General features: G+C 35.6%; 4 protein-coding genes across 4 annotated transcripts in view; 2 read left to right on the top strand and 2 right to left on the bottom strand.

Annotated features, from left to right (window-relative positions):
• The first annotated feature begins 50,263 nt into the window (after positions 1-50,263).
• slc25a48 (solute carrier family 25 member 48) lies at positions 50,264-57,642 on the top strand. Its single transcript, XM_073820985.1, has 7 exons — positions 50,264-50,430; positions 51,223-51,266; positions 51,873-51,944; positions 53,102-53,354; positions 53,528-53,803; positions 56,455-56,588; positions 56,952-57,642. Exons 1-7 carry the CDS (start codon positions 50,385-50,387, stop codon positions 57,054-57,056), a joined length of 930 nt encoding a protein of 309 aa, XP_073677086.1. The 5' UTR covers positions 50,264-50,384; the 3' UTR covers positions 57,057-57,642.
• A 13,986-nt stretch (positions 57,643-71,628) lies between these two features.
• On the top strand, positions 71,629-112,215 carry cplx2b (complexin 2b). The gene is made up of 4 exons (XM_073820808.1): positions 71,629-71,713; positions 88,346-88,501; positions 102,770-102,945; positions 105,763-112,215. The coding sequence occupies exons 2-4, from the start codon at positions 88,471-88,473 to the stop codon at positions 105,958-105,960; spliced, it is 405 nt and encodes a 134-aa protein (XP_073676909.1). The 5' UTR covers positions 71,629-71,713; positions 88,346-88,470; the 3' UTR covers positions 105,961-112,215.
• A 12,290-nt stretch (positions 112,216-124,505) lies between these two features.
• Positions 124,506-130,129, bottom strand: thoc3 (THO complex 3). The gene is given in 7 exon segments (XM_073821000.1): positions 124,506-125,207; positions 125,288-125,388; positions 126,679-126,840; positions 126,928-127,132; positions 127,220-127,376; positions 129,915-130,099; positions 130,102-130,129. Coding segments are annotated over 7 exon segments (1,002 nt in total). The 3' UTR covers positions 124,506-125,043.
• Positions 130,130-132,425: 2,296 nt separating this feature from the next.
• Positions 132,426-144,179, bottom strand: part of shtn3 (shootin 3) — a 32,050-nt gene continuing 20,296 nt past the window's right edge. Inside the window, exons 11-18 of the mRNA XM_073820754.1 lie at positions 143,982-144,141; positions 143,828-143,898; positions 143,641-143,744; positions 142,155-142,169; positions 140,379-140,486; positions 140,056-140,176; positions 137,019-137,295; positions 132,426-134,964 (exon numbers count right to left, since the gene is read on the bottom strand). Of these exons, the coding sequence (XP_073676855.1) occupies positions 134,820-134,964; positions 137,019-137,295; positions 140,056-140,176; positions 140,379-140,486; positions 142,155-142,169; positions 143,641-143,744; positions 143,828-143,898; positions 143,982-144,141 (1,001 nt within the window). The 3' untranslated portion in view covers positions 132,426-134,819. The remainder of the gene's footprint in view (positions 134,965-137,018; positions 137,296-140,055; positions 140,177-140,378; positions 140,487-142,154; positions 142,170-143,640; positions 143,745-143,827; positions 143,899-143,981; positions 144,142-144,179) is intronic.

A 144,179-nucleotide genomic window follows, 5' to 3' on the forward strand; every position in this document is an offset into this window, starting at 1 on the left:
AACAGTATTTGATCTGTGCATATTTCTCTCCTTATTCAGAAGAGCCAGTTTTGTTTTGTTTTCACTTTAGGGAGCAATATTATGGACAGTCTATAATTTATGGACTGGAGTGGTGTGGATTACTTGTGGATTATTGTAATGTTTTTATGAGCTGTTTTTAGACTCTAACTCTGACAACACTTATTCACTGCAGAGGATCCATTGGTGAGCAAGTGATGCAATGCTACATTTCTCCAAACCTGTTCCAAAGAAAAACACAGTTTTTGGAAAATCTATTCCTTTAAACAGGATATTCAATAAGATAAGTTTAAAAAGGCAAAAAAAAATCCCTTACAATATAACCAGCAGCATGCAGTTAGAAAGTAAATGGGGTCAGTTTTGACTTTAAGCAATCTGAACTGAAGTTAATAATGGTTGTAGCAGCTTGTCATTATTATTGTTGTTGATATTGCTGTCAGTCTGTTAACACAGAGAAGAAAGATGAACTACAAGGAGTGTGCATGTAAACGTCTACTAGACATTAGCATCTCTTGTAATAACGTCATATATTCAGCTATTAAATCCCATGTCAGATTGTTCCTGCGTTTGCTTTGTGTCTCTTGTTTAGGCTACCGCAATTACTTTGAGTATTTTGGTAGTGTTACTGCAATTTGCCCATAGGAGCAGTCAATCCCAGTGAGTGCTATCAAAATGACAACACAACTTTCTTTTCTAAATACTTTTTTGCCATATTCACCCCTGTAGCTAATTACTAGCTTATGTTGCTAGGTAGGTTGCCACCATTGCAGATGACAACTGCTGCTTTTCTAACTTAAAGAGTTAGCTATTTGCATGCATTACAGATAGAACTCCTAATACAGCTGAGACAGCATTCAAAATAAAGTAGCAATGCAATTGCACTATTAACAATAATTCACTATTAACCCAAGGACTGACATCTATAAGGTGCAATCAGGGGCGGACTGGGACAAAATTTCAGGCCGGGAAATCTCACACTCATCCAGGCCATTCCAAAAACCCACAACAAATTCTGAAACAATGGACAATTTTTTTTTTTTTTTTTGTAAAGCCATTGTTATTATCACATAAAAAAGTATAATCCATTGGCTGGTGCTACGCAACATAATTAAAGATTATCTCTTGAACTTCTGTTTACCTTTTTATAAAAATGTAAGCATTACATTAGGACCATGTGCTATTGTTTTATCTTGCCTAAATGTCAAAACTGTTGGCCTACAATAATAGCTACATCTTGAATATATCTTTAGTAAAATCCTAATACTGATTTTTTTTTTTTTTTTTTTTTTTTTTTTGCATTATCATGGGTCATGTTTTGTCCTTAGGAAAATTAACCATGGTTTAATTAGGCCTATGGTGAAAATATAGTAGTAACCGTGTTTTTTTTTTTTTTTTTTTTGGCATTTTGATTACAATTTGTATAACCAGAGTTTTACTACAAATACCATAAAGTGTAGCAAAACCTTTGTTAATTTATAGTTTAACTATAGTAACCATGGTTTTTGGTTTTTAGTGAAAACATGGTTAATTTTTGTAAGGGTTGTATTGTTGTTAGCCTTAGCTCCCTCTAAACGTGTTATAAAACACGGTGAATATTTGTAGGCTAAGTTCCTACTCTTTACAAGTTACGCTATTTTGTTAATTTTGCAGCAAACTGACTACTATTGATAATATTTGCAATGCTTAACTAAGTAAACAAAACAAATAGTAAATAGTCTATTTACAGATGTATCTGACCTGTAAATGAAGTACTGAACAGGACAGTTTTCGACTCTCTGCTCCACCTGGGCGCTCCATTCTCGAGTCTTGCATTCTTTTGGCGGACGCGCGGATGGGCGGAGCGTGCGCGTTGCGAATTGCATTGTCAGTCAAGACGAACCGGATTACGATTTATTAGAGTATTATTATTGAATGGCAAATTTGGAAATAATCACTTTAGTACATTCGGCAGGCAACAGAAACAACAACAACAATATATATGAAAATAAATTATAAATCAAAAAATGGCAGCGGGCCAAATTGGCTGCCAGGCCACCGGGAATTGTTCCGGTTCTCCCGATGGCCAGTCCGCCCCTGGGTGCAATGCTTTCAAATGAAGCCCTGTCTGAAATCATGCACTATACAGCAAACAGTGCCAAATGAAGTTTTCTTATTTACCACAGAAAAAAAGAAATGCAATGCCTGCACGCTACCCTGCTTGACTAATAAGATGAGAGACATGATTTTGGATCTCAATTTGTAAAAACTGACAAAGCTTTGAATATCAATTTCAATTTATTTATGCATATTAATCATGTTTACCTGACACTTTCTCATTTCCTTAGAGTACACAGCAATTTATCTGCAAAATAGCTCATGGATAGACCTGACTGTTTGCCTGTGGTGCAAGTCAAATAAGCAAAAAAATGTTCTACCTAATCCTGATCTAGATGGAATGTGATAGAAATGTGTTGTTGTTCTCCTCAGGAAACACCAAGATGATTATCTCTCTGCATGAAGGAATCACCCCTTGCTGGTGTGAGAGATGATGTTCCACTCAGGACGAATAATGCAGCAACACTCACTTTATGAATTCATAGTACGGTACGTGTGAGATTAATATCTTAATTGGATTCATTATTCATTCTAATAATGGCAAGTTGTTGACTTTGTTGTTCCTCAGGGGGGGTCGATTCATCCTTTGCGACCTTTCGCCACTGCGATTCGATAAAAGAATATTTAGAGAAATCCTGCTTACTTGTTGTGTTTCGGTAAATATCAGCCATCTCTCCTGAGCAGCTGGAGATTTTAACTTAAAATCGCATGCATAATTGACACAAATGTTTCACCTTACCTATTGGTTAATTACCCTTGACTGTTGGCTGCAGTGTAATTAAGAGTGTCTTGTTTTCAGGCGCAGCCTCAGAATCTTAATGTGGAATAACACTGTGTAGAACATTTGACTTTCAAAGGGAGGGTGAGTTGCTCCATGCAACACCTGGTGCAAATCAGGGTCTTGATCTTCACACCCCAATGAGTTACAAAGCAGTTTGCAGTGCTAAAGTTAAAGTAGACAGTAAAGTTTTGGGAATGTGCTTTAAATGCCAGTGTGCACATATTGCATGCATTTTTATTGCAATCCTAAAATGACATACAGAAAATCATATTTGTGTAATTGGTTAATTTGTGTAAATTGTGTAATTTGAGATACCAGACTTATGACACCCCCATGTGACAACAAGCTTTGGTTTTCTTCTAAGCATTTTAAAAGCATTGGAATGCTGAGCTCATCCGTAATTAACATTGATTAAGCATGCATGGTGCAATGCTTGCATTTCAAAGCAGTTTAACCTCACATTACTTTCTTTTTTCCATTTCTTCAAGAATTCAGTAAAAGACAGAGTGGAGATGACAACGCAGGTCTGATAGTCTAATGTGAGATGTCATAGACACAAATGGATAAGCCTTTCAAATGTGTTTTCGCGGTGTGTGTGAGTTACAATGCACACAGGATATGAATTCAGACAAACCTCAGCTGATATTAGAATGAGATATTTCTTTCAAACTGGTGTGCCATGTAGTGTTCATTAATAAAGATTAAATTGACGTGTCTTCTAATGAACTCTCAACATAGAGATTTATGGATTTTGTTATGGTTTTGTGATTTGTGAGCTAAGTGGTTGAGAATATTTTTTGGTTGCCTGGCTGTCATTGGTGGGAATTTTTCAGTGAATCTTTTTACAGGTTACACCAGTAGGTGGTGACAAGTGACTGTCAGTACAAGCGAGTCATTTGAATCATTCACTCAGCTGATTCGTTCAAGCACATTCATTTGGGAATAAAACAAACGAGTGGTCACTGAACCTTTCAGTCAACAGATTCTTTGAAAAGTGCTACTTCATTCAGGAACAAAAAGTTACTGTCTTTATAAGTGTGTCACTGAATTTCTCATTCAACTGAATCATTTAAGAGTGCTAATTCATTCAGGAACAAATCAAACGACTTTATGAGTCATTGAATCTTTCACTCAACTAGATCATTCAAAAGTGCTAATTCGTTCATTATGAGTGAGTCACTGAATCTTTCACGCAGCTGATTCTTTCAAAAGTGCTACTTTATTCAGGAACAATACAAGAGACTGTCTTTATCAGTGAGTCACTGAATCTTTCACTCAACTGATTCTTTCAAAACTACTACTTAATTTAAGAATAAGACAAGTGACTGTTTTTATGAGTGAGTCAATGCATTTTTCACTCAACTGAATCATTCAAAAGTGCTATTTCGTTCAAAAACAAAACAAGTGACTGGCTTTGAGTCATTGAATTTTTCACTCAACTGAATCATTCAGAAGTACTAATTCATTCAAAAAAAACACAAGTGTCTGTCGTTAAGTGAATCATTGAATCTTTCACTCAATTGAATCATTCAGAAGTACTAATTCATTCAGAAACAAATCAAGTGATTGTCTTGATGAGTAAGTCATTAAATCTTTCACTCAACTGATTCTTTTAAAACTGCTAATTTTCTTTATGAGCGAGTCATTGAATCTTTCACTCAGCTGATCCTTTCAAAACTGCTACTTCATTCAGGAAAAAACAAGCGACTCTATTTATGAGTGAGTCATTGAATCTTTCACTAAGCTGAATCATTTAAAAGTGCTAATTTATTCAGGAACAAAACAAGTGACTTTCTTTATGAGTGAGTGAGTGAATCTTTTATTCCACTAAATCATTCAGGAACAAAACAAGTGACTTACTTTAAGTGAATCATTGAATATTTCACTCAACTGAATTATTTAAAAGAGCTAATTCGTTTAGCAACAAAACAAGTGACTGTCTTATTGAGTGAATCATTGAATATTTCACTTAACTGAATCATTTAAGAGCTGATTCATTTAGCAACAAAACAAGTGAATCATTGAATATTTCACTTAACTGAATCATTTAAGACCTGATTCATTTAGCAACAAAACAAGTGAATCATTGAATATTTCACTCAACTGAATCATTTAAGACCTGATTCATTTAGCAACAAAACAAGTGACTGTCTTAATGAGTAAGTCATTGAATCTTTCACTTAACTGAATCATATAAAAGTGCTTATTCATTTAGGAACAAAACAAGCAACTGTTTTTGAGTGAGTCATTGAATCACTTAACTGAATCATTCAAAAGTACTAATTCATTCAGAAACAAAACAAGCGACTGTCTTTAAATGAGTTATTGAATCTTTCACTTAACTAAATCATTTAAAAGAGCTAATTTATTCAGCAGCAAAACAAGTGACTGTCTTTATGAGTGAGTCATTGAATCTTTCACTCGACTGAATCATTTAAAAGTGCTGTATTTTACTCTGAGGCACAGATGTGGCTTTGTTTAGCATTTTCTGTTGGTGGTGAGCAAAACGCAGATTAGCAATTGTAAATACTGTGTAAGTTACTCAATAACTTGTTAACAGACACAATTGTGTGGTTGGTATAACTTAAAGTTAACATTAAATGAAAATTCACCTTATTATATAACCATTTTTCTAAATGCATGTTACTGATCATCTTGTGAATTGTGTATTATTGTGAATATATGCGTATATAAAGAAAACATGCTCCGCTACTTTCATTACATGACAACATTGGATGTTGCGTGTGTGCATTGAATTGCAATACATTCAGTATTCTTGAAAACAAATCTATTAATCAGATTGAATATCTAGGTCTAACGTTAGGTCTAATCACTACCCTAATAAGAATGACTAAAAGTCTACACAGATTACTGTAGCTTTTGAGAAAACTTAAACTTGTATATAATATTTTTAGCTAAACCCAAGCTTTCGATGAGTAACTCAGCACCATGTTCTTCCAGTTTATACTGTACTCTTGACGGATGGAGTGGGCTCAAAATGTTGTTCTCACACTTATGAGAAGTCATCCAAGTGTACTGCCCTCTCCAGATTTCAACAGACGCGTAGCTCTTCACTGAGCTTCCCCAAAGAGGCCTAAACCCATGTAATGCCTCCCGTATGGAGCGAGCTTCAGCGTGGGCAATAACAGATAAGATGATGATTTTTCTGAAGTTACCCTGCCGCTGTAAACAGAAGGAGAGGCAACTGTTTTCTAAAGAGGCAGGAAGAAACAAGCACTGCTCTTAACATGGCGTGCTGTGCTCTACAGACAGAGCTGTCTAAACTGAGCCCGGCACATGATTAATGGCACAGGAATGACTCATTCGGTGTAACTGCTGGATTCATACATTTTGGAAAAAGTGGAATGAAACCAGATGCCAAACTTTATGGCGTTTTCTCAAACTACTGTCAAAAGTTTATTTGGCGTTGAGAAAAATGGAACCAACAGTATACAATTTCTTGAATAAACTGACAAAAATATTGTAAAGTTTTGTCATTGAATCTCCCATCATTGTAAAAGTTACCTATTATGTAACTGTATCTCAAACAAAAGCTCATGTTTTCCCAGAGAAATACATAGCCTATTACCATTAAAATCACATGAACACTCAAGGAATGCCTTCACCCAAAATTAAAATTTGCTGAAATTGCACTCACCCTCAGGCCATCCATGAGTTGGTTTCTTCATCAAAACAGATTTGGAAAAAAAAGCTGGCACTGCATCACTTGCTCACCAATGAATCTTCTGCAGTGAATGGGTGCCGTCAGAATGAAAGTTCAAATACGTGATAAAAACATCAAAATAATCCACTCCAGTCCATCAATTAACATCTTGTGATGTGAAACTCTGTGTTTGTAATGTACTTAAACCATTGCAAACAAACGGTTAAACAATATGACCATATAATTGTATTATAGAGTGAGATAATGCAGTATTATTTGATCTTAAAATGATTTCACAGTGTGTTCTAAAACACACTTAACTAGAGGTGCACAGTGTACTCAATGCAGTGTTACTTTAGAGAAAATCTACTGGACTCCGAAGGTGAAAAATGAGGCCATTGTAAAATACTGAAGTAAAATTCACTTCAAAAACTGCAGTGGATAAAAATGTAGTATTTTGTAGGTTGTGTTTAACCTCATTTGAAATCGAAAACAAAACATAAATACTGCTCTGTGAAAATTGCTTCTGAGAGTACCAGTATCAGACTATAATGAAGAATTTGAAGATTACAGGCTGTCATGCTTGCTGAATGGTGTCAGACGGACACTGCCATTGTTTAGAGTTCATCAGTAGTCACAGTATAAACGGGCAACAACCGAGTGCCATTTCATCAGCAAGTCATTGAGCACAGTTACAGCTGTTTTACAATGACCTTTAGTGACATTCTGTCAACTTGCACTGGAATAAACATTCACCATGTAAATATTGTTTATCACTTTAAGGGACAGTTCTCCCAAAGATAAAAAAATATGTCATTATGTCATCCAAGATGTCTTTCTTTCTTCATTCGTAAAGAAATAGTTTTTTTTTTTAGAAAAACATTTCAGGATTTCTCTCCATATAGTGGACTTCTATGATGCCCCTCAGTTTGAACCTTGAACGTCCAAAATGCAGTTTAAATGCTGCTTCAAACAATCCTAAATGCGGTTGGAAACGATCCCAGCCGAGGAAGAAGGACCTTATCTAGCGAAACGATTTTTTTTATTACAATTTCTATACTTTTTAACCTCAAATGCTTGTCTTTCTCTGCCTAAGCTCTGTTTTTTTCTGGTTCAAGACAGTAAGGGTGTATCGAAAAACTCCCATCTCATCTTCCCTCTGCTTCAAAATCGCCCTACATCGCTGTTTTCCTTTTTGGTTAAGGGTGTTTGATCTTCTTTGCAGGTTCACTTTGCAAAAACGGTCGATACTTCTGTAGCGATTTTTTAAGTTATGGAAGAAAATAAGATGGGCGTTTTTCGACATACCTTAACTGTTTTAAACAGAGATGCACAGACTACTCAAGCACATTGCAGAGAGAGACAAGACAAGCATTTGAGGTTAGAAAGTATACAGTATAAATTTAAAAAATGTATAAAAAAATGACAGATTGTTTAGCTAAATAAGACCCTTTTTCCTTGGCTGGGATCATTTACAGACACATTTAGTATCGTTTGAAATTTAAACTGCATTTAAACTACATTTTGGAAGTTCAAACTCGGGGCACCATAGAAGTCCATTATAAAATTCTGAAATGTTTTCCTCAAAAAAACACATTTCTTTATGACTAAACAAAGAAAGGCATGGACATCTTGGATGACAAGGGGTTGAGTACATTATCTGTAAATGTGTGTCCTGGAAGTGAACTTTTCTTTTAATTACCCTCATCTCGTTCCAAACCCAAGACCTTTGTTCATCTGCAGAACACAAATGAAGATATTTTTGATGAAATTCAAGAGCCCAGCGTAGTCAACAACGCAACTGATATGTACAAGAACCAGAAAGGTAGTAAGGACATTGTTAAAATAGTCTTTGCAACATCAGTGGTTTAACCGTAATTTAATGAAGCTATGAGAATACTTCTTGTGCACAAAGAAAACAAAAATAACGACTTTATTCAACAATTTCTTCTCTTCCATGTCGGTCTTTGACTCATGTTCATGAGAGAACCTAAACATAAAATCATGGTCAAACCACTGATGTCACATGGACTATTTTAATGATGTCCTTACTACTTTTTTAGGCCTTGATTGTGTCAGTTGCATTGCTGTCTATGAAGGAACAGAATGCTCTCGGATTTCATCAAAAATATCTTAATTTGTGTTCCGAAGGTCTTACAGGTTTAATTAATGACAATTAAGGGTTTTATTAATGACCTTTTTTTTTAATGAACTGTCTCTTTAAAGTCATCTGTGTTCCTGTCAAAAGTACCATAAGTTATTTTATCTTAGGTAAACAATGTCTCTGGTTAAACTGCATTTATTGCAAACTACATTTAAAAAAATGTTTTGCTCATACAGTACATCAATAAACCATGTCTATGTAGTTTTCACTGATTATGGCAAATAAGCATCGCCTAATTATTACATACTGCGATTTATCGAGCTATTCTTATTAATTATTGAGACTGTTTTAAAAAAGTACAAGAATATTTTTGCATGCAAAGCGAACAAAATAACAACTTTATCCAATCTTTTTTTCTCTTCTGTGTCAGTCTTTAATGCACGTTCACAAGAGAACATAAACAAAATTATGGTTGAACCACTGTCACATGGACTATTTTAACAATGTTCTTTCTAACTTTTTCAGCCTTGAACTTGTCAGTTGCATTGCTGTCTTTGAAGGGACATCACAAATATCTTAAATTGTGTTCCGAAGGTCTTACAGATTTAGAAATGACATGAGGGTGAGTAATTAATGACAATTTTTATTTTTTAGTAAACTGTCTCTTTAAAGTCATCTTTAAACAAAAATGTAAACAATGTAAACAATGTCTGGTTAAACTAGTGTCATATGCATTTATTGCAAACTACATTTTAAAAAACGTTTTGCTTCATCATACAGTACATCAATAAACCATGTCTATGTAGTTTTCACTGATTATGGCAATAAGAATAAGCATCGCCTAATTATTACATACTGCGATTTATCGAGTTACTGCTATTAAAACTGTTCAGTTATTGAGACTATTTTACTGTTTTGTAATTATAACTGATTAACTGATGATATAAAACCAAAAACTAAAATCATGTAGGATCATGACCAAGCTATAATAATAATTGATTAATCAAACAGTCGCTGTTTCTTCAGCAATCAGTACATTTTATGGTTGTCACTTGACATCAAACACAAACACACAAACTCATCATTAAAATAGCTGTATTGTTTAAAATATTTATTTTCTAGGCCTCAGAGAACAATGTATTAATGCAAAATAATTTCAAATAATGACAGTATGTTCATTTTAACATTAAAGAGCAGCAAGGCATCAAGTAACAGAAACATGCAGATTGTCCCCTCACCTCCCTCCCCATAGCTTTAGCTCAAAAGTCTGATTTGAGTGCTGACGTGAGTGGTCTTTGCAATGTATCACTGTTGTCTCAATGGCTACAAATCAATCTGTGTTCAGACAGCCTCTGCAATGCAGGCACAAAGCTTGCACTACAAAAGCACTTCCCTGTAGTCTGATGCAAGAGCAGGTCCTCACCAACTGGTCAACAACACAAGTAAAGCAATATCTATTGCATTAACTGCAACAGCTCTGAAAGAAATGCTACAAATATGCTGTTACAAATACCTGGAGATGTAGTTTATGTGATTTACTTTTTTGCATGAGTCACTTCTCATTATCAAACTCCTATGTTTCAACTTTATGGCAATCATAAGCTTGCACACTCTGTCTCTTGCTAATCGTCATACGACGGCATCTTTAGTACTGGCAATAAATTCTTTTATTTGGTATTTTATAGCACATTGACCTACTCTGATGTTTGCAGCACTTTTTAGGTCATTGTGTTCTTTCAGAAGCACAAACTAAAGAGCGAGTTTGCATATACACTGCCGCTCACAAGTTTGGGATCAGACTTGGGATGTTTTTTAAAGAAGCCTCTTACGCTCATTAAGACTGCATTTATTTGATGCAAATATAAAAATGCAAAAAAGAATTATAAAAAAATGCAAAATATTTCTATTTTGATATACATTAGAAATGTTTTTTCTTGTGATGTAAAGTTACATTTTCATTAGCCATTACTCAGGTCTTCAGTGTCACATCCTTCACAAATCATTCTAATATGCTGATTTATCAGTATTGGCAACAGCTGTGCTACAAATTTTTTTTTTTTAAATCTCTGATGCTTATTGATTCTTTGAAAAAGAACAGCATTTATTCAAAATATAAATCTTTTCTAACAATATAAGTCTTTGCTATCACATTTTATCAGTTTAACACATCCTTGCTGAATAAAAGTAAAAATTTCTTTCAAAAAAAGAAAGATTAAAAATTTACTGACCCCAAACTTTTAAACAGTAGTGTATATTGTTAGAAAAGATTTGTATTTTAAATAAATGTTGTTCTTTTTTAACTTTTTATTCTTCAAAGAATCCTGAAAAAAAAGTATCACAGGTTCTGTTTTCAACATTGATAATAAATCAGCATATTAGAATGATTTCTGAAGATCAATGTGACACTGAATACTGGAGTAATGATGCTGAAAAAGTCAGCTTTAATCACAGTAATAAATTAGATTTTTAATGTATATTCAAATAGCAGAACATTGTTTTATATCGTAATAATATTTCACAATATTAAATTTTTTTGATCAAATAAACGCAGCCTTGATGAGCATTAGAAATTTGATTTCTGAAGGATCATGTGACACTAAAGACTGGAGTAATGATGCTGAAAATTCAGCTTTTTTATCACAGGAATAAATTGCATTTTAAAATATATTCACATAGAAACCAGTTATTTTAAATTGAAATAATATTTCACAATATTACAGCTTTTTCTGTATTTTTGATCAAATAAATGCAGCCTTGATGAGCACAAAAAACCTCTTTAAAAAACATTAAAAACTATTAAACAGCAATGTATATGTAAAAATATATATAGAATTTATTACACACTTTCATTTAAAATGTATTATACAGTAAAAATACAGTAAACATAGTGATTTTGTAAAATATTATTAGAATAAAAAAAAATTGATTTCTGTTAAATAATAATAATAGATTTAAAAAATATAATGTATTCCTGTGATGGAAAAGCTGAATTTTCAGTCTTCAGTGTCACATGATCTTTAAATATACAGTCAAGCCCGAAATTATTCATACCCGTGGCAAATTCTGACTTAAAGTTACTTTTATTCATTTTTTTTTTTTTTTTGACCGGAAATTGTACAGGCTTCTCCCAAAAGATAACAAGACGATGTACAAGAGGCATCATTGTGGAAAAAAAAATATTTCTCAGCTTTTATTTACATTTGAACAAAAAGTGGCATGTCCAAAATTATTCATACCCTTTGCAAACTGTCACAGTCTATGGGAAAATCCAAAGTTCTATACCATTCCAAATAGTCCAAGCTGTTCTAAAATTCTGACTTAAATCCAATTGAGAATCTGTGGAGAGAGCTAAAGATGGCAAGGAGACCCTCCAACCTGAAAGAGTTGGAGCTCATCGGTAAAGATAAATGGGCAAAAATACCAGTGGACACATGCAAAAAGCTGGTCAGCAATTATAGGAAGCATTTGATTGCTGTAATAGCCAATTAAGGCTTTTCTATTGATTATTGAGAAGGGTATGAATAATTTTGGACATGCCACTTTTTGTTTAAATGTAAATAAAAGATGAGAAGTTTTTTTTTTTCACAATGATGCCTCTTGTACATCATCTTACTATCTTTTGGGAGAAGCCTGTGTCATTTCCGGTCAAAAAAAAAACTTGCTGGTTGAATAAATGTTTAATAACTTTAAGTCAGAATTTGCCAGGGGTATGAATAATTTCAGACTTGACTGTATATAATGAAAAAGTACAAACATAATTTTACTAATGACAATTTCCCGTCATACAGAAATCTTCATCATATTTTAATTAAGCCTTTAATTAATTTACCTTCAATGTACCTTGGTTAGATATTGTTTCGACCGGCTTTTACATAAAAGAAATTCGGCCTGGGCTCTAAATCACAGCTTAATAAATGTTGACTACGCTTGGATCAGCACCATATGGAGAGTTATTAAGATGCATATGGCATGCTTACCTATAATCACCCACCGAACATCATTCTTACCTTCAGGAAAAGAAGATATAATAGAGACAGAGGAGGTTAAAAGTTCATTCAGAAAATCCCTCAACCTGATACCTCTCCAAGGATCTTGTTTCTCTGAGGCAGTGATTTTTATCAGTGAGGTTTTAATGCATCCATCTTGATTCCAGGTGCGGACTAAAGCGGGTCTGCTGTTCAATAAATGTATCGTGAGAAATGTTCACCAAAAATAATGCCTCTTGTGTTAAATCAACCGTCTCTAAATGACAAGTTATTAGAGAATATATCACATCCAATGTCACGACTAAACTCAAACGATTTTTCTGTTTTTATTTTGTTTTTTTCTGAAAAGCATGAGACAGATTTATAAAAGCCTTTTCAGTTTTACAAGGGAAATAATAATCACATCAAACAGTATTTCTTGTTTGTTCTCATTCAGTTAGACAATTATGTTTTCCCTTAAATGCTTCATTAAATCAAACGTTTTATTGTTTGCGATGAAGATCAAAGAAAAAATGCTTCATTGCTTCTCTAATTATGCAGATAAAATTAAAAGCACTGACAATTGCATCAGTTTTTCTTATTTTAATAGCATTTTTGAGTGAGGATCTAATGAGAGAATCTCTAAATCCTCCTGAAATCCTGGTGTTTTGTGTAGGTCAAAGTGGTGTGTGTGTGTGTGTGTGTGTGTGTGTGTGTGTGTGTGTGTGTGTGTGTGTGTGTGTGTGTGTGTGTGTGTGTGTGTGTGTGTGTGTGTGTGTGTGTGTGTGTGTGTGTGTGTGTGTGTGTGTGTGTGTGTGCACCTGGTATTCATCACGTTGTGGGGACCAAATGTCCCCACAAGGATAGGAATACCAGTAGATTTTGACCTTGTGGGGACATTTCTCAGGTCCCCATGAGGAAACAGGCTTATAAATCATGCACAATGAGTTTTTTTGATGAAGTAAAAGTATGCACAATCTCCTGTGAGGGCTAGGTTTAGGTGTAGGGTAGGTGTAGGACCATAGAAAGTACGGTTTGTACAGTATAAAAACCATTACGCCTATGGAATGTCCCCATAAAACACGTAAACCCAACATGTGTGTGTGTGTGTGTGTGTGTGTGTGTGTGTGTGTGTGTGTGTGTGTGTGTGTGTGTTTGTTTTTGTGACATATCAGGACACAAATTGGTGTAATAACATGGGTATGACATAGGTATTACAAGGAGAGGGTGACTTATGAGGACATTGCCCATGTCCCCACTTTTCAAAAGGCTTATAAATCATACAGAATACGTTTTTTTGAGAATGTAAAGATATGCACAGTCTCCTGTGAGGGCTAGGTTTAGGTGTAGGGAAGGTGTAGGGTGATAGCAAATATCGTTTGTACAGTATAAAAACCATTACGTCTATGGAATGTCCCCACAATTCACAAAAACAAACATGTGTGTGTGTGTGTGTGTGTGTGTGTTCTGGTTAATAAGAATCTAAATAGAGCGAAGCTCCAGTGTCCTACTCACTCTTAGTAATCAATATAAGTCCTTTCTAACGCACAGCCTTGCAATTTATAGCAGATGCTGGACTGAATGTTGATAGGTCAGACTGAATGCTGCCCTTGGAAAAAAGCTTAGTCCAGCATTTCATGCCAACGGGTAGTAAAATATATTTTTCTCATTAGGTATGCCATATAGCATCAAAGTTAAGAACCCATTGATTCAGATGACCCTTCTCCATCCAACATTTTATCTTTATGACTCGGAGTGAGATTTGATGGCAAAGAGGAAATCGTTTTTCACCTATTGAATGGCAATATAACAGCGTCATTCTGTGAAACTGGTGCCTTTTCCAATTTGAAAAGAAGTACATTTTATGCAACATTCCATCAGATAAATAACGTATCTAAGTGTTAATTAATGGAATAGTGCCATCTCAAGCAAATGAATTGTGTTGGAATATAATTGTGTCTTTAGGAAGGTAACAAGTATATTTGTATATTTATGGCAATAGCCAAAAATACCTTGTATCATGGGTCAAAATGACCGATTTTTCTTTTATGCCAAAAACCATTAGGATATTAAATAAAGGTCATGTTCCATGAGGATATTTTGTAAATTTTCTACTGTAAATATATCAAAACGTAATATTTGATTAGTAATATGCATTGCTAAGAACTTCATTTGGACAACTTTAAAGGTGATTTTCTCAGTATTTTGATTTTTTTTTTTTTTTTTTTTTTTGCACCCTCAGATTCCAGATTTTCAAATAGCTGTATCCTGACCAAACCATACATCAATGGAAAGCTTAGTTATTCAGCTTTCAGATAATGTATAAATCTCCATTTCAAAAAATTGACCCTTATGACTGGTTTTGTGGTCCAGGGTCACAAATAGTGATATTAAGTACTGATTTAAATGAACAATTTACTAAACAAAATCATTGTCGACCGCTGTAGGAAGATTGCCCCCTACTGACAAACAAAAGATAAAAAGACAACCACAGATAAGACTTTTATTTTTAATTTAATATTTGTTTAAACAATACTTGACCTTTTTGCTTTCTCAGAAGCCAATAGAAAAAAAAAAAAACGCTGCACTTTTATTGAAAACCAAGATTAATCTGAAATTTAGTGCCGTTCTTGAAGAGATATAATCATCAGCTTCTGATCACATCGCACCAGGCGATACGAAGGAGAAAAGATAAATGATTCAGATAACAGCCGAAATCATAAAGTATTGTTTTGCTGCTACATAAGCCTAGAGCTGTCAATAAGGATCAAGACACAAAACCCTGCAGCTAAGAAAAACAGTTGGAAAAAAAACTGCATCAATGTTTGGGGAAAGCGCCTTAAGAATTACCTCAAGTGACGACAGAAAACAACAACATCTTAAATTAACTGTATTTTGTTTTATTTTTTTGCTGAGATCATCTTGGAATATTAGTTTTTATGCACAAAAAACATTACTTTGTATTTATTTATTTATTAGCTGCTGCCTCTTTAAAAGAAAGAAAAGAACACTGTGTGACTGACTTATGGGATTGTTCATATGTTAAAAAAACAGCATAACTATAAATTAATGAAAAAATAATTAAAAAATGCCTTGGTTGTATATTTCTTAAGATTATTATTTTTTCTTATTACCTGAGAATTGCATTTTAGAATACAATGGTAATATGTGACCCTGGACCACAAAACCAGTCTTAAGTCGCTGGGGTATATTTGTAGCAATAGCCAAAAATACATAGTATGGGTCAAAATTATTGATTTTTCTTTTATGTCAAAAATCAGTAGGAAATTAAGTAAAGAAAGCACCCTAACATTACACAATGATCTCTTCTAACTTAAAGAAATTCTGACAGAAACACATTACTACTGTGTGCTTAAATGTAATTCTCAATTAATAATTTTAAGAAATATCATACAAATAAAGGAATAAATGCACAGCCAGTCAGTGCTTGTTGCTAATAGGCTAAGTCCGGATGTTCTGCATCTCTGTGTAAATGATTTGCACGATTTCGTCAACTTAAACTCATGCTTGCAACGTTTTCCACTTCTTTATTTCAATATATGAGGACATGAACACACTAACTTTATCTCCAAAACTGCTCTAAGAGTCACTTCATCATCTTTTCACAGTTTTATTTGAGAAACACTACACATACACAATTATAATACTGAAAGTAAAACTAAAAGACATTCATGACAACCTGGTTTAACTTGCGAGCATCACATGAGTTTGAGTTGACAAAACCGTGCAAATCATTTACACAGAGATGCAGAACATCCAGACTTAACCTATTAGCAACAAGCACTGAGTGGCTGCGCATTTATTCCTTTATTTGTATAATATTTCATAAATTATTAAATGAGAATGACATTTTAGTACACAGTTGTAATTGGTTTCTGTCATAATTTCTTCAAGTTAAACCAGACTTTTATTTTGACAGGTTATCATGAATGTCTTTTAGTTTTACTTTCAGTATTGTTATTGTATATTTGACATATTAGCAACAAGCACTGACTGGTTGTGCAATTATTTCTTTATTTGTATAATATTTATTAAAATTATTACTTGAATTACATTTTAGTATACAATAGTAATGTGTTTCTGTCATAATTTCTTCAAGTTAAACCAGACTTTTATTTTGACAGGTTGTCACAAATGCCTTTTAGTTTTACTTTCAGTATTATTATTGTGTATCTAACAGTAGTTTTATCAAAAGAAACTGTGAAAAGACCGTGAAGTGACTCTTAGAGCAGTATATGTATATGTCCTCATATATTGAAAAAAAGAGGCTGAAAAAAATGACAAACAAGTGAGTTTGAGTTGACGAAACCGCTCAAATACATTTACACAGAGATGTAGAACATCCAGACTTAGCCTATTAGCAACAAGCACTGACTAGCTGTGCATTTATTTCTTTATTTGCATAATATTTCTTAAATTTATTAATTAAGAATGACTTTTTGGTATACAGTAGTAATGTGTTCTGTCATAATTTCTTCAAATTAAACCGGACTTTTATTTTGACAGGTTGTCGTGAATGTCTTTTAGTTTTATTTTCAGTGTATTTGATGGTAGTTTTTCTCAAATGAAACTGAAAAGACAGTGAAGTGACTCTTACAGCAGTTTTGGAGTAAGTGTGTGTGTTCATGTCCTCATTTATTGAAATGAAGAGATTGAAAACGCAGCAAGCATCACATGAGTTTGAGTTTATGAAACCTTGCAAATCATTTACATAGAGATGCAGAACATCTAGACTTAGCCTATTAGCAACAAGCACTGACTGGCTGTGCATTTTTTTCTTTATTTGTACAATATTTCTTAAAATCATTAATTGAGAATTACATTTTATACAGTAGTAATGTGTTTCTGTCATAATTTCTTCAAGTTAAACTGGACTTTGATTTTGACAGGTTGTCGTGAATGTCTTTTAGTTTTACTTTCAGTGTATTATTATTGTGTATTTGACTTTAGTTTTCTCAGACGAAACTGTGAAAAGAAGGTGAAGTGACTCTTACAGCAGTTTTGGAGATGAAGTGAATTTGTGTGTAGATGTCCTCATATATTGAAATGAAGAGGCTGAAAACACTGCAATCATCATGTGAGTTTGAGTTGATGTTGAAATTATTTTTTTATTATTACTTGAGAATTACATTTTAGTTTACAGTAGTAATGTGTTTCTGTCATAATTTCTTCAAGTTAAACTGGACTTTTATTTTGACAGGTTGTCGTGTATTTATTTTAGTTTTACTTTCAGTGTATTTGACGGTAGTTTTCTCAAATTGAACTGTAAGAAGATGGTGAAGAGACTCTTAGAGCAGTTTTGGAGATGAAGTTCATGTGTTCATGTCCTCATATATTGAAAGGAAAAAGCTGAAAACACGAGCATCGCGTAAGTTTAAGTTGTCTATCTAACGAAACCTCACCATTTATTTACACAGAGATGCAGCCTATTAGCAACAAGCACTGACTGACTGTTGTCACATTTATTTCTGCTGTTAGATTATTTTGCATCAAGTAAAAGTGTCTAGAGTTTATCATCATTATGAACATAATTTTTATCGCAGTCTCAAAATGATATCATTTTATCGTCCAGCCCTACATAAAATGATCCCATTAAATGAAAATTAATATAAGGTGAATATGAAAGTCCCAAATGATGTTAATAGACTGAACCAAAGCCAGCTGTAAGAACGTTAGAGGATGAGAAATATGTCTTGTCATATAAAAAAGTTTTTTAGAGTCGGTGTAATCCGCTGTATAGTCAGTGCAAGTGATAAATCGTTTTCTTTAAAGCTTCTTTTTAAAACACGGCTGAGCTCCTCAGCGTGTGGTATGATGTAAGTACACTAGTAAGATTACTGCTGTGTGAAGGTGAGTTACACCTCTTTCCAGCGCTATGCACCAAACTTGTATGTAAATATTGTATGTATAATATTGACACCTTTTATGTTTTGCATTTGGACGTTTATGCATTGAAGTGTTTCAGAGTTAGAGCTTGTGAAGTGAAAACAAGTTTTAATGGCTATCATTCTGTCACGGTTGACGGTAGAGACGGCGACTGGTTATCTGCTTCAAAACCGGGGAGAAAAATTAGTTGCTGATGTTTGGTACAGTTTGTCTCGTTCCTGTTTCTTCTTTCTCTTCCTTTCCTCCATTTCTCCAACTCCGTTCCCCCATTTCATGCCACTTTTGGCAGCTCCGGCGAACAATCCACTAGTACCGTAATGAAGCTGCTCCCTCATTTTCCAACCCCATTCTGTCACACCCCAGCACGGTGAAATATGCATCAAACTCCACTATAAAGAGTGTGTGCAGCCAGCATGGCCATGCTATTGGCAGAACTATAATAGAGACAGAGATTTATGACCGAGACCAGGTGTGTGTTTGAGGAATTGTACCTGATATAATAGGTTTTTTTGCTCAAGCAAAGACAGAGGAGCTCTGAAGGTGAGGGGTGTAATGGCATTGACCTGCTAAGACGAGACTCTTTCACTACATCATCGGGAATCATAAACGTTATAGTCATTTTTGACAAAAACAAACGCGCTCTTGCTCCGACTGTAGTCATGGAAGAGCAGAGAGACTATTTCTTTCAATTGTCTTAGATTAGCATTGACAGTGTTGGCGGTCCAGTGCTGGTTTATTCAACCTTCCTGAGGGACTCAACCTTCATGCTTCTTTACACACCACTGAGAGGGTCCCGTCGCTGGACCCTCAGTAAATAGTCTTGTATTTCTGTAGACTTTTGACGGCAAAAGCCGACCCCTGGGGGTCGTGAAGGTAATAGGAGACCCCTAAGGTACTATGGGGTCTACAAAGAAAAATAGAAAAGGAAAACAGATTTTATAAATTGCTTTTTTAGGGCCGTCAAGGTTAATGTGTGTACTTAGTGGAATAGTTCACGCAAAAATAAAATTTGCCATCCCAGATGTACATGAGTTTGTTTCTTAATCTGAACAAATTTGTTGTTGATTCTCTGCAGTGAATGGGTGCCGTCAGAAGCAGAGGCCAAACAGCTGATAAAAACATTACAATAATCCACACCACTCCAGTCCATCAATTACAGTCTTGTAAAGCAAAGGGTTGTGTCTATAATAAACAAAACCATCATTTTTTTTACTTAAAACTGTTGCTTCTGGCTAAAATATTTGTTTCTTCATTTAAAAGTCATCATGTTTGAATTAGGAGAGAAATATGCAAACACCATTTACAAGTGAAATCAGTCAAAACAGTTGCAAACAAATACAGGTCCTTTTCAAAAAATTAGCATATTGTGATAAAGTTCATTATTTTCTGTAATGTACTGATAAACATTAGACTTTCATATATTTTAGATTCATTACACACAACTGAAGTAGTTCAAGCCTTTTATTGTTTTAATATTGATAATTTTGGCATACAGCTCATGAAAACCCAAAATTTTTTCCCAATATTTTTTGACATATTAGAGTCAAATGTTTTTGCTGGGGAAATTTGGGTTATCTCAATTCGTCACAACATAATTCAGGAAAAACACACAGGAAACAATTTTTAAAATGTTTAAAATCAAGCAAATTATATATAAACAAATCCCTCTGTAAATACCTTTCCGGATATAGACAGGAATACAAATGTAAAGTTTGGTGTGTGTAAGTGCTACTGAAGTGGAGATTTATGGCTCAGTGTAGGAGAAAAAACACATTTTGAGAAAACAGCCTTTAAAAATATGCATTGTAATTGCAATCTATTTGATAGATAAATAGATAAAGTGCTATAAAAGAAACACTTAACAGTGTTTTTGTTGTTGTTGTTGTTGTTGTTGTTGGATGTTTTCTTTCCACTAGTCTGAAAAAAACACTTTTTGAAAAACCAAAAAGTCAAAAATTTCAAACTTAATAGGTGCATGAAAAAACAGCATTTTTGCCTGCAGTGTCTCACCTTAATACAATGACATAAAATGATATAATATATATATATATATATATATATATATACTGTATATTGATTGTAATCCATTACATACCTTTCTATTAAAGTTATCTGACATAATCAAGATGAATTTGTTCTGACACCATTTAACTCTGAGTTCTTGTCATAGTTTATTACTGTTTTCTAAATTATAGCGAATAAACTGTGATAATATGAGAAATGTTGAAAGTGTCTGAATACATTTTGGTTTGATTATATTTTTTAATTCTTGTAGAACACTGGTTTATACTACAAACAAAGTTTGACTTTCATTCCAGACAAAAAGCTATACTGAGCCAATGTAAGTCATGCCAAAAATAAACAACCCCCTGAAAATGTCATCTAAAGAAAGGCTTTTGTCTAAAAGTCAGAAACTTAACACATACTGGAGATACCTCTTTTAAGATGTTCTATAAATCTGCCAACTATATCTACTGCCAAAAGTATCAAAGATACTTTTCTCCAAACTGTATTACATCCTTTGTTATTCAAGTTCAAACGTTTGATAAATTAAAGAATAAAGGGGCTAACATATGGCTTTTAGAGATCTGATTACAGCAGTGTTTCACTTTCCTCTAAAGCGGCCTTGCACTGCATCGAGAACAACAAGCAACAAATTCCATAAAGACAGCACCCAAGATGCTCTTATCATGTATTTGCCATCTGTTCACAATAAAACGTGTGGATGTCTGCCTGCAACATAAACGTCTTTCACTCAGCAAATCTGTACACACCACCTGCCTTTTCTATACCTCCTAAAAAGGAGAGTGTGACTGGGGATCAAGAGATTAAGCTTTCTGAAAAGCGCTTTTTAAGCCAAATACTCCAGAAATGAATTATTTTCTAATAGACCTTAATATGTCATGCTCAATCAAATGTCTTGAAAATGTAAAGCAAGTGTGAACATCTGTATTGAAATTAGAATGACGCTTTGGCCCTATTCACAATATCACGTTTAAATGTTATCTTTAAGGGGAAAAACATATAATAATACTACTAATAATAAACAATCTACCATAAATTTACCATTTAAAAAATCATGCTAGAAGACATTAGTTTAATGTTATCAGATATGAATTGTAGCTCCAGATATGAAACTCCTAAGGGGATATGGTGATTTTGATGCTTTTGCATTCACTTGCAAAAAAAATAAAAAATAATGTGTTCTTTCACAAATGTATTACGTTCCCCATGAGAAATGTTGCATTCTCTCACAACAGTAATGCTTTTCCCCATGCAACTTTGCGTTCTCTTGCAAAACTATTGCATATCTCCCAAGAAAATTTTTATTCTCTCGCAAAAGAAATGTTTCCATGAGGAACTTTGCATTGTTTTGCAAAACTATTGCGTTCCCTAAGAAACTTTGCATTCTATCGCATTTTGCATTGCTACTAGAGATTTTGATTGCTTTAAAAGACTTTTGCATTCCCTTTCAAAAGTATTTCATTCCCCAGTGAAAAGTATTGCATTTTCCTGAAAAATTTTGCATTTGCTTTTAAAACATTTGCATTCACTAGCATAAGAAATGCATTCCCCTGAAAAACATTGCATTCTCTCTAAAAACTGTTGCATTTCACTAAGAAACTTTGCATTCTTTCACAAAGGTAATGCGTTCCCCCATAAAACTTTGCATTCTCTCACAAAGCTATTGCACAATTTGCAAAAGAAATATGTTTTCATGAGGAACTTTGCATTCTCTTGCATTTTGCATTGGTACTAGAGATTTAGATTGCTTACTAAACGTTTGTGTTCCCTTTCAAAGCATTTACATTCTTTCTCAAAAGTATTGCATTCCCCCAAGAAAATTTGTTTTCTGTTGCTAAAGTATTGCATTTCCCCCAGAAAACTTTGTATTTTCTTGTAAAAGTATTGCATTCCTCCTAGAAATTTAGTTTGCTTTCAAAATATTTACATTCTCTAGCTAAAGTATTGTGTTCACCAGAGATTTTTTTTTTTTTTTTTAAATCCAACTTTTCACGCAAAGGTATTGTGTTCTTTGCATTCTATCGCATTTTGCATTGCTACTAGAGATTTTGATTACTTTCAAAACTTTTGCATTTCCTTTCAAAAGTATTTAATTCCCCAAAGAAAATTGTACTTTTCTCATAAAAGTATTGCATTCCCCTGATAAATCTTGAATTTGCTTTTAAAAACATTTGCATTTACTCACAAAAGAAATGCATTCTGGTAAAGAACTTTGCATTCTCTCACAAAACTATTGCATTTGCTCATGAAACTTTGCATTCTATCGCCATTTATTTTGCATTTCTTCAAGAAAATGTGCATTCTCTTGTAAAAGAAATATGTTTCCATAAGAAACTTTGCATTCTCTTGCGAAAAAAATATGTTTCCATCAGGAGCTTTGAGTTATCTTTGCATTTTGCATTGCTACTAAAAATTTTGTTTGCTTTCAAAAAATTTGCACCCCCTTTCAAAAATATTTCACACCCTATAGAAAATGAGTTTTTTTGCAAAAGTATTGCGTTCCACAGAAATTTTGCATTAGCTTTTAAAACATTTGCATTCTCTCAAAGTATTGCTTTTCCCTGTGCAACTTTGCATTCTCTGAGAAACTTTGCATTATCTTGTGAAAGGATTGCGTTCCTCCAAGAATCTGTTGGATGAACTCTGCATTTTCCCCCATTTTGCATTTTTAATAGATTCAAAAGTCTAGTGTTCCTCAGAGAAATTTTCTGTTAACTTTTGCACCCTTTTGCAAAAGTCCCCCAAGAATCTTCGCATTTGCTTACAAAATCACTGAAATGTATAATTCATCTCACGTTAATTAATTTTCATCACAAAAGTTTGGTGGCCACAAAGCTAAAAATGATCTTCTAATGAGGTTTCCAGATCAGAAAAATCCAATGCAAAATTTTCAGTGTCAAATAAACATGAATTGCATCAAACAAACAGTGCTTTCAAGGAAAATCTAGAAATGGGACACAAAAGAGGCAAGAAGTTTTCCTCTGAAATGAACTGTTTCCTACATTAAGACTAACCTGATTAAATCATGGCCATAAAACAATCCCTAGTACTAAAAGGTACTGCAGACCCTAAATGACTCCAATATGCCATAATGAGGATGTGCCGCAGCCCACTGCAGGCAAGAAAGATCTTAATGTAGGAGTTTTGTGCTATTTAGAGAGAAAGCCACGGTGAAGACCCCGTCAACCGCTGAGGCCAAGAGGGGAGAATGCAAGAAACTATGGCTGAAAGCCAATATGAGCATTCAGTCCTACTTAAGGCAATGACAGAACACAATAAAACCTCAAGGCCAGAGAGGAGAGTATGAGATGGAACAACAAGCCCTTTCATGCTTGATTTAGCAAACAATAGCCTTGGCACGGGATGAGGAACTCTAAAAGGATGAGCTGATTATGAACAATCTTTTGTTCTCTTTTTGTTTCATCACTTAATCTGAGACTATCCAAATGTGTATCAGAAAGCTGAACCAAACTGTGAAAGGAGCCTACAAAGAACTAGATTTATCACAATTCAGTCTTCACAAAGCACAGAGGTCCCTCGAGATGTCCAGCTGCCCCGGAATGCACAAGTATGCTCAGTCCAGCACAGCGTAATACAATTTTTCCTTCAAACTATATCAAGTTTCCACGGACAGGAATGAAGGTTGTGATGCATGAGGCTTCCAGCATCCCCATGAGAATGTGTCATGTTCCAAACTGGTGCACATGCAATCCTGTCCACAAGAGGGGATGCATATGTGACATTGCACCAAAGAAAGTGTCAATTCAGGCAAATACACTTTATGGCTGGAGAAAACTGCAATTTTCATCACACTAGTCACTCAAGACTAGCTAACATGAATTTTGTTCAGACTTTACAAGTTTCGTTAGTTAATGTTAATGCATTAACTAATATTAACCAACAATGAGTAATACCTTTGTCACAGTATTAATCTTTTTTGACATTAATGAATACAAATACAACTATTCAATGTTCAGCTCAAGTCCATTAATTAATATTAACAGATAAAACTTTGGATTTTAATAATGTATCAGTAAATTAACATGAACTAAAATGCTTTAATAGTATTTTTCATTGTTAGTTCATGTGAGCTAATGTAGTTAATTAACAAAAAAGTCATAGAACTATATTATAAAGTGTTACCATTTTTGTCAAGGGGTCAGTCATACATTATTATTTTTTTCTTCTGAGGTCTACTTATAATGTTACATTTTTGGGTATTATTCTGAAAATTATGTTTTTATATTAGAATGACACAACGCTGTACCTATATTTCAATGAAAATGTCGTTTTTAATAATATGATGCTTAAAATTGTATTTTCAAAGCTGTTTATTAACAATGCAGCACATTAATAATAGTTCTGCTTTTCGCTTCTATGATAAAAAAGTATAAAATATAAAACATTTGCATTTTCTCGCAAAACTATTGTGTTTACAGAGAAACTTTGCATTCTATCTTTTAAGAATTGCGTTCCTGTGAGGAACTTCCCATTCTGTCTTTGCACTCCTGTTAGGAGCTTTGCATTCTGTCACAAAAGAAATGTTTTCATGAGGACCGTTGTGTCCATAGAAAATGAGTTTTCTCACAAATGTTTTGCATTCCACTGAGAAATGTTGCGTTTACTTTTAAAACTTTTGCATTCTCTCAAAAGTATTGCGTTCCCCTGTGCAACTTTGCATTCTCTTGTGAAAGGATTGCGATCCTCCAAGAAAGGTTGGATTCTCTCAAAAGAAATGCATTTCTGCATTTTATATTAATTATTTATATTAGAATTACACGTTGTACCTATATTTCGACGTTAAATGTCATTTTCAATGATATGATGCTTTAAATTGTGTTTTCAAAGCTGTTTATTAACAATGCAGCACATTATTAATAGTTCTGTTTTTAGCTTCTATGATAAAAAAGTATTAACTAGTCAGATGAGTCCACCCCCAAAAGCGCATCACGCAATTCTGACTTTTTTTTTTTTTTTCAAAATTGTGACATATCAACTCACAATTGCGAGTTATAAAGTCAGTATTTGGTGATATAAACTTGCAATTGCGAGAAAAGCTAAAATTGCAATATTAGTCAGATTTGCGAGATGTAAACTCACAATTTTTATGTTTGTCTCAGAATTGCGAGTTTATATCTTGCAACTCTGACTTTATATTATGCAACTGGGAGTTATTAAGTTAGAATTGTAAGATATAAACTTTTTTTCTCCTCTGAACTGGTCTTCGTAACTTTGAAAATCAAAACAGCTTGATAAATGAGACTGATTAGGTTTTTGGTGACTAAAAAAAGGAGTAAATAAATTTTTATCATCGTAGGGTGGTTGTGTCCACATTAATATGCAAACACCATGTAAAAGTGAATTTTGCATCCGTTGTCCCCTTTAATGTTTTCAATGGTGGAGCAAAAATAGACAAAGTAACAAAAAAGATCAAGGTTATGCTTTTGCTCTCTTTCTTATGTGATATATTAAATAATTTAAGTCAACTGTTTGTAGTTTTGTGTATTTGGGTGACTTTGGAGCCCCTTTACTGTCGTAATTACAATGGATCGCCAAAAAGCAGTTCGTACCTGCTCACCAAACTTACATACTGCCAGAACAGACGTTTGTAGGGGAATGTGAGGAAAAACAAAAGCCATTCAACTTATTATAAGTCAGTGTACCATCAGAATGACTTTGAAACTTGTTTCAAAACAGTTGCTTTAAATTAGTGTTGGCAAATGGGGACATAAATTAGGTTAAACTACTTTGTCTACCTTTGCAATGATAAATGGGAAAAAAGATTGCCAGCTGATTACCTACACACAACTATTGATCCACAACGTTGCAATTAGTCATTTTTTTAACATTGTCAGTTAGTAACTGTGAGGTTGTGGCAACAAATCAAGGAGTTTCACTTTTCATTACATTGCCACAATTAAAGTTTGGTCGTCAGATTGCATAGCAGTTATGTAACGCTAACGTATTGTGGTTCACTGACTCGCAGACTCATGGCAAGATGGATTGCTAAAACTTCCTTTTTATGTTCTCTATACAGTACTAGGTGAGTACAATCGGAGTCTCTTTTTCTCTTTTTAATCTTTGCCGCAAGTGGATTATCAGATGAGATCGGGGACCGTGGTACCCTGTAGACATATTAAAATGATTGAAAAGCTTGACAGCTACCAGCTGCACATGACCAATGGCAGCTAGCGTCTAGACTGAGCAGTGGCCAGGCCTGGCAGTGCAGAGAGGAAAATCCAGAGATGACTAAGCACAACAGCCTGCCAGCTTTGAACTGCTGCTGGAGGACTACATCCAGCTCAGCCATGCTGGACCTCTGTCGCCTCAGATTTGGTCACATAATGCGTTGTATGTAAATAACATGCACAGTTTCCACTCATCCGAAACTGTTTGTTGATCTCCTACCTCATTCTTCTCAGATCAGTCCATGCCGCTGAGGTCATACACATGGAGAGACAGCCGGTACAACACCCTCTTTTAAAGGGATAGTGCACCCAAAAATGGAAATTTAATGATAATTTGCTCACCCTCAAGCCATCCAAGATGAATGAGTAAAGATCTTTAGCTGAAACTGTGGTCCTTGGTGATTTTTAAAATGCAAGTCAGCGACTGCATGTTTTTGAGAGTCAAAAAAGCATATTATGAAGACAAAATGAATACCTGTTGCTCCTGATGATATATTGAGGTCTTGTGAAGCAAAACGATCAGTCTGTGCAAGAAACTGCACACAATCGTGTTGCTCCAAGAGTTGAGCTCTTGATTTATGAATTATGCATTGGTTTAAAGGGGTCATTTGATGTTGCTAAATAGAGCATTATTTTGTGTATTTGTTGTAATGCAATGTGTTTATGCAGTTTAAGTTTCAAAAAACTTTTTTTTTCCACATACTGTACATTATTGTTGCGCCTTTCTGAAACATTTCGATTTTAACAAAACTCATCTATGATTGAAACTGAGGTGTTCTCTGATTGGCCCGCTTTCCAGTGCGTTGTGATTGGAAGAATGCCTCAAGCATGTGACGAAAATTTTACACCCCCTACAATGTCGTTTCTCGGCGTGACATAAACAATAAAACCCATTATAAACGAGGCATTTGTTGCATGCAGTGGGGACATAACTACTGATTATAATGATTCATACTGTCTTTTTACGTGTTACGTTGCGTCACGCTGCACCGCGTAAACAACACTGTATCTGCATTTGCAATCGTAGAACGAGAAACAACAAGCACTACTCTACACTGCTCCAAACTCGCGTTTGAATAGTCAGTACTGAATTCTTTAAAACATACTTACAGGCTGTCAGTCAGAAGTGCAACATTGGAATTGCCCCACTTTATAGCCTTAACTCTTTGTGTATAGCTGGCATTGTAAGCTGCTCTCCCATGTTCAGGAAACAGTCCTCCGTGAAATGCGCATCACCCATTTGAATATTTGCATTGTACTGTTCTAAAACAGTGTTATAAATAAAACTTAAAGGGATAGTTCACCCAAAAATTTAAATTTGATGTTTATCTGCTTACCCCCAGGGCATCCAAGATGTAGGTGACTTTGTTTCCTCAGCAGAACACAAACGAAGATTTTTAACAAAAACCAGTGCAGTCTGCCAGCCAAATAATAGAGGTGGATGGGCACCAAACCTTTAAAAGTAAACAAAAACATGCACAGACAAATCCAAATTACACCCTGCGGCTCGTGACGATACATTGATGTCCTAAGACATGAAACGATCGTTTTTTGTGAGAAACTGAACAGTATTTATATAATTTTTTACCTTTGATACACAGCCACGTCCATCTGTCCTGAGCACGAGCTTTTCGAGCATCCGACTCGTGACGTGTATGTGTACGCTCTGACGTAGTATACGCAAATGCCGTAAGGGGAAATCGGTTAAAAGTCCCGGATGAGTTTGCGCAAGCAAATGTAATCTTTTAGCTTTAAAACGGTTTGAACAATCAGGATAAGCGCAAGTATTACCATTTTGAATAGCCGCTATACCCACAGTCTGTGTGCACTGTGTAAACAATGAGTGTTGTATACATGCAACAGATCGCTTCCGGCGTTTGCGTATACTACGTCAGCGCGCGTTCACATGTAACGAGCCGAAAGCTAAACTCGTGCTCAGGGCAGATGTACGTGGCTGTGTATCAAAGGTAAAAAATGATATAAATACTGTTCAGTTTCTCACAAAAACCGATCGTTTCATGTCTTAGGACATCAGTGTATCGTCACGAGCCGCAGGGTGTAATTTGGATTTGTCTGTGTATGTTTTTCTTTGCTCTAAAGATTTGGTTACCATTGACTGACATTATTTGACTGACAGACTGGTTTTTGTTAAAAATCTTCGTTTGTGTTCTGCTGAGGAAACAAAGTCACCTACATCTTGGATGCCCTGGGGGTAAGCAAATAAACATCAAATTATCATTTTTGGGTGAACTATCCCTTTAACCACTGATTTCTAGTTGTGTCCTCATTTGGAAGGCCAAACAATGTACTTTCACTTTTGCTTTTACAATGAAACACACTGTGTCTCCACAACATGGTGGCTGCAACACTACTATAGCCGGTAAAAGTTACGCCTTCTTTCTTTCCATATACATATGGGCGGTGTTATGCTAATCTCCTTGCCCCGTGACGTGGACTAGTGTTTGAACGAGCCATTTTAGGGAGGTGTGGCTGAGTCTTATCTTTCATAATAAATATCTCTTTGGTTTTTAGACTATAAGCTTTGCAACTTTACAGATCTTATCTATGCACAAACAGCTTGTAACACTCCAAAGACAAAGAAAAACAAGAAACCGCATCAGTTGACCCCTTTAATATTTGTATTTGCTACTACTGTTCTGGCGTGTCACGAACAGAAGACACTTGCACGTTTTATGTTGTCCTTCACTGTGCATCTCACTGAGTGCAAATGAGCTTTAGACTCCCTAGCCAATACAGTGGTCATTTCTGTGTGTAATTAGACTGGATTTCTGGATTTTAAATCAGGTTAGAAAGCAAGGGAAATAATGAAAATTTGCTGATAATTTACTCACCCTCGGGCCATACAAGATGTAGGTGACTTTTTTAAACTGTAGAACAGTAAATAAGATTTTTAGCTGAAACTTGGTAGGTTTTGATGCTGGTTTTAGCTGGTTTATGCTGGTCCTTAGCTGGTCATGTTGCTGGTTAAGGACCATCATAAACCAGCAAGGGACCAGCATAAACCAGCAAAGGACCAGCTTAAACCAGCATCCCAGAATCAAAACCAACCTAACCAGCATATGCTGATTTTTTCAACAGGGTAATAATGAAAATTTGATGATAATTTACTCACCCTTGGGCCGGCTGCATGTTTTTGAGAGTCAAAAAAGCATATCATGAACACAAAATTAATACCTGTGGCTCCTGATGATATACTGAGGTCTTGTGAAGTGAAACGATCCGTCTGTGCAAGAAACTGAACATTGTTTACAACATTATTACTAGAGATGCACCGATTGACCGGCTAGTGATCGGAATCGGCCGATTTTTCGCATGATCGGCCCAGATCGGTGACCGGCTGGTCAATTTATTACCAGCGGCGCATGCAATTACGTCACAGCCACATGTGCACTCACTGTCGTGTGTAAACATGTCCTTGGTGTGAGTGAAGATGACACAAAGATCGCAATTTGTAACATTTATGAGGGCAAAATACAACGTGAGGGAACAACAATATAAACGTTCGTAACAACAAACCTATTAAGACACTTCCATCATCAAAACCATCACTCAGCTGAATATGCCCAGTTTGAAAAGGGGAAAGTGGCTAAAGTTAGCGCTCCGAGTCAGCCAAAGAGAGTGCTTGTTTAGCTTGGCTGGACATGTGGTAGATCGCGCCCCCCGCTCTGCATATTTTGCATGTCTCTCTTAGATTCAGATGATCAGCTTGTTAGAAGTAAGCTCCGCGAATGAACTGTGTTCCAATTGACATGGTCCCTGCATAGTGTTCATTGCTCCCTACTCCCTGAGCAGGGGAAATCCGTTGACGTTTACTACACTTTCATTCATTCACATATTTGCGCTGCGTCACCGCAGACAGCGTCTTCAAACACTAATAGTTCTCAGCGAGCATATATGTTCCATTTGAAGGTAATTAAAGCATGCGCGACGTGAATTTAAATTGTATTTATTTACAGATGCATTTATGTCACACTTCTCTAGTAAGTTTCATCTGTGTGTGAAGACGCTGTATGCGGTGGCGTAGCGCAAATATGTGAATGAATGTTATGAAGTGTAGTAATACTGGATTAACTGGTGACAAGGCAGAAATGCTTCTCTTTATCAAGGAAAAATTGCCATTAATGCTCAAGTAATAGCATTTAGTACCAGCATTGTTATTTCTACCTGAAGACACAGTGCACTTTTTGTTATTAAAGTTATCGTTATGAAACGATCCTGTAATTAATGTTTAAAAAAATTCCATTTAAAATCATTGAAGAAAAGTTTATTTTTGTAAGTAAGCCTGCTTTGTTACTTATATTTTTATAAATGTATATTATTTTTTTTCTAATGTTTTCAAGGCTCAGAGCTGTAATGTTTATTCATTTCTTTTATTATTCTTTCATTATAAAATAAAAAATTACATTGAGGAAAAGATTTTTGTTAGTATAACTATACTATGTTAGTTACAGGAACTAATTTTATACCTTTTTCGAAGGCACAAAGCACTTTATTTTGTTGTTAAAGTTATTTTGCTGTAAGAAGTTCCTGTAATGTTTAATAATTTATTTTATTATAAAATAAATTTAATTAAAGAAGATATTTCTGTATATGCTTTCATTACAGTTCTTAAAAAAAAATCGGAATCGGCAAAAATCGGCATCGGCAGATCACACGTACTGAAAAATCGGAATCGGAATCGGCCAAGAAAATTGCAATCGGTGCATCTTTAATTATCACCTGTTTTCGGCACACAATAATGTTGCTCCAAGAGTTGAGCTCTTAATTTATGAATTATGCATTGGTTTAATATTTGTATTTGCTACTACTACTGTCCTGGAGTGTCACAAACAGACACCTGCACGTTTTATGTTGTCCTTCACTGTGAGTCTCAATGAGTGCAAATGAGCTTTAGACTCCCTAGCCAATACAGTGGTCATTTCTGTGTGTAATTAGATTGGATTCCTGGATTGCAAATCAGGTTAGAAAGCAAGGGTACTGTAAGAAAAAGTGATGAGGACTTGGAAGATCTTGATGAAGATGTTTATTGCAGCATAGCAGTGACAATGTCTATGTACCTTGGGTTCAAGGTACATAGACATTGGTACAAGGCACATAGTCTTGTACCTTGGGTTCAACGGAGTCGGAATGAACCCAGAACATCCTTAGCTCAAACTTTTAATACCATTACAGTTTACTACCCTAAATGTAAATGAAGTTGCTCCTGTCGAAATAGCTGTGGTCTGTATGTTAATTAAGTTCTGACACCTCTCTGTCTGAGATGGTTCTCAGTGTCTCACACCCGCTCCCATTCTACAATTGGTCACCTTTTGCTCAGGATGTGATTATCCCAAATGGTCTAAACTTTCTTCTTCTCTATAATAATTAAGCCATTTTGGGAAATGAGCATGATTACACATATATTGTGGAGTGGAATCTGGGTCGAGGCAGACTATAATTCTTACAGTACCCTGTTGAAAAAAAAAACAGCATATGCTGGTTAGGTAGGTTTTGATGCTGGTTTTAGCTGGTTTATGCTGGTCCTTTGCTGGTTTATGCTGGTCCTTAGCTGGTCATGTTGCTGGTCAAGGACCATCATAAACCAGCAAAGGACCAGCTTAAACCAGCATCCCAGAATCAAAACCTACCTAACCAGTATATGCTGATTTTTTTCAACAGGGTAATAATGAAAATTTGATGATAATTTACTCACCCGCGGCCCATACAAGATGTAGGTGACTTAAACAGTAGAACAGTAGCCTACATTTGAATTTTAGCTGAAACTTGGTCATTTATAAAATGCAACTCAGCGGCTGCATGTTTTTGAGAGTCAAAAAAGCATATCATGAACACAAAATTAATACCTGTGGCTCCTGATGATATACTTATGAGGTCTTATGAAGTGAAACGATCAGTCTGTGCAAGAACTGGACATTATTTACAACATTATTACCTGTTTTCGGCACAAACACAGGCAGTCGCTAACTTGAATCACCAAAGACCACAGCTCCTTATCTGCATCTTGGATACCCTAAGGGTTAGAACACTCTTAAAAAAAAAGGTGCTTGAAAAGATTCTTCACAGCGATGCCATAGAAACACCATTTTTGGTTCCACAAAGAACCATTCAGTCAAAGGTTCTTTAAAGAATCATAATCTGAAGAACCTTTTTTAACCACAAAAAAACCTTTTGTGTAACAGAAAGGTTCTTCAGATGTTAAAAGGTTCTTCATGGAACCATTTAGACAAAAAAGGTTCTTCAACAGCATCATGAAGCACCTATATTTTAAAATCAGGGGTGTCAAACTCAGTTCCTGGAGGGCTGCAGCCCTGCAGAGTTTAGTTCTAACCCTGCTCCAACACACATACACTGTTTTCAATTAAGCCTGAAGGACTTAATTAGTTGGTTCAGGTGTGTTTAATTAGAGTTGCATCTAAACTCTGCAGGGCTGAGGCCCTCCAGGACCGGAGTTCGACACCCCTGGGGTAAATGAACAGTAAATTGTCATATTTAGGTGAACTATCCCTTTAAGGAGCATCCTTTTGTTTTGTTTGTTTCTGCACAGGTGGTGGAGGGAAAAGGCAGGACTGAAGGCAGGTCTCCAGAGTGCGCCGTCAACACTCGGTGTCAGGAATCTTTGCGTGCGGCAGGTGATGAGACAGGAAGAGCAAGATGGCTCTATTCACAGCGTTCCCCTTTGCAGGTCTGAAAAATATTTGTGAGAACCTTTACTGAGGCAGAGTTCAGCTCCTCCTCAAGTGTCGTTGTAGATCTCGCAGAAATCTTTGTAAATCTGTGGCCAGGACAGCCATGCCACGCCACTCTCAGCCGGTTCCGTTAGGCCTGTCACTCCACATTAAGTTGCTTCTCCTTTAATCTGCTGCTGTAGGGTAAAACGCAGTCATGCTTTTACATAAGAAATTTGTTCTTGTAGAACGTCTCGGGTTACGTATGTAACCTTAGTTCCCTGAGGGAACGAGACGCCGCGTCTAGAACGCTATGGGGAACGCCATTGGCGGGCCGCACTCTGAACTGTGTATAACAACCAATGAAATGACGGGAGTGACGTCACAGGCGCGGTGACGTCATCGACCGGGAAGTATAAAACGCGTGCGTTTGAAGCCGGCGGCAGCTCTTTTTAGGAATGAAGCGAGCGCCGCAGGGTGCGGGAATTATGGTCCGAGACGCGGCGTCTCGTTCCCTCAGGGAACTAAGGTTACATACGTAACCCGAGACGTTCCCTTCCGGGAACTCGAGCCGCGTCTAGAACGCTATGGGGAACGAGACTACCAACGCCCCCATAATTTCCGAGCCCTGCGAGTGTCTGCTCAACCAGGGTGGAAAGGAAAGAGCCCTTGTCTAGCATTCCGCGGACAAGAAGGCCCTGTAGTCCTCGGCCCTCGGGCACACGAGGAATGGTAGTCTTCCTCTGTCTGGTCGCCAGCCAGAACGAGAGGTACTCCGCGGCCCTCAGGCACACGCAGAGTCTTAGTCCTTTGTCTGGGGGTTAGCCAGAACAAGAGGGACCGAATGACCACTGTCTAGCACTCGGCGGACAGATGGTGTAGGTAGTCCTTGGTCCAGGAGGACAATGCACTCGACCTCAAGAGTGCTCCCCGGCCCGCAGGCACACGGGGAATGGGGTTCTACCTCTGTCTGGTCTCCAACCAGAGCGAGAGGTGCTCCTCGGCCCTCGGGCACACGAGGAGTCTTAGTCCTTTGTCTGGGAGTGGCCAGAACAAGAGGGACTGCAACGACCACTGTCTAGCACTCGGCGGACAGATGGTGTTAGGTAGTCCTCGGTCCGCAGACCCACGAGGACAGTGCACTCGACCCCAAGAGTGCTCCTCGGCCCGCAGGCACACGAGGAATGGAGATCTTCCTCTGTCTGGTCGCCAGCCAGAACGAGAGGTACTCCACGGCCCTCAGGCACACGCAGAGTCTTAGTCCTTTGTCTGGGAGTTAGCCAGAACAAGAGGGACCGAATGACCACTGTCTAGCACTCGGCGGACAGATGGTGTGGGAAGTCCTCGGTCCGCAGACCCACGAGGACGGTGAGCTTGACCTCAAGGCTCCTCGGCCCTCGGGCACACGAGGAGAGGGTGATCCTTTGTCTGGGGGTTCAGCCAGAACAAGAGGGATCCAAGGCTCGGCCTGGAGCTCCGCCAGGACGCGAGGGAATAAGCCATTGTCTAGCATTACGCGGACAAGAGGGCACTGCAATCCCCGGCCCTCGGGCTCACGGGGAAGACAGTAGGTGCCTCCGCCTGGTAGCCAGCCAGTGCATGAGGCACTCCTCGGCCTTCTGTGAAGGCAGACGAGGAGTCTTAGTCCTTGGTCTGGGGAAAGCCAGAAACCAGAGGGACCGGAGTACACTCGGTCTGATAGCATCCTGCGTCAGAACACGAGGAGAATTAAGCCATTGTCTAGCATTCCGCGGACAAGAGGGCTGTGCAGTTCTCGGCCCTCAGGCACACGAGAACCGTGACCTCTGCCTGGTTCGCCAGCCAGTGCGAGAGGTACTCCTCGGCCCTCGGGCTCACGAGGAGTCTTAGTCCTTTGTCTGGGGGTAACCAGAACAAGAGGGACCGGAAGCTCGGCCTGGTAAGCATACCGGGACGCGAGAGTATGAGCCTTTGTCTAGCATTACACGGACAAGAGGCTTTTAGGTCTGCTCCTCGGCCCTCAGGCTCGCGAGGATGCAGGGACACTCCTCGGCCCTCGGGCACACGAGGAGCGTCGTGGCGAAAACGACTTCTCTTCTTTCCGCAGAAAGAATGCGCCTTGAGAAGTCTCCTCCTGGCTAGGGAGGTGGCTAACCCTCTAGGCCTAGCGCACTAGGCCGAGAGTACAGCCGAGCCTGGAGCGGCTCTGAGGTCAAGCTCATAGTACCTGACGAATGTCAGGGGCGAGGACCAATTGTCAGGGGCGAGGACCAACCCGCAGCATTGCAGATGTCCTGGAGGGGGACACCTGCTGTCAGAGCTTTTGGAGGCCGGCAGCCTCAGAAGGAGTAAGTCTTGGCTCCCCATGGAGCTGGGAGACCAGAGGACTTGGAAGTAGTAGGAATGGCATCTGTGATCCATCTACTGATAGCTCTGAACGTGCCACATGCTTTCTTTGTGGCCGTATGTGCCCAGTGCGCATACTGGACAAATATACTTCCCATTGGTCGCACTCCAAGAATGGAGGTAATAGAGGCTTGAGACCCCTCAGGGTCTCAACCTGAGTGCACCACCGAGGAAACCATACCGACGAGCCACCACGAGGGGCGTGGTAGGCCAATAAGCCGCCACGAACACCCTCAGGATGGAGTGAGCTGGTTTTGTGGGTTTGCGAGGACTCAGTACTGTACCAACGGGCAGTAACTTGGTCTAGATGGTGTTCGTGACACCATGAAGCAAACAGGTTCCACTTAAGGTTTCCTCGTGAAGGGAGCTCTGGATAGGAGCAGGGTCTCAACAACCTCAGTTGAGAGACCCGAGTCTATGAGTTGCGCCCCCCCAGGGGCCATACTCATAACTTTTCACCTCTCCATGTGGGGGTAGCAGGCCGCGCCCCCAGCTTGAGAGGGAAGGTCCAAGGCATGGTTGGACTAGCTGTGACGATGCCGGCATGCTCTTTCCAGAACTCCAGGGTGCACAGTGATCGGGAGAATGTGTACAGACGCAGCCTCAGCCACGTCTGTACTATGGCGTCCAGTCCGGGCGGACCTGGAGGCACTAAGGAGAACCAGAGAGAACCTTGCGATATCTATCGAGTCGCCAGAGGTCCCAACTTCTGAGTCTCCATGCTTCATTACTTCCTGATGAAGCCTCGATCTCCCGACCGTGGAGGAAACGTGTGACCAGGGGGCACTTGCCCACTGAGAGGCCACCTAGAGGGGCGTGGTAGGCGCTTATAGCCGCCACGTAACCCTCAGGGTGGAGTGAGCTAGCCCTGCGGAAAGGCGAGACTGTAGGAACTCCAGAACTGTACCGACCGGGCAGTTGACTGGGTCCAGGTGGTGCTCGCGGCACCATCTCGCTAATAAGTTCCACTTAAGGCCATACAGTTTCCTCGTAGAGGGAGCTCTGGATTGGAGAAAGGTCTCAGCAACCTCGGTTGAGAGACCCGCTCCTATGAGTTGTGCCCCCTCAGGGGCCACACCCATAACCTCCACTTCTCTGGGTGGGGGTGGCATATTGCGCCCCCAGCCTGAGACAGGAGGTCCCTCCTGACGGGAATCTCCCACGGAGAGCCGTCTAGGAGAGATACCAGGTCCGAGAACCATACTCGTGCCGGCCAGTACGGGGCTACTAGTAGCAGCCGCACTTGAAACCGACGGACCCGTTCCAGAACTCCCGGGAGCAGAGCGATCAGGGGAAAGGCGTACAGACGCAGCCTCGGCCACGTCTGTGCCATGGCATCCAGCCCCAGTGGAGCTGGAGGAACTAGAGAGTACCAGAGGGGACAGTGCGATGTCTCTTGAGTCGCAAACAGGTCCACCTGTGCCTGGCCAAATGTTCTCCAGATCTGCTTCACCACCTCTGGGTGAAGCATCCATTCCCCGGGCCTCAGCCCCTGCCTGGCAGGACGTCTGCTCCCACGTCCAGAGATACTGGACTGCTCTCTCAGGGAGAGAAGTCTTTCCTTAAGACCATAGGAGAATCCGGTACGCCAGCTTATATAAGGGGCGTGAGCGGATACCTTCTGGAAGGAAACACTTCAGGGCGTGGAACACGGCTAGCATCTCTAGGCGATTTGTGTGCCAGGAGAGATGGGATTGCTCCGCAGGCCTTGGGTTGAGCGGCCACTCATGACCGCCTCCCCATCCGGTGAGGGATGCGTCCGTCGCTAGCATGACGCGGCGACGAGGAGCTCCCAGAACCGGACCCTGAGAGAGAAACCAGGGTTTCTTCCACATGGCCAAGGCACGTAGGCAGGGCCGCGTGACCTTGATCTTGCGAAACGGGTTTCCCCTCGGGGAGAACCGCCTGGTTTGAGCCACCACTGAAGTGGTCTCATAAGCAGCAGTCCAAAAGGAGTACGTTGGAAGCGGCTGCCATAAGACCTAACAGTACTTGGGACTGTAGACAGTGGGTGACGGGCCTAGCTTGACCGCATTTACTGCAGTAAGGATCGACTCGAACCGAGCGGGTGACATTCGTGCCTGCATCGTGGTCGAATCCTAGACTACACCTAGATAAGTGGTTTTTAGAAATCACACCCTTCTTGGTGTTGAGTCTCAACCCCAGTTCTTTCATGAGAGCGAGAACAACACCTCGATGTTGAGCCGCTAATTATTCTGAGCTGGCCAGAATCGACCAGTCGAGTATGCGGATGTCCTGGAATCACGGAGGAGCCAGAGCAGCATCCACACACTTCGTGAAAGTTCGGGTGAGAGCTAGGCCGAAAGGAAGTACTCTGTATTGGTGAGCTTTGCCCCCGAAAGCGAGCCTGAGAAACTTCCTGTACTGACTTCCTGTTCCAGACCCTGCTCGGGGTTTACCCCGCTGAAAGGTGTCGGCTTAGCGCCGAACTGAATAGTGTAACCTTTCTCTACAGTACGCAGGACCCACTTGAAACATTTGGCAGTAGTTTCCACGCTGCCAGAGAGTTTACTTAGGGTACCAGCCTCTCGAGACTGGTGTCTGGGTTTACTCGAGGAACTAACTCGGAGACCTGTAACAGCAAGCTGGCAGGAAGCTCCTGAACTAGCTCCTCGGAAGTCCCCCGCGGGGGCTGCGAACTCTCCAGGGCCGCTACGTTTCCGGGCGGGACAGCTAGAGGATGTTCGCGGGAGATCGCCACGCCCTGTAACACTGGCAGGGTTAGCTGACTCATCTCCTGAGGGCCACGAAGGGGTCTGAAACCCGCACCCGGAGGTACGGTGCAAACCCCCTCGCGAGGGGCTGCCCTCAACGGCCCTGAGCCGTTTAGCCGAGGACTTCCTAGATTGGAGGACGACCCTCAGGTTGAACCTCTTCTTTTCTTGGAAGCCCCCGACTTAGAGCGTTGCTTTCCGGGTCCTCTAGGCACAGCCGGAGGAACGCGGGCGGCAACGCTCTGTTTCTGCGCCTCTGATGTGGAGAGCTGGTACACGGCTGGGGTTTAAATCTTTCCCGTCAGGAACCCCAACACGTGTTCATTTGCTCATCAAACCTGATTTTTAGTTTTATTAAGCGGCCTGAAGAGCAAAGATGGAGCCTTCAAAAATGTTGCCTAGACCGGGGAACGGAGGCTGATAGCGTCTGTTCAACCCGCGGCGTCATCTTTACTTTCTAGTTTTTCCTAGATCTAAAACTCAATGTAGATCGGGAAGGACAGAAAGCTCCGTTTGGAAGTGCTGACTTAGTCCGCAGGAAGCAAAACGTTTGCTTTTCTGCGGCTCATGTTTGTTTATTTAGCTAATGCACAGTCAGCACAACCACCAGCTCATATACTGAGGCGATCAGGGGGGGGCGGTTGAATACTTTTGACAACGCACTTCAGATCAACCTCCTCGGAGGAAGATATGGAAAGCGTTGGAAACCTTTCCTGGAGGGAAGTAACCGCATTGCGGGCTTCCTCATCCAGAAAAAAGGTTTGCCGATCCACCAGATAGGAGAGGAGATAGGGTATTATTAAAACACCCGTCTCCAGTCCCTCTAATAGATCGAGCCGCGATCCCAGCGAGTGAAGCAACCGCTCCGCCTCGGCGGAAGCGGGGCCAGACCCGCGAGAAACGCTGGCGAAGACTCTCTCCTCGAAGAGAGCCTTCTGTGGAGCACCCGCAGTGGAGATTTTTACGCTCACACTGTGGACAGTCAGCCTTTTCGAGGGCTGACTATGCGTGCTCTACACTCAAGCAGACCACACATAGACTGTGTGTATCCCCACCAACAATGAAGCATTGGCAGGAAGGAACACACTATCTATGTGGCTGCTTGTACCGCCTAGTTTCGTAACACTTCTTTCCCCATGGTTGCATTTTAAAGGTCATACTACTCAAATAAAAGCCGTGCAAACTGGCACGAAAAAACAGCAGTATGACCGAGACAGACACAGACACAGAGCGCTCTCGCTGAATGACAAAAGCTGCCGCCGGCTTCAAACGCACGCGTTTTATACTTCCCGGTCGATGACGTCACCGCGCCTGTGACGTCACTCCCGTCATTTCATTGGTTGTTATACACAGTTCAGAGTGCGGCCCGCCAATGGCGTTCCCCATAGCGTTCTAGACGCGGCTCGAGTTCCCGGAAGGGAACTTTGACCGCTTCATCCACCCTTTTGTGATTCACACAGTCTGTTCATGTGACTCAAGGACAGCGCTAACCTTTCCCTTCAAGGACTGTGTCCTTCCACACTCTCTAAATTCACCAGAGCGGTCCATCTTGTTTTATGGCACGCAATCGTGTTGCTCCAAGAGTTGGGCTCTTGATTTATGAATTATGCATTGGTTTAATATTTGTTTTTGCTACTACTACTGTCCCGGAGTGTCACGAACAGTAGACACCTGCCTATTTTATGTTGTCCTTCCCTGTGAGTCTGACTGAATGCAAGTGAGCTTTAGACTCCCTAGTCAATACAGTGGTCATTTCAGTAATTAGACTGGATTCCTGGATTGCAAATCAGGTTAGAGAGCAAGGGTAAATATTTTACAGCTTATAACTAGTCAAATCTCTTAAAGCTGTAATGCTATGAGCACACACTGTCCTTATCCTAAGACCACTGTTTTATTTCAACTGTTAAACAGATTTTTTTCCCTTTCGACTGTTCAATCTTGAGATAAGTTTTGTAAAAGGAAGTTTTTACAGTTAATCAGTTAGATACACTGTTCAAACATTTTGGTTCAGTATTGTTACAAGAGACAACCGTTTTCAACATTGATATCATTGATTTCTGAAAGATCATGTGACACTGAAGACTGCAGTAAAGATGCTGAAAATTCAGTTTTGCATCACAGGAATAAATTACATTTTAACATATATTTAAATAGAGATCACTTATTTGAAATTGTAATAATATTTCATAATTATGCAGTTTTTACAGTATTTTTGATCAAATAAATGCAGCCTTGGTGAGCATAAGAGACTTTTTTAAAAAACATTTAAAAATGTAACAGCCCCTAAACTTTTTAAAGGTAGAGTATGATTATAGAATACATAATTTTTTGGTGATTTTAAAAATAATTCTTTTTTTTTTTACTGGCAGTAACCATAAAACGCTAAAATATTCAAAAAGTTTCAATTGGTAATGTAGGCCTGCATATTTTTATAATATTTAGATATTTAGAAAGAAGAATGAAAGTGAATGGTTGAAATTTTTTTTATATAATTATTGAGGAGCCAATGAGTATTCAGTTCCATCCGTGTGCACTTAAGGACAGAGGAGAGCTGTGCTGGAAAGATTTATAGGAAATTTCACCTCTCCACATTGTAACTGAACTGGAGGATCGGTCCGGAGCCTTGTGCTTCGTGATTAGAATCTATAGTAAGAGAGAAAAGGTCAGCGGTAATTAAAGTACAAAACCATGGAGAAACCACAAATTTTGTAAGGTTGGCAAAAATTTATTATACTATTCTGCCCCCTTGTGTTCAATACGAGAGAAACATGCTTGAGTGATCAAAAAACTGCAGTTTGCACAAAAATTGCAGACCCAACACAGTACTAAATGTTTATTGTACAAAACTGTTCTTAAAGGGAACCCTGGGTATAAAGACTTGTATGGCTTAATATAAGGTAAACAATGTCTCTTACTGAAATATATAGCAGAAAACCCATGAAAGACGTTATTTTAAAAAAATCCATATTTTTATACATATTTTGGACTATGGGGGGGCGCCATTATTTCAATGACGTGAAATGGCTGCACTCAATGAGCTACTGGCGCTACCTGTTGCTATTTTTACCGCAACACAACAAAATAAATAACTGATACAATGCCACAGTGTGCCAACAAGAGACGTAATGTAAGTCTTCACTGCTTTTCCTAGCAATAAGAAGAGGCGCAAAAAATATGGGAAGATGCCTGTGGATAGATAAAATTTCCTAAAGACCTGCGTCTTTGTTCTCTCCACTTTAGCCCTGATGTCTTTAAGGCTTTTAATAGACCACAGATACTGAAAGAGCTTGCAAAAGCCAGAGACAAGAAATGTTAGATCCTGGCAAAATGTAAACATACCGACGTCGCAGCCACTAAAGGAGTTCCTCAGCGCGGATTTCACTGTGCGTTAGACTACAACATTTGGTTTAAGACTACACTTACATCTATTGCCACCTGTAAGCTCTTTAGCTGTGGTCATTGTATCAGTAATTTATTTTCGGAGTTGTATTGCGGTAAAAATAACACCTGGTAGCACCAGTAGCTCATAAAGTGCAACCATTTCATGTCATAATGGTGCCCCCCATAGTCCAAAATGTGTATAAAACGATGTGGATTTTTAACCATTGTAAATCTTTCATGGGTTTTCTGCTACATATTTAAGAGACATCATTTACGTCATAATAAGCCATACATGTCACAATACCCAGGGTTCCCTATAAAATTAAGCATGAAATTTATTCATACTATAAACTATGTAGTCCTAAATATGCATGCAGTATTATTAACATATTAACATGACATCTACAGGCTGAAGAAGTTGTCATTTTTATATTGCATAAGCAACAGCAGAAGTATGAATGGCCAAATGTTAAAGACAATGTGTTAGCATTAACTAAATTTACTAAGATGAATCTGAATTTTATGTTTGTATTTAATAGATAAATTATCAGCAAAATATATTATAGTATAGTTTGTAGATTCTTGGACAAAAATATTAACCTTTTAAATAAGCATCTGATATCTGATTGCAAATTAGGTGAATCCTAAGGCAATTATGGGCCATGCAAGGCACTTAGAAAGGAAAATAATTACATTTGTGTATTGATGTTTAATTTATTTAGTGTATTTACTGAGGTCTATGTGAATGTATTTCATCTATATATATTTCTGCTGATTTCTGAAATAATGTCTTGTGCACAACACAATAGCAATGCAAGAAATGCAACATAATACATCTCACCATTTATATATATTTACTTATCATCACTCTTATTCTTAGAAGTATTGCAAGTATTAGACATGCACTTTCGACCTGAGAGCTGGAATGTTCTGTATTTAATGTTTGTTGGATTACTGTCTAAATGGTGACATCTTGTGATAAAAATATGTACTTGCAGGATGATTTTAGCTGTTGTGCATTTAATATCACATGAATAATACAGCAAATGCGTTAGTTCCGCTGCACAAGAGATTGATTTTCAGTTTTAAAAAATTGACAATAAAAGAAATGTTAAATATTTTTATCAGCCCTTTTTATTTAAATAAAAATACTTGACATTTAGATTCATCGATAGACATATTTTATGACATATTCATACACATCTTTATATGGTTGAAAACATTAACCCTCTTAATGTTTGTTTGTTTGTTACTGAATGAACAAACTCTAATAACAATAAATATATATAATAATAAGCTTTAGGTATGCTTTATTTCATTACAGTGAATGTTTAAAACAAGACACCAACACAAGAATCATACAGTTTCAGTTCTGTCAGTTTATTATGTCAATGAAGATTAATGTGTAATCACTGACACAGTGATAAACAAAAGAGGTGCAGGGTTGTATTTTCTCACTATTAAAATGAGCATTAATGGTTTATAGCAACCCCACTTAACCCTAAGCAAACATATACAAAATATTGAAGAGAGTACAATTCCATAAAATATGACATAGTAAAAGTTCACTGGTTTACAAAGCACACTAATATTAAAAAAAAAAAAAAATCACTGAACTGAAGATGAATTATTGTGTTTTTGTCTTGATTTAAGTAATTCCTGAATAATATCTGAATCTTTTTTAGTAAACCTAAAATTATGCCTTTAAACATTAGTTTACAAAGCATATTCAAAGAAATTATAATCTTGTAGAACTATGTCTGAATGTTTCTTGTGTTGTTGCTTTAATTTGAATCAAACCTAAATCTTTTTCAAAACTGATCATGACTTTAGTGTTATTACTGAAATTTTAAGCGCTGTGTGTGTTTATTCATCTCTTTACTCAAATACACATCATGTAGACTAGGATATTTCCTCCAGTGTTTCTGCTGTAACTTGATTTCAAGCAGAAATCAAATTTTATTAGCAGAAACATGAGTGCAAATATGGCCTTTTGTTGGCACTAGAGAGTTTTGAGTTAGAGACTAATTTGCTGTGGTTAATATTGAGACTGTCCTCTATCCATGTGCCAAATTTCAGAACTTTCTTGATTATAAAACTTGATATAACTTTATGCCAAATTCGTTAATGTGCTTTACGAAAAACTGTTTGGTATATTAAAAAGCTTTTGATAGCTTGTTTTGATAGCCAGCATTGTCTGAAGATGATCTGAGCCAGTTTTGGTGAAAATTAGATAAACTGTCTAGGATGAGTTTTAAAAAAAAATTGCAAAATTCAAAATATTGAAAAATTTTGACTCATAGAAATATGAGTGCAAATTTGGCCTATTGGTGGCGCTAGAGATTTAGAGACTCCAAATTTGCTGTAGTTAATGATGAGACTGTCCAAATTTCATAACCTTCTTGCAAGCGATAAGATTCATAACAATATGTTAAAGCGTTTAAAAAAATACAGCATTTTACTAAAACATTTGAAATGGTCCACACTCAAAATGGCTGACATAGGAAAATTTGATATTGTTTTATTCGGTATGCTATTCCGAATATAATTAGATCACTCTTATGATTTTAGGTCAAACTGTTTAGAAAAATATAAACAAAAATGTAACACTTTTATGTCTTTTTACCAGTAGGAGGCGCTGTGCCGAAACTACTTATGTGCCCTCAGGTGTTGCTTGGTATAACACCTACCAAGTTTGGTTTGACTCTACTAAAGCGTTGCGAAGAAACAGCCTTATGACCGTTTTTACGCAATTTTAGTCAAATTCGTAAACACGCTTATTTAAGAGCTTTTGATAACTTCAGCATTGTCTGAAGATGAACTGAGCCAATTTAGGTGAAAATCAGACAAACAGTCTAGGACGATTTCGAAAAATTAGATTTTCAACAAAATTCAAAATTGTGAAAAATCTTGACCTGTAGAAATATGAGTGCAAATTTGGCATATTGGTGGCACTAGAGACTCCAAATTTGCTGTGGTTAATGATGAGACTGTTCTCCATCCATGTACCAAATTTCATAACTTTCTTACAAGCGATTCTATAAGATTCATAACAATACGTTAACAAAATTTGAAATGGTCCACGCTCAAAATGGCTGACATAAATTTGATATTGTTTAATCTGGTGTGCTATTCCAAATATAACAAGATCACACTTACTATTTTAGGTGAAACTGTTTAGAAAAATATAAACAAAAATGTAAAATTTTAATATCTTTTGACCATTTTTGACCACTTTTGACCATTCATTAACGCGCTTTACAAAAAACTGTTTGGTATATCAAAAAGCTTTTGATAACTTTTTTCCAGCTTTGTCTGAGCAAATTTTGGTAAAAGTCGGACAAACCGTCTAGGACAAGTTTGAAAAAAAAAAATGATTTTCCACAAAATTTAAAATTGTGAAAAATCTTGACCTGTAGAAATATGAGTGCAAATTTGGCCTATTTGTCTCAAAATGGCTGACATAGGAAAAGATCACTTTTATGATTTTAGGTCAAACTGTTCAGAAAAATATAAACAAAAATGTCTTTTTTTATATATATATATCATTTGACCAGTAGGTTCCAGAGCTGAAACTATTTGGCCTTTTGGTGGCACTAGAGAGTTTGAGTTAGAGACTCCAAATTTATATATCTGTGTGCCAAATTTCATAACTTTCCCATAAGTGGTTCTATGGGCTGCCAAAGACTCCCTAGGTGGAAGAAGAAGAAGGAAGAATAATAATAAGAAAACTAACGGATACAATAGGTGCCTAAGCACCTTCTCTGCTTGGCCCCTAATACTAAACATTTCACATTACATTATTTATTAATTATTTTAATTATGCTTAGAGAGTATTTTAATATAACTTAACTTCCTTGGAAGTTTACTAAGGCCCCCTAGAGGGCCCCGTCTGTAAGGACGTTCTGGGGTGGGCGCAAAACATTTGAATGGAAAAAAAAGCCACTTAGTGGCACTTTTATACAACAAAACCTGAAATTGTCTTCATCAACGGAACTGTTTAATGTGTGAGTTGCATTCAGTCAATGCTGATGCGTTGGTGTGTTGAAATCAAACTTTATGTACCACTGCAGACGTCCCCTGACAATTTCATATCAGTTTAATTTCCAGAATGATATGTTCAATCAACATTATTACAGATAGCTTGCTCTGCCTTCATATTTGCTGATTTCATTGGAATTCTTAAACCAGTTATACTTAGGTAAACAAAGATATCTCTCTCTGACAAGAACATTATGCCAGAAACCATGTAATGTGAATATATAGATTACAGCAAGTCACCTATATGACCTGTTAGTCTGGTTACCATTTGTAGTCACTGATGTGTCTACAGTATTTAAAGGTGGGATGTCCAGGTGATTAAGCCACAATAAAAATGCTTTTACAAAATGACTGCTTATCATTTGTCATATGACAGGACTAAATTTGTGACATCACTGGCTTTTATCTCTGTGACATAGATTCCCGTCCCTATCTAGGTCTTTACTCGTCATCTCCTAACACACATACAGCTGTTCAACTTTTCCCTCGTGCATCAAGAGCCATTGCAAATTCACAGGCTGAACACACCCTCCTTATTCAAGGTTTTACTGTGACATATAAAGTCATGTAAATTACTCTACTTATGTCATTTAACATTATGCAACTTCAGGGGTCAGAGGAGCTAATTCACTGTTTTAATAAGAACTCCAGAAATAAATATTTGTAGACTTTATTTGTTACATTGTTAAACTTACTTACTTTAATTATTTGTATAGTATACATATGTTTTATTAGTACAAGTAGTAAGAATAATATAATATGGGATTCAGTTTTTCATTCTGGCTAGGGTTTGTACTGTCAATTTCAAAAGTTACAAAAACATGGGTTACTGACTTCTGGTGGCGTTTCTGTGTAATCTGTGTCAACACAGACCTCAAAACAAGTTGAAAACATATCGACTCGGGTCACTGACCCAAATGAACTATATTTTATATCTTTGTTATAAAATGGAACGTACGCTGCTAGTAAAAAAAATTAAAAATTAATCTTGTTCCTTCTTAAATATTGGCATGAGATATGTCAGTGGGTCATAACGGTGCACATGAGTTTCATCTGCACTGAAACCAGAGACCTTGAGCTGACCAACTTGTAATTCTAGCAGACCTATAGAAACCCGACTTACAAGAATGCTTAGCCTTTTGAAATGAATTATAACCAGAAGCATCATGGTCATGTCTTACAGTATATTGTTTAGGGAATCTAACTTGCAAATAGTGCCCCTGAAATTTTATTTATTCCTTTTTAAACCAGGATTCAAAGAAAAATCATACGTTTGGCTATTTTTATTAGTTTGTTCCTCGTCTCTCATCTGAGAGCAACAACTTTTTACAGCTGTTTTTCAGAGCCATAATAGAAAGTTTAAGAAAACCCATCTGAATGCTGCAATCTCTCCTGCTCTCCAAGGCATGCATTAGTCATTCTGTGTCAGTAACAAAGACTTTGTTTTGTCCATGCAATGTTGGCTTTTAATTTATTCTGCTGACATTGGACAGAATTTGCATCCAAGCCTCTTTCTAACACCCAAACAAATGCTCATTAGTAGTCAGGTCTACAGCAGATGCACAGGAGATCACTTGTAGTGCATGAGAATAAGTACAAGTACATTTGAGCCGCCTAGTCGTTATTTGCACAGACAAATGGAACGTTCCGTACTTCGCATGCAATCCAGTTTGCGGTGATAAGACGGCTGTGATGTGTGGTTCAATATTGATCGCTTATCACAACAATAGCTGTGTTTGTGAGACGCTAATCAGAGATCTGAATCGTCCTTGTTAAAATCCTCAAAAAACCTTTTATTCAGCAAACTTGCATTTTAAAGTGGTCGGGACATGGATTGCTGCAATACATGAGTGGATTGGCTCATGGCCTCACCCATCTCAGGTCAAATGATAAAGGACAAATGACCCATTCAATAAGAGTTTATTACTAAGAGTGAGTTAATGATAAGTCCCAGTGGGCCAAATAGTCAAACAAAACATTGAACCAGATTTTCTTTCATTTTGACCGCACTTTTAATGTGCAACATGAATGTGGAAAAATCTTTGTGTGTGTGTGTGTGTGTGTGTGTGTGTGTGTGTGTGTGTATATATATATATATATATATATATATATATATATTATTTAAATGTATACTTTGTTTATGTTTGCTCTCTGTAAAATTAATTTCTTCTTTAAATGCAGTTGAGTATTCCACAAGTAATTATTATTCTACCCAAATATTATGTACACATATAGAGTAAGGTTCTAACATTTCTGATTTTTCATATTTATGTTGTAAAAAATGGTAACCTGCCTTGTTACCTTAAAGATTTATTTTAGTTTCATTTTTTATATTCTTATTTATTTTGCACGTATTTGTGAAACTAATTGCTTTTTAAAATTAGTTTCTGATCATTATCTCCGTACTTACTGTACACTCTTAAAAATAAAGGTGCTTCACAATGCCATAGAAGAACCTTTTTGTCTAAACGGTTGCATAAAGACCCTTTAACATCTGAAGAACCTTTCTGTTTCACAAAAGGTTCTTTATGGCAAATAAGGTTCTTCAGAATATAAAAAGGTAAGCAAGAAATGGTTCTTTAAAGAATGGTTCAAATGACTGAATGGTTCTTTGCGGAACCAAAAATGGTTCTTCTATGGCATAGCTTGAAGAACTTTTTGAAGAACCTTTATTTTTAAGAGTGTATGTTGCGGTCAAGTTAATTGAGCCTTGCACAAGCAAATATTTCCCTCCTAAACCCTTAGGCAACCACTTCATTGTGTTTGGTATGTACACATTGCACATTGGAGATTTTTTCACTTTTTTTTTGGTTTTCATTTGTTCAGCTTTGATCAAACTAATGTCCTCTTTAAATTCATCTGTACTTGTTTGTCATGTGGTTACACGGCTACCAAAATATGTTCAGAAAATAGTTTTGCTAACATTCCATTTTCACATTTTGAATGTTAATTTGCTATAAATGTAACTTTTGAATGTTGAATGTTACTTTTGAATGCTCTCTGAATGTTCTGAAACAAGTAACATTTAGATGAATGTCCGAACAAAACATTTCAGAAAAACATTCCATGAATGATTTCATTTTTGTGCTAACATTTAAGAACTTCATTAAAGACCAGATCACATTGGAGAATGTTCCCCGACAAGTCTGGCAAAAAAAAAAACCCAAAATAGTTTTGTTCATTCTCATAAAAAGCTGTCACTGGGGCTGTATAACTTTTCAAAAGGTGCCAATATGCACATTTAGGTACTGATATGCAACCTTTAGGTGTAAATAATGAACAAAAGCCTTTCTTTTTGAAAAGGTGAGAACTTTCGCTTATTTTTCCTGAGACTGTTGGTATAAATGTATGTATGGGTTGATTCAGTGTTATAAAGAAAACCATTTTAACCATTTCTTTTAAAGTGTATGAATGTTTGCAGGTCAGTTGGTCCATATGTGATAAGGCTCATTTGCTGCCAGAGTCTCACAACCTGTGCCAAAATGTTTTGGAGGGCATGTGAATCAACAGTATATTTCACAACGAAGGGAACATGTTTTTAGTTCGATTGCTTCAGTTTAGTCAATACACCATCTATACGTGCAGGTTAATATATTATCTATATGAAGTCAGTCCGCAATAATCATACTCACAATAATTTCTGTCATTCATTGACTATCTGATTTTACAAGCTTAGGAGTTTCAATTAAATGTAAGAATTAAATTTAAAGTGAGTGGAAAAAAGTGCAAACTCACTGCATGTTTTACCTTTGCCAGCATTTAAACGAGCAATTATGTTTGCACTTTTATAGTGGTTTAAATGTTTTAGGGTTCCATATAGCAGTCTTCTTACGCTTATAGTAACCGTGCATATTCAAAAGTTTACAAAACATAAGTTACTTTAGATGAGTACAGTGCAACTGCTGGTAACTTTCCACAAGGACTCAAGCGTATTATTTGCAGAGGGTTTGTTTACATCCCAACCTACACGTTTTTGTCAAGGACACAGCATAAATAATGAACAATAATTTAAACATTATTTACAATGTGGTTTTATGTGAGTTATTGACACCAGCACATTCCAGGCATTCCTCAATACATAGAAATATATAGGCTAGAAACTCAACAGCTGAGTCATATGATAAAGTGTCATGCACTTGATCCATCATATTACACAATAGTAAAAAATATGTGTGCGGTTTATTGTTTTACTCAAGTCATTCGACAAATCTATTTTCGTGTCTCTGCAACGCCCCCATACACTCCCCCCTCGCGGATTTAAATATGTGGATGAGGCTGAAGTTACTTCTGTTTTTATTGATCCGAGCAACTGTTAAATGAAGTTTAACTGATGTTTGGCTTGGTCGCTGAAACCGCATCAATGCAGTCGCTTATGTGGACATCTCCAGTGTAAACTCATTCTGTTGTACAATGACAGTCTTTCACTTGGATGATTTTTTAGCAGGATGGATTGGAGGTGAGTTTTATGTCTTATAATCGCTTGCGTTTAACAAACAAACGAACCCCCAAGATGCATTTTAGCAAAGCAATTTTGTTTGATTTATCAGTAGCCTGTTTTTCTGCAACTCCAAGAAGTTTATCTTGTTTGGCGAACTATCGTCGCGTCTACTGTATATGTCGACGCCCGGTTTTGTTAGTTTCAGTGAATCTACTTTAAATTGTTTAAACTGCTATTATCTGCATTTTAGAACGTTTTTTTTCTTTGAAACTACATCGAAAAAGAACAATTGTTAGGATAAAGATTCGAAAACACGTTTGAGAGATGAAAACAAACCGCGTTAGGGGCGTCGTTGCGTCCTTGTTTATGTTCATCAGTAATGTGGTGTTCTCTTGAAAGAGTCTGAAAAAGTTTTTTTTTTCTGTAAATTGAAGAGAATATCCATCCGTGTTCGTTTTATCGAAATTTGTGTCACGTGTTAGCCAAAACCTTGTCAGTGAAAACCAATTCCAAATTATTTTTCGTTGATTTTTACACGTTTTGTCAATGTGGACTGGTCGACGTTTCTCAAACATAAACGGCGTTTGGTGTTCTCCATTGAAAGGAAACATTTATTTTGCAAAGCTCTAATGTGCATGTGCACCCACCATGAAATGTTCATAACAATGTAACTTATTCATAAACTGGACGCAGTGTTCTGCAAGAAGAGCCTCCTACAAAGCTATGCAAAAGGCAGAATCTATCATTTTCTTTCATCTATCATCTTTGTCTTTGAACACTTAAGTTCAAAGTTTTAAGTTTTTGTTTCAGGAGCATCCAGTGTGATTGTGGGACATCCGCTTGACACAGTCAAGGTATCTTGTTTTTGTATTCATTTTGTACAAATCCTATATTATGGATTTATTATACATTTTGATATTATAAAATGTGACCCTGGACCACAAAACCAGTCATAAGGGTCATTTTAAGGGTCAAATATCTAAATAATAAATAAGCTTTACATTTAAGTATGGTTTGTTAGGATAGGACAATATTTGGTCAAGATATGACTATTTGAAAGTCTGGAGGTATTGAGAAAATGGCCTTTAAAGTTGTCCAAATGAAGTTCTTAGCAATGCATATTACTAATCAAAAATTAAGTTTTGATATATTTACGGTAGGAACTTTACAGATTGTCTTCGTGGAACATGATCTTAAATTTCCTAGTGATTTCTGGCATTAAAAAAATAGATACAATGTATTTGGCTATTGCTACAAATATACCCATGCTACTTAAGACGGTGGTCCAGGTTCACAAATTATGTAGTTCATATACTTCTATTTACATTCTAAAGGTGTTCAGTTTTACTTTCTAAGTTACTAAGCAGTTCTTTATTCCCACTGATGTAAAACATACTGGTTAGTAATAAAGTGTCAATCAAGGGAGTAATTAAAAACATTCCTTTGTGCTCTGTTTACAGACTCGTTTACAAGCTGGCAAAGGATACAAGAACACCCTGCACTGTGTTCTAACAATCTACAAAAAGGAAAATGTGAGACTTTATTACATCTTCATAAAAAGTATTTTTACAAATATTGTGTTACAGCTACTCCATAAAGTTGCTGCACATTTTGAGAGTCTCAGGTACTTACATACACTTGATTCTTAATACTGTGCTGTTTCTTGAATGATCCACAGCTGTGTGTTTTTGTTGTTGTTGTTGTTGTTGTTGTTTTTTGTTTTTTGTTCATGAGTCCCTTGTTTGTTCTGAACAGTTAAACTGCCTGCTGTTGTTCAGAAAAATCCTTCAGGTCACACAAATTCTTTGGTTTTTTAGCATTTTTGTGTATTTGAACCCTTTCCAACAATGACTGTATGATTTTGAGATCTATCTTTTGACACTAAGGACAACCAAGGGACTCATATGCAACTATTACAGAAGGTTCAAACGCTCACCGATGCCTGAAAACTTTTTGAATTTGAAGATCACGGTAAATTGAACTTGTTTTGTCTTCTAGGAAACATGTAAGTATATTCTCTAGCTTCTAAAGGCCAGTAATAAATACAAATATATGATAGGGAAAAAAACTTTACACCCCTGGCACTTAATGCATTGTTTTTCCTTCTGGAGCATCAGTGAGCGTTTGAACCTTCTGTAATAGTTGCATATGAGTCCCTCAGTTGTCCTCAGTGTGAAAAGATGGATCTCAAAGTCATACAGTCATTGTTGGAAAGGGTTCAAACACACAAATATCCTTAAAAAAAATTGTGTGACCTGAAGGATTTTTCTGAAGAACAGCAGGCAGTTTAACTGATCAGGAACAAGGAACTCATGAACAACTATCACAGCTGTGGATCATTCAGGTAACAACACAGTATTAAGAATCAAATGTACGTAAATGTTTAAACAGGGTCATTTTTATAAATTCAACTAATATTTTCTCTTGTGGCACTATATGTAAACATTTTTATGTGAAACATCTACAATCCATTGTACAATCCCTCTTGTCTTGGTAAAATAACTCACATTTTGCAAATTCTGCAAGAGTGTATGTAAACTTTTGACCTCAACTGTACATAAAAGACATATAGTATTTATTCAAAGGGTGTGGGACAAAATTTGAGGCTATATTCCCAAGGTTGCAAACAGATATTTGCTTTCCTTGGAAGCAAAAGTACACAATCCATCTCTCTTTTGTGTTGTCTCAGGTTACAGGCTTTTTCAAAGGACTGTCCTTTCCACTGGCCAGCATCACCCTCTATAACTCTATGGTGTTCGGCTTCTTCAGCAACACGCAGCGCCTCATTAGCAGATATCGATATGGTGACGGCAGACACCCATGCAGCATGCTTGACTTGACTGTAGCAAGCATGTTAACCGGTCTGGTTTCAGTGGGGATGGGCGCCCCTGTTGACCTTGTCAAAATTAGATTGCAGATGCAAACCCAACCTGTTCTTGCAGGTGAGTCTCGGTAATAAATACATTTTAAGAGCCTGTAACTATGCACGGAGTCAGACAGCGCATATTCATGTTAAGAAAAAAATTCCTAATGGTTAACCCAAAGACAAACATTTCCAGAGAAACAGTGTATTTTGCACAAAGTAATTCTCATTTACTGTGTTGTGTGTTTCCAGAGAACTTTAACCTGGCTGGGAATGGGAGTGTCCCTCTCCGGTCAATGGGAATTAAGTCCCAGTCATTGTACAGGGGGCCACTGCATTGCATTAGTACCGTCCTGCAGAACGAGGGCATTCAAGGGCTCTACAGAGGCGCGGGAGCCATGATATTGCGGGATGTACCTGGTTACACCCTGTACTTCGTTCCATATGCAATATTCTGTAACTGGCTGAATCCTGATGGCAATGGTACGCCCCATCCCTGCTGCATATGGCTAGCGGGAGGTTTAGCAGGTAATTGAGATTTGGGCTCTATTCCAAAGCCTATGCCTTTTAACTGAAATGCAACCTAATAAGTGACTGATTTATTAAATGTTCAAATGCACAGGCGCAACTTGCAATTGTTTTCATTTGAGTTGAATGTTAACCTGTTGCTAAAATAACAATAACAATCCAACAATAGTTCATCTGAAACAGATTGCATTTGGTTTAAATGTATAATCAACAACTTCTCACTTGGTCTGCCACTTTAAAGGAACAGTGAATGAAAATTAGCAGAACATCTTCTCACTCACAGGCAATCCAAGATGTAGATGAGTTTGTTTCTTCATCAAAACAGCTTTGAAGAAATTTAGCATTATTTACTCAGTACTCACCAATAGATCCTCTGCAGTGAATGGGTGTCCAAAGGGCTGATAAAAAGATCACAATAATCCACAAGTAATTCACACCACTCCAGCCCATCAATTAACCATCTTGAATCAATCAGCTGTGTGTGAGAAAAAAAAATGTCATTAAGACATTTTAACTTTAAAATTATACTTCACAAGACATTAATTGATGGACTGAAGTGGTGTGGATTGCTTGTGGATTATTGCAATGTTTTTATCAGCTGCTTGGACTCTCATTCTGACGGCACCCATTCATTGCAGAGGATCCTGGGCAATTGAAGTAATGCTAAATTTCACCAAATCTGTTTTAATGAAGAACCAAACTCATCTAAATCTTTGGATGGCCTGACAGTGAGTATTTTCAGCACATTTTCATTTTTGAGTAAACTCCTACCCCCGGTTTCACAGAAAGGGCTTAAGCCTAGTCCTGGACTAAAATGTAAGTCTGAGCTGTTTCAATTGAAATAAACTTGCACTGACTGATCTTAAAAATATATCAGTGCCTTTTTTGCATTTTAAGATGCACTCCAGTAATGTTTTTTTTCTAAGCATGTTTATAAAAATTACTTAAATGTCCTAATTGATCTATGGCCTAATCCTGGCTTAGTCTAAGCCCTGTCTGTGAAACCGGGCCCTAATGTTCTTTCTATGCTTGTCATAATGCATTATAAACTGCCTTCTCAAAAGATGCATGTAATATTGTTATAAAAATGGGGTCATATCTTATCTCAGAATGCAGCATACTTAGAGCTTTCAAATCGATTAATTGCAAATAATCACATTTAAATATAAAAGTTGTGTCTACTCTATATATGTGAGTACTGTGTATATTTATATGCATATATAAACACACACACATATACATATAAGTTTAACATATATTACATAAACACAAACTTTATTTTTGAATGCGATTAATTGATTTGACAGCCCTGTAAGTATAATAAAACTTTAAAATGCAGTTTGGATGCATAGTTAGTTCACTAGGTTTCAAGTGTAAATCAAAATTTTAATTTGGTCATTAATTACTCACCCTTATGTTGTTCCAAACCCGTAAGACCTTTGTTTGTCTTTAGAACACAAATTAAGATATTTGTGACCCGGGACTACAGAACCAATCATAAGGGTCATGTTTTTTAAAATTGAGATGTATACATCATCTGAAATCTGAATAAATAAGATTTCCATTGATGGTTTGTTAGGATATTTGGCCGATATACAACTATTAAAAAATCTGGAATCTGAGGGTGCACAAAAATCTAAATATTGAGAAAATCACCTTTAAAGCAGTCCAAATGAAGTTCTTAGCAATACAAAGTACTAATCAAATATTAAGTTTTGATATATTTAGTGTGGGTAATCTACTAAATATCTTCATGGAACATGATCTTTATTTAATATCCTAATGATTTTTGGTATAAAAGAAAAAGCGATAATTTTGACCCATACGATGTATTTTTGGCTATTGCTATGAATATACCCATGCTACTTATGACTGGTTTTGTGTTCCAGGGTCACATTTTGGATGAAATCCAAAAGCTCTCAGACCCTCTATAGACAGAAAGGTTCCTTCCATGTTCAAGTTCCAAAAAGTTATTCAAAAAGACAAAATAGTCCATGTGAAATTAGTGATTCAACCATATTGTTATGACGCTACAAGAATACTTTTTGTGCACAAAAAACTAAAGTAACTTTACTTAACAATTCTTCTCTGTGTACCTTTTTGAACCTTGAATGTGGAAGGACCCTTGCTGTCTATGGAGAGTCAGAGAGCTCTCGGATTTCATCAGAAATATCTTAATTTGTGTTCCGAAGACGAACAAAGGTCTTACGGATTTGGAACAACATGAGGCGTGAGTAATTAATGACAGAATTTTCATTTTTGCGTGAACTATCCCTTTAACAAACCTCTTCTTTGCCTGCCTGAATGTGATGCTTACCTAAAGAAACACCAGATGCACTTTGTGTTTTTCAGTCTGTTTGTGCAAGTGTTAAATTGTTTAAAAGCAATGTCAGACCCTCCATATGACACCAACCCATTTCTCAGCAGTCATGCACAGATTAACAAGTGTACATTTAGCTAAGGGATAGTGGGAGTGTGGATTGTTTTAAAATTTCTCACTGTGCTTTCCGTTTAAAATTCCTCTTGTATTGGCGCATGACGGGAAAGGTCTGGTTTGACCTAAACATGACCCTACTGGGAGTCAGGCATTTTAAAGACCCAGAATATTTCACATGAGAGATTTCACTTGTGGTTATGCTGTTGTTTCACAGGATCCATCTCATGGGTCACCGCCACACCAGCAGACGTTGTGAAAAGCCGGTTGCAGGCAGATACCTTGCAGCACAGGAAATACAAGGGCTTTCTGCACTGCATCATGCAAAGTTACAAGACAGAGGGAATACATGTAAGTTGCTGATGGATGCATTTTTAAAACTTGAAGGTTTCAAACAAAGTTGCAATGCAGCAGCTGCAGGACATGCACAGCTGTTGAAAAGTTACTAAAGTAACAAGTTGAAACAAGTGCATAGTCAAACACGTTTGGTCAGGTTCAAAAAATTGGGTGGTATATATATATATATATATATATATATATATATATATATATATATATAACAGGTCACATACACAGTAAGAGAGAGCTTATACAGGCCTGGTATATGTTAAAAACAACATTAATATGCTGATTCAGTGTTTTGTTAAACATGAATGTAATACTGATGCTATTGTTCTTTTTTCCCCCCTGCTTTACTATCAACGTCCAATGCAGGTTTTCTTTCGTGGAGCGACTGTCAATGCGATCCGAGGATTTCCAATGTGTGCAACCTTGTTTCTTGGTTACGAGCTTTCGCTTCAGTTTTTCCGCAGTTTCTAACATGCTGCTCCCAGGAATGATTTTAGAGGATTCATGACTTTAATGCGATGTAGAGACTTACATGTGACATTTGTGTGAGTTCATTGTTGATACAGTGGAGAGTATCAGTGAAGCTTTTAGTTATTTCTTATATTAAAAAAAGGTACAGCTTTCCTGTAGCTCAGTGGTTAGAGCATGGCAGTAACAATGCCAGAGTCATGGGTTTGATCCCAGGGATTGCAAGTAGTTAAAATGTAAAGCAATGTAAGTCGCTTTGGATAAAAGCGTCTGCTAAATGTAAATGTAATGTAAATGTGCTTATTTTGAAAATATTTTACTCAGATATTTTAATATATGATTATGCATCATCTGCATGAGAATGATACACTAATTTCTATTTTGCACAAACACTTTATATATTACGCATTTGAAATTGAACACATGTATGCATTTTCACATAACCAACCATTAGCCTTTAAAACTTGAATGAGTTTTTATCTACTTTTTAAATCAGTTCAATAGGCGCTCAGTACAATGTGCCTTTAAAATGATCATCTGCTAATGCAATATTATTCAAATATGTGAATAAATCAAATGATATGGTAAAGTGTCTGCTAGCTTGTTTGTATGAATACATTTCAAACTAATACTGATGTATTTTAATGAGATTTTACTTTGGTAGAATTACCTCTCAAGATATACATTTTAAAAACATTGCCATTTAAAAACAGTTCATGTCCTTAATATTTCATATCCTCCTTTTCTGCAACCTCCTGTCACGATCCAGGCGGGGTTGAGGAGTGGAGAATGATGAGGAGAACCGGAGTAAATGAAAATGTAAACAGTTTATTAAATGAAACACTGAAACTAATACAAATAAACAAAAACCGTGAGCAAGAGACGAGTACATGAACCAAGCAAACAGAAGTAACAGAATCATTGACGGACAAATGGGGAGTGCACACACAGACTCTTAAATACACTGAAACGGGGGTGTGGTCACTAACAAAATAACAAGGGGGAAATACAAATATGGGCAAGACTGAACTAACTAAACATAACCAAAAGGGGGAGACAAGGACTAAACCATATAAGCTAGAAACATAGGGGAAAAAACACTAGGAGAACAGAACAGAACACAGACATATCCTGACACCTCCACTATCCTATTATTATCTGCTTATTATGGAAATGGGAATATCACCTCAAGAAGAGAGATGTTAAATGTACAGGGATTAAACAAGTAATGTGAACTCCTTGGAAATAGCAGTATTTCATTATAAAGGTGTTTTGGCACCACTTACCTTTAATACAGACTCCAACCTTCTTAGAATAGATTCATGGGTCAAAGATGTTAAGATGTCCACGTCAAAAGAAATTTACAAAAGTGATTTTATGTCCATAGAAAGGACATTACTTTTAAGGTTTCAAATGTTTTTGGAGAATAAAATGTCAAAATTGAAATAATGTTACATTGTCATTTAGTGTAACAATATATATGTAAAAATTCCAAGAATATGCTTATTCTGATGTGCACATATTAAAGTAAATAAAAGAATAACTGAGCGTATCATTTTTTTGTTTTAAATTAGTAAAAAATTCTAATTGACAATTGGGTAAAACCTTGAATATTGGCACGTTTTACATATGTTAAATTACAACTAATTAGTATTTGAGGTGAAAGTAATTAATCTTTTAATGTCATAAATGGATTTTTGTTATAAATATGCCTGACAAGATTGTTACACTGAATGACATTTTAGTGGGCGTCTTCTGTAAATTATTTTTTTGCTCAGAAAAACAAAAATGCAATTAAATTAAAAACAACAATTTAAAGTAGTATTACACTTGTTTTTATGCTTAAACCCTTTCTATTTTTGACCCTCATATAACTGATAAATAGTCTCCATTTGAGCACCATTTTTCACATTTTAGAAGTGGTGTCTATGATTAAAGTTTTAGCAGTTGCAGCTCTTAAATAGATATAGAGAAGTTCTCTGTGGCCGTTTTATGTGGAAACAGGTTCTTCAAGGTAAATATTGAGGTTTGCTGTCACTTTTGCTGTAGTAGGTTTGTGTTTGGACACAATCCTTCCTTCACGGTCAATTTACTTTCGGTTTTCGCCCACGTTTCTTCTTCACTGATGATTTTTTCGAAGCTTTATGTATGTAGTCAAAATCATAAAGACTGTTGTTCATAAAACACCAAACAGATGGACTGTTAAGGTTACAAATGCTCTAACTCAACAGCCTCCAATTATTTGTCCTTTTCGGAAGTCCTTAATTTCACTAGGTACGTGTACAAAACTCATACAACACTGATATACAACCTAGAAAAATATCATTTGTGTGGCTTTCAAAAATGTGACCCTAGACCACAAAACCAGTCATAAGGGTCAATTTTGAAATCTATACATCATCTGAAAACTGAATATATAAGTTGTCCATTGATGTATGGTTTGTTAGGACAGGATAATATTTGATTGAGATGCAACTATTTGAAAATCTGAAATCTGAGAGTGCAAAAATATCTAAACATTGAAAAAAACTGCCTTAAAGCCTAGGCACTGCAAGTGAATAGGGTAAAAAAAAACAAAAAAACTCCCAGTTCATTGATTATACTGATAATTGCAAACATTTTTTGTATTACAAGTTTTCTAAAATGTTAGGTTTAAATATGCAAATGAGGAATTATTTAATAAAATATGCACTAATTTGCATATATTTCTAGTTCAAAAAAACATTGGATGAAGTCAGTTTCAAAACTCTTGTTTAATTTTTTTTTTTTGACATTTTAGAGTCAAATGTTTTTCAGATGGGATTTTGGGTATCTCATTTTGTCACTCCCTAATTCAGAAAATTCTTTGAACGGAGAGAAAATTTTATTTATTTATTTATTTAATTTTTTAAACCATTTTTGAGGGAGTAAAATGTTGTGTATATAATCAAGCAAATTATATATGAACAAACCCCTCTGTAAAAACCTTCAGGATATAGTTCTTGTGTGTAAGAGAGCTACTGAAGTGGAGATTTTATTAGGAGAAAAAAAACTCATTTTGAGAAAACGGCCATTAAAAATATGTATTGTAATTGAAATCTATTGACACAAATAGATAAAGTGCTATAAAAGAAACACCTAATGGTGTATTTTGGGTGTTTTCATTTCACTAGTCTGAAAATACACCATGAAAACTCAAAATCCTAAAATCTCCCCTTAAAGTTGTTCAAATGAAGTGCTTAGAAATACAGATTACTAATCAAAAGTTCAAAATCAAAAAGTTTTCCTATATTTACAAAATATCTTAATGGAACATGATCTTTACTTAATATCCTTTTTGGCTATTGCTACAAATATACCCATGCTACTTAAAACTTGGTTTTGGTTTTGGGGTCCAGAGTCACAAATGATATAAACTCCTATAATAAAGGGTGTGCACAATATTATGTCTAATCTCTGTATATAGGCATAAAGCTCATTCTGATTCTTATTCTAATTTAAGATTAAATATTTCAATGTTGCTTCAGATACACTAGGCGGCGCTGTTTCATTATGTCAGGAAAATTTGTAATGGCATTATGGAAATGTAAAGAAAAACTAGATCCACTAGATGGTGACACTGTATCTAAAACAAACCTGTGAGTCCACTTTTCTAAGTGGCATAATTGTTGAGGGCTCATGAGCTGAAAAAAAGGACAGCTCTTGGTTAAAAACAACATGATTTTCTCTAAAGATATTTGACACCGCAGGGAAAGTTCTCTCAACGAAATAGCTACAGGAAAAATATCAACAAAATGTAAATTTATCAAGTTGATTTTCAAGTATATTGATCTAAAATCGCTGCTGGGCAGACCCAACATGGGTGAAGTTGTAACAACAAACAGTTTCTTGTGTTTATATTGTGGCAAATACAACATACTTATGGATGTTAAAGGAACACTCCACTTTTTTGGGGGGGGGCTCATTCTCCAACTCCCCCCGAGTTAATAAGTTGAATTTTACTGTTTTGAAATCCATTCAGCCGTTCTCCTGTTCTGGTGATATCACTTTTAGCATAGCTTAGCATAGATCATTGAATCCTATTAGACCAATAGCATCACGTTCAAAAATGATCAACGAGTTTCTGTATTTGTCCTCTTTAAAACATTACTCTTCTGTAGTTATATTGTGTACTAATACCGGCGGAAAATGTAAATCTGATTTTCTAGGTTGATAAGATTAGGAACTACACTTCCATTCCGGCGTAATAGTCAAGGAAGTTTGCTGCCGTACCATGGCTGAAGCAGGCGCAGTAATATCACGCAGCACATGTGTAAATGCTAACCTAGCTGGGAACTCATTTCAGGCGCTGCGTCATATTACTCCGCCTGCTGCATCCATATTAGAGTGCAGATCGGGCCGCATTTTTCTGTCCGAGCCCGGCCCGCGTCCGACAGAGCAGTAACCAAACCCGACCCGAGCCCGACAAGCATTAAGATATTTATGTCCGAGCCGGATCCCAGCCCGACACAGTTAAAATCTCTTTTTTTTTTCTCATATAATGACACATGCACTTTTTTTGTGTGGAAAGCCCGCTTTTATTAAGCAACTGTAGGAAAGCGTTCAGAAATGTCAACAGATGAGAGCATCAGTGCACACTGGGCAAAAAGCGCCGTTATAACACAGGCGCACTATCGCGCTGATGTGAACGAGTCCGACCCGAACCCGAGCATCCTTTCTAAATATCTGTCCGAACCCGGCCCGTCGGGTTCCGTCGGGCTCGGCTCGGGTATCCATCCTCTAATCCATATTACGGCAGCAAACTTCCTTAACTATTACGCCAGAATGGGAGTGTAGTTCCTAATCTTATCGGCCTAGAAAATCGCTTTACAGCTTTACATTTTCCGCCGGTATTAGTACTCAATATAACTACAGAAGAGACAAGTTTTAAATAGGACAAATATCGAAAATCGTTGGTCATTTTTGAACGCGATGCTATTGGTCTAACAGGATTCAATGATCTATGCTAAGCTATGCTAAAAGTGATATCGCCAGAACAGGAGAACGGCTGAATGGATTACAAAACGGTAAAACTCAACTTATTAACTCGGGGGGGGAGTTGGAGAATGAGCCCTTTTTCCAAAAAAAAAAAAAAGTGGAGTGTTCCTTTAATATTTATTAATATTTTAGTGGACAAGTAAAGGAAATGTCATATGAAAATCACGTCTTTTCAGTCCCTAGTTTTGGTGTGGTAATGGAAAAAGCAAAAACTGTACCCAGTCCACCCTATTTGGCCAAACACAAACGCCTTTTGTTCCTCAGATAGTTTTTTGCACTCTTCTACTAGATTTGTTATAACGTTTGTCAGTCTTTAAAGAACCATCTCTATCTTACCTTTTCAAATTCTGAGAAACCTTTTTTTGCAACAAAGAACCTTTTGTGAAACAGAAAGGTTCTTCAGATGTTAAAGGTTCTTTATGGAACTATTTAGACAAAAATGCTTCTTCTATGGCACCTTGAAGCACCTTTATTTTTAAGAGTGTACTCTAATTACATGTAAGCTACTAAAATTTTGTAGATTACATGTAACCGATTACTACCCAGCACTGCCTAAAATCATGTTTCAGTCACATTTAAACAGCTTGCTTTAAACATGACCTGACCTTTCGAGCACAGTGCCAGATTTCTCGCAGATGCAGCAAAAGGTCTCCTGCTTTTATGTACAGCCAGTGGAGTGATAGATGAGGTTTAAGTGAAACAGCTGAGGGCACAGGCAGCATCTAAAGCACCGGTCTGATTGTGTCTCCCTCACTGCGGTTGAATGGGCTCCACTAAAAAGTGTTGCTTTTTCCCCCTACAATCAAGTCAAGTCAATCAAGTCATAAAGGTGCTGCCAAAAACCCTTTTAGTGATGTTTCGATAATTATATGCTATTATATACTGTTTGTATATTATGTTTCTGTTTTCAAAAGAAAATCCATCTGTGTTCGTTATTTGGCTTTAGCTGTGTTCACACCAAAAGAGAAAATAAAGTTTAATATATCAAAAGTAATACTTAAGTGTTACTAAAAAAAAAAAAGAATCAATTAAAACAGCTCTAGACAGACCGCCTTTGCTTTTAAATATGAAATATTCATACTTTTAGATTAAATGATGACTCAGACGTGGGGGTTGCATATGCAGCATACATTTGGTCTATTTTTGTTGTTTATCTTGTTAATTTATTTGCGTGAATGAATATTGACTACTTCACATGTCACTAAGTCTGACGTGAAACAGGCTAATAAAGACGGATGTCCTGCTCATCGCGATCCTGCTTGTTTTTTTTCCAGGCTTTTGTACAAAAGAGGTGATGTGCTCTGAGATATCAGACCATCATGTAAATATTATTTCCTGTTGTGACTGATTTCTATGGTAAGCACAATGTTCAGCTCTAAAGCAATATGTTGCATGTTTTTAACAGGTTTGCTGGTGAGATATTCTACTTGTGGGCTTTTCATGTGCGTCATGAATTATGGTTTATTGTTGTTGGGTGAAAAGAAATGTGCATGCCATATGCTCTTCTTTGATAACAATTGAAAAAGCCTGTAGCACAACGTACTTAACAGCTATTCTCATTTGCATTTGTCTTTATTGTAGTAGTGATGATAACATGGAAACACTTTACAATAAGGCTCACTTGTTAATTTTGCTTAACTACAGTTAACATGAACTAAGAATGAACAAAACTTCTGCAGCATTTATTAAGCTTAGCTACTGTTAATTTCAGCATTTCAACCAGTCTTAAATGTGGGTATATTTGTAGCAATAGCCAACAATACATCGTATTAAGTAAAGATCATGTTTCATGAAGACATTTTGTAAATGTTCTACCGTAAATATATTAAAATGTAATTTTTGATTAGTAATATGCATTGCAAAGAACCTAATTTGGACTACTTTAAAGGCAATTTTCTCAATATTTAGATTTTTTGCACCTTCAGATTCCAGATTTTTAAATAGTTGTATCTCTTCAAAATATTGTCCTATCCCAACAAACCATACATCAATGTAAAGCTTTTTTTTTTTTAATTCAGCTTCCAGATGATGTATAAATCTCAATTTTAGATTTATAGCTGGTTGTGTGGTCCAGGGTCACATATATATTTTTTATTTATATTTTGTTGAATATTATATTAATAAGAAACTTCCAAAAATAATAATAACAAACCCATGTAATAAAAAAAGTGTAAACCTTCAAGAACATTTATTTAAAACATCTGGAATTGCAGAACATAATTATTTTAATCATTATTTTTTTTATATATGTTATTATTTTAGATATAATTGATCATTTTTATACATATTCAAATATTTAATTAAACTAATTTAAATTGCATAAATTCTAAACATAGTAACAATTATTTATATTAATGAATAAAAATGAATAATAAGCTATTGTTATTATTATTACACTAGTTTATTTAGTTTAATTATTATTAGAACAGTATTTATTTATTATTTTATTGTTTATTATTTATTTATTTCTAGTTTTGTTGAATATTATATAAATAAAAAACTTCCAAATTAATAATAACAAACCCCTGTAATAAAAAAAAAAGTGTAAACCTTCAAGAACATTTATTTAAAACTTCTGGAATTGCAGAACATAATTATTTTAATTATTATTACTTATTTTATTTTATTCTTTACTTTAATGATATTATTATTTTAGATATAATTTATAATTTATTATAACATATTTAAATATTTAATTAAACTCATTTAAATTATAAGTAACGATTATTAGTATTAATGAATAAAAACTAATAATAACTTATTATTATAACTATTACACTAGTTTATTTAGTTTAATTATTATTTATTCATTTATTATTTTATTGTATTTTATTTATTTATTTTATTATTTTATTGTATTTTTTTGGTTGTTGGTTGGATTTTGTTTGTTTGTTTTTGTTTTTGGATCGAAACTGGACTCTGAAACATTTGTCCACTGAGCCACAAGCTGTTAACCTGGAGCTCTGGACAAATTGGTGTTGGTGTTGTTGGCAGCCGAATGCACACAAGACATTAATCTGACCAAATAAGACATGGAACTTTCTCTTAATCTAATTTCTCTACAGACATTCGAACACGTCATACAGTAGCTTGCCTAATTAAATTGCATTCAGTTGTTTTCAGCGAATACTCTGTACACAGTCTCAAACAAGTGGAGCCCTTATATAGTGCTCATTATTAGTGTTTTCCTCCATAATTATATTAAACTGGCAATAATACATTTGTTAAGAGATTGCAGTCATATTATATTTTCATCAACTCAGCCTCCACATACAGCCTTTGGTTAATGTTTTGGAGCTCAGGTACAGTGAAGCTAAAAAGAAATTACAAATGCAGTTACAGTGCCTTCCGAAATTATTCATACCCCTTCATTTTTTTTCACATTTTGTTATGTTGCTGCCTTATGTTAAACTACTTTAAATTAGTTTTACCTTTTTTTCCCCACATCAATCTACACTCCCTACTCCATAATGGCAAGGCAAAAAATACGTTTTTAACATTTGTGCAAATTTATTAAAAATAAAAAACTGAAAAAAACCTGTTGCATCAGTATTCATACTCTTTTCTGGGACGCTCGAAATTTAGCTCAGGAGCATTCACATTGCTTCTAGATTTCACTACACTTCGAGTGGAGTTAAACTGTGGCAAATTCATTTGAATGAGTATGATTTAAAAAGGCACACACTTCTCAGAAAAGGTCTAAAAGCAGAAAATGCATATCAGAGCAAAAACCAAGTCCTGAGGTCAAGATAACTGCCTGTAGCGCTCAGTGACAGACTTGCATTAAGACAATGATCTAGGGAAGAGCTCTATTGAAGGTTCACAGAAGCATTATCCATAATAAAAGACGATTGGAACAACTAGGACTCTAGAAAACGTCTGCCAGCCCCCATCCAAGCTGACAGAGTTTGAGAGGTGAAAAGGTGAGGCAAAGAATGGCAGATAATTGCCAAATGCAGATGTGCAAAGCTTGTCACATCATACCCAAAAAGACTTGAGGCTGTAAAGGTATTTCAACTATGTACTGAGTTATACTTATTTCAGTGTTTTATTTTTAATACATTTGTAAAATTTGCAGATCTAGTTTTTGCTATGTCATTATTATGGAGTGTAAATTGATGTGGGGGAAACTAATTTATAGCAGTTTAACATAATGCTGCAACAAAACAAAATGCGAAAAAATGGGGTATGAATACTTTTGCAAGGCACTGTATTAATCATTTGGTGAAGTTTTTGTATCTTTAATTTTCTTTTTTAATATTGCATTTATTTCATTTTTATTTATGACAAATAAGAACAATTCTATTTTTTCTATCCCTATAAGCTGAAATGAGCTCAATGATTTTTTTTTCTATAACAGCTGTTCATTTCACCCTCATGCACTCTGACACTTTCCAGAAAGGTCGTGTCCTGTAGTTTGACCTTGAAATGAATCTGCTTTGGTGACATAATAGAAGAGCAACCTCCAGTATGGATTTCTTGTCTCTAAAGGGTCCCTGACGGCTCACTCCGTGTCATATTAGGACGATGATTTCATTGTGGCTCCCATTACAGCTCTCTAAACTTCATTGTTCTCTGGTTGCAGACGTGATGTCATAAAACCGGTCTTAAAAGGTGCAGCTCTGTGAAATCAGACCCCATATGGCTGCTGCATGTTCTGCTTTGTTTGAACTGATTGTGTTGCTCAGTATAGCCTGAGCACCTGTCAGTAATATTTGTTCAGGTACAGGAGGTAATGAGGGATCAGTAATCACCGTACACAACACTTACAGCAAGATCCTGCTGACCTTCAGAATGGAAAAACACTGCGCAGTAAAGTCTAAAATAGCTGAATGCACATAATGCCACATTGCTGAAAGGTAGTGTCACTGAATATTGTCATTTGTGTTTGTGAATTGTTTGTGTTCAACACAATTTCAGCACTGTTGCTTGTTTGTTTCTGTACAGTGAGAGTGGGCATGTGGCTAAAGAAGACAAGCTATTAGAGCAGAACAGCAAAATAGGAACTATGGCCATTTTAACAGAGCGACAACAGCATTTAAATAAGGGAGTGAATCCTAAATGATCATTTTGTATATGTACGAAAAATAAAACTTATGTGTACAAGCTTAATTATTTTGTTTCCTGCTAGCTAAATTTCACACACATAAACAAAAAATACAGTATGGCTCTAAATCTCTCTTTTCTTTATTCAGACTTAATCTGAAACAAGTATATGGAAATTATCCAAAGCTCTTTTAATCCTTAAGAAGTCAAAACTGCAATTCTTTAATCATCCTATGCATCCTCCTAAGGTATAAATGTATTACTTTTTTTGTTATCCTGTCAACACATCCCTTACAAAAATGAACCACGTTTTACTACGGGGAAAAAGGGTAACCACAAATAAACCATGCTTTTTCTACATTAACTGTAGTTTAACAAATGTATTTGTAGTAAAACTTGTTATACAAATGGTAATCAAATACGGCAAAAACAAAAAAGGTAAGGCCTATTTTTTTTTTAGGCCGGAAGGGATTTGTATCTGTGTTTGGGGCTACTTGACATCTTTCTTTGTTTTGTTTTATATAACTACCTTAATGGTTTGCTATTTTGTACTGTTTTATTTAAAAAAGACATCAGAAAAAAAGAGTTGTTTGTTTCTGTTGTATATAAAGAGTTGTATTCTCCGGTAAGTTCCGATCGGAATCAAATGATTTGCGATCATAAGACCCTCTCTGAATCAAATGATTCGCAATCCAAAGTTTGGATCTGAATTAAATCGCGAAACCACTCTGAAGATTCCATCTAAATCAAATGATTCACGATCCGAAGTCCCGATCTGAATCAAACCGCGAAACCACTCCGAAGATCCCACCTAAATCAAATGATTCGCGGTCCAAATCCTAACTAAATCAAATGATTTGCTATCCCACACCAAAGTCCCGCTCTGAATCATGATTTGCAAACCCACTCTAAAGTTCTGATCTAAATCAAATGATTCGCGATCCGAAGTCCCGATCGGAATTAAATGATTCGCTAACGTGCTTCGAAGTCCTGCACTGAATCAAATGATTCGCAAACCCGCACCGAAGTCCTGATCTGAATCAATTATTCGTGATACGCTCTCCAAAGTTCTGATCTGAATCAAATGATTCGCGATCATAAGTCCCTCTATGAATCAAATGATTCCCAATCCAAAGTTTTGATCTGAATCAAATCGTGAAACCACTCTGAAGATTCCATCTAAATCAAATGATTCACGATCCGAAGTCCCGATCTGAATCAAATCGTGAAACCACTCTGAAGATTCCATCTAAATCAAATGATTCACGATCCGAAGTCCCGATCTGAATCAAATCGTGAAACCACTCTGAAGATTCCATCTAAATCGAATGATTCACGATCCGAAGTCCCGATCTGAATCAAATCGTGAAACCACTCTGAAGATTCCATCTAAATCGAATGATTCACGATCCGAAGTCCCGATCTGAATCAAATGATTTGCGATCTGAATCAAATCGCAAAACCACTCTGAAGATCCCATCTAAATCAAATGATTCGCAGTCAAAATCCGATCTAACTGAAATGATTTGCTATCCCACTCCAAAGTCACGCTCTGAATCATGATTTGCAAACCCACTCTAAAGTTCTGATCTAAATCAAATGATTCGCGATCCGAAGTCCCGATCGGAATTAAATGATTCGCTAACGTGCTTCGAAGTCCTGCACTGAATCAAATGATTCGCAAACCCGCACCGAAGTCCTGATCTGAATCAATTATTCGTGATACGCTCTCCAAAGTTCTGATCTGAATCAAATGATTAGCGATCATAAGTCCCTCTATGAATCAAATGATTCCCAATCCAAAGTTTTGATCTGAATCAAATCGTGAAACCACTCTGAAGATTCCATCTAAATTGAATGATTCACGATCCGAAGTCCCGATCTGAATCAAATGATTTGCGATCTGAATCAAATCGCAAAACCACTCTGAAGATTCCATCTAAATCGAATGATTCACGATCCGAAGTCCCGATCTGAATCAAATCGTGAAACCACTCTGAAGATTCCATCTAAATCGAATGATTCACGATCCGAAGTCCCGATCTGAATCAAATCGTGAAACCACTCTGAAGATTCCATCTAAATCGAATGATTCACGATCCGAAGTCCCGATCTGAATCAAATCGTGAAACCACTCTGAAGATTCCATCTAAATCGAATGATTCACGATCCGAAGTCCCGATCTGAATCAAATCGTGAAACCACTCTGAAGATTCCATCTAAATCAAATGATTCACGATCCGAAGTCCCGATCTGAATCAAATGATTTGCGATCTGAATCAAATCGCAAAACCACTCTGAAGATCCCATCTAAATCAAATGATTCGCAGTCCAAATCCGATCTAACTGAAATGATTTGCTATCCCACTCCAAAGTCACGCTCTGAATCATGATTTGCAAACCCACTCTAAAGTTCTGATCTAAATCAAATGATTCGCGATCCGATGTCCCGATCTGAATGAAATATTCGCTAACGTGCTTTGAAGTCCTGCTCTGAATCAAATGATTCGCAATCCAAAGTTTTGATCTGAATCAAATCGCAAAACCACTCTGAAGATTCCATCTAAATCAAATGATTCGCGATCCGATGTCCCGATCTGAATGAAATATTCGCTAACGTGCTTTGAAGTCCTGCTCTGAATCAAATGATTTGCGAACCCGCACCGAAGTCCTGATCTGAATCAATTATTCGTGATACGCTCTCTGAAGTTCTGATTTAAATCAAATGATTCACAATCCGAAGTCCAAATCTGTATAAAATGATACGCGATTCACAATCCAAAGTTCTGATCTAAATCAAATGATTCGCCAAACCACTAAGAAGTTTCAATCTAAATCAAATGATTCACGATCTAAAGTCCTGATCTGAATCAATTATTTGCGTTACATGCTTCGAAGTTCCGATCCAAATCAAATGATTTGTGAACCCGCACCGGAGTCCTGATCTGAATCAATGATTCACAAACTACCTTAATGGTTTGATATTTTGTACTGTTTAATTTTTTAAAAAACATCAAAAAAAAATAATAAACTCGCTACATGCTCCAAATGTTTGATCGGAATCAAAATGATTCGCGAAACTGCTCCGAATCCAATCTAAATGAAATGATTCGCAATCCAAAGTTCCATTCTGAATCAGAGTAAATTGAATCAGGCTTAGAGAAAAGTAAACTCAGGTCTGTACAGTAGACCACAGAAGAAAAAATGTCAACTCTCAGCAATAAAAAAAGGAAAGCAAATGTTAGATTATTTTGAGCAATTTTTGCTTATTAGTATGGATGAATTGAATCATCGAAGGTCGTCAGCAAAGACATCGGTTAATAAAATGGGATTAAATACATAAAGGATATCTGTATTATTTAACATATTTAATTATTGCAGGTTTGCATTGAATTTCACTGTTTTGAGGAAAACGGTATCTGTTTTTTTGTGAGTGAGAATTTTTTTGCATGTTCACATTTATTCTAGAACTAAAGTAACATCTTACAGTTTCTCTCAACAAGGGGACAGGAGCTTTTAATCAATAAATGGGGGGGGGGGGGGGGGGGGGGGATGGTGTTACTTATTTGAAAAAGTAACTCAGATATTTTCTTGTCAGTTAAAAAGTAATGCGTTATAGGCTTTTATAAAGGGGTTTGTTCATATATAGTTTACTTGAGTTTATACAACATTTTATTCCACCAAAAATGAAAAAATAAATAAATAAATAGTGTTTTCTGTCTATTCTAAGTTTTTTCCCGAATTATGGAGTGACGAAATGAGATACCCAAAATCCCCTCTGTAAACAAATTTGACTCTAATATGTCAAAAATTTAAAAACTGACTTCAGTGTTTAGATTTTTGTACTAGAAATGTATGCAAATTAGTACATATTCCATTAAATAATGCCTCATTTAAACCTAACATTTTAGAGAACTTGTAATACAAAAAATGTTTGCAATTATCAATGCAATCAATCAACTGGGTAAGCTGATAATTATGTTAATTTTTTTTACCCTATTCACCTGCAGTGTCTTGCCTTAAATTTTTAAACAGTGCTTAAAAATGGTAAATTCCAATGTTTTTAAATCGCAGCTTAATTTTCTAGTTTTAAAACGAAAATCACACAAATTGTATGCTATTTAGCTAAATGACTCTAAACAAAACACCTAAGTTTGATTTTGATATATAGGTAGCTATAATTAAAGCATAATGACAGTATAGTGTTCTGCAGATGTGCGGAAGCGGCGTTCTGTTGCTATGACTACCCCCTCAGGCGAACGCGACGCGTCAGTTCGCTGGCGTCTTTTCGGCGACGCGCTCTGACTGACTAACTTCTAAATCTAACTTTGGTGTTTAGTAAAACCCTTGAAAACACGTACATATCCTCGTGTTTAAAAACAATAGTGCGCACCTTGTGTTTGGACTTCCTATGGGGGGTTACAGACCTCCTCAAAACGATGTAGGAGCGGTTCTTGATGGAAGAGGGGCGGGCGAGGGAGAATCTGACAAGAGAGGGAGGGAGGGGGCGATTCGATACGGAGCAGCACACATCAGACGCTGAATTCAAAGCAGTCAGGACCACAGAGCCGCCAACCTCGCTCTATCGCATCGCGGAGGTTTGTAAATGTTCGCTCCTCGCATGCTCTCTTTTCTCCATCCATTTGCTCAGACTCGGTTGAATGCTGCATGTTGCTGGTGCTGAACGCTGCCATGGTGCAAACTCGCCGATGGAGAGGGTTGGGCACGCAGGGTAAGGCGTGATCTGCCAGTTTCAGCTCCATGTTTGTGAGAAAAGGGCGAGTGAAATGGGAGAGCTGCCTGCCAGGTGCCTTGAGATGCCTTGTGCGTTTTGCAAGTTAGCGGTAGAGACAGACGCGCATGATGAGGGAAAGAGAGAGAGACGACAGTATGCGCAGGTGCAGCAGTTGATGAATCTGTCAGCTGATGGACTGCATGATTGCATTGTATACCGGAGGAGAGAGCAAGGCCGAAAACAGCTGAATGGGATGCATGATCCTACTGTTGATCTTTTCTGATAGTGGGTTTGAGCTTCTCTGATGCATGTGTGGAAACCATCTCATCCTAGAATTGCCTTGAGCTCCAGTACAGTATGTAGCAGAGCCTGGTATATAGGAAAGATCATTCCTTATATATGCTCTTACTGTCCATTGTATTGGCTTATTATGTAATTCTTCAAACTGAAATTCTTATATCATCTATCTCTCCTGTTCTAAATGAAATGGAATGAAAATGTAGGATATATCTATCATTTTTGATAATGGTTCATAAGTACCATGAGCACAGACAGCATATTGTTTCTAAATCATATTCTGTTGTTGAAATTAACCTCTTGATTTTTTTAATGTGAATGTTAACCAATATGTGACCGTGGACTACAAAACCAGACATAAGGGTTATTTTTTTTAAATTGAGATTGACTTAAAAAGCTGAAAGCTGAGAAATAAGCTTTCCATTGATGTATGGTTTGTTATGATGACATTATTTGGCCGAAATACAAGTATTTGAAAATCTGGAATCTGAGGGGGCAAAAAAATCTAAATATTGAGACAATCATCTTTGAAATGGTCCAAATGAAGTTCTTAGAAATGCATATTACTATTTACAAAATATCTTCATACAACATGATCTTTACTTAATATCCTAAAGAAAAATATATCATTTTGACCCATATTTTTCAGTTTTCAGTTTATCATGTACACATTTTTTATTTATTTTTTTATGTTCGTATGTGGAGTTGCTTAGACCCTGAACTTAAGTAATGCAATATTTGAATGTCATGTCATCAAGATGAAGTTCAGTTTATAATCAGTTCTCATGAGATTAAAGTCTGGAAACCTGAAACTTCAGTCTTACTAATTGTGACCCTGGACCGCAAAACCAGTCATAAGGGATAATTTTTTTATTTTATTTTTAAATGTATACATTATCTGAAAGAATAATAAGCATTAAAAAAGCTTTCTATTGATGTATGGTTTGTTATGATTCTGAGGGTGCAAAAAACCTAAATACTGAGAAAATTGCCTTTAGAGTTGTCCAAATGAATTACTTAGCCATGCATATTACTAATCAAAAATTACATTTTGAAATATTGATGGTAGAAAATTGACTAAATATCTTTACTGAACATGATTTTTGGCATAAATAATGTATTGTTGGCTATTGCTACAAATATACCCATGCTACTTAAGACTAAAATTATGTTTTGAGCTGTTCAAATGGATTTTGCACGCAGCTCTGCTGTTCTTATACGCGTGAGACAGTAACTCTCGCTTTCAAAAGAATTCCCCCGGATTGGACATAGCAAATGCACATTACTATTTCTTACTTTTGGCCCCAGGCAAGAATGGGAATTAGGTCTAACCCTTGGCCATTATTCATGTGCTGTCTCTGAGAGACTGAGAGTGAAAGGAGAGATAAAAGAAGCGAAAGAGAGAAAGGATGTATAGTAGCGGAACTGATAGGATCATGTTTTTCTGCTTCACAAAAACTAGTAAAAACTTGATTTGGATCGGCTATGCTGCTTGATGTTTATTAGATCTTATAGCAGCCATATTGTCATGCAACCTTTCAAAAGAAGAGTACAGTGTATTCACTACTTTGTTGATTGTTGTTATGAGTCTAAATGATATGCATGTGTATGTGATTATTGTGGACAGTATTTTAAGGAATGGTTCACCCAGACATTAAAATATGTCATGTTTTGAGCTTGTTTTTTTAATCAAATTTGCAGAAATGTGTCATTCTCTTACTTGGTCACCAAATGATCCTCTGCAGTGAATGGGTGCCGCCAGAATGAGAGTCCAAACAGCTGATAAAAACATTACAATAATCCACAAGTAACACCACTCCAGTCCATCAATTAACATCTTATAAAGAAAGAAAGCTCATGTTTTTAATAAGCAATTCCATTATTACGCCTTTTTTAACAATTCAAACAATTGCTTCTGGCTAATGCATGTCCTCATCCATAATATGTGACCCTGGACCACAAAACCAGTCAAAAGGGTCCATTTTAAAATTCAGATTTATACATCATCTGAAAGCTTAATAATAATATTTGGCTGAGATTTATTTTAAAATATGTAATCTGAGCATGCAAAAAAGCAAATAAATCTAAATATTAAGAAAATCACCTTTAAAGTTGTCCAAATGAAGTTCTTATTAATGCATATTACTAATCAAAAATTAAGTTTTGATATATTTATGGTAGGAAATTTACAAAATATCTTCATGATACATGATATTTACTTAATATCCTAATAATTTTTGTACATAAAATAAAAATCGTAATTTTGATCCATACAATGCATTTTTGCCTATTGCTATAAATATATCTGTGCTAAGACTGGTTTTGTGGTCCAGCAGGGTCACATATTGCTTTCTCCAGTGAAAAAAACTAGAGAGAAATATGTGAAAACAGTCTGAAAACAGATCTAAATATATGTGGGTGAATTTTTATTTGAGACGCCAACAGGAAATGGACTTTCACACTGGAGTAAGTTAGTTATTCTAACTTCTAACCAGTTATTCTGGATCATGAACCAGAAAGTTAAAGCTAAAATGCATTAATGATGTTTTTTTTTTCTTACAAACATGCAGTTTTATGCTTTAATTGACCATACTAATTGATGTACTGGAGTGGTGTGGATTATTGTGATGTTCTGGACTATCATTCTGACGGCACCCATTCACTGCAGAGGATCCATTGCTGAGCAAGTGATGTAATACTACATTTCTCCAAATCTATTTGTAATAGAATTGTGTTTCTTGTGCTACTGTTGTGTATTGTATAGATTTGGACATTTGGTCTGTCTACCAATAGCCATTTAAAATAAAATTTTAAACGTACTTTATAACCAAACCCGGAAGAAGTTGTGATTCATCCCTCTTTAAGTCAGTCACACGGACACATCTGTCCTCCAGCGCGAGTGGAAGGAGTGTCTTAGTGAGGTGTTATTGGTGACAGGTGTGGAGTGGCGGTTTTGAAGCCTCTGCTGTGTGTTTGGTGCTGAGAGTCGTCAGGAGAGGTCTAGCTGCAGGGGAGAAATCAAGTGCTGAATTATTTATAGCTGTGTCCAAACCTCCATCAAATTGCATTGTGAGCTTTTATGATCATATTCCTTTTTGCAAGCTATGCTTCTGTTATCGCCATTGAAATGCTCTAGAATAAAACGGGTGCAGAGTGACAGATTACCATGATAATAAACTGTTTGATGAAATTAGAGACAGAACTTGACAGAAGTAGACTTAATTCATATGGTCAGACTGGAGAATTTTGTGAACCAGACGTACGTGTTACTGAGTCAAGCTGTGGAAAGATGTTAGAGGGGTTGATTATAATTGAAAAGACCTTTAATCTGGCTAAATGGTCTGAAGATAATGCTCTTTGGATAAAATGCTTGCAGCAAGTATTTCAGCTGAAAGCTTATCTCTCTTCTCCAGATTTTTACTGCCTCTGCGTGGTTAGCCATTTGGCAGATACATACAAAGACGGAAAACACTTCAGACTCTAGGAAGAGGCCTGAGTTAGCTGAAACGGACAACCTATTGTACAGGTCAGCAGATATGCATTTTTTTAGTGCAAAACCTTCATCCGAAAGTATGAGAGCTGGTGGGTGTAGAATGATATAATAATTTAAATGAGTTGGAAAAGTTCGCAAGACTTTCACAAACTTTTCCAAAGCTTATTCAGGGCAAGAACATCCCACTTAGACAGAAAAAAAATACCATCTGTCTGATATGTAATGCATAAACCAGGCATATTGTATTATGCATCCATTCTAATCTATTTGCACAGGTGGTCCAGTGTTTCATAATTTGTATACTGATTTATTCTGGTGTTTTCACAAGATTGTACACGAACATATTGTGTGCATTCAGCGCAACTGTTTGTTTTTCACCGTCAGGCCCATCTGTTTGTAATGCACAGTTTCCACAGCACAATGGAAAAGTGTGAATCAGGCGTTAGCAGTGCAGTCAGCAGCAATATAGTAATGTGTAGATGACATGCTAACTTAAATATTCTTGATTGTGTGATTATTGTGGACAGTATTTAAAGAAAATGGTTCACCCAGAAATGAAAATATGCCAAAAATGTTCTCACCCTCAGGCCATTCAAGATGTAAATGAGCTTGTTTTTTCATCAGATTTGTGAAATGTGTCATTCTATCACTTGCTCATTAATGGATCCTCTTCAGTGAATGGGTGCCGTTAGAATAAGAGTCCAAGCAGCTGATAAAAAACATCACAATAATCCACAAGTAATCCACACCACTCCATTAATTAAAGTCTTATGAAGAAAAATGTGTGTCTGTAATAAGCAAATACATTATTACCTTCAAACCATTCCTTCCGACTATTGTATGAGTCCTTTATCCATAATATGTGACCCTGGACCACAAAACCAGGCGTAAGGGTCAATTTTTTGAAATTGAGATTTATACATAATCTGAAAGCTAAATATTAAAATATTAATATATAAAATATAAAAAAATCTGGAATCTGATTGTGCAAAAAAAAAAAAAAATACTGATAAAATCGCCTTTAAAATTGTCCAAATGAAGTTCTTAGCAATGCATATTACTAATCAAAAATTAAGTTTTAATTTACAAAATATCTCCATGGTACGTGATCTTTATTCAATATCCTAATGATTTTTTTTGCCATAAAAGAAAAATTGCAACTTTTGAGCCATACAATGTATTTTTGCTTATTGCTATGAATATACCTGTGCTGAGACGGGAAAATACCATCTGTCTGATATGTAATGCATAAACCAGGCATATTGTATTGCGCATAAATTCTGATCTATTTGCACAGGCGGTCCAGTGTTTCATAATATGTATACAAATCTTTATTTAATATTGCATTTTCACAAGATTGCACATGAAAATATTGTGTGTGCATTCAGCGCAACTGTTCATTTTTCACCATCAGGCCCATCTGTTTGTAATGCACAGTTTCCACAGCACAATGAAAAAGTGTGAATCAGGTGTTAGCAGTGCAGTCAGCGGCAATATAGTAGTGTGTAGATGACATGCCAACTTTAATGTGACAAGAGTTAATTGGCCCCCATTGGAGAAGGGGGTTCCCGTGACCTCTTGTGCAAGCCCGGCCCAGCACGCAATGATAGGCTTTGACAATTACATAGCGGGAGCTCAGTGGAAGTAGCTGCGGACCCCCTTGCTGAAATCAAGTGTACTCAACTGCTCTCACTCAGCTGAGGATGTAATATTCATATTCATACACTGGCTTAAGTGGGTCAGTGCTGACTCTTGATACATTGCCATTAAGTATTTGATTTTTCTTCTGTGCCAGCAATTCCCAAACAGAGGCTGTACTTGGGTTGTACTTTTAAAAAGTGCTTTGCTTTGTTAAACTAACAAGAAGAAATATTAAAACATACAGCCTGTTAAAAGACTAAAATAAAGTTGTGATAAACTGCTTTTTTAAAGAATATTTGTCACTTTGTGTGCAGTGCTTTTTACACTTGCAGCATCAGTCATACAGTGTTGCACACAAATTGCCTAAGCAGGGCTAAGACAAATCATAATAATAATATAGAAGAGAAATAGTTCAACTTCAGAAGTGATGCCTTTCAAAATCCCAGTAGCTTTTGGTTCACTTGGTGGCAATCTTTTAAAAAAAATAAAAAATTGGTGGAGCTAGAAGAGTCGTAAAATGTATGTTTAAATGTGTTTTAGTCTATTCACACTGCTTATAATTTCTTATTCATGGTTTTTAGTGACTTACAGTAGACTCAGCTCTGTGACATTGTCAAATTTATAAAAAGTAAACCATGCAGTGTACAAAAATACAAATTCACTGTAAAAAAAAAAAAAGGCAGCTGTGGTTGCTGGAAATTTTCTGTAAAAATAATGTGACGATGTTTCTGTTATTATGGGATGCCTGTACTTTACCACTTATAGGTAGATTTCATTAAGTAATATTATCATTTATTAACAAAAATTATTAAAATAACTTAAATTGGACTAAAAATAAATAAAAACGATAACTTAAAAAAAGTTAATAAATATGACAAAAACGTACAACAAAATGACTGAAACTTCTTTTAAATTAAAATTAAAATAGAAAAATAAAAACGAATTCAAATTTAATATATATATATATCCTTTAAGTAGCACAGGTATATTAAAAATACATTATATGGGTCAAAATTATGGATTTTTTATGCCAAAAATCATTAGGATATTAAGTAAAGAACATGTTTCATTGATATATTTTGCAAATTTCCTACGTAAATATATCAAAACTTAATTTTTTATTAGTAATATGCATTGCAAAGAACTTCATTTGGACAACTTTAAAGGCATTTTTTTCAATATTTGGATTTTATTTTTGCACCATCAGATTCCAGATATTCAAATAGCTGTATCTCAGACAAAATATTGCCCTATCTTAACAAACTATACATCAGTGGAAAGCTTATATCTTTAGCTTTCAGATGATGTATAAATCTCAATTTCAGAAATTTGACCTTTATGACTGGTTTTGTGGTCCAGGGTCACAAATATGCATTGTTCATTTACTTGTATTACTAACAATGTAACAGTATAGCTGTCTAAAAATCTGTGAACTTGGTAACGAAAAAACATGCATTTTAATGCATTTCTGTCCAGATCATGATAGACCTATTATAAACCTTAGGATTAGACTTTTCATCCAGCTCTGTGGCATTACATGAATCTCACAGTGTTTTAGTTTTGCACCTACAGCTCAAGGCACATGTGCACATGTACAGTGCTCTGCACTAGATCTGTGCTTCGTCGTGCTAATAAATGCCGATCCCCGGCAAAATGATTCCAGGCACGATGTATTAATATACATGCTGAGAATGAACAGATTGCTTTCCTGCTCCTGTGTGTTGGGATGGATCTGTATAGTTTTGTAGCCAGGCCCCATGCCACAAATTTAATCTAATCGTGAATGGTGCTTTTCTGTCAGAATGGCTTTGTAAACCAAGCAGAGCTGCTCTGAATTTAACCTAATTACCCTTCATGCCCTGCCTTCCTGTTTCCCTCCCACAACCTCTCACATCTTCTCTTGTGCGGGAAGTGTATCAGTTCCTTATTTACTGTCCAGACGAATCCACAGAGTGGGTTGAAATCATTTGGTTTGCTGTTACAGTTGCATAATCAGTGCTTTTATCTTTTATGTTATGACAGTTAAGCACAATGATAGAAATTGGCATATGGTTTAAGGATTTTGCGCTGGCAGATTTCCAGGCTCCAGATTGTGTGCATGGTTTCATACTTCTACATGATAATTTGGCATATTCACTGCAATTTCTGCTCTTTTAATCAAGTAATAATTGAAGCACAATGTGGTTTGGCAAACTCAGCAGAAATGTCACTGGTCTAAGTGTACAACTCGCCATCGGCATCATGGACATTTCTGCCTTGTCTTTTCTGCAAATGTCAGAAACTATAAAATAAATCATTGCAGCATGAGAATTAAATAAGGCATTAATATTTCTCCTTTTCAACAGTTTTACTCAACCAGACAGATATTTGTCCCTCATGAAACAGTGTTTATTGGTTTAATGGTGTAAACACTTCAGAAATGTCTAAAAACATTTTGTAAATGTCAGGCATGTTTGTTACCCTCAGGTAAGTGTTGTTCTTGTAGCTTTTTTATTTGAATTAACATGAAAAGATCCTCATTCTAGTACACCAAATAAGTAGGACAGAGCTAATCACCCTTTATTTTCTCTGTGATGTAGTCTAGAACCGCTGTCCTAAAATATCTAAAAATATACAGTATGTATGCAATATATGTAACAATAAACACCTCGTTCAAAATGTGGGGTCAGTAAATGTTTTCTTTCTCTCTTTTGAAAGAAACTAATACTTTTATTCAGCAAGGATGTGTTAAATTAATAAAAAGTAAAAACCTATATTAGAAAATATTTCTACTTTGAATAAAGTATGTACTTTTTACCTTTTTATTCATTAAAGAATTCTAATAAAAGTATCACAGGTTCCAAAAAATATTAAGCAGTTTGTTCCTGAGGGAATCTGAATCCCGATTTTAAGTACTCATTTAGGCAAGGGGGATGATTCAGTGACTCAATCATGAAGAAATTGCCTTGTTTTGTCCTCTAAACCTCATCTAGTTTTCCCTGCATCACTTCACTTCTATAGCCCATTAAATGAGTAAATAAAAACTGAAAATGAATTCAGATCACGAGGGTATTATGGGATTTAATGAGTGGAATCGATAAAGGTTCAGACACCAAATGGCTGTCCCTCAAATAGTATACTATAGGGAGTGATTTTGGACATATGCTAGTATACTGCTATTTACTATTTCTGCAATATGTTAATCTGACAGATAAAGTAAGATTAGAAAATGCTAGTATGCTGTTCTGCTTTTAGTCAGCCACTAAAAATCTTTTAAAAATTCTTTTAAAAATCAGCATTTTGAGCAAATGTTAAATGAATGATTCAGTGACTCACTCTCTGTTTTGCTCCTGAATGAATCAGTGTGTTGAAATGAATTAATTGAATGCATGATTAAGTGATTCACTCACTTGTTTTGCTCCTGAAACACTTAGTTTGTGTTTGAATGTATTGTTTAAATGAATGATTCAATGACTCACTCACTTGTTTTGCTCCTGAATGAATCAATGTGTTTGAATGAATTGATTGAATGAATGACTCACTCACTGGTTCTGCTCCTGAATCAGTTAGTGTGTGTTTGAATTAATTAATTGAATGAATGACTCACTGTTTTGCTCCTGAATGAATTTGTGTTTGAATTAATTAATTGAATGAATGATTAAGTGACTCACTCATTTGTTTTGCTTCTGATTGAATCAGTGAGTTTGAATTAATTGTTTGAATGAATGATTCATTGACTCACTCACTACTTTTGCTCCTGAATGAATCAGTGTGTCTGAGTGAATTGATTGAATGAATGACTCACTCTCTGTTTTGTTCCTGAATGAATCTGTGTTTGAATGAATTGATTAAACAAATGACTCACTCACTTGTTCTGCACCTAAATAAATTAGTGTGTTTGAATGAATTGATTAAATGAATGACTCACTCTCTGTTTTGCTCATGAATAAATCAGTGTGTTTGAATGAATTGAATGAATGGTTAAGTGGCTCACTCATTTGGTTTGCTCCTGATTGAATCAGTGTGTTTGAATGAATTGTTTAAATGAATGATTCAATGACTCACTCACTTGTTTTTCTCCTGAATGAATCAGTGTGTTTGAATGAATTGATTGAATGAATGACTCACTCACTTTTTCTGCTCATGAATCAATTAGTGTATGTTTGAATGAATTGATTGAATGAATGATTAAGTTACTCACTCATTTGTTTTGCTCCTGATTGAATCAGTGAGTTTGAATTAATTGTTTGAATGAATGATTCAATGACCCACTCACTTGTTTTGCTCCTGAATGAATCAGTGTGTTGAATGAATTGATTGAATGAATGACTCACTCACTTTTCCTGCTTCTGAATCAATTAGTGTGTTTGTATGAATTGATTGGATGAATGATTAAGTGACTCACTCATTTGTTTTGCTTCTGAATGAATCTGTGTTTGAATAAATTGATTGAATGAATGACTCACTCACTTTTTCTGCTCATGAATCAATTAGTGTATGTTTGAATGAATTAGTTGAATGAATGACTCACTATCTGTTTTGCTCTTGAATGAATCAGTGTGTTTGAATGAATTGATTGAATGAATGATTAAGTGACTCACTCATTTGTTTTGCTCCTGATTGAATCAGTGAGTTTGAATGAATTGTTTGAATGAATGATTCAATGACTCACTTGTTTTTCTCCTGAATGAATCAGTGTGTTGAATGAATTGATGGAATGAATGACTCACTCACTTGTTTTGCTCCTGATTGAATCAGTGTGTTTGAATGAATTGTTTGAATGAAGGATTCAATGACTTACTCACTTGTTTTGCTCCTGAATGAATCAGTGTGTTGAATGAATTGTTTGAATGAATGATTCAATGACTCACTCACTTGTTTTGCTCCTGAATGAATCAGTGTGTTGAATGAATTGATGGAATGAATGACTCACTCACTTGTTTTGCTCCTGAATGAATCAGTGTGTTTGAATGAATTGTTTGAATGAAGGATTCAATGACTCACTCACTTGTTTTGCTCCTGATTGAATCAGTGTGTTTGAATGAATTGATTGAATGAATGATTAAGTGACTCACTCACTTGTTTTGCTCCTGATTGAATCAGTGAGTTTGAATGAATTGTTTGAATGAATGATTCAATGACTCACTTGTTTTTCTCCTGAATGAATCAGTGTGTTGAATGAATTGATGGAATGAATGACTCACTCACTTGTTTTGCTCCTGATTGAATCAGTGTGTTTGAATGAATTGTTTGAATGAAGGATTCAATGACTCACTCACTTGTTTTGCTCCTGAATGAATCAGTGTGTTGAATGAATTGTTTGAATGAATGATTCAATGACTCACTCACTTGTTTTGCTCCTGAATGAATCAGTGTGTTGAATGAATTGATGGAATGAATGACTCACTCACTTGTTTTGCTCCTGAATGAATCAGTGTGTTGAATGAATTGATGGAATGAATGACTCACTCACTTGTTTTGCTCCTGAATGAATCAGTGTGTTGAATGAATTGTTTGAATGAAGGATTCAATGACTCACTCACTTGTTTTGCTCCTGATTGAATCAGTGTGTTTGAATGAATTGTTTGAATGAAGGATTCAATGACTCACTCACTTGTTTTGCTCCTGAATGAATCAGTGTGTTGAATGAATTGTTTGAATGAATGATTCAATGACTCACTCACTTGTTTTGCTCCTGAATGAATCAGTGTGTTGAATGAATTGATGGAATGAATGACTCACTCACTTGTTTTGCTCCTGAATGAATCAGTGTGTTGAATGAATTGATGGAATGAATGACTCACTCACTTGTTTTGCTCCTGAATGAATCAGTGTGTTGAATGAATTGTTTGAATGAAGGATTCAATGACTCACTCACTTGTTTTGCTCCTGATTGAATCAGTGTGTTTGAATGAATTGTTTGAATGAAGGATTCAATGACTCACTCACTTGTTTTGCTCCTGAATGAATCAGTTTGTTGAATGAATTGATGGAATGAATGACTCACTCACTTGTTTTGCTCCTGATTGAATTAGTGTGTTTGAATGAATTAATGAAATGAATGACTCACTCACTTGTTTTGCTCCTGAATTAATTAGTGTGTGTTTGAACGAATTGATTGAATGAATGACTCACTCAATTGATTTGCTCCTGAATGGATTAGTGTGTGTTTGAATGAATTGATTTAATGAATGATTCAATTAATCACTCATTGTTGCCTACTGACATCACAATGAAATCTGCTGAAAGAGCCAAGGAAAAAGCCCACTATGAGGTATAGAAAGATTACTTGATTTACTTAAATGATCATTGCTAGCATGTGCGCAAGTCTGTGTTTTATTGCAAATAGGCTGCAAATGATGTGTGGAGTTACGAAAATTACGGCGCATGCACGCAAAAGTAGCTATACAAACACAGAAAAGTGGAGTAATACAATCGATTTGGCAGAGTCTGTCAAGGAACAAAAAAGGATACTGAAAATGACTAAACATGCTGATATTTCCTCAAGGTTTTGATGCTATTTTCTCTCCCTTTTGCTTTCAAGGCTTTTTGTGTAGATACGAAACTGCCTGTCAGAAAGGTTTTAGACTTTTAGTTTGTTTTAAAGTTGTGTATTTGCCTTGAAGCTGAAAGCTCTAGGGTTGTGAAGAAAGTCAGGAGTCTTACCTCGTCCATAACTATTGATCCGAACTAGCCCCAGGCGTATTTTACCTGACTCATTAAGCTGTGGCTGAAGGTAGCTTCTTCCAATAGGCCTAATGGATGCAATCAGGGACCATGTGTACCACTCCTAAATGGCTGTCCTTGAAAGGATCTGTAAGAAGATAAGAGAGGATGCGGACAGAATCACGTAGAACCAATCTTTACTGAAGTCATTAGCCTATTGCCAAGAGATGCATGCCTGAAGTGAGCAATCCACCACCAGATACATTCACAGTTATTTCCTTTATGCAACAAGCTGTCCATGCAAATCAATTGATTTGCGGGGCTCAGACAGAGAATATGGGAAAAATATCTTGTGGAAATGCTCTATTGTGGAACTGATCTGGCTGGGAGGTTTTCCCACAAGGCATGTGAGACCTGTTTCTGATAATTGCTTTTTTATTTATAGGCTCATTTTTTGTACCAAAATAGAACCCCAAAAACATAAAAAGCATGTTATTTTATTAGACTTCAGACAGAGTGGCTTCCTGTGCATGTGGAAACACCATGTTTCTATTCATGCCTTATCATGTTGCATAATTGTGTAAATGTTAAAGCCTTTAATAGGAAGAGTAATAATTTCATGCCTGGCTAGGCAAAGTCTCAGTCAGCTCCATCCATGCTTTAAACAGCTATGTTGTTTTGAGACCTCTGATTTCAAAAATCTATCACAGTATTTAGTGCAATAAGCATCTCGATTTAATTGTCATATTATCACAACATCACTTTGTGCCATACATCAGTGGTTTTCTGTTTAGGAAATCAAGCGTCCTGCGGTGATCTTGTGGTTTGCTACTAAAATAGTGCTTATGTAAGAATCCAGTAATAGCACAGAAAGTATATGGCCTCTTGCTCTTCTTCTTTACTATCCTGAGCATTCTTGTATGCTTTAAGATCTAAAGGAGTTTGGTAATAAAAACACTTTTCACAGTGTTGCCATGTCCATCCATGTTTTTGCGCAGAATTAGGCTACTTTTAAACTGTTGCCATGGGTAGTGTTTTAGTTTTGTTTTTTGTAGTTTTGAAGCAATTTTGATAGCTATTTCACCCATGTGACAGGACTTGTTTTGGCAGAGAATGGGTTTTGTAATGCAGACCTGGCAACCCTGATTTTTGAGTTTCAGTTTATGCTTTCATTTGGCAAAAACTGTAACCTTAAGGCTGTCATTCTAATCCCATTATTATTCTTTTATTTCAGACTCAAAAAGGTCCAAAAAAAAAAAAAAAAAAAAAAAACATGTTAAAGAGACAGACAGACAAATAAAAACAAAGGATTACTATAATCCATACAAACAATTTCTCCAGTGCCTCCAAAGCAGCAAGCTGTACCTGGTACTGCTCTGGTCAGGCCGTATAAAAACAATTATAATTTCATTTTGCGAGTCCATGAGTCTCAACATGAATTTATAAACAACATTTCTTATTACAGCATTTAGTGTGGTCATATCATTCTGCACAAACAACTGGCTGGCACTGGACTTTCAAAAGAATCCTAAGAGCATCGTTGTATGCTATCATTATATCATTGTAGAAGCTCAAAGATGAGATTATCATATTATTTACATTTACATTTCACTAGAATGGGTGCTTGAGCTAGATGGAATGTGGTTCTATAGGAGATGACAGAAAAAGATTTATAATTAGAATCAAAGCAATGTTTGATAATGCAAATTGTTATTGCACCATGTCTTTTTTCAGTCAAGTAAAAACACTCTGAGGACAGTTTAATGGAAGCATTTATGCGCCAAACACTGGTAAGACTCAGCTACATCACGTCAGCTGTGTTGACGTGGTAGAGGTGGTTTTACTGGAGGCAGGTTGAATTGAACTGGTAAATGGCTCACAAACCCGACCACAAGGTCACAGAAGGACGTGTTATGGTAATCAGACATGGCAGGTGTTAGCAAACCCCCATTTTGACTCTGGAAAGGAAGATGAGCCTATGCATGTAGGGATGGGTCAGGATGACTGGTTTGATTTAGAATTATAACTCTATGTCTAGGAATTCTAGATTTAGAATTTTTGTTGTAATACTTTTCTTAACATTTTTCCTACAGTCAACTGATTTTAATCATTTTGCATGGTGGAGCATGGTTAAAGATGCATAAATAGAAGATCTCAGAAAATGTTATCATTCCATACTGTTTTGCTTTCATTCATGCACTTTAAAGCAGCACAAATTCACTGCCTATAACAATACATTTCATAAATGTTGGTCTGCTGTGAGCACAAAATGTTCGTGTTTTTATGCATAACATTAGGTCTATGTTTTGAGGTTAGTTTATTTGACTTATATTTGACATGTGACATTTTCTTTACTGTAAAATTAAGTTAATTGATAAAATAAAGTAGTAGAATACATTTCAAACAATGCATTTCATAATTATTGCATTTCAAATTTTATTTTTAATTTTTGTTTATATTTTATATAAATACACTACCAGTCAAAAGTTTTTGAACAGTAAGATTTTTTACAAAAGCTTAAAAAAATCATTAGATTGTAATAAAAAATCTTAAGAAAATATTTTCCTATTTAATAGTGAAGAAATATTTGTCTCTTAAATTTTTTTAATATACATAATTAAAAAAATATTATACACTACCAGTCAAAGTTTTTTGAACATTTTTTTAGTTTTTTAAAGAAATCTGCTCACCAAGCCTGCATTTATTTGATCCAAAGTACAGCAAAAACAGTTACATTTTGATCAATTTTTACTATTTAAAATAAATGTTTTCTATTTGAAAATATTTTAAATTGTAATTTATTCCTGTGAACAAAAGCTGAATTTTTAGCATCATTACTGCAGTCACATGATCCTTCAGAAATAGTTTTAATATTCTGATGTGCTGCTTCAAAAACATTTATTATTATAATTATTATTGTGTTTGATGAATAGAAAGTTCAGAAGAACAGCATTTACCCCAGCATTTATGTTACAAAAGCTTTTTATTTCAGATAAATGCTGATCTTTGGATCTTTCTATTCATCAAAGAAACAGAAATGTATGCAACGGTTTAAGATATTCATAATAATAATAAAAATGTTTCTTGAACAGCAAATAAGCATATTAGATAGATTTATGAAGGATCATATGACACTGAAGCCTGGAATAATGATGCTGAAAATTTAGATTTGATCACAGCAAAAAATTACATTTTAAAAAATATTCAAATAGAAAACAATTATTTTAAATAGCAAAAATATTTCAAAATTTTACAATTTTAGCTGTATTTTTGGTCAAATAAATGCAGTAAGGTTTTTTTTTTAAAACAAATAAATTCAAAAACCTTTGACTATTAGTGTATATTATTTTTTAAATTATGTAACAATTTCAAGAGACAAATATTTATTCACTTTTAAATATAAAAAATATATATTTTTCTTACAATCTATTGATTTCTTTGTGCAAAAGTATTTACTCTTTTTGTTACCTACACTGGTAAAACAAAAGTTTCTTTTGTAAAAAAGTAATCTTTAAAGAGGATGAATTTACAGAAGGTTTGGAGAGATTTTTATCAAGCCTTACTGCTTTTCTCTTTATCTGGGTCTATATAGACCTTGATAAAGTTCAAACTGTGTAGGTGTATATACAGCAATATTTCTACAGCGAGAATATAGGAAAAAGATCTCATAAAATAAAGAATTGTTTGAAAAGCTATTGCATACTTTAAGCAAATGGAAACATGCAGTAATTGGGGTAATCCATCCTTTAAATTTAGCAAAATGAACTTCGTTTTACCAAAGGGAGATGGAAAGATGAGGGGGAGGAGTGTGGGCGAGTATGAATGAAGCTACTGGAGCCACAGAGAGAGAGAGAGAGAGAGAGAGAGAGAGAGAGAGAGAGAGAGAGAGAGAGAGAGAGAGAGAGAGAGAGAGAGAGAGAGAGAGAGAGAGAGAGAGAGAGGGGGATTATCAGAACGCAGAGTTTTCATGTTCCAGCTATTTGAGCATTTCTTAACGTTCAGTTAGGAATTCTTCAAGAAGAACAAATTGCAAGTCAGTTAGCTGGTAAGTGGAAGCAGATTGAATAAACACATAATAGGAACTAGTTACAAACAGTTGCGCACATAATTTCGGTTTGTTTAATGCCTCTTTCATTAGTATTTTTAGAGGTATTTGACTGCCATGTAGGGTTCTGGTTTGTTTTATTGTTGTTGCCGTTCATGACGTTTTTAGCCAGGGTCTTAGTGAACTCATATTTGCTTTGTAAAGCTAATTTTGTGCATGCATTATGTTCAGGTGGCTTTTTTGAGTTGTGAATTTGTTGTGTGGGATGTTAAAAGTGAGCTCAGATGCTCACAGATGTGATGGATGAGGATGTATTGACACTAGTGATCAGTATTATCTATTTGAACTGATTTATGTCCCTCTATTCCCAATAGGTGTGAAGGATTCATCAGGACACAGACGACTGACACACTGTGGTGGACCGGCAGAATCAGAATCACAGCTAGACTAAATGCAACAATCTCTTTAGCTGGAATAGGACCACATATCTGAGTACATCATGGATTTTGTGATGAAGCAAGCGCTGGGTGGTAAGTGTCATCTTGTTATTAACTATTTTGCATAAAACACGGTGCTGTTTCCACAAAGATGTACTGTATGTGAATTGGTCTCAATCCATATTAAAACCTATTTAGACTGTATTGTGTGTGTATGTACTGTAGTGTTTATTTGGTTAGTGTTTTTGGTAAAATTAACATTTGCTAAAATTAACATTAAGATTAATAAATGCTGTAGAAGTATTTTTCATTCGTAGTTCATGTTAACTAATGTAGTTAACTAATGTTAACTAATAACCTTTACTGTAAAGTGTTACCGTGTTATTGTAGTATCAGTAATATACTATTAAAGTTATATATATATATATATATATTGTTTTTAATTTTCTTTTTAATTTTAAAGTTTTAGTAATTTAATTTTGTCTTTTTTATTTTTTTAAATACGTCTATATAGTTTTTTAAAAAAACAATTCAGTTTTAGTTATTTTTAGTACATCGTGACACTAAATTAAAAATATTTTTTATATTTTTTTACTTTTTAATTTTAAAGTTTTATTAATTAAATTTTTATTAATTTAATTATTTATTAAATTATTTTTTTATATATCTATATAGTTTTTAAATGTTTTTTTTCAGTTTTAGTTATTTTAGTACATTGTGACACTAAATTAAAAATAAGAAAAGGTGCAGAAAAAAGTATTTTTTTATTTTATTTCAGTTAACATTTATTTTTATTAGTAATAAAAGTAATAAAATTTTATTTTTATTTAGTTATTTATTTAGTTATTTATGGATTTAGTTTTATGTGTTCGACACTTGGCAGGAAGTTTTTTTTTTTCATTAAAATTAAATAAAATATATTGTTTAAATAAAGCAGTAGTAGTATCATTAGTGATATAATATTATAAAAGTTATTATATATTATTATAAAAGTTAATTTAGGTGTTAACAAATTATATATATATATCCATCTATACACACACACACACACACACACACACACAAATCTATCATTTAGTTTTTTCTTTAATTATTTATATTTCCTTTATATATGTGTAATTTTCACTTAATAATACCATGTAATAATAGTTCAGTACAGATTTTTTTTTACTGTGAAATTTGATATTTTGTAATTAAATAATAATATTGGTAATTAAATTATTCAAACATTGTGTCACAGCACAGAGGGAGGCAGAGACGGAGGTGAATGTATAAGATAAAAGGTAAGTTTATTAACAGGTTTGGTAAGTATATTGAAGCAGGTATTGAGGTAAGAGTTCTTATCTGAGATGTCCAGCGTTCAGGTAAGTAATTCCAACAATGGAACCAGGAAACCATAGAGTCCACGGGAAGAGCATGCAGGGGTGTGATCGGTAGATCAGACAACGAGGAATGAATCTGTCCGGGTATATATAGGGGAGCTGATTGGATCCAGGTGAGTAATTAGTACTCAGGTGACAGTGAACGTGTGTGTGTGTCTTCAGGGGGCGTGGTTGGTGGATCTTGCTGTGGTAGAACTCTGACATTACCCCCTCCTCCAGGGGCGGCTCCCGACGCCCCTCTCCGACGTCGAGGACGACCTCGACCGCGAGGGGCAGGACGTTCTGGGTGGCTCTGGTGGAAGTCCGTCAGAAGTTGAGGATCGAGGATATCGTCTCTGGCCACCCATGATCTTTCCTCCGGTCCGTACCCCTCCCAGTCGATCAGATATTCCAGGCGGTTGCCCCGACGTCAGGAATCCAGGATCTCACTCACGGTGTAGATGGAAGGTTGATCCAGGATCTCCGGAGGAGGGGTATCAGCTTCAGCTCCAGGATTATCTGTGGCAGAGGGAAAGTACGGTTTAAGGAGTGATACATGAAAGGTGGGATGGATTCTGTACCTGGGTGGGAGCTGAAGCTGATATGTCACTTCGTTGATCTGCCTCAGGACCTCCAATAGACCGATGTAGCGGGGACTTTTTGCACGGTAACCTCAGCCTGATGTCTCTCGTAGACAACCACACCTTGTCTCCAGGTTGGTATAATGGGGTGGGTCTTCTACGAACATCGGCGAATTCCTTGTGGCGTCGGATGGCTCGTTGTAGATGTTGATGAGCTGAGTCCCACACTCTCTCGCTCTCTCGGAACCAGTAGTCTACACATTCGTGGGTTCCTCCGTCCAGGGAAACAGCGGCGGCTGAAAACCGAGTATGCACTGGAAGGGAGTTAGTCCGGTGGTCTCTTGGCGGAGTGAGTTCTGTGCATACTCGGCCCACGGGAGGAACCTGCTCCAGCTGTGTTGGTTAGCGGAACAGTATGACCGGAGGTAACGTCCAAGCTCCTGGATCTTCCTCTCAGTCTGGCCGTTGGTCTGTGGGTGGTATCCTGATGAGAGATTAACAGAAACACCAAGTGACTTGAAGAATGATTTCCATACATGCGAGATGAATTGTGGACCCCGGTCCGACACAATCTCCTTGGGGAGACCAAAGTGACGGAATACGTGCTGGAAGAGTAACTCGGCGGTGTTCATAGCCGTAGGTAGGCCTGCCAAGGGGAGAAATTTGCAGGCCTTGGAGAAACGGTCCACTACAACCAGCACGCAGGTGTTACCTTCAGATTCTGGGAGGTCCGTCACAAAGTCAACCCCGAGATGGGACCAGGGTCTCTGCGGGATGGGTAGTGGCACCAGCTTTCCTGTGGGCAGATGACGAGGAGTATTAGAGGTGGCACAGACTGAGCAGCTTTGGACATACCTGATGATATCCCGGGTCATACTGGACCACCAGTACCGAGATTGGATGAGCGAGAGGGTCCGTCTGCTACCTGGGTGTCCAGAGCCCGGAGACTGGTGAACTGTGTCCAGAAGGTGTTGACGCTGGGAGCTGGGTACGTAGATTTTACCTTCTGGACATTCCGGCGGAGCAGGCTCTTGGAGAGTGGCGTCGTGGATCCAGGTGTCAATGTCCCACTGGATGGGGCTAACAATGAGATCTGAAGGAATGATGTTTTCAGGCTCAACCACGGCATCGTGGGAGAATTGTCTGGATAGAGCATCAGCAGGAATGTTCTTGGATCCGGGACGGTAGGTTATCTTGAACTGGAAACGTGTGAAGAATAATGCCCATCTGGCTTGGCGGGGGTTGAGTCGTTTGGCTTCTCGAAGGTATTGAAGGTTTTTATGGTCCGTGATGATGGTAAACGGATGGTTAGCCCCTTCCAGCCAATGACGCCACTCCTCCAAGGCGAGTTTGATGGCAAGTAACTCACGATTGCCTACATCGTAATTTTGCTCCGCCGGAGACAGTTTCTTGGAATAGTAGGCACAGGGATGGAGGAGAGTGGACTCACCAGCTGCTTGCGACAGCACTGCTCCGATGCCGATGGTGGATGCATCTACCTCAACTACGAACGGGAGATCGGGGTTAGGATGGTGTAGGAGAGGAGCAGTGCTGAAAATCTTCTTAAGTTGCTGGAATGCTTCGTGGGCAGAGGTGGTCCAGACCAGATGTTTGGGTCGACCACGTAGGAGGGAGGTCAGGGGTGCAGTGATGAGACTGTAATCCTTTATGAATCGGCGGTAGAAGTTGGAAAACCCCAGGAAGCGTTGAAGTTCCTTGACTGTACTGGGTTTGGGCCATTTCAGGATGGACTGCACCTTTTCCAGGTTCATTTGCACACCCTCGGGGCTGATGTTATAACCCAGGAACTGAATCTTAGTCTGGTGGAACTCACACTTCTCAAGCTTGAGGTACAGCTGATGTTGGCGCAAGACTTGAAGGACCTGACGGACGTGCTGGCGATGTTCGGCCTGGTTCCGGGAATAAATCAGAATGTCGTCAATATAGACGACCACAAACTTATGTAGAAATTCCCCGAACACCTCGTTCATAAACGTTTGGAAGACAGAGGGACTGATGGACAAACCGTAGGGCATAACCAGGTATTCATAGTGGCCAGCAGGTGTTATGAATGCTGTTTTCCACTCGTCTCCCGCACGAATACGAACGAGGTTATAAGCACTCCGCAGGTCCAGCTTGGAGAAGATGTGAGCCCCACGGAGTTCCTCGAGGGTGGCAGGAACGAGTGGAAGAGGGTATGGTTGTTGGAGGATGTTGGCATTAAGTTGACGGTAATCAATGCAGGGACGGAGACCTCCATCCTTCTTACCCACGAAGAAGAAGCTTGAGGCAGCTGGTGAGGTGGATGATCGAATGAATCCTTGCTTCAATGCTTCCTGGATGTACTCCTCCATCGCCTGGCGCTCCGGGTTGGACAAAGGGTAGACGCGTCCTTTAGGTAATTGAGCCCCAGGTAGCAGGTCGATGGAACAGTCCCATGGCCGGTGAGGAGGAAGTTGGGTGGCAGCTTGCTCTCCAGTACCAGAACCCATGCAAATCGATTCAACACATCTCTCATGGTCAGAACGTCAAGGTACTGGAGAGCAAGCTGCCACCATAGCGGACTGAAGAGCGGTTTCAGGTGGCTGGCAGGCGGCTAGGCGCTGGGATACCCTCGTAGCTCGCTGTAGAAAGGTCTCCAACCCGATGTTGTCGTCATAGATGGCCATAGCGGCGCGAATATCCGGGTGGAGACCGTGACGATAGGCACCCAGCAGCGATGTCTCATTCCAGCCACTAGCCGCCGCCAGCGTCCGGAAATGAAGGGTGTACTCGTGGATGGAAGAAGAACCTTGTTGCAGTCGGAAGAGCTGATCAGAAACGGTGAGTATATCTGTGTTTGAACTGAAAACCTCAGAGAAATGACAGGTGAATTGCTCAAAAGACTGAATTAAAGGAGTTTTAGCTTGCCATATTGACTTCGCCCATTGTAGAGCTTTTCCGGTGAGTAGGGAAATGAGAAACGCTACCTTCGATTCATCCGTAGAAAATTGCTGTGGTTGCATCTTGATGAATAGTTGGACTTGCAGTAGGAAACCGCTACACTCAGCCGCTTCACCCGAATATGTGTTTGGTAAAGCCATGGGACTTCCTGAGGCAGATGGCGGCGCGGGAGATGGTGTTAGCGCCGCTTTGAAGGCTTTGATGAGTTCGGTGAGTTGATCTGGTGCAGGTGTTTCCTCGTTGTCCATTATGTTGTTGGTCTTATCTTCTGTCACAGCACAGAGGGAGGCAGAGACGGAGGTGAATGTATAAGATAAAAGGTAAGTTTATTAACAGGTTTGGTAAGTATATTGAAGCAGGTATTGAGGTAAGAGTTCTTATCTGAGATGTCCAGCGTTCAGGTAAGTAATTCCAACAATGGAACCAGGAAACCATAGAGTCCACGGGAAGAGCATGCAGGGGTGTGATCGGTAGATCAGACAACGAGGAATGAATCTGTCCGGGTATATATAGGGGAGCTGATTGGATCCAGGTGAGTAATTAGTACTCAGGTGACAGTGAACGTGTGTGTGTGTCTTCAGGGGGCGTGGTTGGTGGATCTTGCTGTGGTAGAACTCTGACACATTGCTATTTATTTTAGGTATGTAATAGTCATCACACCAGTTAATTTAAAATGGTACCACATTGTACAAAAAGTCTGTAATATGTTTTTGAAATGTATACATTCTTAACAATAACAAAGCAAAGTGCTTATTGATCTGCCTATAGTTTTGCTTTATTTTACATGCTGTTTGTACAGTATGTGTTATAGATTTGCACCATCCTTTAAACATAAGTTTGTCTAAAGGTCACTGAGCCCTTAAATCAATCTCGTGATTTGGTTTTATCAGCTGAGTGACTATGGGCAATAAAACGAAATGTATTTCTCCCCTGTCAATTCCCTTGAGTGGGCCAGATGTAGCAGATTGCATTGTGACCACTCAATGACCTTCTGCACGAGGTGTCTTTAAGAAACCCAGATTGTCTTTTCAGCGCACATCGTATTTTACACAGTTCCTTTGCTGTTCCGCATGGATGAGGGCGAGACGTTGGATTGAGACTATGAATTGCGAAACATACAATGAAATATGAAAGAAATGTGTCATGTGGCACTTTTAATATATCAAAAAAAAAAACTTTGATATGTAAATGTGACCTGAATTTGATCCCAACGTCTAATTTTGTAGTTTTTTGCTTAGTTTGAAGCCTAGATATTATATACCAACAAGGCTTAAATTCTACTTGATAGCTCTGAGGTAATGGAGCATGATTTACTCACGAAAATCATCCATTATTAAACAGACTTCCTAGCCTGATTTCCTCAACCCTTGCAAATTATTCAGAAGCATTTAGAATTTCTTCAAGATCCCACAGAGAAGAGTCCGCGTTCAGCAGACGGGAAAAAACAACCTTTATGTTTGTTGTCTGTTGGTGTGAAAGTCTTTTATTAAAGAAAGATGGAAAACAGAAGAAGGGCATAATGTAATAAAAAATGTCCTCCAGAACAGCCCTGCTTATTAACTCTTTCACCGCCAGCATTTTTGATCATACTGAATATTTTTTTGTATGAATATCTGAACATGCAATATTGTATGAACAAAAGTGAATGGGACATAAAAACGCAATCACAAGCAAAATGTCTCCAGATACATTCTCCAGCCTCATGAATCATTCTCAGATTCCCTTCTTTTTGTGTAAGATATTTTAAGCAAGATATTTGTTTTTCTATTTGTTGAGACTGTTTTAGAAATCTAAATTTCCTTGATCTTTTGACATATCCTATAAGTTTTAGAACACAAAACTTTCTCTTTAGTCTAAAAACAGCTTATATTAAAGCCAAATGTGCCACTTGTTGATGTAATAGTGTGGCTAAACACCACCTCCGCAGAAGATCAATGCCTGCTTACATTGCTGCCTGTTTAGCCCCACCCACTGATTCTACATCTCACCTTTTTAACCCTGCCCACCAATTCAACATCTCTGCCTGTTTATCCCCACCCCCTGATTCTACGTCGCTGCCTGTTTAGCTCCGCCCACCAATTCTACATCGCTGCCTGTTTAGCCCTGCCCACTGATTCTACGTCGCTGCCTGTTTAGCCCCACCCACTGATTCTACATCGCTGTCTGTTAAGCCCCACCCACCAATTCTACATTGCTGCCTGTTTAGTCCTGCCCTCCAGTTTTACAATGCTGTCTGTTTAGCCCCACCCACTGATTCTACATTGCTGCCTGTTTAGCCACGCCCACTGATTCTACATTGCTGCCTGTTTAGCCCCACCCACCATTTCTACATCGCTGTCTGTTTAACCCTGCCCTCCAGTTTTACATCACTGTCTGTCTAGCCCCACCCACCGTTTCTACATCGCTGTCTGTTAAGCCCCACCCACCAATTCTACATTGCTGCCTGTTTAGTCCTGCCCTCCAGTTTTACAACGCTGTCTGTTTAGCCCCACCCACTGATTCTACATTGCTGTCTGTTTAGCCCCACCCACCGTTTCTACATTGCTGTCTGTTTAGCCCCACCCACTGATTCTACATTGCTGCCTGTTTAGCCCCGCCCACAGATTCTACATTGCTGTCTGTTTAGCCCCACCCACTGATTCTACATTGCTGTCTGTTTAGCCCCACCCACCGTTTCTACATTGCTGTCTGTTTAGCCCCACCCACTGGTTCTACATTGCTACCTGTTTAGCCCCGCCCACAGATTCTACATTGCTGTCTGTTTAGCCCCACCCACCGTTTCTACATTGCTGTCTGTTTAGCCCCACCCACTGATTCTACATTGCTGCCTGTTTAGCCCCGCCCTCTAGTTCTACATCGCTGCCTGTTTAGCCCTGCCGATTCTACATCACTGCTTGTTTGTCCTCCAATTCTACATCGCTGCCTGTTTAGCCCCAACCACAGATTCTACATCACTGCCTGTTTAACCCCACCCACTGATTCTACATTGCTGCCTGTTTAGCCCCGCCCTCTAGTTCTACATCACTGTCTGTTTAGCCCCACCCACTGATTCTACATTGCTGCCTGTTTAGCCTCACCCTCTAGTTCTACATCGCTGCCTGTTTAGCTCCGCCCACAGATTCTACATCTGTCTGTTTAGCCCCGCCCACCAGTTCAACATCGCTGCCTGTTTAGCCCCGCCCTCCAGTTCTACATCACTGCCTGTTTAACCCCGCCCACAGATTCTACATCTGTGTCTGTTTAGCCCCGCCCTCCAGTTCTACATCACTACCTGTTTAGCCCCGCGCACAGATTCTACATCACTGCCTGTTTAACCCCACCCACTGATTCTACATTGCTGCCTGTTTAGCCCCACCCTCTAGTTCTACATCGGTCTGTTTAGCTCTGCCCACAGATTCTACATCTGTGCCTGTTTAGCCCCGCCCTCCAATTCTAATTCACTCCATGTTTAGCCCCACCCACAGATTCTACATCACTGCCTGTTTAGCCCCGCCCACAGATTCTACATCACTGCCTGTTTAGCCCTGCCGATTCTACATCACTGCTTGTTTGTCCTCCAATTTTACATCGCTGCCTGTTTAGCCCCACCCACAGATTCTACATCACTGCCTGTTTAACCCCACCCTCTAGTTCTACATCGCTGCCTGTTAAGCTCTGCCGATTCTACATCACTGCTTGTTTGTCCTCCAATTCTACATCACTCCCTGTTTAGCCCCACCCACAGATTCTACATCACTGCCTGTTTAACCCCACCCACTGATTCTACATCACTGCCTGTTTAGCCCCACCCACAGATTCTACATCACTGCCTTTTTAACTCCGCCCACCAATTCCACATTTCTGCCTGTTTAACCCCACCCACAGATTCTACATCACTGCCTGTTTAACCCCACCTACTGATTCTACATCACTGCCTGTTTAACCCCACCCACAGATTCTACATCACTGCCTTTTTAACTCCGCCCACCAATTCCACATTTCTGCCTGTTTAACCCCAACCCACAGATTCTTCATCACTGCCTGTTTAACCCCTCCCACTGATTCTACATCGCTGCCTGTTTAGCCCTGCCCTCTAGTTCTACATCTGTCTGTTTAGCTCCGCCCACAGATTCTACATCTGTGTCTGTTTAGCCCCACCCACCAGTTCAACATCGCTGCCTGTTTAGCCCCGCCCTCCAGTTCTACATCACTGCCTATTTAGCCCCACCCACAGATTCTACATCACTGCCTGTTTAACCCCACCCACTGATTCTACATTGCTGCCTGTTTAGCCCCGCCCTCTAGTTCTGCATCTGTCTGTTTAGCTCTGCCCACAGATTCTACATCTGTCTGTTTAGCCCCGCCCACCAGTTTAACATTGCTGCCTGTTTAGCCCCGCCCTCCAATTCTACATCACTCCATGTTTAGCCCCACCCACAGATTCTACATCACTGCCTGTTTAACCCCACCCAATGATTCTACATCACTGCCTTCTTAACCCCGCCGACCACTTCCACATTTCTGCTTGTTTAGCCCCATTTGATATGTACTGAGTGTTTATGTGTCCATATACAACTGTTAACCAATCTACAGTCCGCCACGCCTGTTAAACAGAGCGTTCTGATGAGAGGGGTCAAAACAGGACACAAAATAGCCTATTGTATCTAAATTATTATTTTTTTATGTAAAAATCTTGATATCATTATGAGTTATCATTATGATTATCAGAGAACTGTACAGAATAATAAAAGAAGGCAGTTCATGACCCCTTTAAATGCTAGCTGTGTTTTTGTTATAAAATACAAGTGACCTATTTTACTACTACTTTACTGTTATAAAAGAACCTAATTAATATGCTAATTTTCTAAGCACTGATAATTCACGTATCATTAAGAATTAGGCTGTTCTCAGAGGTACTGCATGCAGTTCGGCCGCTGTGCCATCGTTATGCAGAGCCCAGATTTGCTCTACTATCCAGAACCATCACTGCTGTTCCTGCCAAGTGCTTTGATGTAAAGCCATGAAGTGTCTGATAGAGGGATGCAACTCTTTTGTTATGTTAACCAGCCTCTGTGTGGCTTTTAACAGACAACAGGACTACACTGAGTGGCCTACATCTTGCTTTAGGCTCTCAGGAACAGCAGTTGCATTGTCTTTTTAGAACAATTAATGTGACGTGACTGAACCATCTGAAGCATTTTTTAATAGCGTGCTTAAACATCCTGAGTGGCCTGACAACAGCAACAGTGGCTCAACAAATAGTGACAGTGGAATGAGTTGGGGGCTGTCCGTTAAATAGAACCATTAGAGGAGTGGTCAGGACACCTGTTTGACAAAAATCATAATTGTTTTCAATTTCTTTACACTCACACTTTAGCTGTCAATGTGCAATTAATATTTGAACACATAAGTCTGTGATACAGACTGAAATTCACCTTAAACAACTGCAAAAAAATTCTTAAGTAAGAAGTTCTGTAAAATGGATAAATATACCTGAGAACCTTATATTAGATTATATTAAATTACTTAAATTCGTTATTTTTTTCATTGACATTTTCTTTAAAAAATTGTTACCCTATAATTTATTTAGTTTGTAAGAGAAGAAATTGCCAGTAGGTAAAATAAAAAATAAAAATAAAAGGGAAAACTTTTAATAAAATAATAATACTAAAAAAAAAAATCTTAATCTATATTTTCCAAGAAAACATACTAACATCCTGTAAAAAAAGTAGATAAATATACTTTAAAATATAATATTAAATTGTTCAAATTTAAATCTATCCTAAATCTAAAATCTTAAACCTATAATTAATTTAGTTTGTCGTTGCCAGTAGGTAAAATAAAATAAAAAATACTGTAAAAACTGAATCTGTATTACATCCTGAAAAAAAAGATAAATATATTGAAGCAAGATAGATATAAAATAGATAATATACTTGAAGCATATGAGTGCTTTCCCCCCCTTTATTGGCAAACTGTTTTTGAAAAAGTCATAAACCAAAATCATAAACATCCATTCATTCATTAGGTAAATACAGACATTCTGTAAAAAAGTATACTTGAGAAGCAAAAGATAATATTGAATTACTCAAGTTTTTAAAAATATTTTTTATTTGATAGTAAATAATCTTTTATTTATCTTTCATATATAAAGGCTTTAATATATTTAAAGGCTGTAATATCCAAAATATTTTATAATTTCAGACAGATTATTTAACAAAATTACTTAAGAGCCCTCATTTGCTCCCTTTAGTCATGATTAAAATTCAAATATAAATGCTTAAATTAACAGTTAGAGTCACAGTAGCAGCCAAAACTGAGCAGGTTGTTAATTATGGATCAGGTCTTGGTTTAGTGGGGGTTTATTGTGGGCTCTGAATGACCTGAGGCCTCAGTAACTGAATGACTGAATGACTGCATACGCTCCTTGTGGACCATGAGCAACCTGCAGCTTGACATGATATGAGATCTGTAATGTCTACTCAAGCTGTCCTCGACATACACACGCAGACATTTAAAGGCCGCTTGAAGTGTACTCTGCCACTCTTTTCCTCTCCAGTGTCCCGAGTGTCATACGGAAGCAATTAAACACATGTAAAGGTAATGCATAGACCTTGACGCTGGATTTCAAATGCACACTCATGCATTATAAATGACTGCCATTAATAATGAATGAGTGTACAGTTACTTGTAGAGACATGTTGTGCACAACCATTATGCAAATGATTAATGACTTACAGCAATAGTACAACATTTGCCACCAAATCTTGTTGAGAACGTTTAGATCAGTAAGTATGACTCTCAAACACAGCTGGGTTTGTGTTATGAAACATTTGTTTAAAGTGAACATCGAGGTATATGCAGACACAGAGCATTTATTGCTGCACTACCCATAATGCCCTTTGGCTGTTGTTTGTTGAAACCAAAGCACAATGTAGAATACACAGCATGATAGTTAGAGCTGCACCAATGAAACAGATGGCAGAGAGAGGAGTGGTACATGCATCGTTCTGGTGGCTCTGTTTGCCTTTATCCTTTTGGCTTCAGTATATCATCATATTAGGAGATTGCACAGTGCAAAACGTGAGCACATATGTGACCCTGGACCACTTCATAAGCATCAGTTTTTTAATTTGAGGTTTTTGTTGATGTATGGTTTGTTAGAATAGGACAATATTTGGCTGAGATACAACTATTTGAAACTATTTGAGTGTGCAAAAAAAATCATAAATATTGAGAAAATCACCTTTAAAGTTGTCCAAATTAAGTTTTTAGCAATGCATATTACTAATCAAAAATTAAATTTTGATATATTTAACGTAGGAAATTTACATAATCTCTTTATGGAACATGGACTTTACTTAATATCCTAATGATTTTTGGCATAAAAGAGAAAAAGATCATTTTGTCCCATACAATGTATTGCTGGCTATTGCTACTTATGACTGGTTTTGTGGTCCAGGGTCACATATATAATTATAATACTATACAGAAGTTTGGAGGTTTTAAAAGTAGTCTCTTATGTTCAGGCTGCATTTGTATGATCAAAAATATTTAAATGTATTGTAAATGTAATTTATTCCGTTTTCAGTTTTCAGTGTTGAAAAAATTTGAGCTGCTTAATTTTTTTTGTTGAAACCTTGATCTTTAGTTTTTTTGATGAATATAAAGATCTAAAACAACACCATTTATTAAGATAAAATAAAATAAAATAAAATGAATAGGTAAAAAACAAATGACAGTAGTAGTACAGATTAACTGGCCTAAAATAAATATATTATTAAAAAATATTTTAATTGGTATTTTTATTTTGTTATCCTAGATAAATATACTTTATAAGAAAAATATGTATGAAATAGCATGATAACAGATTGTCTTAGTTAGAAAATAGATTTTCTTCTATTTTATTTAAATTTAACTGACTTTTTCTGCTGATCAAAATTTTGGGATTGGAATGTTTTTTTGGAAGGTTTTCTGCTCTTCAAGGCTGCATTTATTTGATTTAAAATACAGGGGGAAAAAACTGTATAAATATTATTATATAATATATAAATATTATTTAAATTTATAAGAGTGGGTTTCTATTTTAATATACGTTAATATATAATTTATCCCTGTGATGCAAAGCTGAATATATATATATATATATATATATATATATATATATATATATATATATATATATATATATATATATATATTGGAACATGTGATCCTTTTTTCAGGATTCTTTGATGAATAAAATGTTAAAAAGAGCTAAATTTATTTAAAATAATATTTTCTAACAATATACAGAACCCTTCAAAGTTTGGAGTCAGAAATGTTTTTCTCTCTATCTATCTTTCTTTCTTTCTTTCTTTCTTTCTTTCTTTCTTTCTTTCATTTTTTCTTTCTTTCTTTTTCTTTTTTCTTTCTTTAATTTCTTTCTTTCATTCTTTCATTCTTTCATTTTTTCTTTCTTTCTTTCTTTTTTTCTTTTTCTTTTTTCTTTCTTTCATTCTTTCTTTCTTTCTTTCTTTCTTTCTTTCTTTCTTTCTTTCTTCAAAATAAATTAGTACTTTTATTCAGCATGGACGTGTTAATTTGATAAAAAGTGATAGCAAAGACCTATATTGTTAAATAGATTTCTATTTTTAATTAATGCTGTTCTTTTTAAACTTTCATTTTTTTTTTTTTTTTTTGGATTCTTTCCTGGAAAGAAAAAAAAAATTGAGGAAGAAATTGAAATATTCTATAATATTATAAATGTCTTTCACTGTCATTTTTTTTTTTTTTGGAACATGTAATACTTTTTTCATTATTCTTTGATTAATAAAATGTTAAAAAGAGCAGAATTTATTTAAAATAGAAATATTTTCTAATAATTTACATGACCCTTCAAAGTTTGGGGTCTGTAATGTCTTTTCTTTTTCTTTCTTTCTTTCTTTCTTTCTTTCTTTCTTTCTTTCTTTCTTTCTTTCTTTCTTTCTTTCTTTCTTTCTTTCTTTCTTTCTTTCTTTCTTTCGTTCTTTCTTTCATTCATACCTTCTTCAAAATAATTAGTACTTTTATTTAGCAAGGATGTGTTAACTTGATAAAAAGAGTTCTATTTTGAATAAATGCTGTTCTTTTTAACCTTTTATTCGTCAAAGAATCCTTAAAAAAAAAATCACGTTACAAAAACAAATATTAAGCAGCTGTTTCCAAAATTGATAATAAATCAATTGATCTTGAAATGGAACATTGATGAGTATTTTTTTAAGACATTAAAAAAAATAAACATAATTAATTTAAATTCATTTGTAATTTCCATCTTTTGGGGGATTCTTTCATAGAAAGAAAAAATAGAAATATTCTATAATATTATTAAATGTCTTTCACTGTATTTTTTTTTTTTTTTTTTTGGAACCTGTAATATTTTTTCAGGATTCTTTGATGAATAAAATGTTAAAAAGAGCAGAATTTGTTTAAAATGACCCTCGGGATGGTAATAAATGTCTTTGGTCTTTATTGCACAGGTGCCACCAAAGACATGGGGAAGATGTTAGGTGGAGAGGAGGAGAAGGACCCTGATGCCCAGAAGAAGGAGGAAGAGAGGCAGGAGGCGCTAAGACAGCAAGAAGAAGAGCGAAAGGCCAAACACGCTCGTATGGAGGCCGAGAGGGAAAAGGTCAGACAGGTCATTCGAGACAAGGTACGCTTTCCACATTTCCCATCTTCACTTCAGCTCCCTGTGACGGCTGATTAGACTGAGACCAGACGTTGGGAAACATGGGAGTGTTTGCTAATTGCTAATCAATTTTGAACTAAAGCAGGATGAAGCCATTATACCTTGATGACAGGACTTAAAGATTAATGCGTGTGTGGGAATAACACATTAAATCAGAATCTCCATTACCCTTTAATGAAATGTCACATTTGCAGGAGGTCTTAATGCCACCTAATTACAGCTAATTGAACAGCTCATTCTTAAGAGAGGAAAACAGCGGCAGCGTTAGCCAGAAGTATCAAGTCATTACAGGGTCAAGCACGATCCTAAATGTGACACTGGACCACAAAACCAGTCATAAGAATCAGTTTTTCGAAATTGAGGTTTATCATCTGAAAGCTTAATAAATAAGCTTATGGTTTGTTAGGATAACAGGCTTGTGCACAATTCAGAATTTCAGAATTGGCCGCCATTCAATTCATGAGTTGCAATTTGAATTGAATTGACTCCGCCCCACAGGAAGTTGAATTTGAATTGGAGTTGGAATGACAGGAAGTGGAATTAAATTCATGGCAATTCAAAGACATTCCACACAGTCATACAACAGAAAGAATGTGTTGAATCTCACTTACAATTACATTCATTTTGTAATTTAATAGCACATTTTGTTCCAACATATAGATAATGACCAAATTCTTGAAATAAATGACTCCCTCAATGTTTGATTAATTTTGTTCAAAATGTTATTTTCATTTCAAAGTAATCAAATAGCACAGTGTAATCTGTACAAGTAGTTCAAACTAATATAATTTATTGAATATGTAATGAAATCATATCTGACATATATTGTAAAGCTTCATTGTTGAACACTTCACTTGTGTGTATGAATTTCTTTGAATTTGTATTGAATTGCAATTCTGCTTCCTTTAATTCAAATTCGAATTGTAATTCTAGATCCTGTTTTTGACATCAATTCAAATTCAAGAATTGAATTGTAATTTAGGAGTCATTCTGTATTGTGCACAAGCCTGTAGGATAGGACTATTTCAAAATCTGCCATCTTAGGGTGCAAAAAAATCAAAATATTGAGAGAATCGGTTTTAAAGTTGTCCAAATGAAGTTCTACGCGATACATATTACTAATCAAAAGTTAAGTTTTGATATATTTACAGTAAGGAAATTTACCAAATATCTTCATGGAACATGATCTTACTTAATATCCTCATGATTTTGGCATAAAATTAATGATGGCATAAAATTTCCCATTAAAATAAAGTTTCCCAATTAGGTTTCTTTCATGAACAGAAAATTAAAAATAAATAAATATATTGAAATGTTGAACAGTTGGGCTGCTTCATATTTTTGTATAAACCTTAGTATAGACTTACTGAAGCTCACCTAAAATACTGCAAAACATATTTTAATTGATATTTTTGTCTTTTTCCACTCAAAACATCCTTTAAACCAGACAAATATACTTGATAAACAAAATTAGTAAGAAATAGCATGATAACAGATATATCTAAATATATTTGGTAACACTTTATTTTACGGTTTTTGCTTATTAGCATGCATATTACTAGAATATTAGCCATTTATTAGTACTAATTAAGCACATATTACTGCCGTATTCTACATGACCTTATTCTACATCCCTAATCCTACCCAATACCTAAACTTAACAACTAGCTTACTAACTATTAATAAGCAGCAAATTCGGAATTTATTGAGGGAAAAGTCGTAGTTAATAGTTAATAAGTGTTCCCTATTCTAAAGTGTTACCATATATTTATATTTGTCTTCCCTATTTGGCAAATTGTTTTCCCCCTCTATTTTATCACTTTTAATTTACTTTGTGTGTGTGTGTCTGTGTAAAAACAATAAAATAATCTTAAGGTTAACAAAATAAAATATTCTTAAAAAATATATATATAATGGGAATTTTTGGGGCATTGGAATTTTAGACATGAATTTTTATTTATATTTTAATGTAAAACAGGATACAAATTGATACAAAAACAATATAAAAATATATTTTTAATTGTTATTTTTGTTGTTTTCCACTCAAAACATCCTTTAAACAAGATAATTATATTTGATAAGCAAAATATACAAGAAATAGCATGATACATGATATATTTATGTATTTATATATATAAATCTGGAATCTGAGGGTTTTAAAATGAAAAAATATATATATTGAAATGTTGAACAGTTGGGCTGCTTCATATTTTTGTGTAAACCTTTATTTTTTTCTAAACCTTTAAAGTTTTTCCTTGGTTATTTGATGAATACATAGATGACAGTAGTATAGACTTACTGAAGCTCACCTAAAATACTGCAAAACATATTTTTAATTGATATTTTTGTCGTTTTCCACTCAAAACACTCATTCTTGAGGGTGCAAAAAAAATCTAAATATTGAGAGAATCGCCTTTAAAGTTGTCCAGATGAAGTTCTAAGTGATGCACAGTATTACTAATCAAAAATTAAGTTTTGATATATTTACAGTAAGAAAATTTACAAAATATCTTCATGCAACATCATCTTTACTTAATATCCTAATGATTTTTGGCATAAAATCATATTTAAAGCATCATTTTATAATTTTGATCCATACAATGCATTTTTGGCTATTGCTACAAATATTCCTGTGCTATTTGAGCACTTGGTATTTTATTTTATCCATAAATAATACCATTCCTCAAAGCTCTATTGTTTATCACAGCATTTTTAATAATCCACTGCTCCTGTTTTTATCATGTTTAATTGTCACTTCATATTTGATGTATGTTTATCTAGTACGGACTAAAGAAGAAAGAAGAGAAGGAAGCAGAGGAGAAAGCGGCTATGGAACAAGCATGCGAAGGCTCCTTGACTCGCCCCAAAAAGGCCATCCCAGCAGGCTGCGGGGCGGATGACGACGAGGACGAGGAGAGCATTCTAGACACCGTTCTCAAATTCCTGCCCGGACCTCTGCAGGACATGTTTAAAAAGTAACAGACACGAAGCTGTTTCTCAAGAAAGATGGGTGAGGGGGGATTTTTGCCAAACAGGTGAAAGGCTTTTCACTGCCTTGACAAAATTTTATTTGTTTCTTTCTTACGGATAGATATTCAAATCATAACCCAACAACGTTTGGTCTTTCACTGCCATTCAGGTTCAAATTGTTTACATTTTCTATAGATCTCTGTGTTTGTTTACTGATCACCAAGGTCTCTGATACTAGTTATCTGCCTTAGGCACTGAACGATCAGCCCCACGATAACAGCACATTACAGGTTGAGCTCTGGCACTGGCGATATGATGATTACTTCATTTTTAAAGGCTAGCTTGATTATAACTGTTCCTTTTTTCACAGAGAAATTGTGCAGAATGCAGCCGTAATGCTTTCAGTAGTGCATGAGGTCAAAATCTCACTATATGGTGAATTACACATTGCCATTTGTTAAAATGGAAGACGCTGATATACTGTCTTAGATGTGCCACATTAGACCACCTGAATGCTCAAATGGTTTGCAGCCTGGCAGTTCTCAATTGTCTGTGATGTATTGTTATTTATTTTTTATCTGAGTTTTGTTAGTGTGAATCAAAACTTGATTTGACCACAAGTAATATTCACATTAGCCTTGCCAGCAAAGATCAGGAAAAGCTCAGTAAGTGCAAACCGGACCAAAATAGTCTCTACAATTAAAAGTTATTCAGGACGATTTAAGATCTTGAAACCGTATTGTCAGTCAGGGTTTCACAGCACATTCATCATTTCCAAAACAAGCAGATCTGATGTTAGATCACTCACACATGACAATCAGAACTGGTCTCATACAAAAATGAAAAAGAATCATATTTTGTTTGTTATTTGTAGATTTCACATCAAAAGTTTTTTTGAAAGCAATTTAAACATGGCTCACAAAATATTTGAGATGTTCTATAATATTATGTAGAGGTCTGACCTGAATTCTAATGTGTACAGAAATGTAAAAAATAATTGTAACCTTTTTTCTCAAAATTCTTTTTTTTCCTTGCAGTTGTGAGTCTCTCTTACAATTGAGATTTTTCAGTCTCAGAATTTAGAATTGTGAGATGTAAACTCAGAATTGCAAGATGTAAATGACAAGAACAATAGAGTTTTAAGTTTATTGTGAACAATTCTGACTTTCTTCATAATTCTGGGGAGTTCCGAGAGAGTTCTGAAATATTTTGTTTTAAGTAATTGTAACTTTTTATCCCAAAATTATTTTTTTCTTTGCGGTTGTGAGTTTATATCTTACAGTTCTGACTTTTCATCTCAGAATTGTGAGGAAAAAAGTTTGAATTGTGAGACTGATTTCTTGTTTTGCAAGAAAAAACAAAACATGGTTCACAAAATATTTAGCTGAATATGTATGTAAAGATTAAAAGTCGCAATTACCTTAAAAATATGGAAAAGGGCCTCCATAGTTTTTGAAAATAATTATTTGTTTAATCCGTTTAACCCGTTTATTGATATAGTTCGCACAAAAGTGAGCATTTGCTAAAAATGAACTAACTTAAAGGCCACACTGTAAAAAAAAATGCAATTTGTTGAGTAAACTTAAAGTAATTTGTTACCTTGCTGCCTTCAAATTTTAAGTTCAGTCAGCTCAAATACGTTTAATCAACCTGAAATGTTAAGTTGTACTAAGACACAACTTAGATATTTGAGTTGACTTAACAAAAAATTTGGTTTGTTAAACTTACAAGCTGGGTAAGTTGTCACTTAGTACAACTTAACATTAAAGGCTGACTAGACTTTTTTGAGTTGACTGAACTTAAAATTATAAGGCAGCCAGGTAACAAATTATTTTTTTCAAATTGTTTTTACAGTGCATCCAAGATGTAGACAAGATTGTTTTTTCATCAAAAATAATTATTAATCAATGAAAATATATACTAAATTAATACTAGGAATGCATGAGCTTCAATCACAACAGTAAAAAATACCAAAGAGAGAATAAACTGCATGTTGAATGAACTGTTACTTCAATACAATATTTTGAGAAACCATTATATTCATACATCTGATGAACAACAATCATTCCTGCTGTGAAACACAATATATCAACATGGTGATTTATAAAAATACTGCCCAAAATAATCTTACTGCTGGAAAAATCTGTGGGGTTGCAAATATGATAACTTAAGGCTTTTTATTTCAATTAAATTACGTTTTTAAGCATTTAGGAAACACTGCCATTTGATAAACATGTTGGACGCATATTTTTGGCTAAATGTTTACATGAATGTTTATGAAAACTGGGCTAAAGAGGCAAACATATTTTGTAAAGTAATGCTCAAATGAGTATTGTATTGCATGATGGGAAATATCAACCAATAGATAAGTTTTCATGACAAAAAGTCAGTAGTTGTATGTTTTCCATACAATATCAGTCAGATGAAAAATGTGTCCCTTTTTAAACTCTGTTAGCAAATGATATGCCTACAGGAATGTATCCTTATCCATTAGGCTGGTTGTTCTGTGATCAAAATGCTTTTAAGATTGTAAAGTTTGCTTAACAAAAAGAAAAAGAAAAATCTTAGTAAGAACAGAATGACATCCTTTAGAAAAACACATTGCTACTCTCAAGTAGAATTTGATTTTAGCAGTACGCAAGTGTGTTTTTTAAATTCAACTATAAGGAAAGAATGAGATTGACTTTTTCATTTTTGTAGTGCTAAAAGGTTTTTCACTAGTCAAAGCCATATTGTTAGACTGCAATAATTAATGAAAAAAATAATCATCTTGTAGTCATGCATCTGTAAAAATATGTTCTAAAAATCTATTTAACTCTTCATGGTGTGTTTCAGAAAGTGTATATACTTTCCGTAGAGCGAGAGAGTCTTTTAAAAAGATCGCTACTGTAGTACGGTCTACTGTATGTGCTGTATGTTCTCAATGTAAGTGCGTCTGTATCTGTTTGTGCTGTACAATGTTATTTCATGTTGTACTGTTGATGTGTTTATGTGTGTACAGTCTAAAGCAGGCTGTGTCCGCTGTCGTGAAAAGACGGTGGAATCGGGGTATATGGGAGTCCTTATGTTCATGTATGCATGCAGATGAATTTTGCATTAAATACCAAATCCGATTGTCAGGTTGTACCTTTTTATGTATCGCTGTCCCTGCAACAGAAGCTGCACCCTTTATCCAGGGATTAGTTCCCATCTGCTTAATGGGATGTGATGAATTATCAGGCCTATCATTCAGGTTGTTTGGTTGACAGAACGGAGAGAACATTTCAAAACAGTTGATGCTACTCAACTAGGGTCATTTCTAGTCAGTTATCATTCACAACTTGATGAAAGTGTGATATTATATTAGTTGTATTTTCTAGTATACCTCTTGGCATAAATATGACATGTCAACACAATGCAGTTGTTCATAACTTTATGACATTTAAACACCCTAGAAAGTATTTGGACACTTTTGGTTGTACTTAAATGAGATCATAATCATAAGATATAAAATATCAAGCCAAGTGTCATTTGCAAACAATTGATTCTACACCTGTTCAATACGTTTTTTCATTTTTGTTATACAATGCACAAAGTAATTCATACATGTTTAAGTGCAGCTCACCTGTTCAGATACTTTTTGAGGTCTGATTGATTTCCTACAGAATCAAAACGCTTTAGGTGTCAACTCCTACTTTATTGAAACTTCCATTGTTTCATATGTATCAGACATTTCATTTTATGTAATTTTTCTATTACATGAAGATTACATAATAAACTGGGTAAAAGGGCTGACTGTGTTGGTGATTCTGTAATCTTTTTAAGACGCTGTTGGACTGTAGATGTCTAGCAGTAGAAAACAAATCATTTATGGATCTGAAATTATTTTAATGATGACTTCTGTTTCTTTGGTCGAACATATCCGTTTATTGATATACAGTAGTCAACATTTGAAGTGGATCAAAACCTTTCATCAAGGGTGTCCTAAAAACAAAAACAACAGCTGTTCTTGTCTTAGGACAACTTTAATTAACTTTTTTTTGATCCACTTCAAATGTTGACTACTGTAGTTCACCCAAAAGTGAGCATTTGCTAAAAATGAACTAACTTAAAGGCCACACTGTAAAAAAAAAAAAAAAAAAAATAGTAAACTTAAAATAATTTGTTACCTTGCTGCCTTAAATTTTTAAGTTCAGTCAGCTCAAATAAGTTTAGTCAACTTGAAATGTTAAGTTGTACTAAGAGACAACTTAGATATTTGAGTCGACTTAAAAAAATTGGTTTGTTAAACTTAAAAGCTGGGTAAGTTACCTGGCTGCCTTAATATTTTAAGTATTTTGAATCAACTCAAATACCTAAGTTGTCACTTAGTACAACTTAACATTTTAAGTTGACTAAACTTTTTTGAGTTGACTGAATTTAAAATTATAAGGCAGCCAGGTAACATTTTATTATAGGTTGATTCAACAAATTGTTTTTACAGTGCATCCAAGATGTAGACAAGTTGGTATCTTCATCAAAACAGATTTGGAGAAATGTAGCATTATACCACTTGCTCACCAATGGATCCTCTGCAGTGAATGGGTGCCGTCAGAATGAGAGTCCAAACAGCTAAAAACATCACAATAGTCCACAAGTAATTCACACCACTCCAGTCCATCAGTTAACAATTGGTGAAGTGAAAAGCTGTGTTTGTAATAATAATAATAATAATAATAATAATAGTAAGTCATTATAATGACTTTTTAACATTTTAACCATTGCTTTCTCCAGTGAAAAAGTGGCAAACAGAAGAGAAATATGCACAGATTAAACACAGGCCATGATGTTTACAAGTGAAAACAGTCCAAACTCGGATCTAAGCAAATAAGTGGGTGGATCTTGATGTGATAAGACAACAGAAGATGGACTTTTTCACTGGAGGGAGTGTTATTCCGGATCATGGACTTGGCCAGAAAATTAAAGATAAAATGCTTTAACAATAGATTTTTACTTCACAAGACTTTAACTGTTGGACTGGAGTGGTATGGATTGCTTGTGGTGTTTTTATCAGCTGTTTGGACTATAATTTTGACGGCACCCATTCACTACAGAGGATCCACTGGTGAACACATGATGCTCGATTTCTCCAAATCTGTTACGATGAAGAAACCAACTCATTTATATCTACATCTTGTTTTTTCAAAACCGATTTGGATTGGAGAAATGTAACATTTCATCACTTGCTCATCACTTTATCCTCTGGAGTGAATGGGTGTCGTCAGAATGCGAGTCCAAACAGCTGATAAAAACATCACAATAATCCACAAGTAGTCCACACAACTCCAGTCCATCAATGAACGAATTGTGAAGCCATGGACTGGAGTGGTACGGATTGCTTGTGGTGTTTTTATCAGCTGTTTGGACTCTAATTCTGACGGCACCCATTCACTCCAGAGGATCCATTGGTGAATAAGTCATGCTAAATTTCTCCAAATCTATTTTGATGAATAAACAAACTTGTTTACATCTTGAACATTATCAGCACATTGTCATTCTTGGGTGAATTATGCCTAACATAAAAAATGAATACAAAAGAGTACTGACAATTTTGTGATGAATATGATAAATACACAGCACAATGACATTTCATTGATGAATATCCATGAGATTTCAGTGAACTAACAACAGCTAAAGTCACAGCCTGTGAAATCATATTGAGATGTTTTAATATTTAATCAATATATAAAAGAGTAATGATGCTCTAAACTAAAAGTGTCTATGTTAAGGGCTATGTTTCACATTTCTAGTAAACCATTTGGTTGGTTCGGACCAAACATTTGCATGCTTTAATTTATTTCAAGAATGGAGGAAAATGAGTCATTTGTTTTCATTCTTTGGCTGTGAATGCATGATACCATTAAAAATTGCTATTTTTTACTTTAGCGCTGTCCGTGTATGCGCATAAATAAGGAAAGACTTTGGATGAATCACTGCTAACATTCAATTGATTAAAAATATCCTTGAACTGCCACAGTACCCTTCAACACTGTCAGCTGGGGAACTGTCAACCTGCAGGCCATGACTGGTCTTTTTGTTTCAGCATTAGAAAATATTAATCATTTTGTACATATCAGGTGTATTGGATTTTAGAAATACCTAATCTAATACATGACAAATGCCATTTATGTAGGCTTTGGACATGCATGTTTTCTCATCATACTGTATGTTTATTATTGAATAACTGAGTTTGTGCCATAATTTTGTGGCTGTACAGGATGACAATAAAAGCAGAGGTCTAAACTATTCAACTTGAGCTCGTTTCTGTTGTCAGGGACCTGAATGAGTTTGTAACAGTTCATTTCAGTTTTAAGTCGTTTCTTAAACATATGTAAAATACTGGTACATATGATTTATAACACTTTTATTCTCTTGCTGTGGTTTGTAAAACAACTTTAGAATGTCATTTCTTTAAAAAAGCAATTACAAACCATATGGAAATGTAACTTTAGTAGAATGATTTACTGTTTACTGCATTTCTGATCATTTGCCATGAACTCTGGGTCAGAATAAACAACTACTTCACATCAAAATGAACCTCAGCAACCTTTCAGCTTTATCTGGTCAGATGATCATGTTTATCAAAACTGCAATGGAAAAAAACAAGAGCGTGTTGCATTGAGACACAGATATTTGTGTGTTTCATCAAATAAGCCCTCTAGAATTTGTTATGAGCATGGTGCTGTAATTAGGCAAGTTTTTGTAAGTTTGAGTGTGAAAAAAGTGTAGTTTGGCCACAGTTTATCCCGAGGCACGATACTGTAGAATAGATGCTCATTGTGTTATTTATAGCTATAAAATTACACTTCCAAGCTGAATAGGCTTTCATGTTTCAAACTCATATAGTCAATGAGTGTGTAATGCTGTCAGCATTAAGCAATACCGTTTTTTCTTCATCAAAACAGATAAAGAAATGTTGCATTTTGTCACTTGCTCACCACTGAATCCTCTAGAGTGAATGGGTGCCGTCAGAATCAGAGTCCAAACGGCTGATAAAAACATCACAATAATCCACAAGTAGTCCACACCACTCCAGTCCATTAATTAACAACTTGTGAAGCCATGGACTGGAGTGGTACGGATCACTTGTGGTGTTTTTATCAGCTGTTTGGACTCTCATTCTGACGGCACCCATTCACTGCAGAGGATCCATTGATGAACAAGTGATGCTAAACTTCCACAAGTAATCCACACCACTCCAGTCCATCAACTAACATCTTGTGAAGACGAAGAAATCCATCATGAAGACATTTTTACTTCAAATGTTGCTTCCAGCTAAAACATGAGGATGCTGTCGGACTGTCTAGCAGTAGAAAACAAATCATTTATGGATCTGAAATTATTTTAATGATGACACACGGAGAATGTGTCTTTGGTTGAACATATCAGTTTATCAATATAGTTCACCCAAAAGTAAGCATTTGCTAAAAATGTACTAACCTAAAGGCCACACTTTCAAAAAAAAAAAAAAAACGCAATTTGTTGAGTAAACTTAAAATAATTTGCTACCTCGCTGGCTTAAAATTTTAAGTTCAGTCAGCTCAAATAAGTTTAGTCAACTTGAAATGTTAAGTTGTATTAAGAGACAACTTAGATATTTGAGTTGCCTTAACAAGAAATTGGTTGGTTAAACTCAAAAGCTGGGTAAATTACCTAAGTTGTCACTTAGTACAACTTAACATTTTAAGATGACTAAACTTTTTTGAGTTGACTGAACTTCAAATTATAAGGCAGCCAGGTATCAAATTATTTTAAGTTGATTCAACAAATTGTTTTTTTTTACAGTGCCTCCAAGATGTAGATGAGTTTGTTTCTTCATCAAAACAGATTTGGAGAAATGTAGCATTATACCACTTGCTCACCAATCTTGCTCACAACATCTTGTGAAGACGAACAAATCCATCATGAAGACATTTTTTCTTCAAATGTTGCTTCCAGCAAAAAACATAAGTCCTTTATCCATGATATTGTTTCTGAAGTGGAAAAGCCATCTTGTTTGAATCAGGAAAAAATATGCACAGATCAAACAGTTTACAAGGGATAACAGATTAAAACAGTTCTTAACAAATCCATCAGTGGATTTTGATGTGAGAAGACAAAAATGGACTGGAGAAAGCATTTTTATAGACTGTTGCAATGTTAAAATGCCTTAATAATGGTTTTGTTTCTTACAAAGACATACGTTTTTGTTTCACAAGATGTTAAGTGATGGATTTGAGTGCGGATTACTTCTGGATTATTGTGATGTTTTTATCAGATGTTTGGACTCTCATATTGACGGCAGAGGATCCGCTGGTGAGCAAGTGATGTAATGCTGCCTTTCTCAAAATCTGTTCAGATGAAGATGCAAATTTTCATTTTTGGGTGAACTATTTTTTTTAACACTTAAGAACAGACTTAAAAGTACACTAACTCATTTTCATTGCATATATCTATGTCTATCATATTTGATTATGATAAAGTTGAAAGGCTATCAAAAAAAAAAAAATGGATGAGAAGTATTTGATCCAGGGTTAAGTAATAATAATAATAATAATTTTTATTTATATAGCGCCTTTCCAGAGCTCAAGGACACTTTACAATGCATGTAACAAAGACGAGAAAATACGAACATACATTGAAAGAAACAACAATCAGTAGAGAAGCATTAGGTTAACAAACGTATGAGAAGTCAAATATAACAAACTGGAAATACTGGAAATAAGTGTGTGGAGAATGTAGAGAATGATTTTCTTATTGCATGTAAAGTAATACAACATCTGTCAAACCAAATCACTGTACATCTGTTACATTAATGAACCTAAATGACCATTTTTTGAAATGGCAAATAAAAATGCTTTATAAAAAGGTTTAAATGTTGACATTCTTGTGAAGCCCTAACAAGACTATAATCATTCAAGCACTAAAAAAGGGAGTGTCAGCAGATGGACGTCTCATAACTTTGCCTTCAAACTCTTGTTTTGACAGTAAAGCTCCCACTGATTTCCAAAAATGTATTAGGCAAGGTTATGACTGAATTTCATGAGCAAATGCTGACGTGGGACTTGCTCACCGAAGCCCACTCACGTTTATATATATCATGCTCCTATGAGACTGTAAGGATCTGATGATGACAGGTTTTGTGTTGGTTACTTCATATGCTTGTCCTACTTCTCAAACTTTCTTTTGAGCAATTATCTGTTATAAAAGCTTATGATACACTCTTAAAAATAAAGGTGCTTTAAAAGGTTCTTCAAGTGATGCCATAGAAGAACCATTTTTGGTTCCATAAAGAACCATTCAGTCAAAGGTTGTTTAAAGAACCATCTCTTTCTTACCTTTTTTTTTATTTTGAAGATCCTTCTTTCGCCACAAAGAACCTTTTGTGAAACAGAAAGGTTCTTCAGATGTTTAAGGTTCTTTATGGAACCATTTAGACGAAAAAGGATCTTCCATGGCATCGTGAAGCACCTTTATTTTTAAGAGTGTACTTAACAAACTTTGCAAAAAAATAAAAACAAACTGCTGTTAGACTGCCATTTCATATGTCAGGCTTTAAGGGTTAAGGGGAGACACTGCAGGCAAAAATACTGCTTTTTCATGCATCTGTCAAGTTTGAGATTTTGAGCTTTTTGGTTTAAGTGTTTTTTCAGACTAGTGGAAAGAAAACATCCAAAAGACACTGTTAAGTGTTTCTTTTATAGCACTTTATTTGTGTCAATAGATTTCAATTACAATACATATTTTTAAAGGCCGTTTTCTCAAAATGAGTTTTTGTCTCCTACACTGAGCCATAAATCTCCACTTCAGTAGCACTTACACACACCAAAATTAAAATTTTTATTCCAGTCTATATTCTGAAGGTTTTTACAAAGGGATTTTTTCATATATAATTTGCTTGATTTTATACATTTTTCCCCCAAAAAATGGTAAAAAAAAAAGATTTTCTATCTGTTCTAAGTTTTTTCTGAATTATGGAGTGACAAAATGAGATACCCAAAATCCCCTCTGTAAAAACTTTTGACTCTAATATGTCAAAAAAATTAAACAAAAATTTTGAAACTGACTTCATCCAGTGTTTAGATTTTTGTTCTAGAAATGTATGCAAATTAGTGCATATTTCATTAAATAATGCCTCATTTGCATATTTAAACATAACATTTTAGAAAACTTGTAATACAAAAAAATTTGCAATGTAATCAATCAACTGGGTAAGTAAGGTCATAACTATTAGTTAATTTCTTTTTACCCTATTCACCTGCAGTGTCTCACCTTAAAGAGCGAATATCCTTCTTAAGTAACTACAGTTCCAAATCCAGTCTCCTGAAGAGGCAACTAACTAGTTAAAGTTTGCACATAAGAAACAGCTTGATTGCAGTAAGAAGCGTAGTCCAATCTGAATATTTGAACACAAATAGAGCAGGAAAGTGGCCAAGCATAAAATATTGCTCCTGCATGTGAATTGCAAATTTTATTCATTCCAAAGCAGTTGAAAAAACAACGAATTGTTGAACAGACAAAGGTTATGTGGGCTGCTAATAAATTGCATGTCAAAAATGTTTTCTTTCACATCAAGCCCCATAAATTACTGGAGCAAGGATTGAAAGACAAATTGGAAGAGTAACGAAAGCCAATAATATGATTGTGGAGAAACTAATCCATTAAGACCTCAGGGACCGAGAGAGAGTCTCATAAGGGACCTGGAAGCTCTATCTATTGAAATGGAAATTAGGGGAGATACCAAAATGTGTCATGTCATTTTAACCGAGAAAAGCAGAAAGCGTTTTACTTCTACCTCTTCATTTGTGTGTTCTGCTGTGGTTTAACCTGTGGTGATTTATTATGACATGTGTAAGACAATTTTCTATTACATGAATCATGAAAAAATATGGCTTTTTTGCATCTCGGCTGGTAAAAGTCTACTTAGAATATAGATCATTCAAACTATATCTTCTATAACCTATCCTCCTCATGTAAGCAGTCCTGATAAAACACTGTGAATGTAAGTGCTTTAAGACAGATTCATTCTCTTTCAGTCAGAAATTTCATTTGTTTTATCACTGGTGGCTGTTCATAAAAATTTCTATTCTTAATATATCTGTTCATTTAAATGCAAAAACCCTCATCTGATTTTATAACCATAATACCATAACCATAATATTCTGACTCATTCTTATACAATATATTATGCAAATGTCAGACAATTTTACAATTAATTCAACATCCAAAATTGAAACAATCTAACAAACTTAGGCAGAATACTGGATGCATTTAATGTAAATTGCTGCACCATACTTGATCTTTAGCCACATGAAATATATGTTGTATAAAATGGATCAGAGAGGCTATTAACTATTTAAATGCAGTGTGAAGTTTAAAGGAATATTTCGGGCAAAAAATACAAATTTGGGGAAATATTTGCAGTGAATGGGTGCCGTCAGAATGAAAACATAAAAACATCACAATAATCCACAAGTAATCCACACCACTCCAGTCCATCAATTAACATCTTGCATGTGAAGCTGAGTGCCAGTATAACCCATTCCGGTCAGCAGGTAAATAACCATATCTTTTAGGATTTGCAGATCCGCAGCATAACGCAGTGCAAACTCTGAGCTTCCTCTTTAGAAACGCTTCTGATCCTGGAAAAAGCTGAAGGCATTACCTGCCTGGTGAAGGTTTACTGGCTTTACCTTAAGAGCAGAGAAAACGATTCAATGAGAGAATGCGATTCAAATTTCGTACAAAGGAGAATTCCATGGATTAATGTAGGATTTGTTGCATCATTCAGAACTATTTCAAATGCGCTTGGGATATAAAGCATTTGATATTGATTATGGCACTGGCATCTCAATGAAGTGGATTGCAATTGAGTTGTTTGAGTGAACGATTCAGTGACTCATTTTTAAGTTAACACAGTAAGCTAATTATTTACATTATACTTACATTTATAATGGGATTCATAAAAGCAAATAAATAATAATTTAGCCATGCACACCAATAAATTTGGGAGAACAAAGAAGAGTTTTTTCATTTATAAATTAAAGTCTTATATAATCCCAGCAAATCTAGACCTGTTTAGCAATAACCAAAAATCAATAGGATATCAGGTAAAGATCATGTTCCATGAAACTATTTTGTAAATTTCCTGCCATAAATATATCAAAAATTAATTTTTGATTAGTAATATGCATTGCTGAGAACTTTATTTGGACATCTTTAAAAATGATTTTTTTGCACCCTTAGATTCAAGATTTTCAAATAGTTTAAATAAATCTCAACCAAATTTAGCCTTATGCTAACAAACCATACATCAATAGAAAGCTTACTTATTTAGTTTTTTTTTTTTAAAGAAAAAAATTATTTTTGAAAAAATGAAAATTGAAAATGGTTACAAACATTATTTTAATTACATAAAATAGGGTTGTCTTCATGCACTTACATTAAAATAAATATTACATTAATTGTGCTTTTTGTCATCCAACAACATCCCAAATACAATAGTTTTTTTTTTTCTAGAAATTATCATGTTGTATTTGGAACGCATATGCATAAAAGAAGAGGAGTCATATCTAGTGAAACAATCTGTTATTTTCTATAGCTATAAAAAAAGTACTTTTGCAGCGATGTATGACCATTTTGAAGTTGGAGGAGAAAATGAGATGGGAGTTTTTTTGTTTGTTTGTTTTTTTTAAGAAATTAACAATCGTTTTCACTAGATAAGACCGTTTTTCCTCGGCTGGGATGGTTTAGCCCTTTGAAGCTGCATTTAAACTGCATTTTGGAAGTTCAAACTCGTGGGCACCATTGAAGTCCACTATATGGAGAACATTTCTGAAATGTTTTCCTCAAAAAACATAATTTCTTCAGGACTGAAGAAAGAAAGACATGACATCTTGGATGACAAGGAGGTGAGTAAATTATCTGCAAATTTTGTTCTGGAAGTGAACTATTCCTAATTCCGCGGGGACTTGGCAACACTGGCACAAATAGTACAGCCGCGCATGCGCACAAAAACTTCACCGCTACCGCGCGCGACTTCATCAATGAAATATTTTCACAACTGAAAAGCTCTAAGGCATTTCGTAGTGCTGAGTTGGTAACGTCGCTGTTTATGAAGCAGTTAAACGTAAAGTTTCGCTATTACTGGAGATGTTGCTGCCAAAACACGGTTGAGAGATGCACGAACTCAGGTAAGGTTAATTCACACACAATTCACACAACTAACGTTACAATTGATCTCTCTTTCTAATAACTACATTAGTCTACTTTGTATATCCGTTATATTAGCTCTAAAATGACGATTTGTTATTAGCAGCTTGAAATGGGGCATAGGATGAGATAAATTAGTTCTTTACACAAGAGTGTTTTAAGGACAAAAGCCTGTCAAATATCTTAAAAATAAAACTTGAATAATGTCTTGAGGTGTGGTAACCCTAATATAACGAAATAACTGACAGTCCATTGAATTATTAAAAAAATAAAGCATACTTCTAATGCTAGAAAATATCCCTTAGTTAATTGTTACTTAATTTAAACAAATTTATTCAATAAGAGGTAAATCCCGCCCATATAATGATGTTATTAAGTTGCTCAGCCAATCAAAATTGAAGACCAAAACTAAGCGTTTTATAAATATATATTTAATATAATGTATTAGTTTATGAAATTGTTAATGGAAAAGGTTGCATTTCATTAGAACTATAACACAGAAACAAATCCTAGTGAGTTTTGCAGCCTACCTAGAAGTAATGAACAGCTGCAAAATTAATAGTACGAAGTAAAAATTTATCTTTTTTTTTTTGTTATTTAAAAATCAACTTAAAAATTTCAAAAAGTGTTTTCATAACAAAAAGTAAAAACTATGAAATAAAAAGTCATACTTGTGTCTATTTAGATATTTTCAGAAGAAAAATTATGGCATAAAAAGTAAAAATTATGAGATTAGTAAAAATTAATTAAAAAAAAAATCCTAAATCCTTTTTTTAAATTTCAAAAGTCTGTTTCAAAAAGTGTTTATGACATAAAATGTAAAAACTATTAAATAAAAAGTCAAACCTATGTCAATTTAGACTTTTTCAGAAGTCAAAATTATAACACACTATGTTAAAATTATTAGAAAAAATATGGCATAAAAAGTAAAAAATTATGACATTGGTAAAAATTGATTTAAAAAATCCTATTTAAAAAAGTGTTTCCATAACAAAAAGTAAAAACTATTAAATAAAAAGTCATACTAATGTCAATTTAGACTTTTTCAGAAGTCAAAATTATAACATACTATGTTGAAGTTATTTATAAAATTATTACATAAAAAGTAAAAATTATGAGATTAGTAAAAATTGATTAAAAAAAATCCAAAATCTCTTTTTTATTCCAAACATTTATTTAAAAAAGTGTTTCCATAACAAGAAGTAAAAACTATTAAATAAAAAGGCATACTTATATCAATTTAGACTTCTTCAGAAGTCAAAATTATAACATACTATGTTAATTTTATTAGAAACATTATGCCATAAAAAGTAAAAATTATGAGATTAGTAAAAGTTGATTAAAAAATCCAATTTTTTTTTTTATTCCAAAAGTCTATTTCAAAAAGTGTTTATGACATAAAATGTAAAAACTATTAAATAGAAAGTCACACTTTTTAGACTTTTTCAGAAGTCAAAATTATAACTTACTATGTTAAAATTATTAGAATTAGTAAAAATAATGAGATTAGTAAAAATTTATTTTAAAAAATCCAAAATCTTTTTTTCGTTCCAAAAGTCTATTTCTAAGTGTTTATGAAATAAAATGTAAAAACTATTAAATAAAAAGTCATACTTGTGTAAATTCTGACTTTTGTATTAGTTTATAAAATTGTTAATGTTATATGAAATAATATGAAATAAAAAGTCATACTTATTTCGCTTTAGACTTTTTCAGATATCAAAACTATAACATACTGTTCAATTTATTAGAAAAATTATGACATTAGTAAAAATTGATTTAAAACAAAATCCCAAATCTTTTTTTATTCCAAAAATCTATTTCAAAAAGTGTTTTCATAACAAAAAGTAAAAACAATTAAATTAAATTATGAGATTAGTAAAAATAGAAAAAAATCATCCAAATGTTGTTTTTTTTTAAATTTCAAAAATCTATTTCAAAAATTGTTTATGACATAAAATGTAAAAACTATTACATCAAAAATCATACTTATGTAAATTATGACTTTTGTATTAGTTTACAAAATTGTTAATGGAAAAGGTTGCATTTAATTACAACTGTAAAACAGAAATAAATCCCAGTGAGTTCAGACTTAATGAGCAGCTGCAAAATGAATAGTACTAAATGTATTTAAATCTTCAACCATAAACAAAAGGATGAAAATAATGGTGATGAGCCAAAGCCTGGAAACTGGACATCACAAGGGAAATGGACTCTGCTAAATGAAATGTAATTAAGGAGCAATCGAAAGACGCCCGCAGCAGCGTGTCATATGTAGGAAGTGGCAAAGTGAGACATCCTGGAGCCTGCTGGGGTGAATCAGCAGAGAAGGGTGAGGACAGCTGCCACCAGCCAGACTGGAGGCTCCTGAAGTGGGCACGGAGGACGCGCGTGCTGTGCAAGTCTGTCACAACGGAGAAAGATTAATGATGGGGCTGCACCTAATCTCACTTACCAGCTATTCCCTGCTGACTGGAGACTGCTCCAAGTCTACAGACTACCGCCGTTTGCTCCACCTCCAGTGACCCTCCTCCACAGCCATCCCAGAGAAATCACGACGTCAGCGTTTTAGTAAGAGCCAAAGAACAGGAAAGTTCTAAATAGAGTCTTGTCATCATGGTATGGCACAAATAATAACAAAGTTATTTAAACTGCCAAGTCTGTAACCAGAACTTCATAAGCTTCTGGGAAGTTTAGGATGCTCTTCTTATAATTCCCAAGGCAATAGTTTAGATATTGTATATGTGACCATGGATCACAAAACCAGTCATAAGTAGCAGGGGTATATTTGTAGCAATAGCCAAAAATACATTGTATGGGTCAAAATGATTTAGATTATTTTTTCGATTTTTCTTTTATGCCAAAAATCATTAGGATACTAAGTCAAGATCATGTTCCATGAAGATATTTTGTAAATTCCCTACCGTAAATATATCAAAACATAATTTTGGATTAGTAATAGTAATATGCAGAACTTCATTTGAACAACTTTGAAGGAGATTTTCTCAATATTTAGATTTTTTTGCACCCTCAGATTACAGTTTTTCAAATAGTTGTATCTCGGCCAAATATTGTCCTAAGCTTATTTATTCAGCTTTCAGATGATGTATAAATATCAGTTTTAAAAAATTGACCCTTATGACTGGTTTTGTGGACCAGGGTCACATATGTTTTTGACTACACATTACCCATTTGAAGAAAGAAAGAGGCCCAAAACAAAAGAAAACAAAAAATAAATAAATAAAAAAATAACTTTTTTTATTTCAGTTTTTCTTTGAGTGCGGGACTAAAACTAAAACTTAAAAAAAAAAAAAACACACATTTTGTTAATTGAAATAAAAATAAATTAATAGAGGAAAAACATAAAACTAGAAATGTAAATAAATGAAAACTAAATAAAAATAGAAATTAATATAAAATATTAAACTAAACAAAAAAAAAAAACAAAGCACATACCTATGCGTTTGAACAAAAGATTAAGGTAAAAAAAATTAATCTTAACTATTTTATAGCGATTTTTTAATGTCAAAAATCATTAGGATATTAAGTACAGGTCATGTTCCAACATAAGTATATCAAAACTTAATTTTTGATTAGTAATATTAAAATTGTTTTTTTTTTTTTTTTGCACCCTCATATTCCAGATTTTCAAATATTGTCTTATCCTAACAAACCATACATCAATGCACAGCTTATTTATTCAGCTTTCAGATGTTGTAAAAAGGACTACACATTAAGAAAGAAAGAAAAAGGTCCAGGCCCAAAACAAAAAAACAAACAAAAAATCAGTTTTGTAACTCTTCTATTTCCATTTTGATTTTTCTTTCTCTCACATGCAGTGTAAGACTAAAACACTATTAAAGAGTATTGTTAATTGAAATGACAATATATGACAAACATAAAACTAGAAATGTAAATAGATGAAAGCTAAATAAAAATAGAAATAAATATATATATAAAAAATATTAAAGCACATAACTAAATTACTAAAACTTAAAATGTTTAAGCAAAAATGTTAAAATATTTTACATTTTAGTTTCGGTGTTAATCATGACATTTAAAAAATCACAATAAATTGTCAGTTGGCCTTTAGGTCAATTATACTTAATGAAACAATTTTATTTAAAAATACAATACATTTATTTCTATTAAAAAGGTAAACATAAAAAGAAATTCCGTATTAGACATAGTAATGCCATGCCTTGTTTCTTCTGAGCATGTGATGCCCTCTGCTGGCCTTTTCAGAAACTTAAAATACAAGGCATGCGGTTGAACAATAGTTTAAAATCAAAATATTTTTTTTACTATTTTACAGCTATTTTTCTTTTATGTCAAAAATCATTGGGATATTAAGTAAAGAACATGTTCCATGAACAGATTTGTAAATTTCCTACCGTAAATATATCAAAACGTAATTTTTGATTAGTAATATGCATTGCCAAGAACTTAATTTGTACAACTTTTTAAACTTAAAAAAAAAACTTTTTTCTCAATATTTCGATTTTTTTCCCACCCTCAGATTCTAGATTTTCAAATATTGTCTTATCCTAACAAACCATACATCAATGCACAGCTTATTTATTCAGCTTCCAGATGATGTATAAATCTCAATTTAAACAAAAATAACCCTTATGCCGTTTTGTGGTCCAGGATCACATTTCTTTTGACTAAACATTACACATTTAAAGAAAGAAAGATCCATTGTTACTCCAGATTGTTACGCTTCTATTTTTATTTTTATTTCTCTCACATGCAGTGTGAGACTAAAGCTAAAAAAAAAAAAAAAAAATTTTGTTAATTGAAATAAAAATACAATAATAGAGGGAAAACATCAAACTATAAATATAAATAAATGAATGTTAAATAAAAATAGAAATTAATATACAATATAAATTAAAAATAAATGATTAAAGCACTTAACTTAATTACTGAAACTTAAGATTTTAAGCAAAAATGTTTAAAAAATTAGTTTCGGGGTTGATCATGACATTTAAAAAAAAAGTAAATAAATTGTCATTTGGCTTTTCTTCTTATGGTTTTGTGGTCCAGGGTCATTTTTTTTTTTTTTTTTTTACTACATATTAAGAAAGTAAGAAAGATCCAGGCCCAAAACTAACAAAAAAAAAAAAAAAAAAAAATCAGTTTTGTGACTTTTCTATTTCAGTTTTTCTTTTTCCTCTCATATGCAGTGTCAGACTAAAACTAAAACTTAAAAAAAGTTTTGTTAATTGTAATAAACATAAATTTATAGATGAAAAACATAAAACTAGAAATGTAAATAAATAAAAACTAAATAAAAATAGAAAATATAAACAAACAAAAAAATAAAGCTTTTAGGTCAATCATACTTCATGAAACATTTTTATTTAAAAAATACAGTACATTTATTTCTATAGAAAAAGGTCAACATAAAAAAACGCCCATATTAGACATAGCAATGCCTTGTTTCCTTTGAGCATGTGATGCCCTCTGCTGGTCATTTCTGAAACTTGAGACACAAGTCATGCGTTTGAACAAGATTGTTAGGGTGAAAATGAAAAATGAAATCCAAAACAGTTTTTTTTTTTTTTTTTTGGTCAAAATGGCAAAAGTCAATTACGGGACAACAAAAACAAGCTCTGCGAGATTTTGGAAACAGAAGAACATATTTCTTATGTTCTATAGAGAAGCTGCAGGCAGTAGTTATTTATGCTTATCAATGATACCTTGATCATTCAGGAACTCTTCAAGTAATATGAGAGCTGAACATCAAAACATTTTTGAACTATTTACAGCTTTTATTTCAAAATAATTAGAAATCTCATACGAAGCAACAATATCGAATGAACTATCCATCAAATGAGGGGAAATAATCCTGAACACATTAAAACTCTAGGAGTCTGCTCAGGAGTCATTAGGAAGTCCAAAAAGCTTGACGGTCCCTGCCTCTCGGTTGCTGTCGTATTTGCCCTCTTTATCGTCGCAGGCGTACGCTAGCAGCGGTCTCTTTGGATGCCACGCTACAGTGAAGGTTGGAGACTCACACTGAATCTCCCAGAGCTTCTCACCTACAGCAATAACACAACAACAAACGTCAGTCGGTACAACCCAATTCAAGCTATTATGATATTTCAAAATATCTGTTTACCTGTTTCAACTTCAGCAATGTCGATGAAATGATCCTCGGAGGCTGACGCCAGCATTTTACCATCGTGACTGAAACTAAGTGTCCGCACAGGCCAGTCTAGTCTGTAGTAGGATTTAAAATATAATGAAAATATTATTTAATGTGAAAACAAAGTTGAAAGTGACCAACACAAATAAATTAATTGATTTAAAATAAATAACTTATTACAGAATCTACTTACAGGTTAGATTAATTGCATATTTCTTCTGTTTCTTACAGTGCATACATAACAAACATATGTAATAACATTGTTAAATATATTAACATTTTTGAATTAGCTTGTATTTTTATTTTAGCTTTCAGAATTTTTGCCTTTTTTTGTATTTCTGTTTAGCTTTAATTTATTTCACAGTTATATTTCACTCACTTATTCGAGTGAGTTGCAAAGGCAATATTTAAAAAAAATATAAAAAATTAATTTAATAAATAAAAAAATAAACTTTTTTGTCTTATTCGTCTATTTCAAAGTGTTTCCATGGCATAAGTAAAAACTTTTTTTTTTTAAAGTAAATATGATGAGAAGTAGTACAACTGTTTCCATGACAAAAAGTAAAAGCTATTAAATAAAGTCATACTTTTGTCCATTTTGACTGAAGTCAAAATTATGTTATACTATGTTAAAATTATTAGCAAATGTATGGCATAAAATGTTAAAATTATTAGTAAAAGCGTATTTAAACATTTTCTTAACTTCAAGTCAATAAAAAAAAAGTGTTTTTATGGCATAAAAACTTTCAAAAGTCAAAATTATAACATACCATGGTAAAATTATTAGAACAATTGACAAAAAGTAGAAATCATGAGACAAGAAAAAAACTGATTTTTTTTATTCTAAAAGTTAATTTCAAAAAGTGTTCATGATCTAAAAAGTAAAAACTATTAAATAAAAAGTCATACTTATGTCAATTTAGACTTTTTCAGAAATTATAACATACCATATTAAAATTATTAGAAAAATTATAGCATAAAAGTACAAATTCTAAGTATTAAACCTTATTTGAAAACCCAAACAAATCTTTTTTTTTATTATTTCAAAAGTATTTTTTTTTTAATGCTTATGACATAAAACACCAGATAAAATGCTAAAAAAAGTCATATGTTAATAAATTCAGAAGTCAAAATCATAATTATGAGATAAGTAGTCAAAATTATGACAAAGTAATGGTTTTGTGGTCCAGGGTCACATATGGCAAACAATATAATAATTCTGAAATAAAAAGCCATAATTATAAAATTAAATTCTTCATTTCAAAAAGTCTTTATGACATGAAATGAAACGCTACGAGATGAAAAGTCAAAATGATGACATACCAATATTGTGAGATAAAAAGTCAAAAAGATGTTGAACTAACCTGGAAAAGCAGCGCACACACACCAGCTCCTCCACGTTCCACAGGCTGACCAGCGCATCTGCACTTCCTGTGGCAAAATACTTGCCCGTGGGATCGAATTTAATGCAGATGCAGTTGGATGGATGAGCATTAATTGACTGTATGAGCTTGAGATCAGGATAACTGAAACAAAGACATAACCATGTCATTTGATTTCATGAAATCACCCAAATATTCTGCACAGCCTCTTCCAACTACAACCAAACATACCTTAATATATTAATACAGCCATTTCCGTTTGTCAGGAAAAACATGTCGTTATCATTATTCCAGGAGATCTCATTGACCTCGAACTTAAACTGCTCCTCGGCCCGGGGACGGTGCGTCTTGGCATCAATAAAAGTCACAACATCATCCTTGTTGCCTACAGCAATGGTCTGACCATCAGGACTCCAACAGATGTTGATGTTCTCCCCTAGAAGTTGTCAGAGAAAATCCCACACATGAATAACCCTCCTAATAACAACAGATATGACAGATTTAGACAGGTTTAGCGCTTCACCTTTGGTGCTGACCGTGGCCATGCATTTGGTGGTCCGTACGTCCCAGATGCGGATGGTCTTGTCTCCTGATGCGGTGACAAACAGATCAGGGTTGGTGGGATGCCAGCACAGCTGATCCACACTGTCTCCATGCCCTCGGTAGTTGTTTTCCTTCACCTGATACATTCAATATTGAGTCAAAAATGAGCAAGATGATAAGGGCACAAAACATAATAATTGCATATAACCTAAACTTACAGTACAGTCGTGGCCAAAAGTTTTGAGAATGACACAAATATTAGTTTTCACAAAGTTTGCTGCTAAACTGATTTTAGGTTGTTTCTGTGATGTACTGAAATATAATTACAAGCACTTCATACGTTTCAAAGGCTTTTATCGACAATTACATGACATTTATGCAAAGAGTCAGTATTTGCAGTGTTGGCCCTTCTTTTTCAGGAACTCTGCAATTGGACTGGGCATGCTCTCAATCAACTTCTGGGCCAAATCCTGACTGATAGCAACCCATTCTTTCATAATCACTTCTTGGAGTTTGTCAGAATTAGTGGGTTTTTGTTTGTCCACCCGCCTCTTGAGGATTGACCACAAGTTCTCAATGGGATTAAGATCTGGGGAGTTTCCAGGCCATGGACCCAAAATTTCAACGTTTTGGTCCCCGAGCCACTTAGTTATCACTTTTGCCTTATGGCACGGTGCTCCATCGTGCTGGAAAATGCATTATTCTTCACCAAACTGTTGTTGGATTGTTGGAAGAAGTTGCTGTTGGAGGGTGTTTTGGTACCATTCTTTATTCATGGCTGTGTTTTTGGGCAAAATTGTGAGTGAGCCCACTCCCTTGGATGAGAAGCAACCCCACACATGAATGGTCTCAGGATGCTTTACTGTTGGCATGACACAGGACTGATGGTAGCGCTCACCTTTTCTTCGCCGGACAAGCCTTTTTCCAGATGCCCCAAACAATCGGAAAGAGGCTTCATCGGAGAATATGACTTTGCCCCAGTCCTCAGCAGTCCATTCTCCATACTTTTTGCAGAAGATCAATCTGTCCCTTATGTTTTTTTGGAGAGAAGTGGCTTCTTTGCTGCCCTTCTTGACACCAGGCCATCTTCCAAAAGTCTTGGCCTCACTGTGCGTGCAGATGCGCTCACACCTGCCTGCTGCCATTCCTGAGCAAGCTCTGCACTGGTGGCACAACGATCCCGCAGCTCAATCCTCTTTAGGAGACCATCCTGGCGATTGCTGGACTTTCTTGGACGCCTTGAAGCCTTCTTAATGCAGTGGAAAGTTTTTTCGGGATTAAGTTAATTTTCATGGCAAAGAAGGACTATGCAATTCATCTGATCACTCTTCATAACATTCTGTAGTATAAGCAAATTGGTGTTATAAAAACTTAAGCAGCAACTTTTCCAATTTCCAATATTTATGTAATTCTCAAAACTTTTGGCCACGACTGTAGTTACAGCCATCATGGTAACACTTAAAATTAGGGCTGTTACTATCTATTATTTTGGTAATTGAGTAATCTGTCAATTATTCTAGTGGTTGATCGAGTAATCGGATAATTATACATATTTTTGTAATAATAAAATAGACCTAAGTTAACAATAGCCTTTAAAATGACTTGAGTACATATATAATAGCAACAAGGCAATGATAATTAGTTCAAATAAATTATCAAAAGCAAGTAGTCATATGTTTTTTTTTTAACAAAAGTTAAAACTGTTCAAATACATAATGTATTATAAACAGTAAAGCTAATGTACATTATGCATTATAACAAATGGCTGCAGAGGGTGCCAACGGCCTGACGATTGTTTTTTAAACTTCTAAACCTTGTTTAATATTGACTCAACAAACATTTAATTCAAATGTCCACTCAATCTTTAATATTTTGCCATTTGTTTATGACAGAAATGCTGCAGGCACTGTAATTTGTTAATTTGTGGACATCAATAGACAGCGCAGTACAGATTGTGAAAGCAGACTGCAGTTTTTGTATTTCATTATAACAAAGTGTATAAACGATGTGAATAATAGATTCAGTATGCAGTAGTATTTAATTTATTGTTTAATTAAAATTTCATTTAATTTCAGTCACGAAAAATGGCATTACAAAGGTAAAAAAATAAATAAATAAACTTCAAGGAGTCAAATATCGCTTTATAATGGGAAAGTTCATTTCTGTCATGTGATCAGAAGGTGTTCCTACGTTGTTGTTGTTTTTTGTTTTTTTTTTTCAATAGGATCACACAACATAGGCCTACAACAATTCTTTAATTTGTCCATAATTGCAGGTGCCTGTCTTAATATCCAAGAAAGTTTAGAGAAAATATGACATAAGTTTAATGTTATTATAGATTATAAAGGGTTTTATAATTAAATACAACCGAAAGGACATCTAAAATGACCATTATTAACCGCCCCTACCCCCGAAGCTAGAGTCTCCCAGTGAATTTCGGCCATTTGAACGAAATAGCAAAAACAGTTTTAAAGCTCCCTGGTGACCCCATATTATTATTATTTTTACTATAGACTAAGTTTGTAAAAAAAAAAAAAAAAAAAAAAAAAAACTGCAAGAACTAACTATAATTATCGAAATGTCGTTTTAATATACGATATTAGGCCTACCAATAATCCCCATACTGTATGATTCACTTGTATAATGTATATTGCAGATGATAACTCAAACCTTACCAGTCGGTCTTTTTCCAGGACGAACACGCTGGCGGTTTTGTCAAAGGATCCGGATGCCAGTCGTTTTCCATCGCAGCTCCAGGCTACCGAATGCACTTTAGCACTGTGAGCCGGGAACTCTCTGCTTTTATTGTTATTCCTGAAAACCTCCTGCATCTCCTGATAGTATGAGGACGCCATGCTTGCTGCTCCTTCGCCGTGTATTTAAGCTGCATCCTTACCCGTAAGTTACTGTCCGCCACCTGGAGTACGGGAGTGACATTACATACTGAAGTTATACCAATAGTCTTTGGTTATAAATAGAATTTGGTAACCCGCATCAGTCACAAAGGAAAAATAGAGCATGCTTTGATAAAAAATAAATGAGATGAAAAGATTTATGGGATAACATATTATAATTAAGCTGAAATTACTATGTAAAAAGTAACAATTCTGATATATTTTTGATATAGTCTAATACATATTTTTGTGTGGTATTGGTTAAAGGACATGATGATGATGATAAAGTCAAAATGCTGACATAAAAAGTCAAATTTATTATGAGATACTATATTAAAAGTAAAAAGTAACAATTCTGATATATTTTTGATATAGTCTAATACATATTTTTGTGTGGTATTGGTTAAAGGACATGATGATGATGATAAAGTCAAAATGCTGACATAAAAAGTCAAATTTATTATGAGATACTATATTAAAAATAAAAACAAAAAGTCGAAATTTTGCCATCCTAAGTTAAATTATGACATACTAATTCATAATTTTAAAATAAATTGACAGAATTATGAGATACTATTTTATAATTGAGAAATAACGCTGAAATTACTATGTAAAAAAAAAGTGAAAGAAAAGAAAGAAGTCAAAATTACAAAATAAAAAGCCTGATTTATATCAAAATGATGAGATACTATCTATTATGAAATAAAAAAAATCGAAATTTAGGCAGTCTACGTTAAAGACAGAATTGTCAGAATTCTGATACTTTTTTTTACTTTACAGAATTTTAACTTTTTTATTCTGACAGTTTTGACAAATTGTCAGAATTATGAGATACTAAATTATATTTAATTATATAATATTATATTATATTATAATTTTTACTTTTTTCATAGTAATTTCAGCATTATCTATAATTTATAATAATTATAATAATCCTAATTTAATTTAGGATGCCAGAATTTTCTCTTTTTATTTCACTATAGATACAGTATCTCATTATTTTTTAGTAAAGTCAAAAAAGGTCATAAAAAGTTGAATTTCTACTGAAATTATGAGATACTATATCTATTATGAAATAAGTCAAACTTTTGGCATACTACGTTAAATTATTACACTAATTCATCACTTTGACATAAACTGTCGGAATTATGAGATACTAAATAATTATAATTATGAGAGATAAAGCTGAAATTATATTTTTTATAATTTTTACTTTTTCATAGTAATTTCAGTTTTATCTCTTTTTTAATAATCTAATTTAATTTAGAATGCCAAAATTTTAACTTTTTATTTCACTATAGATATAGTATGTCATAATATTTTAGTAAAGTCAAAATATCTATCTTTTAGCATCCTAGATTAAATTGACATAATAATTCAGCATTTTTTAATTGTATAAACTGTATCATAATTCTGAGATAAAGTCCAAATTACAACATAAAATCTACTATTTCTGAGATATAAAGTCAAAATAACAGAAAGTCATAGTTACGACACAAATTACAGTATAAGATATAATATCTATATTATTATTAATATATATTAATATATTATTAAAATAAACAGATATAATTATGATATAGTAAGTTATACATATGAATTAGTAAGACAAATTCATATTCATGACATGAATTCTCAAAATTATGAGATACTATTTATTATGAAATAAAAAGTTGAAATCCTGCATACCAAGTTAAATTATGATATACTAATTCATCATTTTGATCAAATGTAGAACGTTTGAGGCAAAAGTAACAATTATGCCATTGAAAGTCATAATTATACATTAAAAACATTGTCAGCATTTTGTCAACATTCATCTATAAATGTCTCCCGTTTCCATTTCAGAAATCTGGTTACCTTTATTAAAAGTGCAAAGCCACCATTATGTGTGTATAATTATGATGTACTTTCTACTCCAACCTGAAAAGGTTTGTATACTGTTGAGTCTCCTCTTCTTCTCTGTCAACTCCTGCCATTCCTCTCTGCACATGTCCAGGTTGTGTTTCTCACTCCAGATCCAGTTGCATTACCTGCTGATGCCCTCATGTATATTTCAATGCACTCTTTGTAATGTTTTGCACTTCCTTTTGTTTAACTGCACAATGTTACACTGAACTCAAAGTCCCTACTTAGACAACAGACACCAACTACTTAGAGAAACCGACTACTTCAAATATGTTAAAGTACAAATGTGCAAGTTCTTATTAAAAAAGGCCTTTTAATATTAACCATGAGATGAAATGCTGATGTGCATTTGTTTGAAAAACAGAAAAGGTACAGAAAACAGTCTGTATTTCTTCATAAGTTTATTCAGTTTAAAAGGTATGTTGAAGAGGGAGATTTAGATCAATTTAAATAAAAACAGGTACACTCAGTTTAAGCTTCAAAACACACTCATTTCAAGATCACAAGTCAGATCAATCACCTCTCAGAGTTCTTATACAAAATCAAGCCTACACTCCAATAAGGCTGAAAAGGAAGAAGTGGTGCATACAGTAAGGCAAAAACACATTCCAAAGGTGGTGAGAAATCAAGGAGCAATTTAAACAAGTCTCCTACATTAAAAAAGAGTGTAAATGAGTCACGTCAACGTGGGTTATTAGAATCACTTGTGACCACAGAGTGAAAACAAGAACGTATAATAAAACAATTCAGTGATACATAATTGCAACCATAATTATCGGCCGTGTCATATGTTATTGCAGTTGTCAGCCTAAAATCCAAGACGTCAGACCGCCCAACTCACAAAAATGTTCTTTTTTGAATGTTCTCTAAACAGTCGAAATGTTTTGTTTTTTAATTTAAATGTTCTTTGAATGTTCTGAAACAAGTTAAGTAGCAAAACACAGGTGAACATCCAACTAAAATTAAAAAACGTTTCATGAATGATGTATAAATAATGCTTTTGTGCTAACATTTTCAGAACTTTATTAAAGACCAGAAAACATTGAACGAACATTCTATTAATGTTACTGAAAGAACATTCGTTCTTAATCTCTCCAGAACATTAGCCAAGGTTCTAAGAACGTTCTCTGAGACAGTGCCATTAATATTCTCCACGTCGTACCATTAACATGATCCACTTCGAGTCAAGAGGAGTCACACTCTTACTTAGATTTTCTGTCTTGTTTCCAGCCAAAATCTCTAAAAATTCTTATATCAAGAAGGATTTTCTAAACGAGTAAAAAATATTTTCTTGTTTTCAGAAAAAACAAATCAGAATTAAGTGGGTTTTTTCTTGAAACAAGCTAATCTGCCAATGGGGTAAGAAAAATAATCTTGTTTTCCGTTTGAAATAAGATTTTTTTTTTTTTGCTTACCCCACTGGCAGATTAATTTCGCTTGTTGAACAATAATTTTAACTCCTACTTGATTTAAGAATTTTTATATATTTTGCCTGGAAACAAGACAAAATCTAAGTCAGAAAAGCATTTTTTGCAATGCACAAGGCAAATATTCATAGTTATTAAAGGCAGCCTGATCCTGCACAATATTACAATTCGCAGATGATATTGCATTGGAACAGCTCAGCATTAGTGAGCGAATCTAATCAAGACGCAACTGCCAAAGCCAAACTTTTCTACAGTGCATTCATGCAGTGCAAAGTTTTGGAAATGGGTGGAAGACATGAGTGCATAGCCCTCCATGATTCGATGGTATTCATTTTCCCAAGATCTAGGATATGCGATTTAGATCCGTAAGAGGTGAGTGTGTCTTCAGAGGTAGAAGGAACAGACCACAACAGTTCCTCTTTACGGAAAGAATCGCTTGAATGGCTTATAATTGCATCTCTTGATGTTTTTGGATAGTCTAGTCCACACTTATGACCTCTTTTATAACAGCAAAGGTGCCATGATGTGCAGTGCAGTGATTGTGTCAGGATTGTTTTACTGCTTTGCAATGAATCTGAAGTATATTCTGTGCCACTAGCAGCATTTGTCAAGTAGTCCTGACCTAAACTTGAGCCCAAGGCATCAAGGTTTGACTGGTTAGCATGTAAAATGCTTTTATCTTTAAGGAATGGTTCCGTGAAACAAAAAAGAATGAAAGAGGGGTCTAGTAATGTTTTGGACCCCATTGACTTCCACTGACATAGACATTTCTCAGAATATCTTTTGTGTTTATCAGATGAAAAAAAAAGTCAGCTCTGGAACAACCTGAGGGCAACTGAGGACGCTGGTTGCAAAGATGGGAGCTCATAAATCACAAACATCCATGAGGTCCTGCGCCATCTCAGGTGGATTGAGATGAGTTGGACTGTTAACGGATCATTTTCTCCAGGTATTTCAGATCTCCTTAATTGGGTTTGCTTAAATACTGCTGCTAGCGGCACAGAAACTACACTCTTCATCATTAAAGTTTCCTTGCTTGCATTCTTATGGAAATGTGACTCAGATGTAGAATCTATGAAACCAAGATGAATCTAATAGCAACTACTGTGCTACTGATGTCTCTAATGTCTAAACACCCTGTGTTTATTGGTACAGTACATTTACATTTGAAAGGAAAGAAATGTGTGGTCTGGTAGGATGTTTTTCAGTTTTTTTTCAAGCTGCAAATTATGAAATGATCTATCTATATTCATTTAATATGAACGGTTGGTTTTGAACTTGGAATAAACTGAAATTTAGAAAGCATGGTTTTGTGCAAATAATGCAGCTGTCCTTACAGCGCCACTTGCCGTTAACACTCGGCATCTGTGCTTCCGTTTGCTGCATTGGGGCTTTGTGCAGAGGAGCTGATGGTGGTTTGCAGGTCGTCGCTTGCATCTGTATGGCCGATCCCATTGGGCCCTGCCCACTTCTCTGGATCGCCATCCTTCATTTCACTGATTTTGAAAGTATAAGCAAAAATGGGAAACAATTTAACACAGATCATTATATTAAATATGTGGTTAACATTTGGTAAAATAGGTAACCATTTTAAAGGGATAGTTCAAACAAAAATGACCTCACTCTCAGGCCATCCAAGATGTAGGTAAGTTTGTTTCTTCATCAGAACAGATATGGAGAAATTTAGCATGTAATTTAGCAGTGAATGGGTGCCGTCAGAATGAGAGTCCAAACAGCTAATAAAACATCACAATAATCTATGAGTAATCCTTACCACTCCAGTCCATCGGGTGATGTCTTGTGAAGTGAAAAGCTGCGTGTTTGTAAGAAGCAAGTCCATTATTAAGACGTTTTAACTTTAAACCATTGCTTCTGACAAATATACAGTCAAGCCCGAAATTATTCATACCCCTGGCAAATTCTGACCACTGGTATTTTTGCCCATTCATCTTGAGTGATGAGCTCCAACTCTTTCAGGTTGGAGGGTCTCCTTGCCATCACCCTGATCTTTAACTCCTCCACAGATTCTCAATTGGATTTAAGTCAGGACTCTGGCTGGGCCACTGGAAAACGTTAATGTTTTTGTCTGCAAACCATTTCTTCACCACTTTTTCTGTGTGTTTTGGGTCATTGTCATGCTGAAATGTCCACTGGTGTGGACACAAGTTTCTCTGCAGACTGCCTGATGTTGTTGTTGAGAATTTTGATGTATTGCTCCTTTTTCATGGTGCCGTTTACTGTGATTAGGTTCCCTGGTCCACCAGCTGAAAAACACCCCCAGGACATTAGGTTCCCACCACCATGTTTGACAGTGGGGATGCTGTTCTTAGGGTTGAAGGCTTCTCATTTTTTATGCCAAATGAAGGCTACATCATTGTGGCCAAACAATTCAATTTTTGTTTCATCTGACCATAAAAAAGAAGACCAGAAGTCTTCTTCTTTGTCCAGATAAGCGTTTGCAAAGGCCAAGCATGCCTTATCTGGAGAAGTGGTGTCCTCCTTGGTCTGCGTCCGTGGAACGTTGGACTGTCTGCCTTGAGATGTTTCCACCAGCAGAGCCCAGATTCATCAGGATGGCCTTGGTGGTGATCCTTAGATTCTTTTTTACCTCTCTCACTGTCCTCCTGGCCAGCACAGGTGTCACTTTTGGCTTCCGACCACATCCTCTGAGGTCTTGTATTTTTTAATAATACTTCGCACTGTAGCCACTGGAACTTCAAAACATTTAGATATGGTCTTATAGCCCTTTCCTGACGTGTGAGCAGCCACAATGCGCAGCCGCAGGTCCTCAGTGAGCTCCTTTGTCTTAGTCATGACTGTCCACAAACCAGCAGAAGAGAGCTTCTGTTTTTCACCTGTTGAGTTGATTAAAACAGCTGTTCCCAATGAATCAGGGTAATTAGGATGCTTTAGAACAGCTTGGACTATTTGGAATAGTATAGAACTTTGTATTTTCCCATAGTCTGTGACAGCTTGCAAAGGGTATGAATAATTTTGGACACTTTTTGTTTGTATGTAAATAAAAGCTGAGAATTTTTTTTTTTTTCACAATGATGCCTCTCGTACATCGTCTTATTATCTTTTGGGAGAAGCCTGTGTCATTTCCGGTAAAAAAAAAACTTGCTGGTTGAATAAAAGTAACTTTAAAATAATTTCGGGTTTGACTGTAAGTCCATAATCCATAATATTGGTTTCTCCAGTGAAAAAGATGTCTCAACTGAATCAGGATAGAAATATGCACAGATCAAACACAGTTTATAAGCAAAGAGGACAACAGGGGATGGACTTTCTTACTGGGGGAAGCGTTATTATAGACTGATATTTTGCAACTTTTTATTGCTCGAGATGTTAACTGGAGTTGTGTGGATTACGTGTTTTTTTTTTTTATCATCTGACATTCTAACGGCACCCATTCACTGCAGAGGATGCATTGGTAAGTAAGTCATATAATGCTAAATTTCTCCAAATCTCTTTTGATGAAGAAACTATTTATTTAATGGATTTACCGTTGTTCACTGCTGAATGAACAGGTTGTGTAGTGTAACCTTACCCTGAACAGCATCCGTTGGTGACTGGTTCATTGGGTTCTTTCTCCGAGAGAGATCCACAGACGCTGTCTGTCTGAGTGGCTCCTTTGGACTCCATGCCAGAGTCTGAGCTCTGTCGAGCCACAGCTGGCTCTCGGCCCGAGTCTGAGCTGGTTCTTGATCCACGCTCACTGCCTGACAGAGAGCTGCTGCCTGGCCCTTCTGTGTCTTTGCCAGAGTCAGAACTGTGCCGGCCGTTCAGGCTGTTTGATGAGGACACTTTACTCAGCTGTCCATCGTCTACAGAGCAACAGATGAAAGATTCTCATTACTCACTCAAGTTAACGCAGTACGCTTAGGGTGTTTTCAATAATCTTCAATCCAATTTTGTCCAATCCAATGCTTATAAATCTCCGAATAGCAATAGAAAGTAGCAAATTTATGGTTTATGGTTGTGGACTAAAACCTGCAGGCTATTTAAAACCTTTTTGATTATTTATGTCCAGTGTTGGGGAAAGTTACTTTTAAAAGTAATGCATTACAATATCGAGTTACTCCCTAAAAAAAGTAACTAATTACGTTACTTAGTTACTTTTTATGGAAAGTAATGTGTTACGTTACTTTTGCGTTGCTTTTTAAATCTGGGCAGGGCTTGCTTGTTTGTTTTTAATATAAAAATTCTATTTTTGGCAAATGTAAAAGCCTTTTCACACCAAAAGCCTCAGGCTTAGAGAAAAGTAAATTAATGTCTGTACAATAGACCGCAGAAGAAAAAATGTCAACTCTTCAGCAATAAAAAAAGGTATTTTTTGTTTATTAGTACGGATGAATTGGATCATCGAAGCTCGGCAGCAAAGACATCGGTTAATAAAATGGGTTTAAATACATAAAGGATATTTGTATTATTTAACATATTCAATTATTGCAGGTTTGCATTGAATTTCACTGTTTTTATTCATTTTAAGGAATAATTTTTTTTTTTTTTTAGTGAGTGAGATGAATTAAAGCATGTTCAGATTTATTCTAGAACTAAAGTAACTTCTTACAATTTTTCTCAACATCTGGACCGGAGAGCTTTTAATTAATGAATGGGGGAAAAAAGTAATTGGCGTTACTTATTTGAAAAAGTAACTCAGATATTTTCTTGTCAAATAAAAAAGTAATGCGTTACTTTACTAGTTACTTGGAAAAAGTAATATTATTACATAACTTGCGTTACTTGTAATGCATTACCCCAACACTGTTTATGTCACATATTTCATACAGTGGTGGCCCAAACTATTAGAACACTAGTATTTCCACTAGTTAAAAATGGGTTTAAGTCAGTTATTTCTGTCTTTTGCTGTAGTGTGTAGTAGTTTACATTTACAAACACTCATTTTGCCATTAGTTGCAATAAACCAGTGAGATTTTTGTTTGCACAAGGAGTCTGACAACAGCCAGTGCTCCACACAGAGATCTGGGGCCAGTTGCATAAAAGGTTTAGACAGACTTAAAAGTTAGTCATCTAATTTTTTTCTTTAAGACTGGTCAATTTTTTTTTTATTTGGTTACATAAAAACTTAAAAAGTTTACATAAAAAGTTGGATCCACAATATAAGACTGATTACCCCTTAGTTATCTGCTAGCTGGTCAAACGAGTTCTTAAGACACTGACTTAACATAGAGACTAAGTTTATGCAACTGGCCCCAGATCTATTCATCATCCAGTCTGTTTAGAATGACATGAAGAAACAGAACAACCTGAGACAGACTAAATCCAGAAGAACTGTGGCGATGTCTACAAGATGCTACTGTACCTGCAAAGCTGCAGTACTGTTAAAAGTTTTAGGCACTGTTTAGGTGTAAAAATGCCATAAAAAGAGGATGCTGTCAAAAATAGATTTTCTTCAACAATTAATATCTGTTAACTAAATTAAATCAGCATTTGGTGTGACCATCCTTTGCGTTTAAAGCAGCTGTTCCCCTAGGCGCACTTGTGCATAGTTTTTCATCTAGCTTCGCAGGTAGGTCTCTTGAAGCATCTTGGAGACGTTGCCACAGTCTCAGTTTGTTTTGTTTCTTCATGTCATTCCAGACAGACTGGATGATGATGAGATCAGATCACTGACTGTTGTCAGACTCTTTGTGCAAACTAAAATCTCTCTGGATTATCACAACTAATGGCAAAATGAATGTTTGTAAAAGCAGACTGATATTTTCTATTGATACACTACAACAAAAGATAGAAATAACTGACTTAAAACCTTTTTTTTTTGCTGCTGCTGAAAATACTAGTGTTCTAATCATTTTGGCCACCACTGTATGTGCTTGAAGGGTAGAGTTTAGTGATGGGAAGTTCGGATCATTTTACCGACTCGGATCTTTGAGTCTCGTTCAACAAAATGAACGAATCTTTTTTCGAGTCATTTCGTTCATTTCGTTCATTTACCAAAATATAATTAAAAAGCTATGTGTTACTTCCATAACACATGTATTGCTTATACAAACGTTGATCACACTACAAATAAGACAAAACTATAATGCTATTAGAAACAGAAAAGATTAATTCATTTTTTACCTGGGTCTTCAGTCTATGATTAGCTCCCTCGCCTCTATCTGTCCCGGTTTGAGTCGTTCGTTCATCACGTGACAGCCCCATATTAACTTAACTAACGCGATCTGAGCCGGAAATAGAATTGATTAGTTCATTTCTCGAGTCTTTCGGGTTTGAGTCGTTCGTTCATCACGTGAAAGCCCCATAAGCTTAACCTATGCTGCCTGAGCCGGAAACAGAATTGATTAGTTCATTTCTCGAGTCTTTCGGGTTTGAGTCGTTCGTTCATCACGTGACAGCCCCATAAGCTTAACCTATGCTACCTGAGCCGGAAACAGAATTGATTAGTTCATTTCTCGAGTCTTCGGGTTTGAGTCATTCGTTTATAGTTGTGCAATTGCGCATGCGCGACTGAACGAATCACTCCCGAGACGACTCGTTCTTCCCGAGTCACATTAAAGATTCGTTCAAAATGAACGAATCGTTCAAGAACGACCCATCACTAGTAGAGTTTATATTCTCGCCTTGTGTGTCCGGATCACAGGCCTGTTTGCGTCTCCTCCTTAGAATTACTTCCAGTTCACTGTCCTTTTTAGCATGAACTACTTCCTGGAAACCACGGCTGGGACTCTTCTTCACTGTCTCCTATAGATTTAGAAAAAAAAACAGAATATTATGAGCAAAGAGTACTTTATATAGTATATTACAGATTTTTTTTACAACCACTACTGTACAGATAACCATCATCACTCAGTTAATTTTTGTAAACAAACAGAAAATTGATTAATTTCTGTAATCTGTGGATCAACAGCTGGCCTCGTAAGCAAATGTTAATCAGAAAGCCTACCAGAATGCCTTTCAGTTCTTCCATTGCACTTTCCTGGTGCTTTTCCTCTGCTGCTGCTGCTGCAGCCGCTGCTGCCGCTGCTGCCACTGCTGCTACTGGGCTCGGCTGCTGTGGATCAGGAACGTAAATGTACATTATATGATCAAATCATTCAAATATTTCATTACATAATTGAAATAAAGCTAAAATAATATATGAATTAGATTTTAAAAAATTAAACACGAAAAACTAAAATTAGAAAGGTTGCCTTGTGAAGTAACTGATTATTCCTTTTAAATTCCAATTCAGTTTCTGATATGGAGGCACAATCATGCAGAAGTGTATTTAAGTGTAAGTCTGAATTTGAATTTAACAAAAGTATAATTCAATTGGAAGTTAGAATGACTGGAATTCAACTGTTTTTTGTTGTTGTTGTTGTTTTTTTTGTTCCAAGGTCACAAATAATATAAATTACAAAAGCATTTTGTAATATTTTGTTTCAGCACAAAATATTAATCATCACAATTGTTTTCAACATTGATGATAATCAGAAATATTTTGGAGCATTAAATCTGCATATTAGAATGATTTCTGAGGGATCATGTGACACTGAAGACTGGGGTAATTATGCTGAAAATTCAGCTATGCATGACAGGAATAAATTACATTTGAAATTATATTCACATAAAAAAAGAATTATTTGAAATTATAATAATATTTCACAATATTACTGCTTTTTTGTTAAAAAAATTTAGCCTTGGTGAGCATAAGAGACTTATGCACATGAGGTACTTAATAATAATAATTTATCAAAAGTGACAGTAAAGACATTTATAATTGTACAAAAGATTTCTTTCTGAAATAAATAAATATTCTTTGAAGTTTGAAATTTATCATGGTTTCAGCAAAATATGAAGCATCACAATTTTCAATACTGATAATTGAAATCTGAAATAATATATAAATATTAGATTAAAAAAATTTAATTGAAAAACTAAAATTAGTAATGTTGCCTTGTCAAGTAACTGAATTAAATATGCTGTATGTTGTCAAATTGTAACATTACTGCATGTAAAAATAAAAGTCAATTAAAAGCTAAATAAAAATGTTAAAAGAAAAACATTGCTACAAATATACCCATGCTGCTTAAGTTTTTGTGGTCCAGGGTCACAAATAATATAAATTACAAAAGCACCTACCAAAATCATAACATATACTGAAATGAAAATCTAAAAAAGAAATTCAAAATATTATTAAATACTATAACATTCTATAAATAATACTAAAATTACACTACTAACAACAATTCTAACACTACACATTACAGAAACTTGTAAATTATTAACAAGCAGCTACAGCAGGTGGTGTAGTTAAGTTTATGTCCGAAAGCCAAAAACAAAAGACAATCTGCGTATGCAGCATAATGGGAAGCAGGCAATCTCTAGAGTCAGGACTACAGCTGTTGATCAGAAGTTATACAGCCCCTCTGAGCCTCAGGATAATCTTGGTGGCTTTGCCCGTCAATAACTTAAACAAGATGGATCCCTTCTCAGCCTATCAGCTGTCTATACTCAAAATGCGTTAATGAGCCGACCCATCCTCAGGGAGGACGATCAAATGCTATGAAGCATTTCTGCAGGGTCTTTCATATTGACAAAATGCTGCTGAGTTGTAAAACACAGGATTTGCGTTGATTGTAATGGAGCGGTCTGAGCAGTTTAACACTGGTGCATGAGGAACAGTGATATGGTGGGATGATTGTTGTTAAACACTGTAAACAATAGATGTTGAACGTACCTTTGTGCCAAATCTCTGCGATGATCAGGTCAGCAGATGATGGTACAGAGTAAAGAAAACATCACATCACATAAATTAGTTCACACAAAATACACAATATATTCATAACCAATGTAAAAATGTGTGTTACAAGTGCGCAATTTGAAATGGAATGAGAATTTCTTTAAAATTCCGATTTAGTTAAACATGCAGAAGTGTCATTTAAATTTTAGAAAATGTCATTACATTGGAAATTAGAATTAATAACATTTCAGTTAATTGAACTGAGGTCTTTACTGTTTAAAAATATATGTATAAGATATTATATGATATTATATTATATATATAAAAATATAAGATATCTGCATATCTTATCATATACACTAATAATATTAATACTACTAATAATAATTAATCAAAGTTGACATTTATAATATTACAAAAAAATTCTATTTTAAATAAATGCTGTTCTTTTGAACTTTCTATTCATCAAATAATCCTAAAAAAATGAAATATTAAATCAAATTAAATAATACTAAATATTAATCATTACACTTGTTTTCAACAATGATAATAATCTGAAATATTTTAATAAATTACATTTAATTATATTCACAATGAAAATAATTATCTGAAATTGCAATAATATTTCACAATATTACCGTTGTTACTGTTTTTTGTTAAAATAAATTAGCCTTGGTGAGCATAAGAGACTTATGCATATGAGGTACTCAATAATAATAATATTAAAAATAATTGATCAAAAGTGAGAGTAAAAACATTTATAATTTTACAAAAGATTTCTATTTGAAATAAATGCTGTTCTTTTAAGCTTTCTATTCATCAAATGTACCATAGTTATTTGTCACAATTTTCAACATTGATCATTGTATTGTAGACATAAATCAATTAAAAGCTAAATAAAAATGTTAAAAGAAAAAAATTACAAAAGCACATAAAGTCAAAACATAAACTAAAATTAAAATATAAAAAAATAAATAAAAAATACTAAAATGGGTGATATAGATCACAAAATAAAATAAATAAATCTAACATAATAAAAAATAATTAGAAAAAAGTGCTAGTGTAAATGTTTGAAATTAAATTTATATATATATATATATATATATATATATATATATATATATATATATATATATATATATTTATATATATTTGTATTTAGTCTATACACATTTCTTTATAACAAAAAAAATTAACATTTATTTTAATAGACCATGAAGGAAGAAAATTTACCTCAAAGTCACGAAGCAGGTTTACCTTAAACCTTAATTAATTTTTTCCTTAACAATTTTGTTGGTTAGGGTGAATTAGGGTGAATTAAATCACTCTGCTGTGAGAATGTTTTGAAATTTTTAAAATTGCGATACAATGAATTTATTTTCCTGTCATTCCAATTCAGCCAATTAGGCCAATTAGATTCAAACTCAAACTCATAAAGCGAGTCAATTAAGCTCTGAATTTTGGTCCAGGTTCAAAAACTGACCTTAGTGTCCTGACTCTTGACAGGCCTAAGAACCACGCCGTGTTTAATTCTCTCCATCATTTCATTGACAGCTTTGACTTTGACATCGTCCACAGCTTCGTTCACTGCGTCGAGAGAGAATGTGTTTGTCCAGAAACCAATAATAAGGCAACAGAATAAATTAAAAACACACTGTAGGGACAATTACCTGGGGCTTGCTCTAGTTTGGGGGTTCCTTTACCTCCCTTGGACGATTTCCTCATAATGGCAATGAGAGAGCTGCCGTAAACAGAGATATGTAATTGGATGTTTGACAACACTGGTTTTAATTATTGTATATGACAGTTTGGCTTCAGTGTTACCTGAGGGGGTTGCAGCGCGAGGGAGGAGGTGGGGGAGGTGGAGGAGGAGGCGGTGGGGGAGGGGGAGGTGGTTGAGGAGGAGGGGCAGGGGGAGGAGCAGTCCCAGGGGAGGGGCCTGACTCTGAGGCACAGCTCCTCCTTTCCTCCTGCAGCTCTTTAACTGTGACAAACGACAAAAGGATGCCGGGATGTTACCGT

The sequence above is a fragment of the Garra rufa genome, chromosome 16 (genome assembly GCF_049309525.1).
Source record: "Garra rufa chromosome 16, GarRuf1.0, whole genome shotgun sequence".
In the NCBI taxonomy this organism is placed as follows: Eukaryota; Metazoa; Chordata; class Actinopteri; order Cypriniformes; family Cyprinidae; genus Garra; species Garra rufa.

What these genes read in the sequence shown, in the direction of transcription:
- slc25a48 (XM_073820985.1), top strand. Translation starts at nt 50,385, where the DNA reads ATGACAGTCTTTCACTTGGATGATTTTTTAGCAGGATGGATTGGAG. An exon ending in TTTAGCAGGATGGATTGGAG is followed by an intron (nt 50,431 to 51,222) that starts GTGAGTTTTATG and finishes TTTTTGTTTCAG; the next exon opens with GAGCATCCAGTGTGATTGTG. An exon ending in ACAAGACAGAGGGAATACAT is followed by an intron (nt 56,589 to 56,951) that starts GTAAGTTGCTGA and finishes CGTCCAATGCAG; the next exon opens with GTTTTCTTTCGTGGAGCGAC.
- cplx2b (XM_073820808.1), top strand. Translation starts at nt 88,471, where the DNA reads ATGGATTTTGTGATGAAGCAAGCGCTGGGTG. An exon ending in GATGAAGCAAGCGCTGGGTG is followed by an intron (nt 88,502 to 102,769) that starts GTAAGTGTCATC and finishes TTTATTGCACAG; the next exon opens with GTGCCACCAAAGACATGGGG. An exon ending in GACAGGTCATTCGAGACAAG is followed by an intron (nt 102,946 to 105,762) that starts GTACGCTTTCCA and finishes ATGTTTATCTAG; the next exon opens with TACGGACTAAAGAAGAAAGA.